This window comes from Sesamum indicum, linkage group LG1 (assembly GCF_000512975.1).
Source record: "Sesamum indicum cultivar Zhongzhi No. 13 linkage group LG1, S_indicum_v1.0, whole genome shotgun sequence".
In the NCBI taxonomy this organism is placed as follows: Eukaryota; Viridiplantae; Streptophyta; class Magnoliopsida; order Lamiales; family Pedaliaceae; genus Sesamum; species Sesamum indicum.
In genome coordinates, this window is record NC_026145.1 from 10,695,470 (window position 1) to 10,796,653 (window position 101,184).

Here is a 101,184-nt window from a genome sequence, read left to right on the forward strand (position 1 = left end):
GGGATAGTGCTTCCATCATATCCCAACTTTTGTACTTAGACATCAAGTTCAGCTCCTTACCCAACTTTGCTCATTCTTTCCAAACCCCTGTTTGCAATAGTTTATATTTTTGTCGTACAAATATATTATAGAGAAAAAATTATAAGTTAAACAATGATAAAAATTTAAAATATTTAAAAAAAATAAAAATAATAAAAGAAATTAAAGTTTAAGTATTTGAAAAAATACTTTTATTAATATTTGTAATACCACTAAGTTACAGAAGTTTTTAGGGAGCTATATATAGCTTTTGATTTAATTCAAATTAATTTAAACAGTTCAAAAGTAAAAATTACACAACAAAAGTATTATAAGTCGATCAGGGTTTAGTTTAAACCGTTGGAACTCCTTGACCCTATTCTTTCGGAGATTTTTTCATTGCAGAATTTAAAATAAAAAATATCTATCCTATAGTTCAAAACTACATAATTTGTTGATACTTGCTAAATCCACCATGAATTGGCTTGACATAATATTAAATCGATATTTTAAATTCAACTAAATTTGCAATCATCTGAAAACCCTGCACAAAAATCAGCTGAGGACACTAATTAATCCAAAAATAGTATTCATATAAGATTGCAGAAGTTTAAATTACCTATGATAAATTTATAATAAAAAATTACTACATATTTGGATTCGATGATTGACAACCCTAGCTACTTCAATAATTACACTATAAAAAATACAATATTTAACTAGCCATGTTTAAAAATTAAAAAATTATAACAACTAGTCATTGACCACAGCCATGCAATGGTTGTTAGCCGTGGTATTTGTGAGGTGGGCTAAAACATTTGTCATGGCCAAAAACTATGGCAAATTTTTTTAACACAACTTTTAGCCATGACAAATAACTTTTTCTTAATGAAAAATTTATGTTTTTGTAACGATTTTATTTAACCATGGCCAATAAAATTTATTTACAATAATTTTTAATCTATATCAATTAAAATTGTAGTCAATATTCATTTTTTTTTTCTAGTGTAATTGACTAACCTGAAACTTCATGAAAAATAAAAATAAAAGATACACATTTGTTGAAAAATTAAATTCTTGTTATATTTTCAATATTTTATGAACTAAAAATATGACGTATTATCATATATATTTTATTTTTGAAAAATAATTAAAATATGTGTTAATTATTTAATTTAATTATCTTATAGTTATGTTCGTGATTTCACGGACATCCAAGAAGGTTGGACACTCTGAACGAAGCTGATTACTGTTGGTAAAAAACGTACGTGGGAGACATAATATACAAAGGTGTCAAGTTCTCAGTGGATGTCCTGTCTTTTCCTTTCCAGTATGTTTTGTTTCTGATGTTTGGCTCCCAAAGAACAGATTCCTCCGCACTTATACGAAAACTGATCTTTTTAAATATAAAACTATTAAAATAAAATTGCATAGGTTCTAGATGTATTTGGGTCGAATTTCCTGTTTCTTTTTCCCCTCAATGTGGATTTGAGTTGAAATTAAGTGGAGGGAGGACGTATATTTCTTTGATTTCGATAATTAACAATGAGGTAGAATCCAAATGTTTTTTTTTATTAATAATATTAAATAAATTACAATAATTCATAATATTTCAATTTTCTAAAACATCCATATAAAAATTTATAAAAGAATAACCTTTCAATAATCTTGTTGTCCCATATTTATAAATTTATTGTAGTATATTATTTTAAAAAATATATTTACTTTTAGTATTTTAAAAATATCAACCAAGTCCAACCCCAACGATTCTCGACCAGAGGTAGGCAGTCTCAAGTCTAGAAATTTCTTGATTGGTGGGGTTTCTGATTTTGGTAAACCTACTCAAACACGATCCATTGTTATCACTAATCTTAATATATACCCTCCACATATATATATATATGTATATATAACTCATTTTAATTCTAATTACAGAGAAATAGATACCACGACCATTTTTATGCCCGAATTTCTTAAGAACAAATGTTCCACTCACTAATGTGTGTGTTTTTTCTATAATTGAGTACTTCGGAAACAAGACATTTCTGCATGCATCTCGTTTAGGTTAATAAAGTTATGGAATTGAAGTGAATCAGTATCCAGTTTGGATTGGACAAAAGTTTCTATGTTTAAACATTTTTAATTAAACACGAAATACATTCAATTTGGTGTTTATGTATTTAAATGAAATGTATAATGAGTGTGTGTATGTAGGTTTTATAGTACCATTCCTACATTTTAATTGGCAATTAGTTAGGAAACTAAACATACCTTTTCATTAATTAATGTACCCCGACCAAGGAATATTAACTAGTCGCCCCAATCAATATGACACTGCAATAAATTATTATTTTTTATTCATCCCTAGTTAGAGTATTTTAGGCAATTTTTATTTTTGTACTTTGGCGAATACTTTCTAACAAAAATATTCATACAAGATTTCTTTAAAATAAAGGGAATTTAACTCGACAGATACACGTCCTCAATTATTAATATTAAATATGTAGAATTAATCAATAATTATTATTATAGTAAATCAACAATTATTATAATTATACTAATACCTATATATTGAAGGGATTAAAATACGTGACTTATTAATCATGGAATTTCAATCAACTTCGCCTAATTAAATTAAATTTTTTCGACTCGACAAAATTGGATCCGCTCTCAGATTGGAGGTGGTTTGATGTCTTTAATACTATATCTATAATAGAAGGCAGGCAGCAGTGAAAAAGTAGCTAGCTGGCTAGCTAGTACTATAAATGCCTCTATACCCAGATCACTAATTTTCCTAGGTTGTGTCGTATATATCATATTATTATATTAACCTTGAAATATAAATAGCACACATGTATCAATTATTTGATCATCCATCCAACAATGTTTATCTACTACCCAATCAATGTGGTACGACCTCGATGTAGGTGGTCGGTACCTACATTTAAATTAATTTATGGAGAATTGCAGTTGTGTGATTTTCACTATACACTTGAAATACGATGATGTAATAAATTTAAGTTTAGATTCTTTCAATTCAGTTTCACATCAGTTTATTATTTCTCGTGTATTTACACTTACAGATTTTTTTTATTATGGCATGATTCTTGGCATGAATTGGGACCACTTATCCAGCAATTTCTATATGGTCATTATCTCACGGGTACTCAATTGACAGATACAGTTGCGGTTGTAATTGAGGATAGGCAATTACAATGGCCCCATATTACGGATATTCATTGTTCACAGATCCTCCATACTCTTCCACATATCCATAGGGGCATGACCGTATTTCTTGGCGATCACAAATTGGGCCTTTGACATTGGCTACACTACTCTTGATTTTCGGAACTGCGAGTACCAAGGTAGGCTGGTTTTCACTACTCTTTGGCCCCTTCAAGATTCCTCGCCATACGTTTATCCTCTGGCTCACTATCCTTGGAAAGCTTTCTACAATTGACAAGCCTTGGCTATCTCACTTGGATACCACTTGTGTCTTATGTAACGAAGGAACTACTGAAATACACAATCACCTCTTCTTTCATTGCCCCTACTCAAGACACTACTTGAGGGTGATCCGGTGCACCTTGCGTTTTGACTGGCCCCACCGTGACTGGACTTCTTATCGCGTACTATTGGGCGCTCTGGTATACCACATATGGCGCGAGTGCAATCTTCGACGATTTGATGGAGGAATATGCGGGGCACCTTCTGTAGGAAAACTTATTATTGATAATGTCCGACAACGGATACTTAGTGTTGATTTACATCCTTCTATTAGTACTTGTACACTTTTTCGTTTATGCCGGATCCCTTGTCCTGTCGAAGTGACTGACTAGCCTTTCATGTTGTATTGTACCGATGTACTACCATTTATTTAATAAAATTTATATTTATAAAAAAAAACAATATTGGATAGATTTCAATTATATCTCTCTAATACTTAAAGTAGTGAAATTGATACAAGAATAGTTCGAGAGTAGTAAAAGAGTATTCTTAATATTTGGGGCAATATATCTATAAAAATAATCAAATTGTACAACCCGATGTAATCTGTTGATATGAAAATGAGCAGACAGTTGTAGAAATTGATGATGTAACTAGGTTGGGTTTGAATAGAATCGACCTGTGCGCAAAGTCCACGAATCTTTGACGTGTTTAGTTATTTTTGCCCTGTCTGATTAATGTAAATTAGGTAGATCCCCATGCTATCAGTTTAGGGTTGACGATGAAATGAAAATAAAAGGCTATTACACTAATATCAGATTTACTAAATTAACTTTTAGGGGGTCCCCTAATCCTAATTAGTTGAAATTGGTATTTTATGTCAGTATTAAGTTTACTTTTTTTACAACAATAATCAGAGTTGTCAAATTAATTAATGCAAAGATCCGAAGATCAGATTATTTAACTAATTATGTAAAACAATGTCAACACATATTTAATGACTAAAGTTAGTACCCACATATATAATTAAACATTTTTGGTCATGTTAACATATGGTTCATTTGATAGTGCTACAGAATTAAAAAAATTGAATTTATATTTAATTAATTAATTTATTAATCCTTTTATTGGTAGATTTTGGAGCAATGTGATAAATTGCGTTTGTAGGTGATGATGATGTTCGAATGTTGCATGGGCCTGAAGCTTTTATTTGTAGTTTAATGATTGATCTAATTGGGTCTCATAGGGACAAGAAAATCCCAAACTTTTTACATTGGGCTTTGAACATAACGGATAACAAGCCCACAAAAATAATTATATAACTTATATTCAAAATTTATGCATTTGTTTTCCAATTAGTTGAACAATGAATCAATTCAAGAATAATGGGATGTTTTTGGAGATAAATTGATTTTTGTAATAAGGCATAATTTACATTATTATTTACAAACCTCAACTGGAATTAATGTCTGTAATTTTCAATCTAACATAAATGTATTTGTAATAATTAATGTAATTTATGGAAGCTTTTTTGTGATAAAAGAAGTTAGGGAAGTAGGCAGATAATCGACCATTGATTGATAAGATAATTACTCAAAAATGAATATAAGGAGCTGAGGGCTGAAAATTGATGTGTTTTTGTCTGCAAAAAATCCAACCAAGAAGTTGATATTCCAAAGGTGATCAGTGACGTTCAGGATAAGATTTGCAACAACTCAAGAAAGTGACATTATATATATAATCAATCCATTGCTTTCTTATCTGCAGACTTTGAATCTTAAATGGGATTCATCAGATATTGCTATAAAGGGTTTTCATCTTTGATTTTTATAAGATTATTGTCAACCCACTTTTAGTGTACTATGTAATGCCACGTTTCCCCCCTCTCTCTCTCTCTCTCTATATATATATATATATATATATATATCTATACTATGTAAAAAAAAAAAAATCTCATTTTCACTCATAAGAGAAGATTACTTATACCGTGACACCAATTTTTTAAGTTACCAAAAATATCCTTCACTATGTTTGTTTTCATTTTCAAGTTATATCCGGGATAAGTCAAAATATACCCAATGTTTATTATCATTTAAAAACATCTTATCTGGGTGTTTTTAACTGTTTTGGCATAATACGTACATATATATATACACACATATACATAACTATATATAAAAAAGACATGATTTGATAATGAACAGTAATTTTTGTCTTTCCAAAAATATCCTTCACTATGTTTGTTTTCATTTTCAAGTTATATCCGGGATAAGTCAAAATATACCCAATATTTGTCATCATATAAAAACATCTTATCTGGGTGTTTTTAACTGTTTTGGCATAATACGTACATATATATATACACACATATACATAACTATATATAAAAAAGACATGATTTGATAATGAACAGTAATTTTTGTCTTTCAAAACAAAACATCAAACATACAATATTTATTTTAAATTATCTCCAAAAATAAATCCAAACATATATACTATCTCTAACACATACTTATTTATCTTTGTTTTTCTCTCTCTATCTCCATAAAACACAACAAAACACTCTAAATATGAATCCAAACATTATGGTCCATATGGTCTATACTGTCTATATATATATTCTTCGTGTGTGTGTGTGTGTGGTGGGGGGGGAGTTGGTTGTATAGGGTCGTGTATAATCGGGTGTGTAGTTGTGTGTCTTGCCACAATTTACGTAAATAGTGGCTATGACTTTTGAGAATTGGATCAGAGCTATATACAGATATACATTAGCTGCACCCAACTTTAGTAATAGGTTGAATGTATGTGGTGGAATAGCCCATTCAAGGTTCTACATTGTTAGAATCAACTGCCTATCTATACCTACTACCCTACCCTTTTTATCGTTCAGAAAACCTCTCATACTTTACAATATACCTATAAGGAGCAAAGTCGGTTTCCTACAACCTTTTGGGATTCAAAATAATTTCATATACTAATATATATATTAACAGAATTGATTGAAAAATATATCGAAAGATATATATATCTAATTTGTAATTTAAATAATGACTTTGTAGAAAATTATGATTCTACTACTCATGTGGTAGATAAGTATTCATATTGATCATCAAATTAAAACACGAAAATTTTATTAAAATATGATGAGGTGTTGTTATCATTATAACTTATTAAAAGGCAAGACACAAGCTTTTAATATGTGCTATATAGGTAGCTTATCATGATTATTAGTCATATTGTTAACACATATACACATGATATGAGTTAATTATGAGTCCATAATACATAAACTCTAGCTTAATTAAGTAGAGGTAATTGTGAAGCAGTTTGATGTAACAAAACCTAAAGGAGAGAAACCCACAACTCCCCTAGCCCACTGTGCACTAGCTATATATGGGCAAGATTGGGAGACAATTTTGGATGTGGCATCATATATATGTCCTTCCTGTCTCAGTATTGAACAGATGGTAGGTCCATCCCACTTAGCCCCAGCCTACCATTGGTGGTTCACTTGAGGATTCAAATCTTGATAAGTGTTGTTTGGATTCTCTTTTCTCCTGGTTCACAATATTCTCATCACCTTTTTATTTTGAAGTCAGTTGTGCAGTGAAAAGGGAACAAGCCCTAAGACATACATAGATGGGAAAGCAGTGGCCATCAAACTCAACTTTAAGTGCATGGTGCAGAGGAAAAGAAAGCAACCAAACATGTCATATGTATGGATTATATATATGATGGAGGGGAAGAAGAAGACGACATTAGCAGCCAGAGTGGCAAGAACGGCCACGTGTCCTGCAACCATTAGTTAATGAGATGATCATCATCCTAACTGGGCCAAATTGTTGCATGTCCACTAAGATATGCAAGAAGTTTACATGTGGGCTTTTGAAAATGGACATGTTAATTAGATATGTGGCATTGGTGTGTTAATTGGTTGAACCATCTATTCATGTTTGCCAATCTTCTCAGGAAGCTATCTTGTGACTTAGTTGATTTCAACTCAATCTAACACTACTTGTACTGATGTGAGTGTTTGTCAGCTTGTAAAATTTTTGTTCTCCTGGCTACAATTGATGGTTCCACATGATTTAGATGAAGTCCACCCACATATATATACATATCTTGTATTGCTGTATGATTCCAAGATTTTCCTTGTGCATTTTTCAGGACTGTCAAAATCCTCTGTTGGTTGTGAATCATTCAAATTCTCAATTATGGTTGAGACATGGATCATAAAGGGTTTATTATATTTAGATCCTTTCTAAACATACAAAATTATATTTTTTCTTAAACGAATTTTTGAAATTATACTTACACCCCCACCCCCACTCCAAGAATTCTCTTTTTACAATTGTTTCCCTCACGCTAGGATTTTGAATAGAAAATATTAACGTCAATAAAAAATTTAGGAATAATTACATTGTCCTCTTCTGAAATTAGTGTAATTACACATGACCCTTTATTAAATTAAATCACCAATGATCCAAATATACGATTTCTTAGTTTAATTTTGTAATTAATTAATCACTAGCCAGTTTAATCTAATTGTGCACATTATCAATGCTTTATTTGGAAGCTTATCATATCACGTAGCATGATTTTTTATGTTTATTTTTATTTATTGAGAGTCGACAGATATATATGCGTTCACTATTAACGACAATCATGTCCTGCACTACCAAAAAAAGTTAAAATGTTTTAATTAAGTAGCTACGCATGTTGAAAATTATTAATTGCTTGCTATATTTATCAAACTACAATATATATATATATATATATACATAGCTAGCACACCAAATTATAACTAGTACTAATTATACTCGTGCTTGTAGGAATATAATTAATAATTATTTCCACTAAGGCCAGAGCAAGTAATTATGTAATGTTATTGTTTTTCCTAAAAATTAAATAAAAGTTATGCTCTAAAACAACAAAAAAGTCGATCATAGGCGCCAAGATTACATATAAACGGTATGTATTTAGTTTATACTAGAGGGTGCAGAACGCGATCTTCGCAAGCTTATATATAAAAAAGAATTATAATATGACATTAAAAAAATTTAATTATGAATTTATAAAAAAAAAAGTTTATGAGGGAAAAATATGAAAAAATAAGGTGAGAGGAAAATGTGGAGCAGTCGGCAAGAGGAAAAAAATATTATAAATATGAGATTTAAAATAATTAAAATTACTATTCAAACTAAATTCTTCTTTTAAGAGAAAAAATGAATTAAAGTATAAACTTAAAATTTTAAAAGTTACACAACAAAATTTTCATTTGTAATAATATAGATCATAGTGCACGTGCGACCACAAATGTTCAAACACAATAGTGTGGATCAAACTAAAATCCTACAACATTGTAATCTAGAAAAAGAAATACGATCCTGTTGCGCAGTAAAATTGAATTGTATTTTTAGTTGTCCAAGTATATATTTTTGGCATTTTATTCATATAATTTGTTAGAATAGTAAAATAATCCTTCACTTTTTGAATTTTTGCAATTCTAAAACAAATTTGAGTCGAATTTCTTGAAATTGGTCGAAAAGTAACAACATAATTCGGCAAATTTTATCCCAAAATCATAAAATTTAAAAAAGGGAAGGATTATTTTAAAATCTTAATAAATTACAAGACTAAAATGACAAATAATTATAATTAATATAGGAGTTAAAATACAATTAACTAAAAGAAATTCAGTGTCATGAAAAAGATGAAATCTTAGGAAAAACTAGAATTACAACAAAAGGTATTTTATTTGGTTTTTTTTATGGTATGCAATTCATTACATCATTCATTAAATTCAAATTCAACGACTGAGTCAATACATTAATAATTTAAATCAACGAATATATTCAAATAAAATAAATTAAAATAACAAACTATTATAAAAGTAGATATACACGTATATTCATAAAACTCAATCACTCGAACTCACAACATTTTCGTTGTAAGATCTCACATTTATCGATCAAATGAAAGAGTTGTGTTTGGAAGGTACGAAAAAAAAGAATTAAATCTTAATAATGTATATTTTCTTATCCAAGGAGGGAAAAAGAGACATGATACGATAAACTGATTTCAGTACCACTAAAATTCTTGTTCCCCACCAAAGTCTAAACAATATTTTGTACAAAATGATTAAGATGATGAGCATCCAAGGAAACACCACCTCTTTTGCTCCCCACAAAACACAACAACTACCTTTTCATTTTCAAACACTACAAGGATCAAAAGCTTCTTCCAATTCTATCCCCACAACTCTTGTGATGCACACTCTAGCATAATATATATATATATACACATGTATATAATACTACCAAAAAAGTTTTAATGAATTATAATATAAATTTATTTATATATTTAGTGATAATAAATGAGCATATATATATGTTGTTATTAAAAAGTTATGTATAAATTGTATCCTATTGACTTTCGTGACATATGTATAAGGATTATTGATAATTTAAATAGAAACTTTTTGCATATAATTGTCGTATCAATATAAAAACAGCTAATGGTATTGCGTGATGTATATTCGTTGATAATAATTTTAATATTATTATCAATATTTAACATCAATAGTACTTTTTCTTGTAATGTGACATATAAAGTACTTTTTTATAATTAAAATATAGTGGATTCTTACCAAATCAAATGAAATAAACGATAAAGAAGTCAAAAATAATATATAATTAAAAAGAAGGAAATTAAATTAAAATAATAAATTAAACCCGGATCAAGTCATTTATATAATGATTAAGAGTGCATTTGATTACTATAAAAAGGGACCCCGTAACCATCATTCTCAATCATTTCAAAGCCCTTATCTCCATTTCTCTCCACAATCTCACAGCACACCACCCCGTTTACACCTTCCTTGCGTTCTCGATATATTTAACCCCCTGATAGATATATCCTAAGTTTCCCAATTAAACATCTTACATACTCACATTTCACTTATAATACTAAGTTGTTGTTAGAACAATGCCTGTCACGGGGCTTTCCTCCCACCCAAACAAGAACTCATTCCACTGGAGGAATAATTCCGGGGAGCTCGATGTTTTTGAGGCGGCCCGATATTTCTCCGGGGCCAATGAAAATCCAGGCTACAACGATTTCATCGACAGGCCTCAAGGACAAAGAGCAGCAGCCAGGATGAGCCTGGATTTGCCAATAATGATGAACCCAGTCAATCCAGACAATCTCCCGACAGATCAGAAACAACCGAAAGAGAACAAGAAATACAAGCAGCCCAGCTCTCCAGGCGGCAGACTCGCCAGTTTCTTGAATTCTCTTTTCAACCAAACAACTTCAAGAAAGAAGAAGAAACCGAAATCAGGCCAGAAGGATCTTGATCAGGAAGAAAGGCCTGGTGGTGGGAGGAAACGGAGAAGCAGCATCAGCCATTTCAGAATCACAACAACTTCTGCAGCTAACGACTCAAACTCCTCATCAGGTTTTAATTCTGCAAACACACCGACGAAATCGTACAAGGAGTTGAGAAACTTCTCTGATCACCAGAGGGCGAAATTTTCCGTGCCTCAAAATCTTGGAACCGCTGGAAAAACAAGCACGGATTGCGGGCTAATGGATGAGAAATTCAGGTTCAGCAATGGGAATATTTCCAGGAACGGATTATCATCAAATAGGATTTCCAGCGCCAGAAATTGGGCGGACAATGAAGAAATTAGGGAGTTGAGGAAATTCAGTGATGTTGATGATGGCGCAGACAGTGATTCAAGTTCAGACCTGTTTGATTTACCAAACCATGACTTAGATTACTACTCAAACGGCCTGCCTGTCTACGGGACAACCCACATTGACAGAATCAGGATTGGTGCACCAGTTTCTTAATTATTTAATATCAAATACTGATATGAATTCATTATTCCATGCTTGGGATTGTGGGGAGAATTATTGAGTTTTGTGACAAGATCAGCCCAGAGATTCTGCTTTTTTTTCTTTTAAAGATCTTCACAACATTATGTGCAGTTTACATGAATGTTTCCATGTCTTTCAACTTTTTATTCTTTTTCTTCTTTTGCTTTTGTGGGTAGTCCAAGAATTTGAGCAAAAAGCACCACTAAAGCAGTTTGATGTAGTTGTGCATGATTAGAAATCATCCAGTTTTTATTAATGGAGTGAAGAAGAAACCATCATCACAGTCAGTGACTGTGATTTCACCTCTATCATCATTATCTTATCTTATCTCTCATTTTGCGTATAAGCAATGTATAGATTAAGTTCATCAGAGTTGTGATGGGATTCTATGTATTAGTATCCATATAATCGAGAATCAAACCACTAGTCCAAATGCCCGTTAAGGGCAAAGTATTGAGCATTTTTTAGACTTGCTGAAAACATAGTAAGAGATATACATCTTAAATTGTACGATCTACCTCTTAAATTATGTTGCCTCGCAATCTATTACAATATGAGAAGGTCTGCATGTCATATTTTAAAGTCTGCGATTATTTTGGTATTACATAGACATGAATTAAGAATTGGTATGACAAAATATCTTATAAGTTTTTATCAAAAAAATTCAATTGCATGTCTTTACTTATCTTTAGGATGAAGAATTATTTGTAATTGAATTTCAAAATACACTTACTGGATTTGAATGAATTTCTTACGTCTGAGGAACTTGTGAACCCAAGATATGCCAATTCATTAATATCACGATCGATACACTGATTAAGAGCAAGGGCACAAGTCCCTATTACATATTCAAGACAGTTGGTCATTACTAAGTTTGAACGATCCAGACAACGTTTTGTGTCCATTGCTATTATACATAATAAAAAAGAAATTAATATGAATTTTTATAATTTAATAATAGGGTAAATTATAGTAATCTTCTCTAATATTTAACATAATTACAAGTGTCCCTCCTTATTTAGAAAATTACAAATACCACTTCTTATAAAATATAATTATGTATCCCCTAAATGGTGGTGAGGTGGAAATTTCTACTTTATCCTTGCTGATTTTTAAAAAATGAGTAAAGTAAATAATTTATAGAGCATATAATTAGTTCATAAAAATATTTTAAAAAATTTTAAAATTATAAATCATAATTCAAAAATTTTTTTTTTGATTAGTTCACCATAAAAATTAAATAAAAATCTAACGAACAGAGGCTAACAAAATAGATTCATTATTAAAGAGATATTGAAATTAAGATGTAATTATAATTATAACAAATTTTATGAAAAAAAAAAAAGTGTAATTTAGCTTACCGAGAAGTAGCAAATTTAATAGTTAGAGGGTGAGGAGGCATATATAGATAATTCATTTCCAAGAAGGTTTGATTTGTGTGAAGTCTTGTCCTTGACAAACCAAGCATTGTGCATGCATCTGTCTGGGTCTCATTCTCATTCTCATGGGGACTTGAGACTTGATTTTGCAACCACAACAAGAATACATAATTTAATTACTCTATAACATGGTCCAGGATTGGACACTAACGACTATCATGTGCTTCTGTCCTATCCCTCCAACTTTACCAAATTTAATGTGTAAAGTATTCTCATGCCTCACTGCACCAAAATGGGTAAATAGCTACCACTAAGTCAAAAAGTTTAAGTTTATTTACATTATTTAGTATAAACAAACTTATTTTTTTAATAAGTTTAGCAATTAAAAATATAGTTTTTTTTCAATTTTTTTTAAATATTAGTAAATTCGATAAATTGTGATTAAATGGGGTACTTATTTGTTAGACGGAATCAAACATCAAGAATAGTATATGTAATTTTCAAACTATAGAGGGTTTACGCGTAATTACACCAAAACTAAGGATAGAAGAGTGTAATTATCTCAGTGATCTTGTAGTATATTGAGCAGTTGGATAAATAATATATATTTCAATTTTTAAAAAATAAAGAATATATAACAATTATTTAAATATTCATACATGAAATATCAAGTATAGTTTGAAAAATAAAGAATAAATAACAATTATTTAAATACTGAATACATAAAATATCGAGTATAGCTTGAATTTGACCTATTTTTTTACACACTCAAATTTTGGTGATGGCTCTGGGACTCTGATTTCTTTTGCCCCCCTTCTCCTTTTACGTGAAGTGGTTAGTTATTTTATTATATCAAAAATATTAATCATGGGCACTTTAATTAATTATTTATTTATTTATTAAATATCAATATTCTTAGTGGTTAGTTATTTTATTATATCACCACCCTGTTGCGTAATAGTATTCAAATGGATGACACGGAATTTCCCATAAATGATATTAAATTTATCATTAAAAACAAAAATAAAATGTATTTCCAAATTTTGAAATATTGATTTGGTATTGGGCTTGAATTAGTCCATGAAGAGAGTAGCAACAGTCCAGATTATCCTTGAACGGGCTGGGCCGTCCAGGTAGTCTGTGTTTAATGGGTTGGATCTTGGCCCACTCCAAAAATGTGATTATTTGTCTGCTCACTACATCATATAAAATGATTATTAGCCCATACATAGGAACCATTTTTAACATAAATGAATTATTGATTTTAAGAATAAATTACATGACATTCCTTAAAATTAAATTTAATTATACAAAAATCCTCTGTTATTTATAAAATCATAAATGCACCCTCTATTCAGTATCAAATTTTTATACGAAAAATGTATGTATAATTTTTCAAAAAATATGAATTAATTGTATCATTAAGCTTAAACTCAAGGACTAAGGATGCGATTTATTATAATTTTAATTATTATTTGTTCACCGTTTTCCCCGAGTACAAGTTTCACATCATACTCTCTCTCTCTCTGTTCCACACACAGTGAGACACGCACAAGATACACACACATCACCAAATCAAAAGCTATAAAAGACCTGGACTTTGTCCTTTGTTTTTTGGCAAGTGGGGTAGTGGGAAATGATGCTATTGCTGACTCTCATCACTCAGTGTATCACCTTCTCAATCTCACCACTTCATTTCTCATTATAATAGTATTTCTACTATCATTCAGCACACCGTCACATAATTACATAGCATTGCACCCCCACTTTCTTTCTCCATATCTTTCCGAGGTAGGCATTTAACGGCTCTTCTTGTTCTTCAATCTTGGTTCAAGATGAAATCTTTGGCATTATACGAGTGATTTGTTCGTTTCTTGATCATTTTTCTCAAGTGGGCATTCTTGTAGTTGCTTGTATTCCTCAGTTTCTTTGATATTGACCATTCTCTTTGTGTTGGAAGAGAAGAACCTTGTTTTTTCTCTATTGGGTGCAGGACACTGCAGCAGGCAGCTCTGGTTGCTTAGATTTTCTGTGATTTCTTCTTGATTTTCTTGTTGATTATCTTTTATCTTTTTAAGTTTTGGAACTTGTATCATACTTGATGCGTTGGGTTGAAATTTTCCTATGGTGACTAGTTAAAAACTTGTTTCTGATTGAGATACTTTCTTGGGTGTTATTTGTTATCAACAGGAGCATTATTAGGCTTTTTCTGTTGTTTGTAGCTAATGCTTTTGTTCAGGAGTTGTTTAGGATAAGGAGAAATTGTTTGGTAAAACTGGTTTCTCTTTTTTTGAGATAAGGTTCAGCCCACAGGAATTGAAGTTATATTGGTTCTTGTTAATTTTGCTGCTGGTCTATAACAGAGCTGGCTAGTCAAAGCAAGTTCAATTTAGTGGTAGAATGGAGTCTTTAAGTTACCCTTTTGAGGGGAGAGGCCTTCCCTTCACAAATGATGTAGAATTGCATATAGATGGAAGTAGAAACCTATTAAAGGGATGGGATGCTGAAACGGGTTCGGTTCCTATCAGGGATGTGTTTGAGATTGAGGGCATGGGATTTATAGAGCCTGATGTAGTCAGTCCTCAATGCATGGAAAATTCAGTAGACAATGCTAATGGCGTTTCTGGCAAATCTGTACCATCTACTTCTACCATCACACTAGAATTTGGCAAAAGATTCACCAATTCGGTAGTTAAAACGAACGATGAGAAATTGGTAGAGTCTGGTTCGATGATTGAGAACTTGGCGTGTCCAAGAGAATCAAAGGGCATTCAGTTTTCTGTAGAAAACTCAATCTCACCTTCTCAAGGGCCATCAGTTTCAGCAAAAAGAGCACGGATTGCAAATTTGCAGTCTCAGATTCCTGTTTGCATTGTTTATGGTTGCAACAAGGATTTGAGTTCCTCAAAGGAGTACCATAGGAGGCACAAAGTGTGTGATGTTCACTCAAAAACTGCTAGAGTTATTGTTAATGGCATCCAGCAAAGGTTTTGCCAGCAATGCAGCAGGTAAAGCTTCTTCCTTCTCATCCTTATCTTACATTATGAGCAAGCTGCTGAAAATTTGGTAATGTGATTTCTTTTTTACCTGTATTGTTCAATGAATACTCTGCTGTTCTTGTCTTTGTCCATTTTACTAAGTTATGGCTCTTTACTGCTCTCCTCCTAAGAGAGCTGATACCCTGCTGCTGCTGCATAATTTTTGTTAAGCGGATAATGATATCAAATGAGTTCCTCCTGAAATTTTCCCCATAGCATTTTAAATAACTACTTGAATTGCAGATTCCACGTACTCACAGAGTTTGATGATGGCAAGCGCAGTTGTCGTAAACGCCTCGCTGGCCACAATGAGCGTCGACGAAAGCCTCAATTTGACACTCACTTTGGTAAGCTGCTGATATACTTGAGCAATATTCTAAATTCTTGCATCCTTAAAGAATGAATATTTCTTCTCTTGCATTACTATTCTCTGGTTTGTGTACAATTAAGTTGATTACAAGAACATAACTGCACTGGAAGTTAAAGATAGTACATTGTAAATGGTTCAGCATCTTATTGTTGGAGAATCTCATGTACAACTTAGAAGTCAGATTGCATGCTTGAACAGATATAGCATAAAGACAGCATCCAAACATGATCTCGTGCTCAAACACCATTTTATGGCACCAAAGCACAAGTTAAATATATATAGACTTCATTTCTTTACTAATATACCGGGAGTTTATAGATATCTTATCTACTTACAATCATGTTACTTATCTGTGCTTGGGACTATGTAAAGTGCGGAAAGAAGGTACAAGTTCACATAGCTTTCTAAAAATATACGAGATCTGTCATTCAAAGTCAGTGTATGATGGCCTCCATGATCCACGGCCTCAAAAACACTACTTTAACTAGTTGAAATCTCAAACTGCTGAATTCACTCATTCAAAGTCATGATCAAAGTCTAATGTTTTGCAGGTTCCACATTTTTTGGGACAGATTTATCAAGAACCTCCTTGTTATTCTCAAAAATTATTCCTAATGGTTTCTCCGGTGATCAATGTAACAACCCCACACACCCGAGCAGGCACGTCAAATTGGAAGAGGAGCCAAGTCAAACATCTCAGTCAGCAGTACCCCTGAACGTCAATCAAGTACTTCCAAAACCTCTCCTCCGTCTGCATGAAAACGGAAAGCAATATCCTCCCGAAAATCTTCTCAGTTCACCACTATCAGTTCTGGAGTTACCTGCTGGGACAAATTCCAGCAGTGCTCTCTCTCTTCTGTCAGCTCAATCACCAAACTTATTGAGCAACTCAGGCAGCATATCATCTGACCATCCTCTCATCCTCGAAGAATACCACCAAACCAACCTCGGTCTTTATCAGAATCCCACTAAACCTGCAGGGAAAACTCAGCCAAAAAACTTCAACCCAATTGTTTTTAGTTCATCATCGGATGACGTCGACCAGGGAGTCAGCTTTGGAACTCGTTCACGAGAATCAGGTCTAAATCATTATCATTATCCATCTCCGTCTCCTGAAGGTGCCAACACTGTCGACTTGCTTCAGTTGTCTTTCCACCTACAAAGAGTAGAACAACAGAAATACTCGGGCCAAGTCAAGCTGGAAAACGGCAGCTTCCGCAGTCCCACTTGATGAGGATGGAAGTTGCAAGATCCGTGAAATGCTTATCTGGAACTAATGATAGGAACACTGCATTACGTTTATTCCTGATCTAATCATAGAGATTAATGTACTGATTGAATTGGAAGTTATTATGAATCATTCCATGAATCTTGATGATGAGTTATTGATATGCATGTGTTTGCACGTGTGTGGCCACACAATCATGTCTTTTTTCATTAAGATTAATTGGCAGGCGTGCAACTACCTAATCACATTATATGCTGTCTTTTTTAAGACTAATCTTCCTAGGAATCAAGTTAAGATTCGGGGCACATGGTTTGACTCCTTGCTAATTTTCTTTAAACATCTTTCTAAGTACGTACTTTGATCATTTTGGGACCACAAGTTTATATATATCTCAGGTGTTATATCTTGTTTAAAAGATTTTACAATTTTTATATCTAAAAATTAATTCTTCAAATAATTGATATCATAACATTTGTAAGATGTTAAATGATACATCGATCACATGGAAGAAGTTGAATATATGAACGTCCAACAACCAAAGGAGACAATCCTATTCAATGTACCATTTGGCTCCATTTTTTTTATACTAATCATGCAAAATTAATATTAACTAATTCTACTTTCCAACAATTTAAATTTTTAAATGGGTCGACCGTTGTTTAACATGATATTAGATTCAGGCCAAATAAGAGTTGTGGGTTCGAATTTTATTGTCATCTATTTATAAAATAAGATCTCATATGCTGAATAATACGTGTTAAAATACTAATATTAAATAATTCGATAAAGTACCATCAAACAAATAAACAAAGCATATTATATATTCGACCCTTTTCAAAGGGAAAAACAAAAGCGATTTCAATTGTTTTCTTGATTCTTCAATTAATCCTATATATTCAACCATCAACAGCTATAACAACCATCACATATTAATTATTAACATCAAATCATAATATATAACACATTGGCAACTACAATTATTGAAATGCGTACATACACAAATAACTATTATTAAAATAAACAAACCTACAACGTACCTCATCATAATCATTAGGTTTCATCAGCCAAGTGATAGGCAAAATCATAGAAGCTGCTTCAACCAAATTAAGGACACATAAACCATAATATATCCATTAACATATGTCCGATGCCACATAGTTTATAAATTAATTATACCATGTTTAGCAAGCATAGTTTTCATCGAACAAATTAAAGCCTGATCAGAACTAAAACTAAATAAGCAAACTACTAGACTAATTAATTTCCATGGCAAAAAGTGCCTCCAGATTTATAAGCTGCAGCAACGATTCTTGGTAACCCCTTGTCTCTTCTTTTGCTTCACCTTCCTTCATATTAATTAATCAGCCCTACGTACACAAAAACGGAGACGAAAAATTAACCATAAAGATCCCATTCGACAAAATTACCAGAAAAAAACATTTGTTTTCAACGAGCAGTTCAGATCTTCTATTACAAAATTGTGTTTCGACGAACAAATAGTAAGCGTTGTAATTTCTTACATTGTTGCTGCTGCTGGAAAGAGACCCTTCTGAGGAGCTTGGAATGTACCTAGCCCACTGTCCAAGAATTCGAAAATAATCAGTTAACTAGCTATGGCTAGATTTTTGTGTAATTAAATAAACATACCGAAACTATATAGATATATACTTAATTATATTTCTAAGAAGAATTTTTTCGATTTGAATAATTAAATTGAAAAGTACGTACTACGCATTCATAGCTCATGTTAAAATTATTAATAATTATAATAGAGAAAATCTAATAATAACACAGCAACTTTCAATTTTTTCTTCAATAATTTCTGTGGTATTAGTAGGGCTAATACGTATTTCCAGCAATCGCAATGGATTGTTTTTGCCTCCGTATGAAACACAAGATTGTTTAGATCCGATGAGGACTTACCTATATGTGTGTACAGATATAGGATTTAGGGTTAATTAATACGTATTTTATTAGGGTTTTCATGCATGAGGATCGGAATGAGCAAATTAATTTATAAGGGGAACTCACATTTTTTGCAGCTGCACTGAAAGCCTCTCGATGTGGGATCTCTGGATTTGCTGTCTTGATGCGCTGTATCTCCTCCCTGGACAGAATTAAACATCCAACGATTTATTTATTTATTTATTATTATTTAAATAATAATTAGTTCACAAGAACATATATATAATCCTACTTCATGAACCGATTGTAGGCAGATGGAAGCCTGTGCTTCTTCTCCGGAGCTGCAAAATAGTCCAAGAACACAATGTTAATTCAAATCAGAGAACACGAGACGAAAATTGTTGAAAAAATTATGTAATTAGTACCATATATATACATACATATAACCACCAAAAAAACAAATACTGAGTACATAAATGTACTAATATATATATATATATATATATATATATATATATATATATATATATATATATATATATATATATATATATATATATATATATATATATATATATATATATATATATATATATATATATCATACGTTTGACCACAAATGGAGCTTTCGGGGACAAGGGCTCAGTCGATGTTGATGAAGATGAAGATGAACACTGCCCCTTCTTAAATTCACTGCAGAAATTAGTCTGCTGCAGAAACATTATAAATATATCAGTATAAATTATTATTATTATTATTATATATATATATGTGTGCTTACATATTAATTAATTTTTCATCCTCTCACAAATTCAAGATTCATACAGATGTACTTGCTATCTACTCTATATGTACGTAATTTTTAAAAAAAAATGAAGAAGAATCCTAAAATGTAAGTATATATATATATATATAGATACCTGGTGAAGAGTTGTTTGGTGATCATAGAATTGAGGTTGAATAGGAGGCTTGGCGCTGAGAAACGAGAGGTTGCTGCAATGCCCACATTTCACAGTCACTGTCTCCAGCTCTCTCTCTCTCTCTCTATATATATATATATATATATATATATACTTGTAGCAACTTAATTCTTCATAGCTAGCTAGATTGCTGGTTTCTTACAACCTAGGAATAATATATATACCGCAAGAACAGTGCTGCAGAAGTTGCAGCGGACATAGCAAAGATGTTCAGATGATTGAGCCAAATCCATGATTTTTGTTAATCTATATGTGAAGATGAATGATATATATATAGATAGGTGTGATGAAGTGATGAGTAGTTGTGTGTAGGGAGAAGATCATATGTATGTAGGCAGCAACGCCATATTTATAGAGGTATTTATATGTGTGGTAAAAGTGAAGTTTAGGGTTTGTTTGTAACACAGCTGGATATTATTATGGTGTTGAGAGTATTGCGTCAAAACAGAACGTCTAGGATTACTACATTGCTCTTCTCATACCAACATTTCTTCACTACTAGACAAATCCCATTCCACATCTTCAATAAATAAATACATACATACATACATATATATATATATATCCACCTCCTAGCTAGCTACCTACTTTTTTTCTTTTTTCTGTTTTTTAAGAGAACTAATACGCATACATCGTACGTATATACTAATACTTAATCATTCGAACGAACGGGTATTAGTGGATATAATTATATATATCTTGTTGGTGTACCAATATATCATGTATAGGTACGTAATTAATTAATTAATGAACGAATTGTGATATCATGTCCCGGATGTCCTACAAGATGACTATATATAACTTCCATTGTTCTTGTCCAATATATTACATATAATGAAATAATCGGAATAGGAGAAGATGAAAAGATCATAGAGTTTGTTGAGACATTGCAGCATGTCTGTTGTGTGTCTCAAGATTTCAGCAAAGCTATGTATATATGCAGGTACGTACCTATCTAGCTAGCTAGGGTTTTACTTACTTTCTCTCATTCCTTCTGATTCCTTTTGTTTTCGGGGAAGTCTTATATACTTCATGATCATTACTATTGTCATGATATGCACAATGTGCCTTGAGTGAACTCTATATATACCCTCTAGCTACCATCCTTGTGTTGAGTTGCCAACATTGATTAACATTCACTAATTTATGGTCTTAATCATGGGAAGTTTTAATATGACGAAAAACTTGCAAAATATTTCTCGATTAGCTATCGTTGGAAGGCGTTGATATCAACATATATATATATATATATAGATCAATTCAAGTGTTATAAGTGATGATACACTATTTTTGTGTATTATAACATGCATGTTTCAATTTATATGTGATCAATAAACAATTAAAGAACACGACAAATAACAAATAAAATATGTCAAGTCACCACAAGTCACGCCAATAGATGCAGGCAGAACGATTAACAATAAGTGAAGAAAATATACATATTTATATGTTTTATTTATTTTAAGAAATTAAAGAAAATTAAAAATAATTGAAAAGTAAATGTATAATATTTTTTAAAATAGAAAAAAGAAACATATATAAGAAGACAAAAGGCAAGATACGATATGAGTGGGAAGTAGTCCTATGAAATGATTCGAGTAATCAAGTTTTGTTTCAGTTTGCATATATATAAGCAGAGCCCATTTTGATGAACACCAGGTCTTCATTGGACTACGCCTTTTCCTCTCTCATCTAAGTCACGCCCCTCCCCCCAATTATTGCACTATTTCTACCTAGCTACCTACCTACACCTTTTTCAATGTTAATCCAATAAATTCATATATATTTTCATAATTAATTCAAATATCAAACATATATATGAATTAATTAATCAACTTATTATCCACATTAAAAACATAGTATTTTGTCAATATTTTATCCCCCTTCGGACTAATTTCTTCTTAATTGTTTTTTTTTTTATTTGATTGATCTTGTGGTGTAATGATTAGATTATTTTATCCCCCTCGAGCTCGTTGGACGCAAGAGTTGTCTAAAATGAATATCCAAATGGATATATTTTAACTTTTTAATTAAAACTTATATGGTACTTATATTACTAGTTCCTAATTAATGTGGAACGGATATCCCAACAAAAATAGAGATTATTTTTCTAAATCCATGACATTATGAATATCTTAGCTAGGATTTTTGCACAAAACATAATTAGGGTATATTTGGATTTGAAAAAAATATTTGTAGAAAAACTTTCAAGTGATTCCATTTAAAAAGAATTTGAAATTCATTCAGAGTGTATTTGGATTTGAAAGAACGATTTGGATTTGGAGAAAGCATTTCAAATAACTTCATTTGGAAGAAATTTGAAATTCATCCATCTTTATCAAAACTTAGTTTAAAATAAAAATTGAAGGATTTGAAATCATTTAAATTTAAAATTATACAAATATATTCAGTCCAAATGCAACCCATTTTTATCAAAACAAAGTTCAAAGTTAGAATAAAAGTACTTAAAATCCTTCAAATTTAGAATTATCCAAGATTTTTTTATTAAATATTTAAATCCCATTATTTCAACTATTTCAATCCAAATACAAAGAATTTCTTTGAAGCACATCTAATTAAAAAACGTTTTCTCTGCCCAAAATGCATCTGGAATATATATATATTTAAGTTACCTAATATTCCCTGTTCAATTAAAGCAACCAACAGTAGCACCACTACATCAATCTTGTTTTTCTATTTTCAGCAAACCTCAAGTCCGTAATATCACTTCAAAACTTGCCAATAAAGTCTTGTCTTGATGGAAATATTGAGGCCATAAGTGTCCCTTTTGTTTTTATTCTTCAGTCTTTCTATTTTCATTATATATAATTAATTTCATCCTATTTTTACCACCCACATATCACTAAAACCATCATTTTATTTGTTTATAACATTTTCACCAACGTAAAAAAGATAAAATGGATAGTTTGGATCGATCTAGTTATATGTATTCTTTAAAATACTCAATTCAAAATATTAATTTCATATTCATGTATGTTTCCGTTCATGAATGAATTTAAACGCTTTTCAATTCCTACCAAAAAAATCCCATGAAAATAAAAATATCAAATTTAAAAATGAGAAAACCAAAGAAAAAATTAGCTCAACTATATCTGAATTAGATCTTTAATTAAAAGGTTTTGGATATATGACTCCAAATTATATAAATATCAAAATCAAAATTTCTATATATGAATTAAATTGCATTTTTGCTTCAAAGATTCCATGGAAAAAGGAAAAAGGAAGAGAAAGGTGAAGTTGACAGATGCCAAAATCAATTGTCACAATCACTTAAAAGTTGGAAGGGGCGGGGTTCAGGTGATGGGACTTTTCTTTGGGTTGCCAAACCTGGATTACAAGCCAATTTTCCACTTGCTTTCCCCAACTACCTTTGTTCGTGTTAACTGACTTTCCCTAGGTCTTTCTTCTTTTTCTGCTATCAATTTTCTCATAATTATAACTTTCCCTATTTTTTTTTTAGGATAAAATTATAATGATTTTCTTTAACTTTAAATAAATTATAAATATTCTCTTGATTGTAAATACTCTTTTAGATTACTGCCGTCTAATAAATATTTCCTACAATGGGTCGTTACGAGGCGGTGTTTGTTAGACAGTTATTAATCACGATAGGTTATTTATAATTTTGTAAACAACGAAAAATATTTATAATTATGATAAATTTTTTAAAAAAAAGTCTAATTTAATTTAGTTTATCTTTATTTTTACTTTAACCTTTAACACAAAGGTATAAAATACAAAATATTATTTTAGATATATATTCATCTTGTGATATAATATACACGACCTGCACATAAAACAAAATGCATGCGTCAAAGCATGAAATATTGAACTATAATGTTATGATTTAATATGTGTTGGTTATGTATATAGATAATTAATGTTGATGAATAGTATATTAATTGTTATAATTATCAATGATATAGACTATGATGTCTATTTGGGTAGAAGTGGATGGTGATCTGGCGACTTCGATGAAGTGCCTAATTAGTATTTTGACCTTTGAGGGGTGATTTGACCTCTTCGAAGCCCTTTGAACCGCGATGAGTGATTGAGTTGGCTTGTAATATATATTGTTAAGTTTGTTGAAGTGATCCTTAACTATAATTCTATGATATTTAAGTCAGATTCAGATTTTTAAGATAATTGGGATCATAAGAGTTATATCAGTGGGGAACAAATTCTTATTTATTAGCGGTCAAATATTTCGAATTTTATGGGTCAAAATATCAACTCTAGAGTCCTTGAATGGAGAGAGCATCAACGTCTATCATTTTGAGTTGTTTGAATTATCTGAGTGAAAATGCACTTGTAATCTGCCTTTTTACAAGGGTAAATGGGTTTTTTAAAAAGTTTTATCAAATAATTCCATTAAATCTACTTATAATCGATTTATCAAAAATAAAAAATAAAAAGATAAAGAGTCAGTATATTAATTGGGGAAGAGATTCCGTGGCGAGTTGTTGGAAGATGGCATGCATGCAATTGGCAGTCAAATATTTAATATTTTTTATTTATGTTTTTCTCTGCATGCATTTCAGTCCTTTATATGGATTTGGGCATAATCATTTGAACTATGACTCCTCTGTTTTTTCTCCACTTTGGGAACATTGGATTAGACATGTCGACAGCTCGTTGGTTCTCAGAAGCACACACATACCCACGCGTGTCTCTGTGTGTTTCTCGTTGTTGTTTGCTTTCTTTAATATTATGTCGTGTCTATACATAAATGTCCTGCATAGCCCGAAATAAAGTGTGTGTGAATGCATATATGTACGTAATTTGTTTAAGAATTTATCTGGATTTGAACCAACTTTTATGTATATATGGGATGTACAATATAAAATATGTTAATTAAAATATAAGATCGAAAATATTGATACTTGAGATTCATTTTTTCAGCTAAAATGTATATAAGGACAATTCTAATGGTGAACTATCTTTCATCCATTTTGATGTTATGTATTGATATTATATTCATACATACATTGTACGTGATTTTATTTTTGGATTTTTGAAAAGGACAAGTGTCATCACATATTAATCGATGCCAACGTTGATAAAAGATTTTATGATGATTCGACTTGAAATATGCGATAATCCCTATCATACGAGAATTCCAATTGAACGACAAATTTTCAAGTTTCAGCTTTTTTAAAGCGATTGATTTTCCAATGTCAAGGTTAGTAATTAGTCATAAGTAACTTGGACGATGGCAATAAACCCATTGAGTGTATATGTAGAGAGATGAATATCTTTTGTATGGAAAAATGATCATAAATTTGAATTATAAATGAAGGAGTTGACGGTAAGGTAGAAAAATAATGAAAGAAGTATGCATTATATTATTTAAATATTAATCAAAACTTGATGAGGATAACTATTTCTCACACCACCAACAAAGTCGTTGTAGTATAGTGGTGAGTATTCCCGCCTGTCACGCGGGTGACCCGGGTTCGATCCCCGGCAACGGCGTCTTTTGGCTTCTTCACTTTTTTATTTCCTCTGCAACAGATCGAGCTTTTCAAATCTGGCTTTGACATATATATATATATATATATTATTTTAATATTTAATAACAATTAATAAATTGAAAGTTTGAAGAGTAAGGTATTAGAGAAAATGAGTCATAAGTTGATTCCCTGAAAGCTGAAACTGAATCTCCATTTATTTAATTACTTAATAATTAAACGCTGGAAAATATTTATAATTTGGAGCGAACTCAACTGGAGTCTCACTTTTATGAATCATTTCATTCCCGCCACTTCTCTCTCTCTCTAACAAAAACACACACACGTACAAGTGCATACACGCACAGCAAGCATCATTCCAGTAAGAGAATTGAATAGAAATCAATGGGTAGAACTGCCAACGAAGAGAATTCCGACGGTATAGAAATCATATCAATCGGAAAGCTCTACACTGGTCCATGGGACAAGAAGTATTGGAGCTCATCTAGGGTTTGATTCTATGATTCTATTTCATTGTGTGTTCAAATTAGATCCAATTGTGACCTTGTTTTGCTTTTTATTTTGCTTTGCTCATTGGTTATGTTCAGCTTGAATTTCATTCAAAAAAGGTTTTTCTTTTCTCGCTCTAGCTAGCTTTTGGTTGTGGTTATGGTGTTTTGTTTCCTTCTAATTAACGAGTGTTTAGCTCGAAATCCATGTTTTGTTGAAATAACGTATTGGAATTGCGTATGCGCTTTTTAGATTGTTTGTTCTTAGCATTGATTTGATTTCGTGTTAAATGTTGAATAATGTGTTTGATTAGCTTTTTTCTTTCAGATATGGCATCAGTTTAGTCTCTTTTGAGAATTATATAGTACAAAATTGATAGGCAGTTTATCATTTTGTTCAACAACTTTTTGAAATTAAATATTTAATTAATCATTATAAATGTGGCTTGAAATGAATATTGGTGCAGCCGAAATATGTTAAGGAAAGGTGAAAATTCTATAGCAATTCAATTTTGAGTATCTTTCTTTCACAATGTTTATGTGAACTTTTGTTGCTGCAATGATTGTTAGCAGTAAAAATTGCTTGTATTCCAGTTATAAATTTGTCTCATTATGATACTTATTGTGGTAAGGTTGTGGTGTTACTGATAGAGCTGTACTTAATACAAAATCACTGTGACATTGCACCATCTTCTGTTCGGTGAGTTTTGTGGTGATGCCAAGAGTTGGAGCTGTTTCATGTGAGCTGTGTGTTGGTGAGACATGATTCCGATATTTTCTGTATGTTAATTCCTGTCACCATGCAGGGCAAAGACCGGTATCCGTATCCTGTTGGATTCAAATCATTAAGGACTCAAAATGGGGTTACTTACATGATGGAAGTTCAAGAAGGTCTTAAAGGTCCCTCATTTACGGTGTGTAGGCATCATACTTCTGTGCAATCTTGCCTCTATTTATTGCCCACATTATTAACTACACTAATATTGGCACTTGATGAAATATTTTAGATTAGTTCAACTGATGGAAAATCATGTTGTGGAGACACTCCAGACATGGCATGGGAGAATTTGCAGAAGAAAGGCTGTTCAAAATTGTGGCATGGGAAGAGATTTTCATGTAAAATAGATGGAGTAGAGGTACATCATTTTCCATCTTAATGCTTCCTTTTTGTTTAATGAACTCAATGTTTTCCTTCCCCCCCCCCCCAAAAAAAAAAATTGAAAATCTTTCTGCATATACAATATTTCTAGATTGAATATACTTGCAGTTTTGAGTGTTTAGATGCTCTTAGATTAGTGATTGGTCTGATATTTATGTGGTCAACTCAAACAAATTTTAACATTTTCCATGTGATGAGGGAACATGAATTCCTTCAACAATATACATTGTTCCCTGGGCTCATAATGACTGTTACCAAGCACCACAATGATGGAGTTAACTATGACTATTTCAAACCCAAGTATCTTGGATTTTGCTTAAAGAATGTATAAAAGTGCTAAATCTGTCGTACTACATCTACACGGTTTTTCTGTTTCTGTAATTTGCAGTTTTTTGGATTCAAGAACACATTTGTTCAGAGGTTAATGCGCGAATTGGTAGCAAATGTTGGTGGAACAGCTGAACAGAGTTTGTTGCCATCAAACTTCTTAAGTGGAGCTTGCCAGAGCATTCATCAATTGCAGTGCAAAGCATCAGGTCCTGATCCTGATTTGCTGAAATATTTGGCGAGACCACGTATTACAGGGAAGAGAAGCAGGAAATACCAAGTTGTCAATAGTAAACGACTTAATGGGACTCATTTCGAACATCATCAGCAAGAAAATTGCAAAATGAATGCCAGTATTTCAAATTCCAATCAAGGAGATCAATCAAACTGCGGAAGCAGTGATCCTTCAAGTTCTGCTGCTGCCAGTGAAGTCTCTCAGTTTCGTAATAGTCGAGAAGTATTAGGACCAGAACACTCAGCTGCTATAACTGAGAACGGGAACAATCTACCTGTTGCAGAAAGAGGATTCCAGGATTCTTTAGTTATGCCTGATCATCTCAAAGTAGGAGGTGATATTTTCCAAGAAAGAGAACTGATGAGTTCTATGAATCATGTTGGACTGGATGTGGATAACTTGCTCCAAAACCAAGAACCTGTCAGTGTGTTGATATTTTTAGCTATGTTCTTATCTTTGTTATTTCTTACGATTACACGAAACACAAACATTACACCCTGATTGAGGGAGAATTTATGTAATCTAGTTCGTTAATAGATTTTGCTTGGTGATTTAATGACAGAGTGGTAAATCAAGAAATATTGATGTCCAAGTCCCCAATAACTTATTACCAGAAGAGATGGGTGGAGAAACAAATGTTCAGCATGGCATGCTGGTAGCTAATGATGCTGATCTTTGGGCTCCTGACACTTTGGATCATGCTGGAGGTAATGGAATTAATAGTTTGGTTTGGATGTACCAAATACCTTGCAAGCACTCGTTAAGTGGAAGTTCTTGAGTTTTCATCCCCCCAACTTCGGACAATCTTTGAGCAACACTTATTTCCTTTTGCAGATAGCTCATCAGTTCATTCTCCAAAGAATGATGTGGAATTACATTGGATTGTGAAAGATGCAATTGTAAATGATGTGACCAAGTCTGTGATTTTAGCAACTGATTCCCTTCTAGAAGATGAAAAAGGCACATCTGTTTACAACCCAAGCTCAGAAAAGAGTGATACTGATTCAGTTGGTCAAGAAATAGCCAAGTCCATGATGACAGTTTTACTTCCTCGTGCTGTTCCTTTACTTAAAACATTCACTAGAAAGAAAAAGAAAAGTGCAAACACTTCAAAAATCCCTCCTCCTAGATCTCAGGAGGAAAATAAAATGACCAACATTAGCATGAATGATGCGACCATTGGTAGAGTGTTTTTCTTACTTCATTCATCTAACTATATATTAATTTCATCATTAGTTGGGGCACTTGTCTTACTGCATAGTAAATGAATTTTTCAGGAGTTCTGCAAAACAATTTTAACCTGTTCCTTTTTTTCTTTTGGCCTTTATTCTTTTTTTAATTTTTGTAAACTTGCCAGCCAGAGAGGTAGCTGAGCATTCAGATTTGTGGGGAAAGAATGGAAATGCATGTATTCCCTGTGCTGGTCATGATTCAGTTGTCTCCACCTCTGGGAACTCAGATTCTGTGGTGCCTGATAGTTTTGAAAATGAAACTGATAATCCTCAAGATCTCCTTCCTCTAGCTGATGCTTTCAAAGCTGGTCAAGTGCCATCTGGCATAGACCCTTGTGCACGACTGCCAACCAATGGAAATGCAGAAGCAAATCCACTGCTTAGTAGTAGTGGAATTAGAGAGCATGTCATAAATCTTCATTCTGAAGGCCAGACTGTTTTAAGTGAGAAGCCTATAAAAGGTAATGGACTAGTAATCTGAATTTGCTATAAATTTTATTAACCACATTCATGAGATCAAAGATCTAGGATTCTCCATGAGTGTCCTTGCTTATTATATAGAAGGTTCTGTTTCTATTAGTGAGAATGTATAACAGTTGACCTGTTCACTTTCTGAAGCATTAGGCATTCTTACTGCAAATCAGAATCATTGTCTACTGACAAGGCATGCTGAAAGATTGGGGGTGGATTTATGAACATCTCTTTCTTAAGCCCATTTCTCTCTGTAGTTTTGCTTGTTGAACCTGAATTTTGGACTTTAAGTTCTCTATATTTCCCTGGACTTGAAATTCAAAGCTTCTTATCTAAATAACTGCGGATTCTCCAACAACGACAATATGTTGAATGCTCTAATGTAGTTGCTGATCTGATCATGCATTATGCTACATATGAACAGACAGTCGGAAGGCCAATGCCATGTTAGTGGTTACGACAGATGCTATTCTACCTCATGTTATGGAAATTACAGCCGACTCAAAGACAGCCAGATTTGACTGCAATTCCATGGATAAACTTCCTTCTACTCATGCATCATCATTGCAAGGGACTTCTAGATCAGAAAGTAAAACGAACAGAAGCTTCTCAGATACTTGTATACCTGAGGTATGGGAGAATAAACATAATTCTGCACTTTAGCTGCTGTATATAATGAAAATCATTTACTAATTTGTTCAACAAATCTGGATTTTCATGTGGTCAGAAATCTGATGCTGAGCATAAAGACAAGGACTTTGCTGATTGTAATAAATCAGGTTTAAATTTTCAAATCAAAAGTACGAGTTATTCCTGCAGTGTGAGTGCAAACAAAAAAATGATTGATGATTCAAGGTCAAATGGAAAAGTAAAGTTAAAGAGCAAGCTACAGGGTCTTCCCGAGCTCTTTGCATGCTATGTCCACCCGATGCCAGTTTCAATGGTGGAGCTGATTGGTAAAGAAAATGAGATTTTCATTTGTGTTAAATGTGGACACTCAGAGCAGAAGGAGAACATCCTCTTTGTCTACAGGGCCAGAAAGAATGGAGAAGATATGCGGTACCCTTCATTGATTGGCCATGTGCCAATTGCCTTGCAAATTCCAGAAAATGTACTTGGTAGAAATGTGAGATGAATCATTATCTTTTGCTACATCATCAGTTGGAGTTGCTTATTTCACAATACTTAACATGTAACTTGTTCTGCAGATTTGTGTGGAGAGATCTTCAATACAGTTAACCCCAGATGGAGAATCACTTGTTCTATTAAACAGCACAAAAGTTCCTCACTGTAGGTATATCTCCATAGGACCTACGAAGCTTAGGCAGTTTACACATGAAGCCTTATGTTATTCTTGAAGGACTAAATTTGTTCCTTTGTTGTCAGGGAGGGTAAATTGCATTGTTCATGTCCAGCTTGTACTTCAGATTGCTTTGAGGAGAATGGTGTTAAAATTGTGAAATTAAGCAGTGGATATGCATCACTTGTGACAAGACTTGAAACAACTCAAGGTGTTTGTTGTTTATTAGTTTGTGAACCTAATATTCTTCTTGCTGCTGAGGAAGGCGGGAAGGTGAAGCTTTGGGGCATGAACTCTGGATGGAGGTGATTCCGTGCCTTCCCTTTTTATGATTCCTGAGAGGAACATTAATTTCTTCCGGATCAAATGTTGCTCAATCTCTAATCTGTGAGAATAACGTTGATACTTGCTGGTGTAGTTCTGTCATTGTATTACACTTGCTTCTCGTGATTTTCGATGATTTATTTGCTCTTGATGCCAGTCATATAGGAACTTGTAGACCATTCTCTTACATTAAATTAAGTGCGTGGATTGATTTTTTATCCGTTTAGCATCATGGATAACAGGGAAGATATGTTTAGCTCTACCAATGCCATATTTTCTTACAGAAAGCAGAGTACAGAATTATTTATTTGAACCCATATCTAAGATGATGAACACTTCTCTAGGACCTTTCTAGTTTTATGCATCTCTATTGAGTTGACGTACCACAATTTGACTTTTGTTTATAGAGGGAATTTCTACAATCTAACTATGAAAAGCCTTTAAATCTCTTTCAAAGAACAGTGACAGAATGAAAAGCCACATTTTTAATGCACACAAAATATTTAATTTGTATATTTCAACAGGGTCTTTGACTTGTTTCATCTCAGATCTGTTTACTAAGTTCCATTTGGTGCAATATGACTTCCCTCAGTACTCAGCATTCTATGTCAAATTGTTGGTGCTGTGTTTTCTGTTTTAGATAGCTTTGTATTTCTTTATGCTAATTTTTGCTTCTCAATTCACAGTGGACAGAAAGAAGATTTGTATTTACCTACATTTGACTGCGTGTTTCCTAGTATAGTGGACTTGAAGAGAATTCCAAAGTCTACTAATTTGGTTATTGGCCACAATGGATATGGTGAATTTGGCTTATGGTATGTTGCTCTTTCGTTTTGAAATAATTTCCCCCTCTTGTTTTAGTTCGACCGTGAATTTGCTTTGACCAGGTGTATTATCAATTATTTCAACAATGTCTGGTTCCTTCTTTACTTGCAAGCTTGGGAAGATTATATATTATATTCAAGATACTATTTTCATTTTGCTAACAGTGAAGATATATGTTCGCCTTAAGACACATATAACTAAATATAAAGTAACAAGAGCAAAATGACTGTGCGGTTGCTTTCTATTGCACTTCACCTTAAATCTGGTACACATCAGTTTTGCCTCTTGTGCAGGGATATTGACAAGCGCCACCTGGTATCAAGATTCTCTTCCCCAGGCATGTCATTTTTGGAGTGTGTTCCAGCCAGTATTTTCAGATGGCAAATAAAAGGAGAGTGTAAGACGGGGGTGCTCATAAATGAAATCATGGATGCAACAAGAAACTGGTTTTCAGGGAGAAATGAAAACCAGGCTTTCTCACCAAAGGATAAAGACGTAGCTATCTGGCTTCTGATCTCAACTGCCGCTGATCCAGATTCTCAATGTTATAAACCATGTGAACAAGAAGCAAACCTAGGTAGATGTTGGAGGCTTGCTTTGTTGGTCAACAACACAGTTATCATCGGAAGTGCCTTGGATGGAGGGTATACTTACTATTCCATTTTAAATGTTAAAATAGGCGACTTTAGCCACTGAGTTGTTACAAACTCCAGAATTATTATTATTTGCGCGATTATTATGTCCTGGTTGATATAGATTCTCCTTGCAGTGCTGCTGCTGTCACATCTGATGGTCATGGTATTATTGGTAGAAGTGATGGACTGGTTTACATGTGGGAATTATCCACAGGAACGAAGCTAGGAAACCTACACTCCTTCAAAGGTATTTTTCCATGTTTTAACTGAGATTTCCAGAGAAACGGAATATGTGAAATGTCTAATTTACTTGAGGCTCATGTCCTCCATGGAATATAATAAAACACGGAAGTTATAGGTCTCGGAAATTATGCGTTAGGTCGTGGATTATATAATATCCAAGTTTAATTATGTTACTCAAAATTGTAAGCATGCATTTATGTCAAGCAAATGTCCAGCATAGAGTAACATTTTGTGAAACTCATCAATTTCTTCCTTCCATGAAAATTTGTCCTCACATATCTTCTTCTGGATGAGCTAAGCTTGTGGGGTGTAGACAACTTTCATTCAACAGAAAGCTCTTTCAAAATACATGTTACTACTTTTAAAAGCCATTGATTGAGGTTTGGGATGATCTTCAGGTAGCAGAGTATCGTGCATTACAACTGACACTTCAAACTCAGGTGCTTTGGCAATAGCTAGCGGAGGTCAGTTGCTGGTGTATCTGCCAGCCATCTTAAAGAAACCTTTTGCGAGATCTGTTGATGTCACTGGTAACAAAATATATTGTTCTTTGTCCAACTGGCATGGGATTCACAATTCACCTGGACGAATTAAAAAATCAAAACAAAAATGAGAGAATCCGGTGGCCTGATTGCTGTAGATGAAATTTTCTGGTTTAGCGCTACAAGTTACAAATTATCGGCTGACTGTTTCTTTGAAACTCATGCACTTCTGTCAAGATGTATATATCATAGTGAATTTGTATTATGATATTCAGTCTGCTATTCAAAAAAGAATTAAATCATGTCATAGGATCTGTTTTTTTATATTTTCTTGTTTTGTCTGAATTTCCAATTACTCAATTTTCTAGGTCATTTAACACCCTAATCAGTCAAGTAAATCCAGAAAAGGAGTTGAAATATTATTGCTTATACAAATGAAGAGATCTCGTAGCATATGAATTTGAAAGAAAGAATTCACATCGGATGCACTGATCTTGTCAAGAATAAGTACATAGACGACCTCCAAGTCAAATTAATATATAATGAATAATATTACAACATATCAAAATGGAGTAAAATAAATGCTTGAATCTAAAACATTATCAAATTCCTCAGAAAAAATCATCATGATAAGTTAAACAATTAAAAAGAGCATCCAACGCAATCCTACCAACTCACGACCAAAAAAACAAAAGCAGAGCAGAATCTATTTTGCAGCGCCATTGGGGAGCTTGTCTCCAGAAGGATTGAGCTCGTCCCAAGCTTCAATCCATGTAACCATAGCATCAGCTAACTTAGTGAAGTAAGGATCTACAGACGAAAGTTTGGCCTTCACTAGTTTGGCGAGCTCAATGTAGCACTGCTGCACAGTTGTGCATTCCTTTGGAAGGGTTACAGACTGGAAAAATGGAATGATCTCTTCCTGCCAGTAGATCCCTTTGTACTCCTTTTTCAGATTGACAAAAGGGTTGCTGGCTTTGCTGTGCCAAATGTACGGCAGACCAGTCTTCACGCCAAGATTCAAATGGTCGCATATCACCTTCAAGATTCATGACTAATCAGTTCAATGCCGTGTCATTGATAAATATCGACAGATAAATCTCACAGGAAATGGGAATGTGAACCCTTATTTCTTACTAGAGATAAGGGGTGCTGGAGCTATGGATTAACATAAGTTTATTCTTTGATTTAGTAATTATGACTTGAATTTGTGAAACATTTTATGGAAATATATGAAATGCTGAAATGAAAACTTGACGAATAGCTCCAGAACTGCAGAATGTTATAAAAGAAGTAGACAATGGAAGAAAGCATTTGAAAGTACCTTGGTGCACCAGCCAGCCCACATGTCATCGTATCGTCCGATTGGCTGACCATCACCCATGAGTCCAAAGTACATGGCCGGTCCGATCAGGTCACGGTTGAATGCCAAATTCATACCGCACATCGGGAAGATGGTGCCCTTGGGAATTGTCAAAACGGCATCCACATACCTGGAAACAGCAAAAATAGGTTAGAAAATGCAGTACGTTTAAGAAACAATGGTTTTCGTAATTCAGGAAGCGCATGCCTCGTGTTCCTCTCACGGGGCTTAACAAGCTGGGTAGGTGCATCATAATCAGGGATATTGAGCCAAAGACCATGAGAAACAGCAGTTGGAACACCCTCCCGGAGACTGAAAGGATATCCGCGAACAAAATCTGCACCGTCTCTATATGGATCATAGAGAGTGTTGAAGAAATGTGGAGTCGATGGACTCAAGAGATTCTTTATGTGCTGCTCGAGAGCATTGATATCTTCGCCGGATGGGTTTTTGGCGACCTGCTCATTGAGAAGGAATAAGTAACATCAATATATCAAAATACGGGACAACATTAGTAATCAAGTAAGTAACTCACTTAACATTTCAAGCCAGCCACAAGTTCTAGTATTGGTGTTACTTAAGCCAGAATCGTAAATCGTAAGCCTTGCAAGAATCTACTTGTGGAAGAAGACTAGTTCTTTTTTCACTGCTTGGTAGACATTACCATGTAGATCTACACTTCTCAAGTATGGATCCGTAATTCCTTATTGAGCAAAAGATGGTACTAAATTAGTACATCTACAACCATTCTATTACTTGGTACCAGACGAAATCGTCAGACCATACACAGAAATTCAAACAAAAAGAACACTATCGTAATCCAGAAAATAGAACATCAGAGAACATATGCACAAGAATGAGAATAGAAAGAATAACATAAATAGTTAAAAATGAAAGCACAACTGATTTTCAACTTTTAAACTTAAGAACAATGTCTGAATTAGCAGCAGTAGTCAAACATGAACTGTTAACATCAAAAATCAAAATCAAATCACCAAAAGTTTCAAAATTAACTTCCGATAGGGAGACTTCAAATCAAAATCCCCCATACTAATTTCCCAATTCAAACCCCAACTTAAACCCTGAACCCTCCAAGATCCAATTTTTCCAGACCCCAAAATTCCAAATCAATACAAAGATCCAATCTTTCTCTTCATCTGCAGCTACCCACAAACAAGAACATGTAAAGATCCAATCTTTAACATAAACATAATAAAAACAAACTTAAAAGAATTTTTTCCCAAAAAGAAAAAGCATGCAAGGAACTGAAAAGGGTGCAAAGAAAAAGATTCAAATACTCACAAAGCAATCATCATCAATGGTGTAGATATACTTCTTCTTGGAGACCATGTACCCGAAGCATCTGCAAGCAGAATCCTTGAAAGAGATACAGGAAGCCTTGGGGCCAAGAATTCTGTTGATATCGTTGCGGTTATAGAGTTCATAGTCAAATCCTTCAGGCACTTTGATTGTTTTTGAAGGGTCCCCATCTTGAACAATGATTAGATGGTACGACTCAAAGAATGGCCTCCACATCTCCAAGAAATCAAGGTTTCTAATTGTGGGTATCACTATATCCAACTCATCTTTCAGCAGAGGAGCTGCTTTCTGTCCTGCCATTGTTTCTCTCACTCACTCTGTGTGTGTTTGTGTGTGTGAGGGAGAAAGGGAAGAAAATGAGAGAGAGAGAGGACGGTGTTCTTGTCGTCGTAGATTAGATGTCCTGTTTATATAGGGAAGAGTTGAGATTTTTGCTCATACTTGAATGAGTTTATGTGTAGTTAATATATTAATTAATTATCTTTTTCAAGAATAAGTCATGTTAATCTTTTCAAAGACTAGTGAAAGATTTTTATGGAAGACAACTAGCAATTGTTTTATATTATTACAACCTTTGAGTATTTAGAAACAACAGACTCATTCTCATTTGCTTAATAAAATAAAAAGTTACTAAATTAGGGCACTTGGTTAGGAATCCAATACATGAGTTGCAGGGTTTCATCTTCCACACAATTTTCAAAATTTCAAAACTAAATCAAGATTTTTCAGTTTTCTATTACAGTAATATTACAACTGTCATGGGCTGTACTGAAGTGAAATTTTTGAATACTGGAGATGACATTTGTAATGTCTTTATCTAAATGGAACAAAAAATAAACTTTTGATGATCAATATTGTCTGGTGCTCCAAGCACTACATTACAAAGAAATTAGCAGTAATTAGTTGCTCTGCTCCTTAGTTATAGCAACAGTAGTAAAACAATTATTTGATGAGTAGGTACGTAGCTACAGAAGATAATAATCATTAATCATTTGTTAATAATTGATTAGGTAGCAGGACTAATGGGAATTTTATTTTAATTACGGACAGGGTCGTGCGTCAACATGTTTGAAATCGTGTTTGTAATTTAGCATTATTTGAGGAAGGTTTTGCTACTACTCTCTTCAGCACTTGCACCTAATTTTCTTACATTCATTGCTAGAATTAATTAAGTTTTAGTCTGAAAGTTAACAAAGTAACAGATGTTTGTGTCTCGTTTTCTTGGACATTTAAAAGGCATCATGATAATGCACCACCCATTGCCATTAATTCATTCACCAAAATATAAAAGTAGTTTAAAACCAGGGTTTAATTTGTACATAATGAGTAGATTGATGAGGCTGATGATGACAGACAGCTTTGTCAACTCAAAGGTTGAGTGTCTAATTAATTCATGTCCCTAACATGTCCAATAATATATATATATATATATATGTTTATGTTATTTCATAGAGAACATGGATTGACACCTAATTTTGCAGTCTGATTCTTCTGCACGTCCTGTCCCACGTTCTACTACTGCTTTTTCACAGGTCATGCTCATGCACCTATATATATATATATATATGTTTCCGATTTATTCTCCAACCCCTAAACCCTAAAACATGCATCCCATATATATATATATGTATATGATTTCAGCTTGTCACATCCATGTGATGATGAGGCTGTCGACCCCCCTCAAATTGGCTAGTCCCTCCTTTGGTATGATCACGGATCACTCACCTTTGTTTTGAACTTGGTGCAAAAAGATTATATATGGGCCAAGTCTAAACAGATATCAATTACTATCTTTCAGCAATACAATATGGTGTTACATGGAATTGTGAGTATACCTTCACCCGAACAGTACGAGCCATTGTCCGGATCATAAGAGATATATATATTGAATGAGATGCAAACGAATCAAGTAACTTATATTTAATATTATACGTACATTTATACCGTGAATTAAATATATATTAATTTACATCGTTTCATTTATTACAGTTCATTTGACAGCCGTATGACATGGACTCAAATATCATTATAGCTTACACAACTGATTTGAACCCCCAGATGTGGAGATCATCATGTTCCTTAGTATTCTATGCAATAGACGAAATGCATCGTTCCGAACGGGTCCTTTGCCGATTTGGGATGAGACAGAATATTCCAGAAGCAACGGATACTCAGGACATGATCCTACATCAGATCTCCCGAAAAAATCATACGGGCACAGATTGGAACTTGCAGCACATACAATACATCACTAGATGACAAAAACGATATTACACGATTGTACAAAGGCTCCCCATTTCTAATAGCAGAGAAACAGAACAAGAATATTGGAAATGGTACTACAATATAACACGAAATTTTTTGTCATCATTTACTGACAGACGTGTGGAAAGCGGTTACCGACTTGGAGATGCACCTAAATTGCAAGTTGTGGTATGTTATATAATATAGAATACTTTATTAAAAATATTTTTTTTATAACACAATATTCATTGTTTTTCTACAGTATTCAGGCAGAAGAGGTCAATACCCTTCAAACTCGTATTAATCTAGACCACTAAGTATTGAAGGGTATAATCAATTAGTGGACAGATTTGAACACAGATCACATATTATCAAGAAAGCCATAATCCATCAGCTACAACAAATTGTTTCGCCATCCGATGATGCTCCCACCATATCCCACAGGCAAAGAAGAAGTTCTAGCCGAATGGTTATTGGTTCAGTTGAACGTCATGATGTTGGGGTGGATATAATTGGTCCTTTTACAGTGTATACACCTCAAGATTATTACGTGTCATAACCTCCTCAACATTACTACATGCCTCAACTGTCGCAAGATGATTGGTTTCAATCGGCTTCATATATGCCAAGCCAAATAGAAGATTATTTTTCACAAGTAAATCTTGACCTTGGCATTGATATTAATCAACCATATGCAACATGATACAATATTTTACCAATTTTATTTCCATCATTTAGTGCATATCGTGATAATGTGAAGTCTAGTTCTGCGACAACATCAAGTCAGTTGGACATTAATCCCAGTGATGATGATTAAGGCACAAATTGAGCCAATGCAAAATATAAGCGAGGAAATAAGAAGACATCGGCATCAACGCCATAGACGCAATTGTGGAACGGGTGGACACTTTTTATATTTGCGTTTTTATTGTATAGTTCATTGTAATTTTTTTAGAATTATATAGAAAAAAATATATACTTTTACATTTGTATAGTTCATTGTATTTTTAAAATTAATATAATTTTAACATTATAATTTTTGAATTTTAATATGTTGTTAAAAATTAATTGAATATAATTAATTTATAAAAAAATATAATGAAATAAATAAAATTATAAAAGTTCATGTCGTGGAAGTAGCGGATCGGGTCCACGACTATGCGGATGATGATTGTACTATATTATGTTTCTCTTTTAAGAAAAAGTATTCATCTATATAATAACGTCAGATGAACCATCAACTTATTATAAAACTCCTTAATTATAAATGATTAGTGTTATATTTTCTCATGGAGTAACTGCGCGTTTCTTCTAAGTTTTGATTTTGTTACATGTAAATCCTTTATAATTGAAAACGTTATATTTAATATTCTAAGATTTTTTTTATCTAGCAAATAAATTATTTCAGTAGTAAAAATTATCAATTTTGATGATATTGATAAAAAAATTGAATAAAAATTCATATTTACTAACTTAGTGTGTAGGTCAAATAAATTTTTTTTAATCAAATTATCATTATAATGATAAAATTTACCTTCTTACATTTATTAGTATGTGAAGATGTCTAAATGTATTTTGGTCAAAATAATTTTGCTTAACCTGCAATAAATAAATAATAAATCAATTGAGGGTAAATATAAATTTTCATTCAATTTTTATTATAATACTAATAATTTTAGTGGATTTTGATTAGTAGAGGAATCTATTTGTTACAAAAATATAAAATCAGAAAATACTAAATATAATTTTTCAAACTATATGAATTTATGTGTAATTATATCTAACCTCATTAGTTAAATAAGATGTTCCGTTTCGGGAAATTCTTATTCAAACTGGGTTTGGCCGAACCTGAACCAATTATATGGCAAGTGCAATATATTTACCGTGTGATTGATACACAGTTCAGGAAAAATGATTAATCACGAAGTATACTCTTACTTTCTAATTGGTTTGATTCGACTGAATCTGGTTCGGTAAGAATTTTCCGTTATTTGTGGTATTTTCCAAAATTTAGGGGGTACATCTGAGATTAATTAATAGAAAACCTATACAAACAGCGCGCAGCGGTCGCCGGCGACAGATTACCCACACAACGCACACTAATTTTCTCCGGAAAGAAAAGCTATGAATGAGGGAGTGCAGAAGAACACCCTGTACGTGGGGGGTCTGGCGGAGGAAGTAAACGAGCACATTCTGCACGCCGCCTTCATACCCTTCGGGGACATCAAGGATGTGAAGACCCCATTGGACCACGCCACACAGAAGCACCGCTCCTTCGGCTTCGTCACTTTTCTCGAAAGAGAGGACGCCGCCGCCGCCATGGACAACATGGACGGCGCCGAGCTGTACGGCCGCGTGCTTACCGTCAATTACGCACTACCTGAGCGCATCAAGGGTGGCGAACATGGCTGGGCGGCGCAACCTAGTAAGCTTATATATAATTTTTTTTCTTCCTACTCTTTGTTTCATTGCCAATTGGGCCGTATCTATTAAGGATTAAAGAAAAGATTATTGTTTTGCGGAGAGTGAGTGGACAGTTGGGCACACCAAGTGTTTGATGTTTTGTCTCTGCGAAGAAGTCGTATAGCAGTGAGCTCATATGAATACTGTTGTAATCGCTAATATGGTTGCCAACTTTTTCTTGATTGGTTGATAGGAAAAATGCATTGCTAATCTTGTTGAAAAATTGCAGTTTGGGCGGATGCTGACACCTGGTTCGAGAGACAGCAGCAGGAACAGGAAATGCAACGACTGCAAGCAGAGCAGCGAGCAGCAATGCAGGCTGCTGAAGAATTGCACAGGAAGAAAATGGCTGAGGATCGACAAGGTGAAACAGAAGAAGCTGATACGAATGAAGATCCGATGGCAAAGGCCGAAGCAGAGGTTTTGAAGCAGAACGCCGGGGCCTAGTTTGGAGCTAGCAAGCCTGCCCAGGATGATCCACCATTACAAGTTTGTGTATCAGACAGATCAATGTGTTTGGAAACTCTTGAAATTGGTGTTGGAAATTGTTAGGTTGTGTGAGGATTTTTAAACATTTCACATTGGACACACGAAATTAGCTGCTGTGCTTTGCCTCAACGTGATGAATGGTTTATTCATAGGTCCGAGAATTATCGAAAATGAATGGAATCACATTTGGTATTGGTTTTAAATATTGGGATCGTTAGAAGAATAGCTCTTTGTTATGATCAATTATCATGATTAAAAATATAAATTTTGATGATTACTAATTAATTACCAAGGTTTCGCAATATATAATCTCCGTTGTTTCTACAAGCAAGACCAAAACATTAGGTACATCTAAAATGCAGTAGCAAAGGGAACCGGAGCAGCTTGCACGCATTGTACAAAGAGCTTGAGCTACACGAAGAACAACGCATAATCTGCAAAGGAAAGAAAGGTAATACTGACATTAATTCATTGTTTCTAGACCTGGAAAAGGGATGTGTTAGAAATAAGTTATGGCGAAGAGTTTCTTTTCGCACTGACAGAAGTTATTTATATAGCAATACTTTGAGAAGTTTAGCTGAATTAAACTTGGAAGACTTTCACAGGTTCAATGGAATTAGTAGAGTATCCGAACCACAAAGAGGGCAAGCCCATAAACTCGGGGAAAAGGGAAAAAGGGAATGTTGGAAGTGGAGATGGGCTTTGAGCTGGCTACTTATGAAAACGAGCATTCATTCACAGGAGCTATCAACTTAATTTTCAGTCTAGTGAGTGCACGGCCCAATATCCCCAACACAATAATAAATTTGGCTTTTGTTTTGAATTAAATTTTATATATTTTTTCGCTACTCATTCATTCCACAATTATATTTTCAAGTATATATATTTTGAACGAGTTCGAGAAAGAATTTTTTACCTAATTAAATAATAACAAGTGTCAAATAAGATATTAATTATCAATTTTATTTTTTTATTTATATTTTGAAATTTACTAAATTAATTCAAAGTGTTAATAATCAATCTTAGTTGATGTTTTAATATGTATGTTGTCAACGTCGTCAATCAACGGCCGACAAGTGTCAAAATAAACTATTTCAGTCAATCAAATTATGCTTTATAGTAAAAAATACGAGTCAATCAGATAGGTCCATGTGGAGTAACTGTTTGTGCGTACGTTTCAATCAAATTAAAACAAATATTTTTTATATTTATCTCTTTAGAGAATACAAATATTAAATGATAATGTCAAATTAACTAAACATGTCCCTCTAAATATTAATGTATTTATTTTTTAAATTAAAATATAAATAAATAATATTAAACATGTTCAAGTACATATGACGTCTATATAAATAGGTCATTAAAGCTCATTCGACACACATACATAGAAAACGAAGGATGGAGCACGAAAAGAAGGCCAAAATATTTCTCTCATGAAGTTTCTTGAATTTAAAAATATTCAAAGGCATTCAAAGCAGAGATTGAATTGTTCTTCGAAATTGCACAATAAATTATAATATTTAATTTAAAATTACAGGCGCTAAGACTTCAAATTCACATTATACATATCCAAGTAAATTTTTAAGAAGACCCAAATAGCAAATTCACTTTCACATTTTCAAATTCCAAGTCAGGACTGTAGCGTTTAATTCGAAATTACGTATCGAATTAATGTTACAAAAATTCAAATTGAAATACAAATGAGATATAGGTGAAGTTTTACCTTTGATGTTTTCAAGTCTATAGATTAGTAATTTGAAAAAAGGGATCAAGGGATATAAGAGATTTTGTACTCATTTTAATTTATTTGAATCCATATATTTTATTTGTAATAATCTTTTGTCTTTTTAATTTACAAATACGATAAAATTCGTGTTCAGATCCACAACCTCCTTTTTTTCTCCTAAAACTTGAGAATGTTCATTTTTCAATTTTTTTTATTTATTTAAATCAATTTAGCCCTTTGTGATATTAGAAATAAATAAATTATCCCCTGTGAAAAGAAAATTAAATTATCTCCATGTATTTTTTTTAAATAGAGAAAATTACCCCTCACGTGATTTGTGTAATATATGCACTTTTTTATTTTGATTATAAATCTATATTTATAATCTTATTTAAGGATCATTGGTTCTTATTTGAATTTAAGGTCCAAATTTAAATAGTAGATCAATGGTCTAAATTTTACTTAATTAAAATCAATGGTATAAATGTAAAATTGTATATTTATCTAATATATACTTATGTAAATTCTAATAAATAATATATTTATACATGTACACAATTATATATAGTGAGAGAGAGAAAAAGAGAAAGAAGGAGGACCACAACGATGGAGGTTGGAGGAGGAGGGGAGGCAAGGCGAGGTGAAGGGGTGGGCAACAACTGGGATAAGGAAGGGTGGGGCGGTGGTGGGGAATAGGGTGACGACTCGGGAAATAGTGTAATGTTGATCAACAATCAATTTTGAACGGATTTTATATATAAGATGTTTACAAGTTGACAACAAAATTTTATGAAGCATATGATTACAAAATACCATCAGTTTCAATAGTCCGTCTTGATTGTTACAGAATATTAGAATGGACATGAACTCAATACCCATATTGTCAAAATCGCGAATTGTGTCATGCGGAAAGTGGACACAATCTGGCATCCCTTGCAGTTACGTTCGAAAAACTATGTGTTGCATGCATGATTATTATTTCATCAATGGTGAAGGACTATTATGATTTAATGGTTTACAGAAATACATATTTTAAGTCATTGAACCTGTGCATTTTGAAAATTATTGGGATGTTCCGGAAATTGAGTTGGTCGACGCCACTATTATTCGTATCTCTACACGTCTTGGTCGAAACTGAACATCACGTATTCAGAATGAGATGGATTGGCCGCAAATGTATGAAAGGCAAAAAATCCAATAAAGAAATTTTTCTACAGAATCAAATGTTCCGGGGGGGGTTTCTCAACAATAATTGACTTTTTAAACTATTTTTTAAGAATTGTTTAAAAAAAATATACACTATTATATTTGTATAGCACGTTGTATTTTTTAAATATGTATATAATTTTTTTAATTTTATTATGTCATTAAAAATTAATTGATTATAATTAATTTATAAAAAATAAAACTAAACGAAAACAAAAATAAAAATAGGTGTTGTGGATGACATCCACGACACCCCATTTTCTCAATATATATATATATATATATATATATATTAGTGATCACGAGTCGATATAATTTTAATATATATTTTATATTATTTTTATAAATTTCTTTATTTAATAATAAAAAAATTATTAACCCGTAGTGGGATAGGCAAATGGGAAGGTTGCTTTGCCCCAACCTGTTTGTTTTAAGTTAAACAACAATAGCAAGGGAATGATGAATTTGTTGTGATTTCTCCATCTACTTTTTAATCCAACACTTTCAATTATATTTATTTATATAACAAATAATCATATATATACTTTTATTAATTATTGTTTTTTAATAATTTCTTATTCACTCTCATTTAAAATCATTTTTTTGTTAATTATTTATTATATTAATTAAATAAATATAATAAAAAAATTAAATTATGCACAAGCAGTGGTGTTTCAGCTACAAGTATATACATTGCTGAGATGCATGTATAAATCAAGATTTTAAAATCCAACTTAATAATTCTTTTTATATTTTATACAAAGAGTTCCCTCCAAGAATCATGAAATAAAACAATCAAGTGCTGATATGATTTCTAATGATTATATATCCAAAAAGTTTAGAATCTGTCAATATTTAATAAAATTATGATTCAAAATTAAAATTGAACAACTTTTAGGTCTTTTAATTTATAATTATTTGAATTTTTTTAAAAAAAATTTTAAATTTATCGATACGAATGTAACCAAATGAAACACCATCTTTTATAAATCCCCAACTAATTTATTCACATATAAATGCTTCACGAGTCTAATTAATTAATCAATTAATTACACTTATGATTTTATTGATTGCCACTTTAAAGAGAAATTCAAAATCAATCTCTATCATCTTTTATGTAAAATATCAAAGAAAATAAAAGAAAATGTTTGGACTCTTTAAGAGAAAGTTAGCCATGTTTATGAAATATCTTTAATCACTTATCATATTTTTGTTCAAAATAAATTAAAATAAGTTCTGTGATTTACAAATTATACTTTTAAACCATTTAAATGAAGTAAGTTTAAGCAAAAAGTTATATAATTTTTTCTGCATCAGTTTTTAAAAAAAATGCTATTTTTGTCTTATAACCTAAGGGACATCGCTTTTGATACTACACAAATTAATTTTTAGAATTTAGTTCTGTAATTTTAAAATTTTAGTAATTTTAATCTTTTTTTTTTTTGTGAATTTAGCCAAAAAATTATATATGATATGACTCACTTGAATTATAATGTAGTCATGTAACTTAGAGAGGCTGGCATTTAAAGTTTTACATGAACTGATTTGAAAGACTAAAATTGCTATTTGTTTAGGTCATGTACAAATTACATTAAATTTTTTTGATCAAATCAGCCCAAAAAATGACTAAAATTATCGGACTAAGTTACAATAATTAATTCTTGCAGAATAAGAAAAAATCCTCTTAAATTACATAATTAAATTCCTACATTTTTTTATCGTTTTCTAAAATTGTAAATATGTTGAATTCATCATCAAATACTAACAATTTGAACCCTTTTTTTTTAATTTTTTTTACTTTCACTTTTTTTTTTAAATATTCACAATTTTCATTTCAGCTAAATTTTCAACTGTTTTTACAATTTTTTCTCACTGTTAAAATAATTTTTTTAAAAAAATACATACCCGTAAAAAACACAAGAGAAGAAAATATAGAAGCAACCGAATTAAAACCACAATTACACCCATTTTTTTTTTTTTTAAAAAAAAGAAAGAAACTATGAAAGTCAGTTCTATCAATCAAAGATGTACATGCTAGAAAATCAACCAGAATCACTCAATCCAAAACGCCAAAAATAAATAATAAAAATAGAAATATATCTAAATTTAATTACATTTTCAAGGATAAAAAAAAAAGAGAGCATATTTGATAAATATTTGTATATGGAGGGTTAAAAAGTGAAATTTAGATCACTATGGAAGGTAATTCAGCGATTGATCATTGTCAGTCCACTGGTGTTGACTCCAGTATGCTGGATCTATGGCAGCCGTTAGATCAAACAGCCCTTCATCTTCTCCACCTCCTCCACCGCCGCAGCTCCCCCAGTCCAGCGTCGCCGCTGCGTTGTTCAGCCCTCCTGTCATTTCCTGCATCTTCAGCTCTTCCACAGCCGCTGTCCCCAACAGCCCAGGTCCTGGGTTTTCTGATACCGGCTTTGGGTTCTCCTCCTGCGCCTGCGAGTAGGAAGTCGTCGGAATGTCGCCCATCCCGAACCCCATCATCTCCGACGACGACGTCATCAGGGTCGTGAAGCTCCCGATCTCCGTCGTAAAGATCTGGCCGTCCCTTGGCTGATTTACGATCGGCTGGTGATCGAAGTTAGGGCTTGCGTTGAAGAATCTCGCATCCGGGAAACTGTAAGCCACGGCGGAGTTCGAAGTCGTGTTACTCGGTGCGGAGCCTTCTTCTGCCATGGCGGAGGTAGGAGTTGCGGCCGTGGTGGCGGCGGTGAGGCTGGAGCTCTCGCTGCTCGAACTTTGCGCATTCGAGCTACGTTCTCTCTGCGCTTCGCCGGACGGAGCGACGCTGCTTTTCTGTTTCGAACGCTTCGTCTTCCGGCAACCTCCCCCGACGGGAACGTTGCGGAGGACGCCACCTTTGGTCCAATAACGGCGGCAGCTCTTGCAGAAGTGGCGCGGCTGGGAGAGATTGTAGTTGTTGTAGTAACAAAATTTAGTGTTGACCGAGTCACAGCGGGGACACTTCAAAGCCTGATGGCTGGGATGGCTGTGGGGCCGCAGCCTCCTATCTCCGCCCCCAAAGAACCTACCACCACCACCGCCGCCGCCTCCTCCACCGCCAATGGCGTGTATGTCTTGCATTATTCTTTACAAATCCCTCAAAAAATACAAACCAATCTCAACAAAATTTCTGGGCATTTGCCGAAATCAGTGAAAAATGAGTATCAAAGGATAACAGAGCAACTGAACTCTCTCTCTCTCTCTCTGACAAACAAATATCCCCCAGCATATCTTCCAATCCAAGTATTTCTACATCTTCATGATTATGCAATGGGGATAAGTCCAAATGACGTAAATACCCTCCCGCAACTGTCTCAATGACTGTAGTGTCCGGGTAAGTCGAATTACCCAACAAACCCCTGGGGTCCTCGCGTATGGACAGGGACTCGGAGGTAAATTCGGTGGAGGAAATATTTGTGTGTGTGGAGTTTAGCGTACGCCGTAGGAACATGACATGACCGTACGATCCGTGGGGGATTCAAAAGGGTAACACGTGGACGGTATGGAAGATGGGAGATATCGCTGGCACAAATCAGAGCCTGTCGAGTTGTCGGCCAATGTTATCATCACTCACTGCTGCTGCACTCTTCCGTGTCAGTTATAACTGGTTCATAGATTGACACGTCAGTCTAATAGTTCTTCATTTTACCTTTTCTTTGTAATAACAAATATTGGTATATCTATGCTAACATATAAAAAAATAAATAATTTCGTAATACAAATAACAAGTTTTAACATCACAACATCAAATTTTAAATGTCAATCATATTCTTAAATATAGTATGATTTTAAGGATAGAAACATACTCGATTTATGTATATATGTTAAAATTTCATATATTAATTAAATGAAAGCAAAAGAAGATAATATAATAAAAAATATACTGATTAATCTAATTCAATAAGATTGTTGTTTTATGAAATAAATACATATATTTGGGTATTTATTTATTTTTAAATGGTCCATATTATTTTTTAATTCGCTAATAATTATAAGTTAATCTTTTATTATCATATATATTCCCAATTTTCACTCCACCTTTTCACTTACTATATTTTTAATTGCGTGTTGATATTTATTTTTAAAATATATATAATTTATATTTTATGGTACGCGCACAAGTATTACATAGCAAGATAATTTTTTGCATGTGGCACATTATATTTTAGGTGTAAAAAGTACATAAATACTTGAGTTTCCAAACAATATCATTTTAGTATCCCGAAATTTAAAAAATGATTTAAAGAGTAATTAACTTTTGCTATGTTAACAAATAACACCATCGGCACTCTAGTTTCAATAATTATCAAAATAATAGCCGACTCCTATATATATAACAACTGACTGATTTTTCCATAAATATCTTCCTACTACCTGTTGATGTGGCAACATTTCATAGACGTGTAAAATATGATTGATGTAACATACAACTAAACTTTAAATAGAATATGGGAACGATGAATGATATAGGATGATTAAATTCTGCAGTAGAAAACCTTTTTTATAAATTAAAAAACGTCTAGCCCAACTTTTCTTTCTTTCTTAGTGGTTTGGAGAATAAGAAAAGTGATCCATTCTAGGATTCTGTAATGACTTGCCTTTTCTGCCCTAATCTGTCTGCGCACTTGTTTAGCCTCTTTCTTCCTAATGTGTTCCAATACTTCATCTTAGCTCAATTCACCCAAGCTCCATCTAATGTCTTCTATCATCCAAACATATGCAAATCCCATGATTTATGCAATAAACAAACTAAAAATTTAGAGTATAGGTTAAAATAAGAGCATTAAATCGTGTCCTATCAAATTCCCAGTCTCTTATAATATTATTTTGATAACAGTAATGCATCCGAGAATTAGTTTAACTTACAAGTTATTATTACATTATGTGTAACGTACAGATTGAATTTTTTATTTCAAATTCTATTATATCTTTTATCCTATTTAATATATACATTACGTGTATAAAAATTATGTCATTTATTTTATTAAAAAATTATACACACGTGATGTGCATATATATATTATATAAAATAGAATTTGAAATAAAAAATTTAAATCGTGTCATGTCTGGTTATAAATAGATGTTAAATGTCAAGACGTGTAACAAGAGAAAAATGGCATATTTTAACAACATTCTCCATTATTTAATGCAACAAAAAAAAAAAAAAAAACTTACTTCACTTGCACTAATATATGGAGTTTGTGTTTGTTGCGTTCTGAATATAGTATAAGTTTCCCTTCACATCCGCTTTCTTGTAATATATTTATCTATATTTTGGTCTAGTTTTATTTCTAAGATTTAAGTAGTGTGTATTCAACTACCACCATTGTAATACAAGAAATTATGTTAATAGTCAAAATAATTAAAAAGGAGAAGGAATTTATTTGTAATTAGTGATGAATTTGGTAATGGATAAGAATTTTATGTTTTTGTAATTTCAAAATTAACATTAGAAACTAAATATTTATTTGTTATAATTAGAAAGAAATTTTAATATTGCAAATTAAACTTTGCATTTGGCGTTGTAAAAAGTATTGAAAAGTGTCCCGATCGATATTTTATTAAAAAATATTTTTGTCAGTAAAATTTCAAGGAAAATTAATAATAAAAAAATTCGATGCTAAAATCATCAGCAACGAGCTAATGACCATATATATACATGTATTTGCTCAAATTGTTACTAACTTATCAGCAATAAATTTTACTATTTTGCAAGAAATTTGCATAGTTGCTAATCTTGTAGTGGTGGGGCTAGTGGTTAATGTGACCTTATAACAAGACTTAAACATAACATTGAATTTTGTCGTGTAATATTTGGAATGTTTCGATCTCACTTTTTTTATTTTTAATTTGAAAATCTTAAATTGGATTGAAATAAAATTTTTCTTCCAATTTATCTCTCTTTACTTCTCTTACACACTCATTAAAATTATAACCGATATAATTTTTTATTATATTGATAATATTTATTTTTTATTTTTTTGATAAAATATGATGTATTAATTTATGCATTGTATTCTTTTATATAATATATTTTAAAGTATGAAATTTTATTTATTATATATACACAATAATAACATACCAGGACAGCTAGTAATTATATAAGTTAATCATTTGCTTAACTCTTAGATGTTGAATGTAATGTCCATTTTATCCTTTCTACTTTTCCCCTTGGTCTCCATGTGTTAATTTTTCATTTTCTTCTATTTTTTTTATAAAAATAAATACAACGAAACCAAAAAAAAAAAAAAATCAGGGCTACAATGATATGAATTAAATATATTTTGTTTATTAAAAAACCATTTTCTTTGTCCCACGTGCGTCTCAATCCATCTCATCTTGAACAGGATCGGGCCACGCAGTCTTTTTTTTTTTTTAATAGAAAAATCTACACTTTTCTAATTTTTCCTTTCTCAAAACCTAAACACTAGTTTTGAATTGGTCTTGGCCGTTGCAAAGTAGCCAAGTTCGACTCAAGCATTTTAAACGAATATGAAGATTCGTGGCCTGATAAATTTCAACCCACCAAAACGCCTCTACACTACAAATAAGTCTAGGTTAGCGTTCAATTTACACACTCTAAGTGTGAGCCTCTCTCATTCTCCACTGCTATTCTCATTCATATATGAGTGAATATTTTGAGTTCTTTGAAACTCTCTATGATAAGTGCACGTGTTAGAGATTATAATTGTATTAACGTCATAAATGATTTTTATTAGCGCACCTTGATAATGCCAAACTTTCACTTTCAAGGTAATGATTTTTTCCACGGCACAACATTCTTTTTTCTTGCAATAACAAAAATCCATTACATTTTAATAGTTGTTCCTACCTCAAAAGCTCTCCCTGAAACGTTGTATTTGGAACTATTAGATGGAACCAATTTCGAATGATGGTATGCTAAATTCCTCATCTTCTTTGAACAACTAGAGATAGATTACACTCTTCTAGTTCCCACCCAAAAATCTGGCAGAAAGCTCTATCATACAACAAGGATAACAAATCAGTCAGAGATCATTTGCTTAATCACATGTCCAACTCCTTGTTCGATTTATGTGTCAACAAGAAAAATGCAAAGGTAATTTGGAACACGTTGGAAGCAAGGTAAGAAGGTGACGACGACGGAAGGAGAAAATATATTCGGTCGGGAAATGACTTTAATTTCAAATGGACGATAGTAAATCCACAATAGACCAAATCCATGAGTTTGAAAATCTTGTGATAAACAATCTTAATGAAGATATGAAAATATGCGAAGTCCTATAAGCAAATATCCTCCTTGAAAAATTTTCACCAACCTAAAATGACTACTGAAATCGTTAAATATTTTTACTATAATTTTAAAATAATATTATCGCTAATAGATATGCATCTGCATACCTATTAATGACATCAGCCTAATATTTATGGAAAAAATGATAAAGACAACAAAACATTTCATAATATATGTAAGGGAACTTTGGCTATTTTACAATCTTCAACATTATTTTTGTCATTTTCTTAAGAATACAATGAGGTTATATAGCTATTTCCAGAATAAAGGAGCTAAGGCACATTTTATTTCCCCAAAACACAAAAAATAAAATGCTATTTGTTACACTCAATCTACTTACATACAAACGAAAGTAGTAGTTTTTCACTATCCATGTCTTTGAGTTGGGTAATTTTGGATGAAACAAATAAAATTAATGTGAATAGTTTATCCAATGGGTTAAAGATAATCAAAACTTTACTTCTTGTAAGATGATAATGAAAAAAAACTCGTGAACCCCCCCAAAAGAAGAGCAATCCCCTCTCAGCTTTTGGCTAAGAAACTCACTGCCTCTCTGTTTGTTCTTGGTTTGATAATTTCTTTTATTAGGATTAAATTGTTGTACATATATGTGTGTGTATATATATATTTGGAAATTGTCTATTTAACCGCAAACGAGCAACGTACTTGAACTTGTATACTTTTATATTAGTTAGTGAGAACTAATAAATTGTTAATCTAGTAGTAAGAGAGTTAGATCCCGAGGCGAATTCTTGACAACGAGTAGTGTTATAAATATAAAAACACTTGTTGAGAGGGTCCGACTCTTCCGTTCCAATCTCGAACATAATTAATTAATTTCATCCTCAAGTTGAGATAAGAATATATTTATTGTAAAAGAAAGGCTCGAGTTTTGTTGTTTTTTCCTTTTCTTTTTTTAATATATTTTAAATTAATTTAATTATTTATGATAAAGAGTATAACTGTAATTATTAAATAAAATATTAAAAAGAAAACTAATAATGGAGCAAAAGGGTATATTTTTATGAGGAGAAATTATTGATTTGTTTTTAGAACAAGGGGTAAATTGCTTTTAACCCAATTATCTCCTCTAAAAACACAAGACAAATTACAATAATCCTTTTTGAAGAGATCCCTTTTGCATTAAAATATTTAACATGTTTAAATTTGAGGTTTGATCATTGATGTGGTGCAGCCTCACACTAGCACACCAACAGCTGATAGCATTATAGTCAAAGCAGTAGTAAATAGTAATTGATTTTGATTCAAATTTCTGGAGTTGATTGATGGGAATGGTGACATAGCACATGGGCCGGCGGGGGGTTGGGGGGCCGGCGTGTGTAGGAGGCTTGCTTCTGGTACTTGTCCACATCTCTTTCCCCTTCTGTGTATGCAAATCCATAGCCTATTTGCCTACACATATATTGTCATATCATTCATTGTGTTTATTTCAATCTACACTCTCTATCTGCCTCCCTCACTTCCACTCCCTATTTATTTTATTATTCTTCACTCTACGTAATTCCCATTCATATATTATATTGTCAGATGACTCTAAATATGAAATTATATGAAAACTAACCACTATGTATATTTTCATTTTTAAGTTATTTTTTAGACGAGTTAAAACATATTCAATGTTTGTTATTATTCAAAAATACCTTATTTAGGTATTTTTAACTGTTTTAACATAAATACATATATATATACATAAATATATATAAAAAAAGACATGATTTGACAATGAATAGTTTTGTCTCCCAAAAATACAAGATTAAACATACAATATTGATTTTAAATACAAATCAAATAATACATACTATCTCTAACACACACTTATTTATCTTTATTTTTCTCTCTCTATCTCCAAAAACACAACAAAGCACTCAAAAAATGAATCCAAACACTATAAACATTTCTACTGTAAGAAAATGAAAAAGAAACAAGTTCCACACAAAAAATGGCTTTGTTTGGATTTGTTACTTCGCATTTTCCGAGACAAGATAAAACACACTCAATGTTTGTTTTTGTGTTTTTACACCTTATTCTGTGTGTTTTTCTGTTTTTCAACTTTCTATATAATATATATATACATTTATATATATAATAATATAAAACAGACATGATTTGATAATAAATAGTAATTTTTATCTCCCAAAAGTACAACATTAAACATAAAATATTTATATATGTACATATTTATATATAAAAATACATGATTTGACAATGAACAATGATTTTTATCTCCAAAATCCCAACATCAAACCTACACCACTTATTTTAAAATATTTTAAATTTTTTCAAAATACAAATTCAAACATATCGTCTATTTTCAACATACACTTACTTATCTCTATTTTTCTCTCTCTATTTTCAAAACACAAAACAAAACAACTAAAATACAAATCCAAACATAATGAAGGTGAAAGAAATATGGGATGTATAGTAGATTGGATGAAAAAAAATATAATGACAAAAATATTAAAATTATTATATTGATCAATTTTTGAAATAAAAAAATAAATAATATCATAAATTTTAGGTATTCAAAAATTGATATAATATTTTTTTTTAATAATTAGTCGTTGCAGCATATGATCATTTAAAAAATAACCTTAATGTCAAAAGATGAGAAAAAATATAATTGTAAATTAAACAAACATACAGAGAAATATGAGAGAGAAATGTGGAGTGGTGGAATTAAGAAAAAATTGTGAGATTATTAAAAAATTATTGAAATTACTATTTTTTGACCAAAAAAAGTTTGACGTGAAGAAATAAATTAAAGGATAAATTGAGTATTCAAAAATTAGTAAGATAAATGGTTTTATAATATAATAGTATAAATTATAAAATAAATTATATTGATCTTTTTTTTGTATTAAGTCCAAATGTATAAATATTTTATAATTTTTTAAAAAAATTATAAATACACTATTTGAAATGGTAGCTGTAAGTACAATTATACCCCCATTCACATATACACACACCTTGAAATATGTTGTACTAACACCATCTTAGAAGGTGTAGTTTGTGTATTTAGCCTTAAGCTTAAGGGATGTTAAGGTAATTTATTTTATATAATTTTTATAAAAAAAAACAATAAAAAGTATGTGATGATTATTTATATACATAGTGCCTTGCATGAATTTTTTAATCTGTGCGGGCATCTGTGCATATATATATAAATACATACTTCCCTCTAAAATAAATAGAGTAATTTAAAATCGAGAGATAATTTATATTAGAGTTGAAAAAATAAATTTTTCAATCAATATTTATATTACTAAAAAGTTAAAAAATGCGTTTGTTTATATGTATTTTTACTGAAAAAATCTCACTATATTCTCATCTTATTTATTATTTTTTTGTTTATATCTACATATACGTATGTTCGTCTAATGATGCAATGACATGACATCAGTTATGATCCTAAACCAATAAAAAAAAGGATATTGTTATATAATTTTATTTTAATAAAACGCTCATTAATTTGACACCACTTAAATAAAAATATATATAATTTATTAATTTGACAGAATTAACAACGAAATAACAATATCATCAACAAATTCAAATATATTTTTCTTTGCACACGAAAAATTATAGAGAAAAAGATACGCATCTTTCCCAGATGAATTCGAAAATCGAGAATGAAAATAAAATCAATCATTATATCAGATACATTCTCAAGGAGACAATAATTTTAGAAATCAAGTTTACATAATTTCAAAAAAAAAAATAATCTAATTTTATGTTAAAATATCTCAAGATAAATCCAGAAGAAATGTGTGTGTGTGTGTATTGTATTGAAGTTGAATGGGAAGAGGAGTTGAGAAAGAGTCGCATTCGGCTGTGTTTGTGTCCCTCGTGCATCTCAATCCCTTAGATCGGGAAAGATATGAGCGTTGCTGAGGTCCTCGTCTTGCGATTTTAACACTCTAATAATGGAAGTCGCTATCCTATGCAGCTACCTTTTTCTCACGGCCATGTGGACATATCCTTCACAATGGGTCCCACACTCGTGCAATCTTCGATTGCTTGTCTATCTAAGTACTCTATTTAGCTATATGCATATTTAATGCATGTGTAAAATATATAAAAAGTAATAATATTTGATATAATTATAGTTTTGGATAAAAAAATTTAATTAATATATTTATTAAATTTTTGAATTTTTTTTAAGCAAAATAGAATACATATATATATATATATATTAAAGCAAGAAAAATGAGGAGTTTTTAATAGTTCTACGAGATTTAAATACATATCATTTTTCAAAAGATCAATCAAAAGGGTCGGACAAGTATCACAATTTTTGCTAACATCATTTGCAGTCGCATTCTGTGTTAAAAGATCGGTCATATACAAAATGCAGAATTGCAGATTTGAATTTAGTCAAGTTCCTCCAACATTCTCCAAGGAGATCCCCAGAGCCCTTGTTCGAACAAACTTTCTTCATGTTAAAAATTTAAAAACCAAACTGTAAATCTGTTTCAATAATAAGGTTTTCAATGACGAGAGTCGTCGCTGTATTTGTCCCTGGCCAAATAGCTCAATGTTCAGCCTTATTATCACTACCAATTTTAAATATCCATATTGGACATTTGATTGCACAAAAATTTTGAACTTTAAGTTGTGTACTATTAAGGACTGTAATAATGAATCACGGATAAAGATGAGCTGCGGAAAGTTCAGAAAAAATAAATAAGAAAGGTAAAAAATATTATAAGAATCGTGGAATATTAATGGTAAGTGACAATGATAAAACGTTTTCAAGTGATAAGTGGGTTCAAAGTCGTGTCAAGGTGTTTAATTAGATTAAACGTATTTTAATTTGTGCGTCGATTTAATATGATTAGATTTTGATTTTTGACAACTAATGGTGAATTATAGAGACTCTGATTGTAGTGTCACACAATCTTTTTTAACAGAGTTGTGGAAAGTCATCTCGATTTTTTGTTCTCGTAAGAAATTAAGAACGAGCCAGTCAAACATGGGATTCAACATAGCCCTTTTGCAAATAATCTCTCATTGATTTATTGGTGCAACGCTCTTTCTTTTTTCTGGAACGAGATATGATAAAATACGTTTTGTGTATCTTGACAAAGTGATGAGTTGAACATCTATTTGTTACAAATTTTTCATTCCATGTAGATTGAGAGAGGGGTCCTGGATGTGTTTATAAATTGAAGTATCTATCATTCTTAGCAATCAATTTTTTAGGGATGGACGTGCCCCCTATAAAGCAAATTTCATGCCCATACATTAACAAGAAAATAAAAAATTACAAATGGATGAAATTGAATTTAATTATATATTGTCGGTAGAAAATCTCTATTGAGAATGTTTGATTCTTCACTTCAGGAAGCTTCAAATTTGGAATTTTGACGTTTTGATCTACTTTGAGGATGATTTAAGTTTTCAACAACGTTAAGTCGAGAATCTTTCAACTTATAATCAAAACCTGTGAATTTAATTATTGACTTGAACTTGAGTATTTCTTAGTGAAATAAACCTTTTTATCTTCCACATAAGGTTAATTCGTGTTTCAATAATGTTAATTTATGGATTTGCACTGTAATAATGAGCTAAACATTAAAATTTATTAATCTTCTTCAGAAATCTTTTTATTTTTGTCTTGAACCACGTTGATCAATGTTTTAATATTCAGACCATTGATCCAACAACAAAATTGATTGAACGAGGAGTCAATGATTCTGAAATGAGGAAGTTCAGTTGAAAATTTTAAGGAAATATGGTTTGTTGTTGTTATAGATGCGGGTACTAGGAGAAAATGGGTAAATACTACTAAATTTTTAGGACATTCTAGGAAATATATATATATTTTTTGTAAGTGGTACAAAAACTATCTGCTTATATATATATATATATATATATATGTTCTCGTGCATTCAATAATAATTAAATTCGAACTTAACAATAATCAAAATAATTAAATTCGTAAGTTTTGTAAAATAATTAAAACAATTTTTTTAATTTGTAATATTTTAAATAATGAATTCAAGCAATGAAAAAATGCTCCCATTGGTCAAATCAAATAGTGTCAGACTTGTCAAGTCTTTGTCAGTGGGTTTTTTTATTTTTATATTGTTTAAACTTGAAGATATTTTATAGTAAAAGCCAAAAATGAGGACCCAAATTTTAATATGGCAATCGGATTGCTCAATTTAAATTTAACAATGGGTAGGGTCTTACAGTTATTTTTTGAATATGGGTAGGGTAATACTCTATTTATATTCAAAAAATAATTTTGAGATCCATATTCATATCCTGTCCAATGGATAAAAGGCATTATCCTAATTTTAGACTCGTGAAATTAAATAACTGGGTATGAGTAAGGTTTAAGATCCTAAAATACGTATGGATTATGAGTAATGACTTAATACCCTAAAATACTCATGCGTATTGATAGAGTTTAAGCTCAAAGATGTTCATTTATTCATTAATTTAAAATTATTACATTTGTAAATTTTTACTAAATCGATCGATTTATTATTTAAAAAATTTAAATAGTATAACGTCATTTCATTACATATTTTATTTATATTAATTACTTATTGAAAATTTTGACCAAATATGCTAGAACTTTTCAGATTTTCTATAATTGCTCAAAAATAATTTTATGATCAAATTGAGCAAACTTAACTTGACATTATTAAAAAAATAAGAATTAACTTAATTTAGTTAATTTTGACTAATACATGTAATAAATAAAATTTATTTGAACTCAAATTATTAAAAATTAATCAAATCAAAGTTGAATGCAGATACAAATTTAAATAATACTTAAGATATCTAAATGAAAGTTAGATATATTATACTTAATTTTATTTACTTTTACCAACTCTTACTTCTTCATTTTCATTTTGAACTTGTCTGGACTTCATAATAAATTAATATTATTGGTCCATTATTTGGATAAGTTTAAGATTCTTACTTAAAATTTTATTAATATCAGTCCATCATTTGGATAAAATCAAGTTCATTACTTAAAATTCTCAATTTGCGCACATTGAAATTTAAGTAATTAGGTTTAGTTTATCGACCGAAGGGTCATGAAAATCCACTACTAAGTTAATTTAATAAAATACATTGTTTGACTTGAATGTAAATTTAAAATTTGAGAAAATTTAATCTCTTAAACATATTGAAAAGAAGAAAAAAATAAACAAATGAATTTCAAATAGATAAGACCCAAACTCTATCCAAATTTTTTTGGGTATCATTTAGGTGCGACCCTATAGATATTTTATACAGTAGGGTGTGAGTATGGTATGAAAAAAATATTATAAATATTTATTGGATTTAAATTTCGATAGGGTGATATCCGCCCATTGATAGGCCTAGCACATGTTATCAAGGCCCATTTAGCACAAGCTCGGACCGTAGACCCTAATCCCCAGCTTCTGATTTTCAAAGTAAACGGGAGAATAAGGTGGATTGGGCTATATCCCATGAGGCTATTCATTATTAAGTTGGTTGATTATTTTTTACTTTTGAAATACATGTATGTTTAAAATAATGTACTTCAAAATTATAATAATATAATAAAAAATATTACTTTATTTTTTTTGGGACTTTTAAGTTTTGATTAATTATTAAATTTTAAAAGTATAATTTTTTCATGTTTTTACTTTTTTTTTAAATTAAATCTTCGTTCGATATTTTTATTAAGTATCTATTTTGAATTTCTACCTCATATGAATGTAGAAAAAAAAAGAACTGGAATATCCCACGAGAACTATTATTTTAAAAATTATATTTTAATAAGTATTAAGAGATTTTTTATTTTTTTGTAACTATTAAAAAGCTACAATATTTAAAAAAAAAAAATAGCTTAGAAAATGATACACTTGATAATCCTTTTTACATTTAATCATATTTTGTAATATCTTCAACTAAACATTATACTATATTATCACACAGGATATGATAATATACTGTACGTCAAACCAAACACTATATAATGAATGATGAAATTAGTTATCATCCTATTTCATACCCCATTAAATCCCATCATGCTTAACTTATTACACGAACCAAAAGAGGGGATAGTTTTAATTATAATGTGATTAAAAATTATAAATTATACCTTTTTTTATAAAAGGTGTATATTTAATTTAATTTAAACAAAAAATGACCAGTAGAAAAGGCTAAACAATACAAGAAATTGTATTTACATTCAAAATACATATTTAACAATATTCAATCATAGGATCAAACATAATTGTTCAAATTAATTTGTACTAATCTTCCGTTACATGATGAAAAATACAATTTTCATGTTTTTATTACAAATAAATTAGATATCAACGCACGCAGTTCTCGTGAGCATATAAAAATAATATTGGTGTGAAATGATAAGAAAAAGAAAATTTATGGAAAGAACAAATTATAATTATAAATGATAATAATTATGGAGAAGTAAGGTGAGAGAGAAATATGGATTTGTGAGTAGTTAAGAGAAAAAAAAATATAATTATGAAATTATTAAAAAATATTATAATTACTAATTTGACTAAAACATTTCAAAGGAAAATAAATGAAATAAAAGATAAATCCGGTATTCAAAAGTTGGTATTATAAAAAGTTTTGTTTTGTAATAACTAGTCGTTGTATTATGTCGTCCTTACATGCATATAATAAATAATTTTGTACATTTTAGAATATTTTATAAATAAGAGCAAAATACACAATTCAATACGTTATTAGTTGAAGGACATTTTTAATTTTATAAAAGTTAGTGCAACGGCGTCATCAACCAACATTTGTGAGTATGATTTTTTTTTTTTTAATATTAGTATAGATATAGATCTAGTCATATAGATAATTATGTTTGCTTAAGAAAAGAAAAAAACAAATAAATGATGCAGTTAAAGTATTATATTTTAAATTAAAAAAATTATGTGAGTTTTTTGAATATAGAAACTGTGCTTTGAAAGGAACGTTTTAAAATTCTTTGAAGAAATAGTATCCAATGGAAGTCCCAATCACATTGACAAATAATCGGGCATAGAGAAATTGTAATGTAATCTCCAGCAGCAAATTTTCCTTGAATTCCCTCCTAAAGTTTCGCCATTTTTGATCATTGAAGCTGTGTCGCCATGGATTTCTGGCAGAGAGCTCGGACTTTCGCGGAGGAAGCGGCCAAGAAGTCGCAGGAGCTGACTCAGGGGCTCAGTTCGGCCAACATCTCCGATGTCGTGTCGGAGGCGTCGAAGCGGTCCAAGGAGTTGGCCGCTGAGGCCTCGAAGATGTCTAAGGAATTCGCTGCCGAGGCCTTGAAGCGCGCCGATCAGATCACGGCCCAGATTCCGCCGCCAGCCTTGGTGCTGACTAATCTCGTCGACTCCGCCCAGAAGGGCGGCAATGAGGCTGATGATCTGGAAACGTTCGGTGTTACGGAGGAGTTGAGGGAGTTTGTCACAGGGATTACGACGGATACTTTCCGGGATTTCCCGCTTGAAGGTATATGGCTCTAATTTACTGATGGCTGATTTTGGATTGAATTGTTGTCTTTGTTGGTAAAATGTGGTTTGCTGTTTTCAAATATGATACAATGGAAAGAGCATTTTATTATGTGTTCTTACTAGTTAATATGATAAAGGTATTTCCGGTTGAAGGATTGTGCTATACTTCACTGATTTTTGAGTGAATTGTTTGATGAATATGGCTGCGGTGAACGAACTGATGCAATGCAAGACTCTATAAACTAGTTGACTAACTTTAGTGGCTCTGTGAATCATTGTGCATGTATTTGAAGTCACTGTTAATTGCCAAGGATTAGTGTCACGTGAATTCCACAAGTTCGAATGATGTTCTGTGCGTCTTCTCTGCATTTTCTGTTTGAACCATGGAATTCAATCTAACTGAATAGATGAAACAAAAATGTCTAAAGCACGGTGTAATGCGAACATAGCATCACTCAGAAACTGAAAGAGTTACGAAAATGCTCACTTTATCCCTTCTTCTATTAGCTAGCCATTTAATTTGTCATGGAACTGGTCCCTATCACAATATTTGTTGCAATTTTTACAAAATTTTGGGATTTATTAGGTGAAATTGGTACACTTATCCTTTGTTGCAATACTCAATTGACAATTCTTTGGAAATCAGTGATAAAAGATATACAATAAGATTATCATTGAATTATGGACTTCGTGGTATTCTGTGAATAGATTGGTCTTTCCAGTTTCACATCTTCTGTTTACGTTGATGGGTCTTAGGAAAGGAATGCATACCTACATTCAGAAATTAGATAAAGGAAATGATGATACAAGTTTCTTTTCTTTCATTCTGGATGGAATTGCAGTGTGGAATATCTACATTGGCACCTTCACCTTGTAGTTTGGGTATACACTTCTTTATATAATTCTGGAATGGAAGTAAAATTTTTTAGGCAAACGAGTGTCTTCATTAGTCCTAATCTCTTTTGCATTGTGTTGCATGTTCTGTTCTGCTGCTTGAGTGATGTTAGAGTTCCATCCAAACAATTTGTAAAAGGAAAGAATTTTTCAGGGCATTTATTGCTTCTTTGGGAAGTCATTGTATCTTACAGTTAGAAAATTTGTTTTTGGATTCTTATTTGCGATAATATTATTAGAATTATTATTCACTTTGAAGCTCGAATGCCTCAGCACAAAGCTATCTTCAGTTATCCATGCATTTCAACATCTAGGGCAAATACTTATATCGACCAGCAATTCTGATGCAGATGTCTCAGAGGTGTCTGATGTTCCTACGGTTTCGAATGTTCGACAGGATCTCACAGAATGGCAAGAAAGGCATGCCAAGCTTGTCCTCTTGACAGTGAAGGTTAGATTTTTCATGCTCGTGATCACAACCTGTTTTGGCTAGTGCAAAGGTAAATAAAAATTCCTGGAAACTAGAATTTGCTTGAAGTTATCCTCCTCAAACATTTTTTTCTCCATGAGACAAGAATTCATTTGCCTGTAGGAATGTAATTTTAGTTTCCCAAAAATCCCTCCAGAAACTAATCATTTCGGTACATAATATATATTCATGTGTGTTTGTGTATATATATAGATAGATTTAAGCTTCCATCGTTTCCTTAATGAGAAGAGTTTGGTTTCATACTACCACCAAAAGGTTCCAACAAATCGTTCAAATACATTTTCATTCTCTGCATATTCCCTGGTCCACCTACCAAAATACCATCTAAGCAAAGGAGAACTCCCAGTTTGGAAATAACTCCAAACAATAACAAAGCATGGATGTTCCCGCTTTTTGGGGTGAAAGCTCTTTTTTCCTTTTTGTAATTTCAATTGTAGTGTTTTAATCCCTAAAATAACAATTTCCTTCCCAGAGTTGTCCCCATTTGAAGAGTAAACCAGATAAATTATCTTGTTCAACTCTTACCTAAAACTCTTTGTCATTTCAAACTAGGATATTCAATTCTAGGCAGTGGGAGCATTAAATATATTCTTCAAGCTGGTGCTAAAACTTGTTTGGGATATTCTTTAAGATTGCAGTTTCCTTATAGCTGTTAAAGATTAGGACTTCCTAAATAGTGACATCAGCAAGCAACCTATTTGATAATGAATCTTAACAAACTTAATGAATCCAATGCAGGGAGAATAATATTAGATGGGCTTCATTTTGGTGGTTCAATTTCTGCATGGATCTACTCTTCATGAGGTTAAGATCCTTGTGTTTATGATTGGCAGCTGTAACACATTTTAATGCAATGGTATTCTGGCATTTCTAATATTCAAGTTTGAATGTTTCTCTTGTGGTTCACTGATTAGTATATGATCTTAGCCCAATATATATTGATGTTTCCTAACCTTCACAAAAGGGCTATAAGACTCTCCCCTTTTGGTACACCCTCTTTCAGATGACAATTTTTTTCTAGTGTCTTACTGTTCCTGCATTTCAACATCAAATGCTCTCAAGTTTTCGGAGGTTGGAATTTAGTTCAAGATACTCCTGAATTGCTAAATTCTCCTTTTCAGATTGTCAAAACTAATAGCAAACTGCCCAAGCTAAACATGTGTTTAGCTTCTACGATTACTTGAAAACTATTGGACACTCATGATTTCTACCTATACTGTAAAAGACTACCAATATGCCTCCCAACAATGGAGACTCCCAACCTGCTCCATATCTCACCAACATTATGTGCCATGATGTTCCTAACTTCTGATGGTAATAGATATGAATCAAACCAACTCATCTGCAAGAATGGCTTCTGAACCTCGTACTCACGTACCACAGAACGGAGCAGATTGAAGTTGGTCTTTTAGGAGTGGTGGACTGGTAGTTTGAACTGGTGGGGTTTATCTAATTCAAAATATATGAGTGGAGTTGGTCATGGGTATAGATATGACTGCAGCACTTGCAGAACCAGTAACGGTGATGATATTTCTGTATGGTATTAATTACAGTATTGGTTTAGTGACGTAGGACAAGCTTGGGGCTATTCTTCCTTTTCTGAGTTTGGATGGACAGAAACTTGGTGATCGAATTTCTGGCTGTTGTGATATTCTGGTGAACTGGACCAAGAACAGTTCATGAGTCCATGAATGATGGAAGGTCTGGTTCGTAAAAAAATGATTAGAATAGTAGAAACTGATGATTCTTCAAGCTGCTGGGAATTGGTATAAGCTACTTCTGAATTTTGGGTAATTGTTAAACATGCTGAAAATATATGCAACAGAGATGGATCTCATGGAATCACCCGAGGATTTTATTGCATCTCACAATAAAAGAAAGCTCCAAAGCTTTAGCTCTATCTCATCTCCAGTTCGGCACTTTCTGTCCCTACTCCCTAGGGGATTCTATAGTCTTTATGGAAATTAATTAAGTTACTTATCAGGCTATAATAATCACCTGACATGGCAAACCTAATCCTAAGGACCTTCTAGAAGTTGCAGGGTTCTGCAGAGATACAAAGCTGTCCTCATCTGAGAAATATTTGGAAAAATATGCTTTATAACTGGAGGACTATAATAGGGAACATTAGAGGCTGGAGTTTGGACTATAAAATGATGTGAAAAGGGACTGTTTTTTCCAAAGGTATAACCCCTCCAACATTGCTTTTCTTTGAGCCTTTGTTATGGCATATCATGGCAATTTTTATTGGACTATTCCTCGGTGATTTTGTCAATTTTGGGTACTGTGTCTGTGGTGCTATGAAATGCCAGCAATGTTCTGCTCATTGTGATCCTTTTTCAAAATATACCTTGAGAGGTTCGTCCGAAACCACCCATTTTGGTGCAACCAAAACCGTAAATGCTGACGTATGTCTTGTATCAGCATTTTCTTTTCCTTTTTGTTTTGCCTTTTGGTTTATTATTTACTCTTTCTAAAATTTTATCTCCCTCTGACCATGGGTCTCTTACAGTTGTCAAAGTATATTGGAAATGCGAAATTGATATTCTGGAAAAGGACCATCTCTGAGTCATTCATTTCTGTCCCATGGGTCTTCATTTTCTCTGTTGTAGCCGATATAACCTTTCACTCTTCCTCAATTTCCAGACAAACAAGGCTGAAGATAGAATGGGATTTGACTTGAACAAATGGAGGAAGGAGGAAATGGGTGGAGGAGTATGAGAGATGAGTAGAGATTTTTGTTTCTTCATGTTGGATCTTAAATTGTCAGTTGGAATGAAGAATGCTGGTAACACTGTCAAAGATGGCCATGGTGCTTAACTGGAAATCATGGATGAAGCATCAAGACCTTTGGTGCTGAGATGAAGATGCAGGAGGTCCTCTTTAGGATTTCAACTTTCATTCCAAAATTATCTTATGTTGGAGTGAAGAATACGGTAAAAAAAAGAAAAAGGGATGTTCACACAAGACATGTGTCAACAACTGAATGGAGCTAATCAATCTAGAAAACCATATCAAGGAGGGTGATTGGATGTGGGAAGAGAAGAGAGATAAGTCGAGAGTTGTGAGGATGGGTGGCTGAAAAGAAGTGACTTTAGGGTATAACTGAAATAACATCGATATGTTTTCCTTCTTAGAAAATTGATCCATGTCAGGTTCAGCCTATTAATAAGTCATAAAGCCAAGTCTGTAACATTTAGTGTTATATAACATAATCCTCTATGAACGATTAATGATTCATAATAGTATCAAACTTATTGTGTTGATGATGGTGTGGTTCACATATTTGGGAAGATCTGCCGCACATCACGAAGATAAATGCAAGAGAGGAGAGTGAGAGCATGCAGGAAAATCTTATCAGTTTTAGTATTATTTAGTATAAGTGAATTTGAAATGAATTAAGTTGCTTGTAGCATCAACCATATTACTTCTGTTCTTTCCAGGAAATCTCAAAGCTAAGGTATCAGCTATGCCCACGAGTGATGAAAGAAAGGAAGTTCTGGAGGATCTATTTCCTTCTTGTTAATAGTTATGTGGCACCGTAAGTTACTTGCCCCCCTGTGTGGTTTTGTAATTTTAATTTCTTTGATGAAGAAATTTTCTAGTGTGTTTCCATTCATACTCTTCATGTTAACTTTCGATTTGCTTCTTTATATCATGCTATATAATTCTACCACTGTAGATCTGATGTTAGAATTTTGAGAATGTCCAAACGTAGATCCTGAATGAAGAAGCTAGACTATATCCTAAATGCATGACTGATTTTGTACTGCTGAAATCCCTGCTTCTCATTCTGTTTTGACATTCATAGGTGAAAGATCAGCGCTGTTTCTTGCTTAAGCTTATTGCAACATGGACCTCAATATGGTTATAGATTATACTTTTGATGGATTAGTTGACCTCATTGATGCCAATTTTATACTTAGGAGACCATAAAAGACACTGATGAAACAATTTCTTGAGAGTAGCTTGGAAGATCTTTGTGAAAGTGAAACTTAGAGTTTGCAATCATCCTTTACCTTCTTAATCACTCTAAACTGATTTGCTTAGCAATTTCCATCTATTTGCTGGATATTTCTAACTTTTCCTACAGTGTCTTCTTGTTTCAGATGTTACATAAAAGTTTGTGGTGAGATTATGCCAATCATCCTTTACCTTCTTATTTCACTCTAAACTGATTTCTCTTGGCCATTTCCAGCTGTTTGCTAGATATTTCTAACTTTTCCTACAGTGTCATCTTGTTTCAGATGTTACATAAAAAATTGAGGTGATCTTCTTTCCCATGCCAATAGCAAGTGTGAATCAGTTGTACAACTTGAAATCACATCTCAAGCTCATCATACCTATGTGTGATCATATTGTTGACAAAGACTAGGGAACCATCCTTTCAATTTAATAGAGATCAAAATCTTCATATTATTCGGTAATGTAGAGTTAAATTTTTATTTTCAGGAGTATGGTCTTGTACGGATAATTTCCTAACTGTTTGCATGGAAATCATAATGGATAGTGAAACAAGGGAGGCAAATTGGGATTGCATGGTAACAATAATGCATAATAAACCAAGGGTGGCAACTTGGGAAAAAATGGAGCTTGTTTGGTTTTCGCAGATGAGTAACGAGACCAATCAAATCTTTCACTTTTTAACTTGAGTCATTGTTGTACTTGCTTCAAGAACCCATCATACTTTTCTTCATATGTGAAGTTCTATCTTCTACTATAGATATCTGTCTCATGCATGGTATGAATTAACCTCAAGAAATTTTAGCTTGAATGACAAACCATAGTTGACTGAGCCAGGAGAGTTGGTCAATTAGTTAAATTTACCTTGTAATGTACTGACTTATGTTTCTTGATATGAATAATAGGCAGCTAAAATTCTCTTTCTATTTGTTTCTGTCTTTGAAGCACAACTAGCATGGTTCTTGGTTAGGAAATCAAATTACTAGGAAAAACTCACCGGAGCTAATTTTACCAGAGGTTTATTCTTGGTGCTATAAAGCACCACACATGGGATCTGCTCTCATTGTGAAAACTCTAAGCTATGTTTCCTGCATGGACAAAAGAACTCCTGTAATTTTCAAGTTTGTTTGCCAATCACCTCTTCAAGAATGGTCCATGTAAAATTTGTTGAACTACTCAGCTACAGCTTTTGGTTCTGGTTAAGATGGACTAAATTTCCAACCTTTACCAACTTCCATATTGTCATCTTCTTGTTGGTTGGAATCTTATCTCTGAACCTTGTCCATGCAATGGTACTTATGTAGTTATGAAATCTGAAAACTTTTCTGCTTTCCGGAAACAACTTTTTCTAACATCTTGATAAAAGAATTGATATACTTGCATGAACAGAGTTGTTACAGTCATATTCTGCAAACATGAGGCCTATGATTGAGTAGGCTTCTTGTTTTGACATTTGCCTATACCTGCTGAAGGGTTGTGTATTGGTAAAACAGATCCTAAAACTTATTCGCTGCACTCAAACCTCACTCACATGAAACTGAAATCAGCATTAGAAATTAGTTTGGTATTTTTACTGGAAATTGCTATTATCTAGTTCAGTTTTGAGTTACTGAGTATTCCATATGACCTTTGAAAATTTTGGTTTATACATTTGTCCGATGTTGTGAACACGGCTAGTATCGTATAGCTGGAATAGTTTAGCTTCACAGCACTTTTTGATGGACACATTCTGGTCTTCCGCCTATATTACTATAATTCGTCCACCTCCAATGCTGTCGGTCTAGACTAATGTTGATTGTAATCACACTAAATCCCACATGACACTTCTATTTATATGCCTCAATTTCATCTTGGAAACACATATCTTGGACTTGCCGAGACTTATCTTTGGGACCTACCTATTAATAAAAATAGAAGCCTATAGATAGTTCATATTTGGATTTTGGTGTAAGAAAAAGCGGCATATAACACGAAAGAATGTGTAATGAACGCTTTGTGGTATGGTTCAGTTAATCAGTCGGCAATAGAAAAACCAAAGCCAATGCTGGAGTATATAGAGGTGCAAAACCAAATTGCATACACTTTTCTCTTTGGTTCAGTTTGTAGTGTTTGACTAAGCAAAGAGACTAATATATTGTGGAAATCAACTGCTTTTTATATGACTTGGTGTTACTTAGGAACTATCACATGAGTAATAGTGGCATTAGGTAGAGTTATGCACCTTGCTTCTCTTTGATGCAGGCATTAGGTATGTCTAAGGGTCCTTTGGAGACTTGCACAGAAGATGGCGTGCGATTCTCATGTAACTTATTCATGTGTTTTGAGGACTTCTTGTCCTCTCCCTTTTTCCTAGTGAAATTTAATCTTGATGTCATATGTGAAAAAGCACAACTTTCCTACTTTTATGTGCTGAGCATTCCTTCTCTTCGTTTTGGTCCTCTTTTTTGTTTTTGATGCGCCTTGATTGGATTTTCTGCTGAATTCTGCTACTTTATCCTTTTTTATTGTAAAGCGAGTTATCAAGTTTTACTGAGGCATTTCAGCATCGTCGCTAGGTATGTATTCATAAGTTAGAAAAAATATTCGAAGCTGGAAGGTGTTGAGTCTGCTTTTTAGGTGAAACTGTATTTTCTCTCTCCTATGCCATTGTAAGCATTTTGTAACTAATGTGTGCGATCATGATAGTGGCAGCATGTTAATGTCATAAAGCTTGGGATGCTATAACTGAGAACACTATAAACTACTTTAGCTTTCTTCGTTGGCGTGTGTGTGTGTGTCTGTGCTTGTCTGTGCTCTTTATGTCGATCGGATGAATGGGTCTTTGTTTGAGTAATCTAATTTGTCTGTGTGTTACAGATATGAAAAACTGTACATGGAAAATGTCAAGTCCAAGGCACCTGAAATGGTAAAAGACTCTGAGGTGAAGGAAATTTCACCAGCTGTAAGATCTGAAAGAGCAGATGAGATTTCAAAACCAAGAACCAATAATGCGAAGTCAGCAGCTTCTGAGCAGGATTTGGATGTATTTCTCCTTGGAGACCTCGATGATGCTGATGAAGATCCAGGTACATTATAGGCACTGTTAACTAGTCTATGTAAATCACAAACTAACTTGATTTAGTGGCTTTTATCTGCTTTAATTCCTTTTCAGATATCTAAAAGGATTCTCTTCCTATGTTTTTCGAGTTCGTCTTTCTTCTCCACATTTAATCTTTCCAATAGCCTTTGTCAGCTGTTAACTCTGTTATTTTTTTATTTGACCGACAATTCTTCTTATATGCATGAAAGGTTGACATGAAAAACCATCCAAGAATTGTTTTCATCAACAATTTAAATTAGAATCGCCAAGTCAGAGGTCCTTTAGTTTAGGCTCGTTTTTTTTTCATTATTAATTTCTGTTTTCACAATATTAAAATTGGAAAACATGAATCTGTTTTCTACTTGCTATGTTTTTGCATCAATCTTCAAATACATATCTGACAGAAATGTAGTATTTGAGAAGCAAGCTTCGTATGTTTCTTTGATTCATGTGGAAATAAGGAAAGAACAATTAAATTCATACCATGAATAATAGTCAAATTATACAAATCATCCTGTATTTTTAATAATTACATTGACTCGGTGTCAATAAAAAGAGTAGCCAGAAGTGTAGAAAAACTTTACTGCCCCACTGGTGACAACCCCCCAAAAGAGATGTGCAAAAATAACATGATTGTTTACCTTTTTTTATGTAAAATCAAATTGCAAAGGTTTTCCTCATCTCTATTTCTCGTAAGGAGACACACCAATACAAGACACACATGTAAACACAAACACACATCTGCAAACAAAAACACCCCACCTGACATGCATACCCAGAAGCACACACATACAACTTGGGGAGGCGGGAGTTGGAAGTGGGGGACTAGTGCGGGCAGGGGGTGGTGTTGGAGACTGGAGAGAGGAGGGAGGATGATGGGTGGGTTGAAGAGAAGAACGCGAACATATCAAGGAGGAAGAAGACAAAGGGAAAAAAATAATAGGAAATGGGAAAAAAGGGGGAAATTAATAATTAATTATTTAATACAATAAAAATATATTTTAAATTATACTTTATTTAGTTCTAGTTAGATTAAAGTTTATTTTACAAAAGAAAGGACAGTAAGAAAACTACTAAATTAAATTGAAATATAATTTAGTAATAATTTCTTTTTAATATGAAAAAGTTTAACTTGAAAATTGTAAAGGTTAAAAAGTATAATTTTGTTTGAATTTCTTCTGAAACTTAAAAATTAGTAAAATAAATAATGTATATATGTGTTGAATTACTAAATAAATTTAACAGGAATTTCAAATTTACGAAAGTATTGCATTTAGACCCTTTGACTCGTATAATAATATCAAATACACCGTCGTGGGATGATATGAGCATTTCTCAGACCAATAAATGTCAGAAGGGATGCTAGCAGTAGCAAACTATAGTTCTATGGATGATATTGTAATTATACCAACATCAGGTTGGTTTGCATAATTTGACTATCTTTAGGGAGTCTAAATGTGATTATCCCGATAAAGAAATGTCAAGTAGGTCTCTGGTTATTAGAGTAATGAAACACTTCACGATTTTCATGTTTGGATATGAAATCCTGTTCTTCACTTTTTGAAACTATTAGACAAACACAGCACAAATATTCCAGAGTGCGTTCAGTTAACAAGATGTAGTGATAAGTCAAGGCTTTGGTCACCAGAACTTAAAGAGTTAGCAGTTTCATAAGGTTTTATTGTATTGTTGACAATTTGAATGTACCCTCTCTTGGTGTAATATCAATTATCCCTTACAAGGAAAAGAATGTCCTGGCTTAGTTTTCGAACTTGGATATAAAATCCATTTGTTTTAGTATGTTAATATCTTTTTGGTTTCTCAGATGATGGTGATCTTGGCTTTGAAGATGATTTGCTATAGCTCGGTAAGTGTAGTAGTTGTATCTCATCAGCTGTTGTTCTCTCTTTTGTACTTGCTATTACTATGACTGTACTCCAGGCCAAGAATTTCCATATCAATTAAACACGAAGTTTTGAAGTTTGAAATCATTCACTCCCATGAGACATAATGTGACACTAGAAATTCCTTTTTGTGAAATATACAATTATGTAAGGGATGTGGTTTTTACTAACTGGAGCAATAAGTGACTGGATTTGACTGCGACCAGTAAGCAAGAAAAGACAGATTTTGAATGGTATCTTTTCTTTGCCTTGGTAGGATTTTGGAGAATTCGTTGGATTTAGATATGTTTGCTTGAGTATTCAACAAAAGACCAAGAGAACTAGATATTTTTGAATGACAGTTTTGGAAAGGAATGCCTTGACAATTAACTAATATGTTTACAACAGTTACAGAGTTTAATAAGTTTACAAAAATTTGTTTGGTTTATGATCTATGATTGGTAACAAAAAATGATTCCAATGGCGACTTTGAGCTATATGATTCTCATGTTTCTTTTAATTGGTCACTGTGTTTTTCATTGGCTTATTTTGGGTATTAATTTAGAGTAATTCATCACCATCATCATCTGCAAGTTTTGTTATCATAATAAATCAGTAATTCCACATTACAGATAAACAGAAAAGGTTATCTCGTTAAGTCCATACAATTTGTCTAGATGTTTTAAATCTGATTATCTAGTATGTTTTTTTCAATAGAGTTCCTGAATTCAAATAATTCGTTATATATTATATGTTGAGTTATATTTGTTACCCTTTAATAATGCATTTTTATATACATTCAATATGCAGATAATGTCTTTATTTATTATGTGTATTCTTATGTTACTACACTAATATATTGTTGAATTGTAACAGGATTCTATAAATCATTATTCAATTTTATTCTATGTTATATTTTGATAATACAATTTAAATATATCCAAAATACATTACATTTTGTCATTTTTATCTGTTTTCTTATGTTACTATGCTACTATATTTTTTATTTGTTACAAGATTCTACAATAACTTTCTAAATGAATGATAATTACGCGTGGAAACCTGTTCTAGCCATGTCATGTCCTATATTCTTCTTTTGTCTTTTTGTCATATCATGTCCTTTGTAACTATGTCAGCCCTGTGCTAAAAAAGGATAACTGTAATTTCGAAAATAGTAGAAATGTTGTGAAGTCATGAATCTCAGGTAATTGAATTGAACTTAACAGAAGAGGATACCCAGTAAGAACATATAACCTGGGAAAAAATTAACTCTTGAATATGTACAATTGCAGTTGCCGTCGTGTAAGTGGGACTAAGCAACTAATTCAACAACTCAAGCAAACTCTTAAAATCTAAGAAAATTTAAAATGACAATGTAGCTGCTTCTTTGACCTTGGTCTTAGATATTCAGAAAGTTTGCAGTTGACTTGTTTGCTTCTTTGGAGAAGTTTTAATCCATATTTAGAATTTTATGCTATTATTCATGGAACTGGTATATAACCCACAAATAGCTCACTCTTTGTTGAAGTATAGATGCACCTTTTTTCTATACAAGGACGTAACTTTCTCCATATAATGCACACAATTTATTCTCTTCTGAGTTTTTGGGTTTTCAAGTTAGGTTAACACCATCTCAGTTATTCCTTTGGTGGTTGCTATCAGTTTAACCAGTGGCCTCAGCCCAGCATGAAAAGAGAATAACAAGAGATGAATTGATGCATGCTGAACTGAGATTGGAGGTAAAGTTTCCTTTAGGATGGATATTGATTTGATGCGAGGTCAGAACTCGTCTGCTGCAAAATTATTAGAAATAGTAAATCCTATAATCTCTTGTTTCTATTAAATTCATTCAGTTGTTTTTATTTCTATATTTTCTCTCATTGTCTTCCCTTAATGACCTTTTCTTCGTCTAAGGGGTGTTTGGAGCATGACTGCGGTTAGCTTGGGGTTTTAATGTAAAATATTCTTGTTTCAGATTCTTTCATTTTCCTTCTATATCAAATTATGAACAATCACTTACTGAATGTTAAAACGTTATAGTTTCTATGTTCTGCTGTTATATGGGCACATTTCCCAATTATTGCTCTCTTTCGTTTATGCATTAAACCATGTGCACTGGGTGAAACTAGAACATCTTTATGTGTTCATTTGCCAGGTATATTAGATGTGTGAAACTAGAACATCTTTATCTGTTCATTTGCCGGGTATATTAGATGCTATGACGCACAGGTAATTGTTACAGTGATCAAGAATTCATCATGAAGTTAACCTTTGCAGCTTAAATATCGCAAGCTACATGACAAATTTTATCCATACAATTCTTAGAACAGGAAATGATGTTGATACAACACATTTTTTTTCTTCTTCTAGCATCTGAGGGTGGTGTTGGTAAAGCTATTATCAAAGTGCTTTAAGTCAGATCTCATCTTCGTTTTCATTTATTCTGTTAGTTTTGACCACAGAGACGGGCCTTTGGCTTATGCAGTTTTCTGGCATTACAATATTTCTTGTGTAGGATAATTATACCACCCTCCATGAGGATTGTTGTAATTAGATTTGTTGTGGTTTAGGAAATTACATTAAATATCCATCACGTTGTTTCTGTCTAACAAATAGATTCATTCGTTAGTCAGAGTTCACCGAATTTGCTGATATTAACAAAAAAAAGTGAATGAAAAATCATGTTTATCTCAATTGATTTATTATTGGTTTATTACAGGTTAAATAAATCTTTTCTCACTAAACTATCTTTATGCATCTTCACATGCTAATGCATGCGAGAGGCATATCTTCAACCTATAAGGATAATTTGGTCAGAAAAGATTGTTTGACTTACAATAAGTCAGTAATAAGTCAAAATATGAGTTCTCATTCAATGTTTGTGCTAACATCAACAAATTCAGTGAATTTTGACTAATTAAGATATTTATTTATTAGACAGAAACAAACGCCATGGGTACTAGATTTAATTTTTTTTTACATGTGATTAGATCAAATATCAAAGAGGGCAGTGTAATTATCCCTTGATAAATTGATTGGTTTTTCTATATATTGATAATTATGATTAATTTATTTAATAAATAGTAGTTCATCACTCTCATTTAAAAAAAAAAAAAAAACCCTTAGAATTCTTCCTCTTTAATTGTTAAAGGAGCATAGATGGATGTGAATAGGGTAAAACTCCAAGTATAATCAACAGACACAGGCTAGAGATCCGAAATCCAATTACTCAAACTGTTAATATAGGTTGCGGGTCGCGGGTTGACCAAGACAAATATGCCCTTTGCGTGATTAGCACGTCGCCTCCATCTTCTCTTTATAGTTTATACATCTATCTCTCTCTTTCCACATTTAACAATAATTACTCAAAATTTTTTACTAGTAGCTCACTCTCTTTGACAAGTATTTAAAAGAATAAAGTCAAATCGAACAATATGTTTTAATTTGAATTGTTTATGTATCTTAATATTTTTTTTATTATATTATTATTATATGAGTTAACTTTGAATCGGTTTTAATTGAGTCAAGTTCAAATGATTTAATATTTTTATTTATATTTTCTTAACTAATTAGGTTAATTTCAGGGTTATAATGATAAAAATCCGGAATAAAATACGTATGCCGCTCAAGAACAAGAAAATAACGTAACATGAACAAAATCGGCATATTGTACGACCCGACCTAACCAATTTGGACCGATCCTACCACCCGTTTTTTTTAGTTGTTGATCCCCAAAACTATTCAAGATATCATCCTAAAACATGGGTCCATCGGTCATGTTAGCCATCTACAAATATTAGGGGAAACCTTCGTGTGGGTTTACTAAGCTCTTGCTGACTTAACCATTGAAAAGATTTAATTTGTTTCCAACCCCATGAACCCCTGTGTATATTTATTCACCTTCCACACAAATTTACCACATAGCCCATATTGTTTAACCCATTGAGCCGACATAGACGATGTCTGCGAGCCAATTAATTCCTGTCAGCACATAAGGGATTTATTCATCGTCACCGTACTCCTTTGTTGTACCAACAATGTCCCATGCAACCTTAGCTACCCCACTTTCATTATTCCCCTTGCATGAGAAAACATGCATAGTTTTTTCTCAATCACTCTTATCACTCCTTTCCGCGAAAACAAAACAGAAGCTCAATTAAGTAGATAGCCCAGATGTATTAGTTGATCCTGCAAACGACAACATATTTTATCCCAAGGCAGATTACTATGTCATTTTGTGGGTTTGGAAGTAACACGTTGAAGTGTGCCAACTAGAAAGCCCATTAGTTGTTGTAGCTGTTTCGGAAAGGAACATATACACAATAAATAAAACATCACCAGGGAGTGTGATCATAAACAGTTGCAATGAAATTGGTAATCAGCTGCCTTCCAAATCTAAATTTTGAGGCATGCGTCTAGCAGCTCCATATTCATCACAAATGCATTCTTTAATCTATTGGACCAACGTTTTATGAAAACCAATCCCGTTCCACAGTGCGCCATAAGCTTTTCTGAATCCACCTTGATAGTGCATCATGGTGGTAATTTGACTCCATTATAACCATGAAGTGGCTTTTATGCTAAAAATATGTTAGCACTAATTTTCCTGCCTGGGACGAATGCTTTTTGACTCTCATGAGTAATCTTGTGAAGACAGTCTTTCATTCGATTGATAATAATTTTCAACATCACTTTATGAGGATATAACTGTAGCAACTGTTGCCCCTGTCCCAAAAATTGGTTAGAATTCTGAACATTCTAGGCCAGGTCTCTTTTCTTCCTTCTCACGGATCGTAGGATATATTTAAGGTGTTTCAGTTTGGCGACAACTGAGTACATGTGCACCCAAAAATTCGGATGTCTAGGTCCTAGCAACCTCTCGAACAAACTAAGGGTCCTTAGTCAAAAGTTTTCAAAGCAAAACATACCATTCCTTGGTTGAACCGGATAGCTCGGTTTAAGGAGGTAGGGGCGATGGTGAGAAGTGCATGGTGCATAAATACTCCACATCAGGGCATCGTTCAAGCCATGCTTCATTAATCAACACTTAGTCTGGCGTCTTCCACATACTCCGACACCCCATACTACATTATGCCATGATCAGTAATATAAAGATTAAGGTGTTGAGACAGAGCATCTTGAAAGAATGCAGTAGCAGCTGCATCCACTTCAATTTGGATTGAATACCAAAGTGCTCAAATGAATTTCCTTGGTCTTAGTCCTCAACACCTTTTGCATGTCTAGACTCCATTCCTGCAACCTCACTCTCATACTCTACTTCAACCCATATATCATTCCTTGTCCCACTTCTAATACCTATTCGCGTATTCCATTGTATCTCCTTCCATTGCCGCTTCAGTTGTGAACACAGTCAAGTAGAACCTATGAGTTCCTGAATATATGACTTCACAATATTTTTATTATATATCTAATATTACTTTAGTCTATCGTAATTAATAAAAGTGAAAAAAATATACATCAATTTATCTAAATACTTTACAAATAATTTGGTATTGTTATATATTTGTTAAATAAAAGTATTAATAAATTATGAACAAAATTCAATAATACGTAATTACAGATAGATTTTAATAAATACAATTTGTTTTAATGAAAAATATTCATAGTAACCAATTACTTAACAAAGTCAAAAGCATGAAAATTAATTCTTTTAGTAGTTACCCTAAAGAAAAATAATTTGAGGTCGAGTTTATTTTGATGTTGATTGCAACATATCCCCTTATAAAGTTAATAATAGGTAAAATATTTCCTGAAAAATAAAGGGTACCCCGGCCTCCTCAACTTAAGAAATTATGGGATAATTCTTATTTGAATTAGGTTTATTTTGATCCAACTAATTATATAATAAATATAATATATTTGTTATGTGATTGATCATTCTTTTTCAATTTTACATTAGTCACATGCAATTGTAATAGAATTTACCTTATTTTATTTCTTAAACTGCAATAAACCTTTTATTCTTTTTCTTTTGCATCCCTTAATTAAAAGTTAATTTTGGGGGTCCAATATTTTTGTCAAGATATGCAAAATCTTAAAAACCAAAGAGAAAAGGAAATAACGTAATTTGAGAAAAAGAAAAAGATGGAAATCAAATGACGTACAAAACGACACATATGGACGCCGTTCGCGCTTCTGATCACCCCACCGACAATTTGACGGTACGGCCACAATACCGACCCTCTGAATTACTCGCAACTTTTCGTCTTCTCTCCAATTTATCGTCCCTTTCAACTAATTTACTACTTCCAATTTTCTTTTCATTTTAAACTCCCCCATCCCAACCTTATTCCTGATCAATTGTGATTTGAATAAATATTGAAATAATTATGACTATTTTATCAAGTCATATTTAGGAGTTATATGAAGATTTTTTAAGATGGCATGTTTTAGTATATTGGCAAGTTATACGACGTGTCTGACTGGAATGAGCTTGTTTCTTGGGCCTGATAATTCAATAAAGTATGAGGTAAGTCTGTGATGGGTCAGCTGGGCTTGTAACCAATTGGACTGAGTGTTTTGTATGTGGGTCCGTTCCAATAATCTTAGGAGATATCAGCTAATAATTCTAAAAAAACTTATGTTTTTTATTATATTAATCCAAAAATAAAATTTAGTATTTTAAAGGGAATATTTAGGAAATTTCCCCGAAAAGTATCAATAACAAATTAGGAAAAAGAGACAAACTGAGGCGTTTTCCTAAATTCCATTATATTGCATACTAAGTGGGAAAAAAAAAAAAAAGGAAAGAAAGAAATCACTTAATGAATGTGAGTATATCAAATTGGTTTTTAACAATTAATTGCTAAAAAGTTGGTTAATGAATTTGGAGTTGGACAATGATATTTCGCTTGGTCGGAGTCTTCACAAAAATAAGATAATTTAAAAACCACATCGAATTTCTTAATATATCCACAATATATTTGATTTTATATTTTTTTATGGGTTTTGTAGATTATATTTTATATTTTATAATAAAATTATTAAGTACGAAAAAAATATCAATGATTGTCTGTCACGATAAAATTACGTCAGTCAAAAAAAATATATTTTAGAAACTTATTTTTTTTTTTACACATAAAGCTTACAAAATTTTAGAAAATAAATTATTATTTTTTTTACACAAAAAGTTTACAAAAACCTGAGATTCTAGACAAACAAAAAAAAAGCTCTTTTATAAATATTATCTCAGTTTTTTATTATATAAATATGTGTTAAATAAAAATAAAGCAAAAATTGATTTCGTAATTTAGGGGAAAATATCACGAGAATTTGTCGGCATAGTGTGAGGGACAGACATATAATTAGATCGGAATCCGTATAAATCGGCGATACGGAGGTTGTTGTACTGTCATCTCATGTCGCCACGTGTCAGCCCACAGCTGTTGGATCTTCGACACGCCACGTCTACCTTAATTCCGGCGGGCCCCATCCGAAGGCCATTTTAGCTGGCTGCCATAATTGGCCTCTATTTCCTTCTTTCCCGTTCCCTTCACCTCAACTCTAGTTGGCAAAGGGCAATTATCCCCTGCACCACCACCCCATACTTCTCACACCCACAATCACCATTCAATTCCCAATTTGTTTGTCGGTCATCAAAATTAGGGCCTCATTATTATCCGATCATAAATTCAAATTTTATGTGTATATCATATGATGATCAGGTGATTATGTACTCATTTAAACACTACAAATTCAAACTTTATTGTAAAATAGTAGCGGTCAATTCAGTCTGTCAGTATATTAGTGAGATTACATTGTTCAGATCGGGCAATGGCTCAAAAAGTTTTGATGAAGTAAACATTTTGTAGTGCTTAAGTTCCCTTGATTGGGTAATCATAACGGATTCAGTCTAATCGAACATTTTAATCGTTACGAATATTTTTTTTCAGTTATGTGTAAATATTAATTTACTTTAACATTAGTTGTTTGTTTATTATAATAGTAGTTGCTGATGAATTATAAATATTATTAGATGATAATAGTAATATATTGATTTACATCATTGTCAATATTAAGATTTATAATATAATTATAATCGATATAATAAATAGATAAATAGTTGTTTGTTTTGAAGTGTGAATCAATCACACGACAAATTGATAATTAATGTGATATGATGAAGATTATATGATGGTCAATTTGTGTGTTGTAATATCTTATTAACAATAATAATTGACTTTATCTTCTATTACATCGTTTTATCCCTTAATTAAGAATTAAATAACATTTAATTGGCTTTTATTGTTGTGGGGTCAACAATGTCTTATTACCACAAAATGTTGACTTTTCAATGTATAATTATTTTTGCCCAATAAATATAGATGTTGATGATACTTTTTTATTTTTCAAAAAACTTATTTAATATATATTGAAAACTACTTATATTAATTATTTTACCAAGTTCAGCTATAAAGAATATGCTTATCGATATACCTTAAATGACTTTTATTTTTATTTTAGTCTTTGAGCTTACACGTATTTATGTAATTATTGATGAAAAATATTTATATATCACTAAATACTACATTTAAGTGGATTTTGATTGGAAAAAGAATTTATATAAAAAGATTAGAGTGGAAGAATTCGAAATATTTTATAATATAAAATTATGCAAATTAAAAAAAGAAGAAGATAGAAATGGTGAAGGAGTAGTGCAATATGGTGGAGGTGAGGGCATGGGATAACAAGTGGGGAGTAAGCAGAGAAGAGAGTTTCAATCACATTCATCATAATCATATACATATATACATACATTGAATAACTCAAGGGACAACATTTCTCTTTTCGATTTGTGCGTATTCTGCACCACACACATAACACGCACTCCTACATATCCCTTTTCCTCTCCAACCGACGCGCTCTCTCTCTCCTCTGCCATTCTTCTCTCTCTGGGAAGCTTGCCGCCGGCGGGTCATATAATCTTGCCGAGATATCTGCCGGATCTCTGCCACTCGTTGTTTTCTGGGACCCATTTTCATTTCTCCGGCGAAAAACCTTTTTCTGGGACTGGGATCGATCTTGATCGATCCCCATTTTTGTGTTGCTCGTGGGTAATGTGCCTGTAATATAACCGGCTTTATTGGGTTTCCATTCTGGGAAAGAATCTTGGCTTGTACCAGTCAATTTTCTTGTATATTTCTACGTTTAGATTTGCAATTTTGTTTCTGTTCCTAGCCGTTGCGCGTTTCTGTTAATCCCTCAACATATCCATTTAGAGAGATCAAATTTTGGGATCACATCATCACTCCAGGGCGACGTCGTCCGAGCAGTCTGCTGTAGGTGAGGGAGTTTATGGGTTTGTGGGCATGTGCAAAATAAAGGGTTGTGAAGAGACTAATAGGAGGAGAAGGTGGGGAATAATGGGGCTGAAAACAGCGGCATTTGCGGGGGACAGATTGGAGAAGCTAAGGAATAGTGGGATGGTTTCGCGGTCAAGAATGAAGCTTTGGATGATTAGGGCTACTACGTCGGTTTTGCTGTGGACTTGCTTAGTTCAGTTGACGGCATTGAGTGAAACTTGGGGTCCTCGGGTGTTGAAGGGTTGGCCCTCTTGCTTTTCTCAGGAATCCGCCGCTTCTGCCGCCGTTGCCTTGGATGTTCATTCGTCCCCTGAACTCCCAGCTAGAGTTCTTCCACCCAAGAGTGAGTTTTGAGTCTTGTCTATGCTTTAATCCATATGAGTTTCATTTTGTATCTATAAAGATAAGAGGGAACTTGTTGATCCTATTATTTCAGTTGACTGTTTGGTTTTTTGGAATTTGATGGCGAATCTAGAATTACCAACTGTGGTTAGTGTGTGTGGTTCATTTGTTGCATTTAATTTTCTTGAAAAGACTGTTCTCTCTGCAAGAATCAGTGGAGTGTTTTGATTCTAAAATAAGGTCAGTCATTAATTTTCAGAATGAAGAACTATTAGATTAATTAATTTTTTCTGGTTGATGATTTATTGTTCATCGGAATCTCTCTGCATCGTGCTGTTATTAGTAGCTGTTGTTTTCCAAACTGGATTTGATAGAGATAGACGCTTGTAGATGCTTTTACCATCTCTTTTCTGATCATGTAGTCTTGATGTGGTTCTTGAGTGCTTTCATAGTGCTATTATGTGGTGTCTTGTGTTAAGTTTTGTTTCTGACATACTTTTTGCTGCCAAGAAATATGGTCTTGACCTGTGATTTGAACCTATGTCTTCAATAGGGGTGTACAAGAACAATGGTTACCTGATGGTTTCGTGCAATGGAGGGCTTAATCAAATGCGGGCTGCGGTATGTTGTTTTTCCTAGAGTAGATGGCACATTGCATTATATAAACATATTTGGCCTCTTTGTTTGTCTACGATTCCAAACAATTCTCTAACCTTGTCTTTTGGCTGCAGATATGTGACATGGTTGCAATTGCCAGATACCTAAATGTTACGTTGGTAGTTCCTGAACTTGACAAGACGTCTTTTTGGAATGATCCTAGGTCTGTTCCCCCTGCTGACACACATAAATCAAACCAATGAACCTAAAAAATGATGCTTCATTCATGAATTGCAAGGAGATGTTTGCCCAGCCTAAAATGGAATTGTTTAAGTGTTTGCAGTGAGTTCCAAGACATATTTGATGTTGATCATTTTATTACGTCCTTAAGAGATGAAGTCCGGATACTGAAGGAGTTACCTCCAAGGGTCAAGAGGAGGGTAGAGATGGGGATGTTCTACACAATGCCGCCTGTTAGTTGGTCGGATATCTCTTACTATCACAATCAAGTAAACGGAATTCTACTGCTGTTGCTTTCATTTGCTTTCAGTACTTACATATTACAAGTTTAGTCATATTTCATCCTTGTTGCATGCAGATTCTTCCTCTGATTCAGAAATATAAAGTTGTCCATTTGAACAGAACAGATGCTCGGCTTGCCAATAATGATCAGCCAATGGAGCTTCAGAGGCTCCGTTGCCGAGTAAACTTTAGTGCTCTAAAATTTACTCCTCAGATTGAAGAATTGGGTAGGAAGGTTATTAAAATATTAAGGCAAAATGGGCCTTTCATAGTACTCCATCTGAGATATGAAATGGACATGTTGGCTTTTTCTGGCTGCACTCAGGGCTGCAATACAGAGGAGGTGGAAGAATTAACAAGAATGAGGTAAGCTCTTGTCTCTGTAATTCGGTAGCACTGGACCTACTGTTTATTCTTTAGCTAACTTCTCAAATATCTTTATAAGATATGCCTACCCGTGGTGGAAAGAGAAGATCATTGATTCTGATATGAAAAGGAAAGAAGGTCTATGTCCTTTAACACCTGAGGAAACTGCACTCACATTGCGGGCACTGGACATTGATCCCAATATCCAGATTTACATAGCTGCTGGAGAAATATATGGTGGAGAAAGAAGACTGTCCAGTCTTACATCATTTTATCCAAATTTGGTGAGTAGATAAACTAGCAGCCAAAGCTTCAGTTTTCCTTTACGTTATCTGTTTGATGTCTATTAATTCTCCTGGCTGGCTATGGTACAACAGGTAAGGAAGGAGACGTTGCTGGAGCCTTCTGATCTTCGGTTCTTCCAAAATCACTCATCTCAGATGGCAGCTCTGGATTATCTCGTTTCACTGGAGAGTGATATCTTTGTTCCCACATATGATGGAAACATGGCTAAAGTTGTTGAAGGACACCGCAGGTACTATTGAATAGGTTTTTTGGCTCCCGAATACATTAGGTTATTTGGTACTTAAAACAAGCCACGAAAATATGAGGAGAAAGAGGATTTCGGATCGTTTTACTAAACTTACGTATATACATATGTACATTGTCATCCTTCAGCCATTTATGACAAGCAAAAGCACAGGGCCAGTTTTGAATTGCAATCATATGCTTCTTCTCCCTGAAACTTTTCTCTCATGTCTTGATTTCAGATATCTTGGGTACAAGAAAACAATTTTACTGGACAGAAGGATGCTAGTTGATTTAATAGACAAGTACAATTTTGGGTCTCTGACTTGGGATGAGTTCTCTGCTGCTGTTAAAGACGCCCATGCTTTACGCATGGGGAATCCGTCCAAACGGCTGGTGATTCCAGACAGACCTAAAGAAGAGGATTACTTTTACGCAAACCCCTGGGAGTGTTTGCAGCCACTAAACGAAGACGAACGACTACTACTAGATAGCATTTGAACCTTACCCGTTGAGTATTTGGCTAGAGATCCATGCATTTCTGTGATGGATATAGACTCAGTATTCCTCAAGACGGCCACAGTGAAAAGGTGGATTTTGTTTTCAGGAGGTGCAACTTGAACAAAGTCGAAAGAGGTATGGAGAAAAGCAGCTGTATTAATTGTTCTTTTTATCTCGAGTTAATAATTCAATTAATGTATAGAATCTACCCTGCCGTTTTAAGGGTTTATATAGACCTGTCCGCGCGCTGTACACATAGAGATACAAATATAGATTTCTTTTTACTGCAACTATCGATTTGCAGTAGCTTAAGCTTTCACTCATCACTTTTGCCTTATCTTTCTGTTCTATCATTACCATTTTTGAAGGGGGATTGACATCTATTGCTCATCAGGTTGTTCCTGTGTTTGCCCAATGAAAAATATTGATACTTGACGTGTTTGTTTATAATGTAAAATCCACTCATTTTTTTGCAATTTGATCATTTGATTGAACTGATTCAGAATTTCCTAGCTTCAAATAATGTTCTTTATTGTAATATATTTTTCTTCTTACCTGGAATTCTTAAGTTATTGAGTGTGAAAAGAATGTTGCTACCATCATTTGATTCGTTGATATATTCCTTGAAGCATGTTTCTGGTTTGATTTGTTTCCAGAACAGCTGGTGGTTGGAGTGTCTAATGCAATATAAAATCATGGCGATGAAGTGATTATTGGTCAATTATTTCTCTGAGAAATGAACAGCAGCAATGAAGAATGTCAAAGGTCAATTGTGATCATTTTTATATTAAGGTTCAACATCGTCACACACACACACAAGAAGCATAAGTGCAAAATCATGCCATATAAATTTATATTCTTTTTCCTACTAAAATATTGTGGGGTTGGGTAATAATTGATGGATTTCATAAAATATACTTGATTTGGTAAATAAGACACACCATCTAAACCCCCCAAGTCTTTAGTATAATGTTCAATAAGCATCTTTTGTTAGGAACAATTAAGAAAATTAACAGCAAAATTCCAGCCAATAAATCAAAAAAGGGCTCAATTATTACTATAATTTAGCTCTATTTTCTATTTCCTAATTAAACAAACTGGCTTTCATTTACAACTTGCAAGGAATCATTCTTCTAAACATCTCAAAAACCCTATAAAATATATACATATATTACAGAGGCTTAAATACAATTAACCTGTCATAAAACGATGAAAATCTTACACGGTATATGATCATATAGTAGAACGATTGGATATATTACCTTGAAATATTGTGATTAAGGTCTCCATGATAAACTAAATGTAAATTTCTTATAATTTGATTTAGGATGAGGAATCCAAGAAGAGAAGGAGATCCCAAGAAAATAAATGTTTTTTGCATGACTTTTTGTGTAAAAATAAAATAAAATAAAGTGGTTTGTATGATCCAAGAAGCTTAGCCTCGAGGTCATGTACAAAATCATTTTCCTTTTTTCTTTTTGGGTTTTTTGTGCATTTATATTGTGAAAAAAGATACGATCCGAGGAATATATATATTTAAAAAAAGAAAGGGTTGCTTAAGAAATACACCAAAGTAGGTCTAATTATAAGGTATTTAAGGAAAAAAAAAAAGGAAAGAGGAAGAGTTAGATTAGAAAAGGAATTAATTATGTAGTTGTTCTTCACTTCTAAGCAACATATGCTCCATTTTTCAATGCTATTGATAGCTACTCTTCTCTATATTTATTTCTCCATCATATTTTTTTACTAATTCAATGTGGATGTTCAATTTGGCTCTTCTTGCTAGAAATTGCTTACGTCCCATATGATAAATTATTAAAAAACAAGGACTAATTTAGTTAATTACTAAAAATATAGAATAAAATAGTTATTCCCAATATTCTCATACTCTCAATAAATTATGATCCCCAAACTTGAAGATAGTGTTTTATATGGTAGAAAATGACAAGATTATACCTAACGTAATTGGATGTAATAATTTCAATATTTTTATTATTTATAAGAAAAAAAATATAATATCTCCGTTGATATAATGTCATTTCTGTTTTTATTAAATCTAGCTATCTGCAACAAAATAATATGGTGACTTAAACAATTAGTTTAATTATTTTTGTGAACAAATGTCGATCAAATTTGAATATACTCCATCAAAATTGTTCAATTAATACATGTCAACAACATAAGATAAAAAATAAAATATTAAAATCTTATAAGTTCCACTTAAAAAGATTAAAGTATTTACCAAATTGTCACGGATAACATCTTACACGAGAAAGAAGAAAAGTTTATAGGGCTGTGAAAACCCCATCTTTTGCCAAGAGCGATTGTCCTAAATCGGCTCGAAACTCACACTCGTATCAATCATGGTACTGTAGGCCATATTTTTCTCAACCGTAAAAAATCCTTCAAAAAATGCGTTTACTCCAATGGGGATGTCCACTTCGCCAGTAAGTGGTACGTTGGTAGACGCCTTCCATAGTAGAACACCCTCTTTTGGTACACACACCCTTTTGGACTAAGTAAAAAATTAAATTTGTAATTTGCCTCGAGTGCGCAGGCAAGCCTCAAAGCTCTCATTTCAGAAATCTACTACTCTAATGACGTGATGGTGAGCCCCCACTTCACTAGAGGGTTAAGGGGACCGAATGATGCCCCAAAATGTGCAAAAGCCGAAAGAAACTCGATACAGAAGCAGGCCCAAGAAGTAAAAGGATCCCCTAGTGGCCCAACACAGAAACAGTTTCAGCCCTCAATCTTAGGAGGGGGTCCAATACGCCAAGGAAGCTTCTGGAGGTTGTGGGAGTCTATTAGGGCAGTTGACGTGGCAACCAAGTAATACCAAGGAAAAAAATCTAAAGAACACATAGACGAGTCTCTACCAGACAACTCCGAAAAAAAGACATCCCCTGTCGCGCTAGAAGACGAAAGATCTAGGAAGGGTAGTTAGCCCTCATAATTGTCTCCTTGAGAAGGTGAGAGACTATCCAAAAAGAGAATCATACTTCCTAAAGAGATGAGCCCTCAACCCTTACAATCTAAATTCCTAGGCTTTAAGCAAACATAAAAGAAACCATTTGGAGAAGCCCGCAAATGACATCCATGCATGTTCTCTATTGTAAATCACTAACATCATATGAAAAATGTTAGAAATATTCAAACTTTGAAACCAAAAGCAGGCTTCTCAATGTCAGAACGGAAGTCTATATTGTTAATTAATAATAACACCAATACAGAGAACATATAATGAGGATACTTTTTGCTTGAGAACTCTGTGCATCCCAAGACTCAGGAGACAAAACATATAGAAACAAAAATACATGTACACTGGTTCCTGATTTCGCTCTCCCTGTCAAGCCAAGGGCATTGATGAACCTTTAGAAGGAAAAGGGAACCCAAAAAATGAACAAATAACACTACAAAAGAATATTACTGTACTGTGACACTAGCATTATCAGGCTTCAGCTGGTTCTCAGTCGCTTTAAAGCGTGGCTGAACTCCTCCCCCGCACTAGCAGCTCCAGAACGTGGCATGGAAGCCGGAGCGTGATCATCCTGCAAATTGCGCTAATGTTAAGGTTTGATCATGTCACACCACATGGTGGGACCTCAAAGTTGTAGACTCAGAGAGATTTGAGGTTACTGGAAAATGATTAAAGAAAAGAAAGGAAGGACGTTGTCAAGGACCTTGGCTGCAGATGTTTTAGAATGTGGGATGTTAGTTGCTCTCTTTCCGAGATCAATTTGTACTGAGATGCAGGCCTGTGATAGGTCCACTCCAGAGCTCTGCAGTGCTTGTGTAAGAGTATTCAACAACCTGTTCAAGACCAAAACGTCAGTGGTGTTGAGTGAAATTGTTTTCTCTGAACGAGAGGTTATCAGTTTGGTTACTTTTAGAAGTGTAATGTAAGATTAGTTAGCCAAGGAACATGTACCGAACAAAATGAGAAGTTAGTATCAAGAGCTCACCCCTGGGAATAGACGCTTGAGATGTTGATTGTGCCACTTTCAATAGTCGGTTCCCCGTCTTTCATTTTATTACCGTCATCTGTACATGCGTTCTGCTGACTTTGAGACGGAGGCCATGTTATTCTGTTATCTGTATCAGATGCCTGCTTCGGTGAAACTGGGGAAGCCGCAATGCTTGTTCCACCAAAACTGAATATGTTTGGCGGAATTGGCTGATGGACTGGAGCTGCTTTAGATGTTAATTCAGGCTGCTGACTCCTTTCTTTGAATGTCGTAGCAGTTGCTATATCAGAATCAACTAAGTTTTGTCCATTGATTGGGAGACTAGAGGACACACCAGCTTTGTTCTCGTCAAACTTTGTCGCAAAGACTGATGCTTGAGCAGGCTCGGCATTAGCTCCTCGAGTGTGATCTATGAAACCATCAGCTATATGACAGCTCCTCTGTTGCCAACAAGCATAGAAGTCAGTGTTAATCAAGGTATTCTGGTCTGCAAACACTATGAATTGGAAGGAATATTGTTTCTTAAAGCTACAAGATAATGGACGGGTTTTGATAGCAGAAAACTATTCACTTGATAAAATATTGGCCAGCACCTACATACACTTAAAGTCCCACATTTGCTACGACATAAATGATTCTGCTGAATCTAAAATTTCTCAGGCATAGGATTTCTTATTAATAATGTTTTAGCGAATTGCCCTTTACTAAATATAGCTGTCTAGTACCAGAATATGACAAAAGAGTCCTAGGAGTTATATTCATAACCAGAGCCATAAATATGTGGCTTATCAGCCAGTTAACCTATAAAGCATTTTCAAAATAAATATCAATGTGAATATGAATTTACCCATTGCATCATCTTGGACGGATCATGGTTCCAGGCATTGTATGAATTCTCATATCTGCTTACTTTGTCTTGTAAAAACTGGATGTAATCAATAACCTGAAGAGATATATTAATAATTCAGGAATCATCTCGTTTTGAGGTAAGATAGGATGTTGCCAATTCTCACATATCCATTTACCTCTAACAAGAATGATGCCTTGTCTCTCTTCTGGTCACTGTTAGGAATGATCTCTCTCAGCTTCTGAAATCTGCAAACAGAATATAGTTTTAGAAAGTATATATGTGTGGGTACACAGACACACGTATTTGAATGCTCACCATCTGTTTCTAATGTGCATATTTTGTGTATTTCTATGTGCAACTACAATTGACTACTTAAGAGATCTCGTTTCATAATTTTACCAGATTAGCATTAAAAATTTGAGAAAAACATCCTTATACCCCAAGACCACACCAAAGAAAAATAGGAATAGCATATATTGCCACTTGCTAGTAGCACTGGTATAAAGATCTTGCAGAAGAAGAAATTTCGGGAAATAAAGATTCATTCAAAAGATGTTTTACAAAGTAAAAGGGCAGAAAATTTGGTGCCATGATTAAATGAAAAAAAGGGGATTCCGTGGATCTACCTATAATGGCAAGTTGGCTTCAAGCAAAATTTTCCATTTCATTCCATGCGAAATCTAAAGAACATGCATTGAACACATAAGCCAATACAGGGAAAGAAAGGCATTTTTATTTCAAAACAGAACACTGAAGCACGTATGCCAACCAACTTTATCAGAGCTGGAGTAATATTTAACAGAGATTTGACAGAAGTTTCTGATAAATAGACAGGTTGTGAACTTTCATATCATGATGGTGGTAAACTTTGTAGGGGACTAAAGGAAAATGATATGAATGTCTGATTATGTTAAACATGCCTGTCATTAATTTTGCTCCTCCTACGTTGCTCTGTTGCTGAGTGTTTTGAACGTGGTGTGTTAGGCCTCTGATCTATCGTCTTTGCTTCAACTTTCACAGACAAATTACCTGTCAAAAATTTCTATCTAATCATTAGAAAGTTTGAACACAGGTGATAGGAAGAACACAAATTATATCTACAGAAGAAAAAGAGACCCTTTGCGAAAGGTGACGGTTCTTTCTTGATGACAAACTCGTCTTCTTCTTCATCATCGTCCTCTTCTTTGTCATTCTTTGCTGACGTTATCATGTCCATGAAACTTTGGTTCTTCTGAGATGAAGACGGCCTGATAAATCAGAACAGAGTTCCATGAAAATGTGAAACGTTGCGGACTGCAGAACTAGAGGGAAATAGATACAAAATGCTGATGCCTAAAGAACAGAGAAAGCATATTGGAGTAGAAAAGGTCACTGACTGAGAGGATGAGAAAGAGCTGAAGGTTGCAGTGTTGTGCTTGTTGTTTGAAGATGATTGTGAAGGCTTTTCCAGCATTGACATCCATTGCGCTCCCACCATATTCACGCCAGCTTCTGCCCAATAAAATTCAAATATTTCTGATTGGTGAAGTTCAATATTTGTAGTTTGATTATTAGTATGATAATGGCCAAGTGAACAGAGAAAAGAAGGAATAGTCTCCATGACATTCTCCACGGATCAATATGTATATGCAACCTATTTGAGCTAGCAGTTGAAGGACTTAGTCACGTAGTACTGGGGAAAAATTCTCACTTCTGTTCCACAGTTAAAAGTGTTCAGCAGACATCAAAGAATAAGGATGATACATCTGTCTTTATACATCACATCTTTATACTACAAATTGGAAAAATGAAACAATCAACTCAGTGCAGAAGGAGGCTATCCTCCCCCACTACATCTATTATATCTGGACATTTTGTTCCAAGTTTAAGATCGTTGGAAGGTTGACTCTAACCATGTTAACTTTGCGTAGCTTTTAACTTCCATAAATTTTACTATCTACAAGGCACCTAGTTATTATTATTGATGGAAGACATATATTATAATTGTGCAATTTCTGTTCTAGTAACAAAACATGCGCACTCCAATGTTTATTTTTGTATTTTTACACTTTATTTGTGTGCTTTTTTGTTTTTCAACTTTCTATATATATACACTTATATATATAATATAAAAGAGACATGATTTTACAATAAACAATGATTTTTGTCTCCTAAAAATACAACATTAAACATAAAATATTTATATATATACATATTTATATAAAAAAAAGAAAATATAAAAGAGATATGATTTGACAATGAACAGTAATTTTTGTCTCCCAAATCCCAAATCAAACTTACAACACCCATTCTAAAATATTTTAAATTACCTCAAAGCACAAATCCAAACATATAATCTATTTTCAACACACACCTACTTATCTCTATTTTTCTCTATCTATCTTCAAAACACAAAACAAAATACTCAAAACACAAATCCAAACATAAGGTATGTGTTTTATGTCTGATCTTGATTTCATTTTCCCACAAATTTGACCTCTCTTTATGATCGCTATGAAAGATAACATCTCGTAAAGAAATGAAAGAACTTTTACCTCGTAGAACATGTCTTTCCGCAACAATATTCTCCTTCCCTGTCTTTCCCTTTTTAATGGCAGATTCATCCCACAGCGTGAAACCCCCGCCTGAATATGAACTGCAGTTTGAGTTTTCATCATTCCTGGTCGTGCTACTTGTCTGTGCAGTAAATAAGTTCCCTTCTGGCTTTTGAGCTCTTTGGTTGAAATAAGAAATGCTGTATGTCCCAATGCCACCAGGGAGAATATGCTCCACTGAGGTAGGGGGACATGGCACTGGTGGCTTTTCGACAGCAGCCATTCCTCTGTTTTCATCTTTGGTTGTCGTCGAATTCTTCCCAATTCGTTCCAGTGGTTGCAAAAAGTCGTGTGTTTTCAGGTAGCCACCTGCCAATTAAACAAAAAGAAATCAACTGAACAGATTCAGGTGCTGCCATTTTCCAGCATTTAATTGACTTATAGTTTAATCAGTTATTATGTAAAATGGTTTACAAGTAAATAGTTAGACAACATACTCCTTACGGAGCTTTAGATGAAAACCAGGATATATAAGTTCTGTGTAATTCTATACTATTTTTCTTCAGAATATTGGTTGAAAGTTAGTATTACATCATTATAATCAAAAGACTAGCTGTGGGATAAAAAATCCATTTTAGCAAGATTGAATGTTAGTTTGAGACGTTCAATAAATATAAATAAATTTGGGACAGAGGAGTAGTATTTCAGTCTAAAAACTACAATGTACTGATGCTGCATGACATCATTTGGTGTGAGACGCCTAATGTGCCTTTTAAGTGTCAGCTTGCCAGCTTCTGGAATGAATAATGGCATAATCTATGGAACTCGTTGGGACAATCATTACTTTATTTTCCATAACTAAGTTCAACATTTTTGGGCAGAAGTAATGAATTGTTGGAAGGTTGCTAAAACCTCTTTCTTTAAACTTCCAATAAATTTCAAAAACTAAGAGAAGGTATTTGGCAACTTAAATGTTATCAATTATGATAAAAGCACTAGCGGAGGGTGAAGAAAGGTGGTCCTCCTTCCCTCACTAAATGCTGTTCCTAAATGCTGATAACATAAATAATCAAATTCCCATCTTTGATTGATGCATTCTCCACCTTTCTCACCCAACCAACCAGCAGAAAGAAAAAGAACAAAAGTAAATGCTTTTCCCAAGTATCACTGTATGAGAAAAGAAGAAAGAAAAGTGCAAGTATTAACAAGGTATCTCAGATGTTGAAAAAATTCTTTTATTTTTTGAAAAGAAAACCGAAAGCATATGAAAAGCTTTAAAATTTTAACCTCAATCCACTTAGTTTAACGGTTCTGTTCTTTTAGGAAACAAAATATTTCCTCAACCCCTCAAAAAATTATCATAAACAATTATAAGATTTTATTAGTTGTTTTAGTCAAATACTTTGTTTCTTTTTTTCATTACATCAATTCAACTAATACATCTCGCCGAAGTTAAATCAAACACTCGATAAATATCCTCATATCCGATATAATTAGAACTCATTATCTCAATCTTGCCCACAAAATCTCAATCTTAACCTTAATAACTAGACTAAGATATCATTAGTTAGTCAAATACTTTCTTAATCACCATTTTTTATGCAATATTATACTTTGAACACTTTCTATCTTAAAAATTACTCTTCTTTTTTAACTAAATTTTACTACCCGTTTTATAGTTTTAGCTGTTCTTTCATGTGAAAAAATCATTTAAAATTGTCCACCCTTAAAATAAACTCTCTTTTATTTACACAAGACGAAAGACAATCTGAAGTAAGAAATTAGATCCCTGAGAGATGTCGAAAATGCCCATGAAATGACCCACCTGCTAAGTTCTAACCTCCCCCTTTATGGATTTGGCAATGTCAGCCTATCCAAGCGATGGCCCACACTCAAAGACAAAGCCCAGATCTAACATACGCCGATGGGGTCACGGGTACATTAACTGCGCCACTCGTGGGTTGCCCTCTCGGATATTTCCTCTTCCCCACCCACAATCATGCAAAAATTACCAAACCCCACAACATCCCAAATCCCGCAAAATTTTACCTGGGAATCTGAAAAGTTTATTTTCTTCTCTTATCTTTGTTTTCCCTTTTTCCCTGTTCAATTTCAAGAAGTACAATTTTAAATTTTAATCTTGTTCAATCGGCCGAATCAAAATATGATTCATCTTTTAAACCTTTTCTTACTCGCCCAATTAAATAGAGAAAAAAAATTGTATTTGTTCTTATTTTATGAGGGTCGTGGGTTAAAATTAGATTCAAAGATGGGTCTGAAAGAATAGTATAAAGAAACGGGAAGAAGAAATATTTGAGCTCCCATCTCCAGAAAAAAGAAAAAGAAAGAAATAAAAGGAAATGAAATAAGTTTTCCATCGAAATCCTGATAATTCTGAAGCAACCAATGTCACATACCTTCAACAACCAGTTGCAAGTAAAAAGATAAAAAGAAACGCATCAAAATCATACTTACAGCTCCTGAATTCCAGCAGCTGGAAAAAAAATACTAAAACATGCAAATAGGGAAGAGAAAAAAAAGGAAGATATCCGCCTGCATGAATGGAAATTCCTGAAATATTTACCTTGTGAAGGTGTTGGATCTTGCTGGGCAGGTGGCGATGAGTATAGTGAGAGAAAATCATGGGTTGCCTTTCTACCTGTTGGTAACAAATTGAGTCAAATAAAAGATTCATACATCTAACAATATGAAATCTTCTTCTTTTATATCTATTTCAGATGAAGAAAACTATGTATGTATGTATATATATATATATATATATATATATGGGTTATTCATGGTTTACCTTCGGTTCCAAGAGGCCTGGATTGAGGCAATTCCATGTATATCTCCAAGCTTGATATCTCTATTTGCAGATTTACAAACCTGAAAACTGGACTGGACTAGTAATCTTTGAGAACTGGAAATGGATAATTACAAGTCCAAATCAGATCCGCCTCCAACCTTAAGATCGGAGGCGCATTAGGACGGAATCTTCACCAACACGTCCGCAAAAATTTCTTTGTGAATATTTCAAATAAACTTCAGTTCAACACGAAACCAACTCCACTGCCTTCATCTTACAGCTTCCTTCTCCAAATCTGCAGGTCGAAATTCAACTGAATTAGGCACAATTCAACTCCAAAAACTAGAATAAAACGTTGAAATTCAGAACACAATTCTCGAACTCCAAACCAGAAGAGAGACAACGAAGATCCATAAACGGAAAAGTTGGAGCTAAAATACACACACACACACTATACATATATATGTGTGTGTACATACACTGAATCTGAATTAAGACGAATAATGCATAATTCAGCTCCGGATTCTTCAGAAACCCAGAAAGCGTGAGATGAAAGTGATCCAAACAGTGACTTTCGCAGAATTGATGGTAGGCCCAGTCGAATCACCACAATTTCCACCCAGAAATGAAAGGCGCAGCTGAATAATGAAAACACAAAAAAGAAAATACAGAGTTTGGGGGGAGAATTAGACAGAGATGATGAAGAGGAGTGTTTCTCTCACTAAAAACTTTTTTTTCCTTTCGGAATTGGAGAAATCTTCTCCTTTTCCTATATATAATATACAGAGGTATAGAGACAGATATATAAGCACAGCGGGTATGGAGGTGGGGTGGGGGTGGGGGGCGCGTTGTTCTTCGTTTTCGTTTTTCCGAATAACCATCGTTGGTTGGTTCATTTTGTGGGTCGTTTGTTTCCGTTAGTGGAAACGTCGTTTGTTAACGGCGTTCTGGGGGGCAGCTCACTGTACGGGCAATTGAAACTTGAATGATTATTATATTTATTAAAATATTTAAAATGGGGATTTTTGGTGATCCCGATTAATACTCTTTATTTACTAAACCCTAAATCTGGTGCAACTCCCACCTCATTTAATGCTTCCACAAATATATCATTTTAAATACCCATAAAATAACTCAATTTCATGGGATCCTCTTCACCATCTCAAATTTCATTTCTAATTATTTTATCCCATCCCTTTTTCTATAATCATTTTCATACTTTAATTTTATTCAAATTCTAATTTTTTAACTACAATCCTATTTTTTATTTAATTATCTATTCTGCTTATCAAAGTTTCTTTTTTATTTCTTTAATTAACCTCAAGAAGCTCTGAGAGTTTTGAAATTTAGTTATCAAATTTGCATTTGTATAATCAATTATAAAATTATAAACTCTAATCACATTTTTTAAGATTAGTTATTTTAGAATCAGTTTTCTCATAATTAATTATGCAGTCGTAAAGTCAAATTGGCCCTTTTATGTAAATGGGATTTTTTGTTCTACGTATTAGTGTTTTAGAGTATGTGTTGGTTGGAGCGAAATGTGTTAGTATAAGAAAAGTGCAAGTAAAACGTATACAAGATTGTTAGGTGTTTTTGGTTAGGGAGGACGATATGGAGGGGAAATAAAATTAGATATATATAAAACCCATCTAGAATTTAATTTTGTTTTCATCCAAAATTGGGAGGAAAAGTGAAAGTATAATGTAAAAAAGATAATATATATGTAAATATATATTATTTTTATTTACTCTGTTACTCATATATATATAATTTTCCTCCAATTCTTTTCTCTTTCCCGTTGGTAATACCGTACATAATCGCCAGAGAAAATATAACAAAATTACTGAAAAACTACTGCATCGAAGTCTACGATGAATATTTTTATTAATAAAAGATGTTCTTGTTCTTGCTTGATAAATATTTTTATTAATAAGGATCTTAAAGTTTTGATATACGAAAATTATATTAGTACAATATTAATATGTTTACTTTTTAATACAAAATGAAGAAAATTATTATTTAGTAAAATTATAAAAAATAATTTTTTTATTTTCAATCTATTTTCCTTGTACCAAACAAGTGGAAGTATTTAAAATTTACTCCCCTTCCAATCATACTAAACAACTTAAAGGAAAATTATTATTCTTTATGTCCTCTTCCCCCTTTCACTTTCCTTCCCCTTTTCACTCTTATTCTCGTCTCGTTTGAACCAAACAAACTACGATGGCTCGGGCCTCGACGCATCCTTTATGAGTTGGCTAAGTCTTTCTAAGTAAAACAAGCTTTGTAGAGGCGATTTCTATCTAACTTGGTCTACTATCGATGAGGCGGTAAGTTTGAAAACATGATTTGCGAAGCTTGAACAAGTGCATCTCTGGGCTATCTATAGAAAGCAGATTTTTCTCGCAATATGGTAAAAATGGCATGATGAGAACAAATGGTAGGAATATGAAACTTGTTTGACTATGAGTCTAAATTTGTGTTTCAAACGCAACGCAAATACAAATTTTTGTGATGTTTGAGACCTTTTTTAGTAACCACCTTTGAAATTAAATTATACTGAAATCACGTTTTAATAAAAGCTATAATTAAAAAATTTTAATTCAATCAAAATAATATTTTTATCTAATTATCCAGTATAACCATTAAATATTTTTTTAGTCCCGTCTTTAACCTCAAGAATAAGGTTAATTCTAACATTCAACTACAGTTAATATTTGTAGAATTAATTATGAAATTAAAAATCGAAAACACCATACTAACTTTTCTACAATCAATTATTTCAAAGTTAATTATGGGACCGTAAGATCAAATTGGGCCTCAATGAACATCCCACGCTATTTACGCACGCATATAAAGTATACCATATATAGATTACTAATTCTCACAAAAAATAATTCTGGCAAAACTCACATCAATATTTTTTAATTTGAGGCATTTTCTCCTAAAAAATATGAAATAAATTAACGTATAATAAATATTATGATATCAGTCTAAACACAAACACTGATGGAAATTTCAAAACACAGTATTAAAAGTTTGTATATTTATTAAAATTCTTACGAAAGGATATGTGTATGAGTATTTTGAGTTACAATTCAAATCAACATACTATTGTGAAATTAATTTAGATTATATTATTGATTTTAACTATATAAACCTAATGTATTATTTAACTTTTTCTTCAAAAATCACGTAAGTAGGCTCAAACGTACTGATTCCATTGGAAGAGGTGCATGCCCATAGGTTGCGAAGTAGGTAGGTGAAATGCGGGGAATGGCAGTAGCACATAATGCACCACAAGTGTCCCTCTTCTATTTACAGACGACACTCTTATTTTTTGCCAAGCGAATATTAAAGTTATGAGATCTATTTGAACTGTCTTGAGAGCTTATGCTCTTATATCGAAACTCCCAAAACTAAAATTAATTATAAAAACACTCTCTATTCTTATATGGACACATTTTTAAGGATAAAAACTTACATCAATCTTGAAAGAAAGAAGGAGATGGTGTGAAGGTGAATGGAAAGGTGTGTGTGCACGTGGGAGCGGACAACATGAGATGAGAGTGAGAGGGAGCCAGCACGGAATACGAGGCCGAGAACTCTGCAGCAACTGCGAAATGTGTAGGGGTTGGATGGGGGACGGACGTCACGTGACCAAAAGGACTGTTACTAGGCTGACTTGACAACAGTTAACTCGTTGACCTTCTACCCTTTAAAAACCAAAAAAAGGAAAGAAAGCATTATTATTATCATTAATAATGACCTAAAAACCCCATGATTAGGGCACAGATCCCAATTCCTATTACATAATTGTTATCCTCTTCTATCCTAATTCCTAGCTCATGTAAAATTTTGTTCCATTCACTCCTTTTGTCGGTGACTCACCACCACCACTTCGTGCATTCAAGCAACATTTGTTCCGCCCGTCAATTATAACGAGTTTTCTTAAAATTTATTGTAATTGTAATTTTTTATTATTATTAAAAAAAGTATAAATATTTTTATAAAATTTATGATCATTTAAAAAATTATATATGTCGTTGTAACAACATATTATATGAGGCATTTGTTAGACGATCGTTATTTTTAATAGATATTTGTATTTTCAAATAAGGAGAGACCATTTCTAATTATGACAAATCTCAATAGAACCCATTATAATTTATCTTTGATATTTTTTGTATTGAGCTTATGCATGATTGTCATATATTCTTCATCTATATCTATACTAATATAAAAAGAAAAAAAATTTCACATTCACAAACGACACTTAATGACACCGCTCCACTAATTTTTTGTGAAATAAAAAATGCTCTTCATTATAAAATAACTAACTTATTCAATTTTTTAAAATTTACATTGATTGATAAATTATTATTCTCTTTATTTCTTTCTTTTTTATTAATGTAATGTATTGATTTATATATTTATCTAAATTTATAATATGTTTTAAAGCGTGAAAAATTACTTATTATATGCACATAAAAACGACATACCACAAAAGCCAATTGATATGAAAAGAAAAGGAATTTTTCACTGACAAATAGTTGTTTGTTTGTAACCCCACTACAGCGACTTCTTTGTTATGTTAAGTTAGTTTTCTCTTTTCTTCTTTTCTTTTTTAATGTGATATATTGATTTATATATTTTATTCTTATTTAAGATATATTAAATTATGAAATATTACTTAATTATATGCAGGTAGAAATAACATGTCATGATAATTAATTTTTTTAAAAAATATTTAATATTTTAAATATAAAAAACTTTCACTATAACTCTCATATCAATTTATTCATTTTTAATTTAATTTATATATTTTAGATATTTAAAGAAATATTAATATATTTACTTATGCACTGTATAACATCGCTAATGATTTTAAATCAATAAAAAAATTAAACTATTAATTCCATTCAAATAAAATAATATATTGATATTAAGATCACTAATAATGTAAAATATAATTTTATACAAAATTGAAAGCATGCATTTTTTCAAAAAAATTGAAAGCATGCATTTTTTCAAAAAAATTGAAAATTAAGAATAAAAACAAAATCAAATATTATGCAGGCAATGATGAAAAACACTGCTTCCCTCGCTTAGTTTCCATCCGAATTTATTCAATTATACGAAATTTTGCATTATTATTATTATTAGGGAAAAGTATTATTTTAGTCCGCTAAGTATATCTAATTTTAATTTTAGTTCGATAACTATGTTCATTTTTTATTAGATCCAGTAACTTACGGAATTGCTTACTTTTAGTCCTCTGGCAGATTTTCGGACAATTTTACTCCTATGCAACTTTTGAAAGACAGTTTTACTCCATATACACTCATAGGGGTAAAATTGTTCGAAAATCTGCCAAAGGACTAAACATAAGCAATTTTTTAAGTTACTGGATCTAAACAAAAATGGACATAGTTATCGAACTAAAATTAAAATTAGATATACTTAGCGGACTAAAATAATATTTTTCTCTTATTATTATTGTAAATAGTGTATAAGTATATTATTGAACTACCATCAATGATATCTAATAGATGAGTTGGCATTATTAGATTAAACTTGAGGATTTTTTGTGGAAAATTCTAACTTAAAAATAAAATTTTACTTTGAGATATCTTTAAAAGAAATAAAAATCTTTTAAAATTTCTTGAAATAAAATTTTATGTTGAACAATCTGTATTGTATTAAAAAAATCAATCTATCTGACTTTTTCATTTAAAAAATATTCATTAATGATGTCTGCGTTACTCTTGAATGGGATTATCTTTATCTCTTATTTATTAGTCATCGTGGTACGTCATACTTACATATATATAATTTTTTATATTTTAAAATATATTATAAAAAATAAAAAATATAAATCAGCTCATCATATTTATTTCACAATAAATAAAAACTATAATTTAGAGGGTGTTAGTGAATACAATAAAAAAATTAACATCGTGGAGTCACAAAACACTCTGTTTGAGTAAAAAAAAAAAAATTTTTACGTTTAGTATAGATGATTATTCGGTTCATCTTTTTGAGATATATTTTTTTATTACAAAATTTTATAATTTTTGAAACTAAATATTCTGTAATTTGCAAAGATTTATCTTTTGGTTTGTTCATTCAATTTTAAAATTAAATTTCTCTTTGGGACTTACATAGTAAACATTTCAGAAAATAATTTCAAGAATTTTTTATATTTTTTTTTAGAATGTGTAAATTTAAGATAGAAGAAATAATTCATCTCTCTCTCTCTCTCTCTTTTTCTTTCTTTTGCTTTTTGTTTTTATTTTGGTAGAGAGAGAGAGAGAGGCAGAGTATGTATGTATGTTGGAAATAAAGGGAGAAAAGTCACGTGCTGCACCCGCTTTTCTCTGTACCCTTTCTGCTGCACCGGGAAACGCGGGGCCTCCCTCACCCACGTGCTCTCTCTCTCTCCACAAATAAGGAGGGGTCAAAATATTGGGTTTTACGAATAAATTAGATATCTTAGATTTAAATTTTTTAATACGTGAATATTTATAATAATTTTATGTGATTTTTTTATAATTATTTTGTTATTCTTATTTATATTAATATTGAAGTGATGTGGTGCTCAATTTATCAAAATTTGAATATAATTAATAAGTATTATTTTAAAAAAATATTATAATTTCTAAAAAAAATTCTTATCAAAATTAAAATGAGTTGAACTCAATCGATTCGAGTATAATTAAAATTTTCATGAAATTCATAAATATATTTCTAGCATTTCTTTTTTTTTTCCAAAATTATGAGATTCAATAAATTAAAATTTTGATACCGCCTTATAAGAGCAAAGAATGAAACTACGGGCAAACTTCTTTTATACTACGTTTGGAATGAATAATTTTATTTTGCAAATTTTTTTTAAATAATTCTATATTAAATAAATTTATATTTTATTATAACACCATAAAATACAATTCAAAAAAGGAGTGCAGGATTCTAAAATTATGTGTGAGATAAAATTATTCAAACAAGTTCAAATGATTTATCGCCATAGACTTTGAAACATTTGACTTCAAACTCATTCAATTCAAACACAAACTCAACACAAAATCAGAACAGACAACCAAAAAAAAAAAAACTATATAAGAACCCAAAAAATTTTATAAAAAACATATATATAATTTTTAATTTAAGTCTTATTACATCTGTTGCATTGAACATATATACATTATTATTTTAAAGAAATGTATAAATAATATAATTGCTGGGTGTATATATATTAAATAGAAACGGAAAATATTATAGAATTTACAATAAAAAGAGGAAGGAAAGAAGAAGCAAAAGTAGTATGAGTAGTGTGTGTCTTGTGAACCATTAATTAATTAGAATATAATATTTTGTGTGTGAGAGAGAGAAGGAGGGGAATCTTGTGATTAGCCAATAAATGAACGGTAATTAAAGTTTTAATTATTTAAATGGAAAAATAAATAAAAAGAGG

At 32.5% G+C, this 101,184-nt stretch overlaps 10 protein-coding genes and 1 non-coding gene across 15 annotated transcripts; 7 read left to right on the plus strand and 4 right to left on the minus strand.

The window, feature by feature from the left end:
• LOC105162320 (protein BIG GRAIN 1-like E) lies at positions 10,289-11,657 on the plus strand. The gene has a single exon (XM_011080329.2). The coding sequence runs from the start codon at positions 10,453-10,455 to the stop codon at positions 11,320-11,322; it is 870 nt and encodes a 289-aa protein (XP_011078631.1). The 5' UTR covers positions 10,289-10,452; the 3' UTR covers positions 11,323-11,657.
• LOC105162326 (squamosa promoter-binding-like protein 6) lies at positions 14,348-17,625 on the plus strand. The gene is made up of 3 exons (XM_011080335.2): positions 14,348-15,736; positions 16,010-16,113; positions 16,688-17,625. Exons 1-3 carry the CDS (start codon positions 15,129-15,131, stop codon positions 17,365-17,367), a joined length of 1,392 nt encoding a protein of 463 aa, XP_011078637.1. The 5' UTR covers positions 14,348-15,128; the 3' UTR covers positions 17,368-17,625.
• LOC105164506 (protein CRABS CLAW-like) lies at positions 18,464-20,752 on the minus strand. The gene is made up of 7 exons (XM_020697194.1): positions 20,395-20,752; positions 20,190-20,305; positions 19,877-19,979; positions 19,562-19,610; positions 19,396-19,471; positions 18,885-18,941; positions 18,464-18,731 (listed from the first exon to the last, which is right to left on the minus strand). The coding sequence occupies exons 1-7, from the start codon at positions 20,480-20,482 to the stop codon at positions 18,726-18,728; spliced, it is 495 nt and encodes a 164-aa protein (XP_020552853.1). The 5' UTR covers positions 20,483-20,752; the 3' UTR covers positions 18,464-18,725.
• Positions 25,674-25,745, plus strand: TRNAD-GUC. The gene has a single exon. It is a non-coding gene; the product is annotated as a tRNA-Asp (tRNA).
• Positions 25,882-33,757, plus strand: LOC105162332. Its single transcript, XM_011080342.2, has 15 exons — positions 25,882-26,230; positions 27,036-27,143; positions 27,237-27,365; positions 27,777-28,370; positions 28,513-28,657; positions 28,785-29,132; positions 29,308-29,643; positions 30,078-30,283; positions 30,381-30,779; positions 30,862-30,947; positions 31,040-31,258; positions 31,964-32,092; positions 32,396-32,746; positions 32,872-32,984; positions 33,379-33,757. Exons 1-15 carry the CDS (start codon positions 26,126-26,128, stop codon positions 33,591-33,593), a joined length of 3,483 nt encoding a protein of 1,160 aa, XP_011078644.1. The 5' UTR covers positions 25,882-26,125; the 3' UTR covers positions 33,594-33,757.
• Positions 33,922-36,445, minus strand: LOC105162341 (alpha-1,4-glucan-protein synthase [UDP-forming] 1-like). The gene is made up of 4 exons (XM_011080348.2): positions 36,128-36,445; positions 35,033-35,283; positions 34,787-34,955; positions 33,922-34,501 (listed from the first exon to the last, which is right to left on the minus strand). Exons 1-4 carry the CDS (start codon positions 36,443-36,445, stop codon positions 34,169-34,171), a joined length of 1,071 nt encoding a protein of 356 aa, XP_011078650.1. The 3' UTR covers positions 33,922-34,168.
• Positions 40,409-41,544, plus strand: LOC105162349 (peptidyl-prolyl cis-trans isomerase E-like). Its single transcript, XM_011080356.2, has 2 exons — positions 40,409-40,814; positions 41,082-41,544. The coding sequence occupies exons 1-2, from the start codon at positions 40,514-40,516 to the stop codon at positions 41,297-41,299; spliced, it is 519 nt and encodes a 172-aa protein (XP_011078658.1). The 5' UTR covers positions 40,409-40,513; the 3' UTR covers positions 41,300-41,544.
• On the minus strand, positions 46,279-47,558 carry LOC105162358 (dof zinc finger protein DOF5.4). Its single transcript, XM_011080361.2, has one exon. The coding sequence runs from the start codon at positions 47,373-47,375 to the stop codon at positions 46,467-46,469; it is 909 nt and encodes a 302-aa protein (XP_011078663.1). The 5' UTR covers positions 47,376-47,558; the 3' UTR covers positions 46,279-46,466.
• On the plus strand, positions 60,554-73,442 carry LOC105162365. Of its 4 annotated transcripts, none has more exons than XM_020697494.1 (6): positions 60,556-61,059; positions 62,306-62,406; positions 65,889-65,986; positions 69,265-69,473; positions 71,313-71,354; positions 73,008-73,442. In XM_020697494.1, exons 1-5 carry the CDS (start codon positions 60,696-60,698, stop codon positions 71,348-71,350), a joined length of 810 nt encoding a protein of 269 aa, XP_020553153.1. In that variant the 5' UTR covers positions 60,556-60,695; the 3' UTR covers positions 71,351-71,354; positions 73,008-73,442. The 4 variants fall into 4 exon arrangements, 3 of the variants coding, with proteins under 3 accessions (XP_020553153.1, XP_011078670.1, XP_020553157.1); XM_011080368.2 differs by having other exon boundaries at positions 60,557-61,059; positions 73,033-73,442; XR_002287948.1 differs by lacking the exons at positions 71,313-71,354; positions 73,008-73,442 and having other exon boundaries at positions 60,554-61,059; positions 62,306-62,455; positions 69,265-69,282.
• Positions 80,141-83,926, plus strand: LOC105162369 (uncharacterized protein At1g04910-like). Its single transcript, XM_011080373.2, has 8 exons — positions 80,141-81,036; positions 81,589-81,656; positions 81,767-81,855; positions 81,976-82,141; positions 82,231-82,520; positions 82,600-82,804; positions 82,898-83,055; positions 83,291-83,926. Exons 1-8 carry the CDS (start codon positions 80,700-80,702, stop codon positions 83,547-83,549), a joined length of 1,572 nt encoding a protein of 523 aa, XP_011078675.1. The 5' UTR covers positions 80,141-80,699; the 3' UTR covers positions 83,550-83,926.
• LOC105162377 (transcription factor BIM1) lies at positions 86,735-94,528 on the minus strand. Of its 2 annotated transcripts, none has more exons than XM_011080386.2 (12): positions 94,187-94,528; positions 93,708-94,002; positions 93,486-93,560; positions 90,902-91,270; positions 89,744-89,855; positions 89,484-89,614; positions 89,288-89,396; positions 88,543-88,612; positions 88,365-88,460; positions 87,515-87,957; positions 87,233-87,362; positions 86,735-87,100 (listed from the first exon to the last, which is right to left on the minus strand). In XM_011080386.2, exons 2-12 carry the CDS (start codon positions 93,742-93,744, stop codon positions 87,008-87,010), a joined length of 1,665 nt encoding a protein of 554 aa, XP_011078688.1. In that variant the 5' UTR covers positions 93,745-94,002; positions 94,187-94,528; the 3' UTR covers positions 86,735-87,007. The 2 variants fall into 2 exon arrangements, with proteins under 2 accessions (XP_011078688.1, XP_011078682.1); XM_011080380.2 differs by having other exon boundaries at positions 89,744-89,858; positions 94,187-94,523.

Coding starts and splice junctions, on each gene's coding strand:
- LOC105164506 (XM_020697194.1), bottom strand. CDS start 20,482: ATGGATTTGGCTCAATCATCTGAACATCTTTGCTATGTCCGCTGCAAC. Junction 20,306..20,394: donor GGTATATATATTATTCCTAG/GTTGTAAGAAAC, acceptor ATAGAGAGAGAG/AGAGAGAGCTGGAGACAGTG. Junction 18,942..19,395: donor TCAGTGCAGCTGCAAAAAAT/GTGAGTTCCCCT, acceptor ATTCTTGGACAG/TGGGCTAGGTACATTCCAAG.
- LOC105162365 (XM_020697494.1), top strand. CDS start 60,696: ATGGATTTCTGGCAGAGAGCTCGGACTTTCGCGGAGGAAGCGGCCAAG. Junction 62,407..65,888: donor TTGTCCTCTTGACAGTGAAG/GTTAGATTTTTC, acceptor TGTTCTTTCCAG/GAAATCTCAAAGCTAAGGTA. Junction 69,474..71,312: donor TGATGCTGATGAAGATCCAG/GTACATTATAGG, acceptor TTGGTTTCTCAG/ATGATGGTGATCTTGGCTTT.
- LOC105162332 (XM_011080342.2), top strand. CDS start 26,126: ATGGGTAGAACTGCCAACGAAGAGAATTCCGACGGTATAGAAATCATA. Junction 28,371..28,512: donor TGCTCCAAAACCAAGAACCT/GTCAGTGTGTTG, acceptor ATTTAATGACAG/AGTGGTAAATCAAGAAATAT. Junction 30,284..30,380: donor CAGATACTTGTATACCTGAG/GTATGGGAGAAT, acceptor TCATGTGGTCAG/AAATCTGATGCTGAGCATAA.
- LOC105162377 (XM_011080380.2), bottom strand. CDS start 93,744: ATGGAATTGCCTCAATCCAGGCCTCTTGGAACCGAAG. Junction 89,859..90,901: donor GGAAAGACATGTTCTACGAG/GTAAAAGTTCTT, acceptor TTTATTGGGCAG/AAGCTGGCGTGAATATGGTG. Junction 87,101..87,232: donor CTAAAACATCTGCAGCCAAG/GTCCTTGACAAC, acceptor CGCAATTTGCAG/GATGATCACGCTCCGGCTTC.
- LOC105162326 (XM_011080335.2), top strand. CDS start 15,129: ATGGAGTCTTTAAGTTACCCTTTTGAGGGGAGAGGCCTTCCCTTCACA. Junction 15,737..16,009: donor TTTTGCCAGCAATGCAGCAG/GTAAAGCTTCTT, acceptor CTTGAATTGCAG/ATTCCACGTACTCACAGAGT. Junction 16,114..16,687: donor TCAATTTGACACTCACTTTG/GTAAGCTGCTGA, acceptor AATGTTTTGCAG/GTTCCACATTTTTTGGGACA.
- LOC105162320 (XM_011080329.2), top strand. CDS start 10,453: ATGCCTGTCACGGGGCTTTCCTCCCACCCAAACAAGAACTCATTCCAC.
- LOC105162341 (XM_011080348.2), bottom strand. CDS start 36,445: ATGGCAGGACAGAAAGCAGCTCCTCTGCTGAAAGATGAGTTGGATATA. Junction 35,284..36,127: donor CCATTGATGATGATTGCTTT/GTGAGTATTTGA, acceptor CTCAATGAGCAG/GTCGCCAAAAACCCATCCGG. Junction 34,502..34,786: donor GGGCTGGCTGGTGCACCAAG/GTACTTTCAAAT, acceptor TGAATCTTGAAG/GTGATATGCGACCATTTGAA.
- LOC105162369 (XM_011080373.2), top strand. CDS start 80,700: ATGTGCAAAATAAAGGGTTGTGAAGAGACTAATAGGAGGAGAAGGTGG. Junction 81,037..81,588: donor TAGAGTTCTTCCACCCAAGA/GTGAGTTTTGAG, acceptor TGTCTTCAATAG/GGGTGTACAAGAACAATGGT. Junction 81,856..81,975: donor TCTTTTTGGAATGATCCTAG/GTCTGTTCCCCC, acceptor AAGTGTTTGCAG/TGAGTTCCAAGACATATTTG.
- LOC105162349 (XM_011080356.2), top strand. CDS start 40,514: ATGAATGAGGGAGTGCAGAAGAACACCCTGTACGTGGGGGGTCTGGCG. Junction 40,815..41,081: donor TGGCTGGGCGGCGCAACCTA/GTAAGCTTATAT, acceptor GAAAAATTGCAG/TTTGGGCGGATGCTGACACC.
- LOC105162358 (XM_011080361.2), bottom strand. CDS start 47,375: ATGCAAGACATACACGCCATTGGCGGTGGAGGAGGCGGCGGCGGTGGT.